The sequence below is a fragment of the Rhea pennata genome, chromosome 1 (genome assembly GCF_028389875.1).
Source record: "Rhea pennata isolate bPtePen1 chromosome 1, bPtePen1.pri, whole genome shotgun sequence".
Lineage (NCBI taxonomy): Eukaryota > Metazoa > Chordata > Aves > Rheiformes > Rheidae > Rhea > Rhea pennata.
In genome coordinates, this window is record NC_084663.1 from 116,522,667 (window position 1) to 116,644,562 (window position 121,896).

The window sequence follows — 121,896 nt, forward strand, 5'->3', positions numbered from 1 at the left end:
AGCCCGAAAAAAGGCTCAGGGAAATATAGTAGTGGCTGCCCAAATACTGAAAGCTGAGAAACCTGAACCAAACACACCAAAACCAACCGCCATCGCAGAACCGGGAGTGCGGGCCAAGAGGCTGTGCTCCTCTGGGTCTGTTTTCTTGGCATTTGGGCTGAACTTTGCGTGGCTCCACTTTGGGCAAGGCACAGAAGTTGACCCCAGTCCGTCCTATCACCCCGTTTTGCTCCCGGCCCGGCCTGCCTGCAAGGTCCTTGCCCCGAGCTGCTGCGGCTCCAGCCTGGGAGACATGGGCTGCCCTGAGTGACGGCCCCCGGGCCAGCTGCCCTCGCCTGCCCCTCTCTTTCCAGCATAGTTTTTAAACTGATTTATTCTGAAAAGAAGAAAGAAAAGCAAGAAAAGAAGCATTATGCTCTAAACCAGTGAGATTTTGCCCTTCTGGGGGCAGAGGTTGACTTTTCAACAAAAACGTAGTTTCTTTCCAGCCAGATGTTACGTGTGGAAGTATTTCCCTTTTGGGTGCTCTCTTTGCTCCCTCCCTGTGATACAGTAAAAGCACGACTGCAGCAGCTTTCTCCCGGTGCCGCGTATGGGGTGTGCAGCTGCCTGTCGTTCTGACTACTTAATCACAGCAAGTGAGGTTTTAGCCTTTAAATATCTGAGGAGGGACCACCCGTAGCACGTATAAGGCTTGAATTTACAGCCAAGTCGCAACAGCGAGCTTACATCACCTCTGCCCGCTGTTTTTGCAGTGGAATCGTGCAACGGAAGAAATGTCAGAAGCCTTGCAGAAGATGGCCAAGAAGGGGGAAAACAGTTGAATTTGTAAAGTATTAATAATTTAGAAAATAAATCAAAAGATTCCAATTAGAGTTGCAACCTTGGAACAAAGGAGGTTAAAAACATCGAGGTAAATGTTAAATACTCTCCCTCGAAAGTTCGATCATTTAAGGCAGATGACTATTTTTTCAAGCCATAAAGTCACAGAAAAAATGTAGTTCTAGGTTAACCAAAGCTATTCACAACTTCAGGTCAACGTATCATACATTGCTTCAGTAAAATAATTTTTAAAAATGCGTTCAGCGAATTTCAAATGCTTGAGCTTCTCTTTTCACAGTGACATTTTAATTTCAAATTGACCTTAAAAAAGGTTATCAAAATGGGGATAAAAACATTTACATCATCCTGAGGCAATTCTCTCCTCCAGCCTCACTTTTTTTACTGCTAAAGGGGCCAAACGAAAACCCCAAACCATTATTTCCTTAGCTGCAATGTTTCTGAAGGAGAAAGAATCCCTCCCAGAAATGGAAATCTCACCTACCAGCCACTTAATTTTTTTTTCCTTAGTTATAAAAGTAGCCAGTTTAGTAACAGATCCCTTTGGATTGCGGACAAATCTAGTAAGTGCTGGAGCAATTTTGTCCAAATACCAAGGATGCCCGCATTAATATTCCACAAAGGTTTCAGGATCAACAGTAGCATGCATAATAATGTTAATAGCAGCCGGGCTTATTATCAGAACGATTTGGCCTCATCTGGCCTCCTTTGGCAAAATGAAATGCATAATAAGGCCTGCTAATGTTAGGCTCTTTGGCAGGTCTTAGGAGATGAGACGGTACAGCTGGCAGGATGAAATGGGAGCAGCTGGAAGAGGAAGACTTGGTTTCTACATATTAAAACACTTGACATTTGGTATCTGAAGGGAACAGTGTTTGTTTAGTGCTAATAAATAACTCACCAATGATGACAACTTGCAATGACAGCTTTTATTATGGTCTGGTTAATCCTTAAATTCAGCTTTGTCCTTTTAGACCATCTGCTGCCAATTTTTTTTTGTTAAGTGTCATGCACTTATGCGTGCACTTATGTCATGCAACAAAAGTCGTAGTCATGCAAATACGGAACGTATGCCTTGGAGTCGTCATTTCCAAGTGAGGCAGAACCAGAAGCTAGGCTCGGAGGGACAGAGGCAGAAACGACCGCCCAGAGTACGCTGGCGGGTGGGGGAGGCTTTTACCAGAGCGTTTTGTGCCTAGGTATGTCTAGCACTCTTCCCAGAATGACGCCGATCGATGCTTGTGCACAGGTCTGACTGAATGCACTTTTCTTCAAGCATTCAAATTTTCTAGGCATGGGAAAATACCACTTTTTTCCTACTGAATGAACGTGGCTTATTTCTGCTAGAGAAATTACAAGCCTCTCCCTGTACAAACATCAAATAAACAGATGTCAGCACCAATGATTTCCTCCAAGCCTGAGGTAATAACCAGGCAACACCATCCGCGTTCCTTGCAGACACATCTGGTCGGTGTGGATGTGCTGTTACTGTTGCTGTCACAGCCCTCGTGACGTCTGATGTCACTCATTTTTGGTATATCATCAGATCTCTGCCTGCGAGACCATCATTTTCAGTGCACTCAGTTGCTTTACCTCTTTCACAGATAGCCTACCAAGCTGCTACATGCTGGGGAAACCCAGACAAAATGCCACACGCACAGCGAGGAGCAACTACAACTCTCAGTGCAGAACACGCGCTGAAGATGGGAAGAAGCAACTCTGTGACAGTGAAAAAACTTAACTATCTATAACGAAAGAGGAAAATGGTCTGGAAGGGACGACCCCTACAGCACATCATGAGGTGCTTGTCACCCCGTGTCCAGTTAAGAAAAAGGCTTGTTTTGCAATGTGATGAGTTAGATGCACTCTTATCTCAGAAGTTAAAAATGTAAAATCAAAAAAGAAAGACTTTAGGACCCACTTCAGACCTGTGGTTTGCAGAAGGGGCTGTTTTGCACAGAACTGCATTGACCATGATCACTGGGTTGAAAATCTTGGCTCCAGCATAGTGACAGGACTGTCCCGTTTCCTTTATGCTTTGAGTTCATTTATTTTTTTCTCCCTGTGAAGGTCCACACCATGGACACCTCTGAGACCCATGTGGCAGCTGTGGCCACCCTGGGCAATGCAGCCTCGGGACTGTTTTTGCTGGAAGAGGATCTTGCCTGTTTCCTCTGGCCACCGCAGTTCAATCAAAGGTGGCTGTTTTCTGGCCTCCAGAGGCCTTGAAACAGGCCAGAGGCAGCTAAAGCCCTGAGAGGCATGCCCAAAAGCATCTCTTCATCAACCTGTGGCGCCTCAGACATCTTGACATCTCTCCAAGTTTTCCTGGCTCATGCCTTTGAGCTAAGATGCATATTTGGCCCTTTAAACTTCCATGTGCTTTGCTGGATCTCTGCTTCAGGAACCAGCTTTTGGCTCCTGCCTGTGCTATAGTTCTCCGGCATGACCTTGAGTGAAATCTTATCCCACAGGATCCCAGCCTTTAAAATGAAAATAGCAACCTGCTCCAGCCCGGGCAAGTTCTGCGAGGTTAACTGCCCTCATTTAAGTAATTGTCTATCTGCAGATCGTGTGGCATATAGGATGTACTACAGAAACTAGTGTTTTAAGCCACAGAAAAGGAATTTATAACACTGTAGGTAGTATTACATTTTAAAAATATCCTTTAATTTCCCTTGAGAAAGAAATTAAGAACTTCCATATGAATGGTTCAGCCTTCAGCTGTGTGGATTTTCTTTTGTTGTTTAAGATCCCAAGGAAGGACTGACTGCCCTTTTCAGATGGCGTTTCACCTACAAGAGCGGTTTTTCACCTGTTAATTGAGTGCCATCACATTACTCACATTGTGAGGTGCACATCACTGCAGCCATCCCCCAATGCTAAGTACCATGTGTAAGAACAGGTCTGTCTACTGATCATGCATTTAATGATGCTTAAATATAACCATGGAGAATAATTAGAACCAGAAGTGAATATCTTACTATGGAATTCACGGCATTTTTCTTCTGTGAAGTTTCCTTGGAGATATGCTGAATGAAATGATTCAAGCAGAATGTTTTAAAACACTGCTGCTTTATGAGTAGCCTAGAATGACCAGTAACTCTAAACCTATTTAGAAACAGGCTTTAATTGGGCTGCTTGTATTAGTCAGGCAAAAACAATGTTTACATAAAAAGCTTTCAAGTGAATGCAGCAGAGTGAAAAGTATTATCTCTTTTCCACCAGGGCAGATTAGACTGGGAGGCCTGCCAGGCTATCCACTGTGCGCACTTCCACCAGCGCTGAGAAGTTGCAGACCCACTGCAGCTTGGTTATGTCCAACCACATCAGCAACGTTCAGCCCAAGACCAGATAGCTGGTGAAGAGATGGCTCTGCGCTGGGAGGCACTTGCATCATCTCACACATGTTTTCCTGAGAGCACTCCATAGTCAGCTCACCAGGAAGATGGCAAACAAATTATTCCTGCATTATACTACTCCATTTTGAGAAAGCTAATGACTTTTCTGGGGAACCTGGCTCAGAGGCAGCCTGGATCTGCTTCAATGTACAAGGAAACAACATAGCGGAATAGTCCACTTGGTCATCTTCTGCATCCTGTCCCAAGTGGCAGCTGGTGTCCATCCTGCAGGGCTTCCCTGGACACATAAAACTGCCAGCACTCCCAGAGTACGGGGTGAGGGGGAGAAGGTGCCAAGGGGATGGAAACAACCAGCCCTTCACATATGTTTTGAGTGAGGATAATGGGGGAGATGCCCTCGCATGCAGAAAAATCCAACACTGGCTGAGGCAGTGACCTGTAGCAATTACTGGAAATGTTTAATACAACCATAGTCAAGCAAGCAACAAACCTGAATGTTTTTTTAGGATCTCTGCTTAAACCAGCTCTCTCTCTGTCACCACTTGGTAAACTGCTAGCTTGGTGCGGTTTGGTTTATTTTAAGGTTCTGCTCTTGTGGCTCGTGGCAGGGGGAATATAAGCCCCCAATCCCCCATAGTGGACTAACACAGCGGGGGCTGTCCCCTTGAGCTGCTCCTGTCTCGGTTTGGTCTCCTGGCCTCACTTGCCCCTCGGTCAGCATCTCAGCCAGGCTTGTTCCCCATGCATCTGCCTTCAGCACTCCAAGTGTTCATGAGGTTTGATCTCTGAGAAATCATATGATTCCTCTTGGGAAGCCTCTTGGGAGCAGCTCTGCAATTGCTTTAAATTCAGGAAAATCTCCCCTTTCAGTCTTCTGCGTATACAGCACGATGGGGGAAGCTGTGCAAACTGCTTGCACCCCAACAACCTGGTCTTTCCTCTGGTGGTGTGAATGGTCCTCCTCTCCAGCACCTTCATTCCCTGGCCTGTTTCCCTCCCCAAGGTGACAGACCCATCTGTGTCACATATTGCCCCTCTCTGCCTCCCAAGCAACCACTGCCTCAGGACTATGCCTTCCCCTAGGACTATGTGTAGGTATGTGAACAGACTTTTTAAAATAGCCTGTTAAAAATACAGCCACATCATCAGCTGTGTCTTGCCTCTGCTCTGGCTGGAAGAGTTCCTGGGGAGAGAGACTGGTCTGTGGCAAAGGCGCTGGCCTATGTTCATGAGATCCGTGTTCAGTTTAGTCAGGGATGATCTGTGGGATGTTGGGCAACTGCCTGCTCTTTTCCTTTGCCCCCCTCAAACAGGGTGCAACACTTTCTTGTGTCCAAAGATGGTTTAGATTCAGCAAAGTGTGTGAGGTCCTGAGCCAGCAGAATAAAGGGAGTTATAGTAGCTGAGAGACACTTCCAGAGGTGCATCAGTCCTGAGGTCAAATGTGTAATATAATGTAAAAAATATTCCTACTGCTATGTCCATGCTCCCCCATTCTGCCTTAACTTGATGAACCCCAGTTCTGCAGACATGGCGATTCAAGGAGGTTGCAAATCCTACTAGGAACTCTGGGCAGTCACTTGCACCCAGCTATCTCCTTTGCAGTTTGTTTGAATCTCTTTTTATATGCAGCTCTTGCATCCCTACCAGCAGTATGGTCTTACCCAGGTATCATCACTCTGGGACAGTGGCTTTCTAGCCCAACGCTGGTGGCATCAACAGCACTCAGCTTGCTGGTACTATCTGAGGTAGCTTTGTCTGTCTCTAAAATGCCTCTTTATTAAAATGCCTATAATGATAATTAATTTAATGATAAAGGTTAATAGAAATTAAGGACATTGAAGATTCTTTCACATGTCTCTGGATGTGATCATTAGAGAACCTTGCATCAGGAGAGTCTCATACCACATAGCCTTCACTTTTATGCATAGAGATGAGCCACATAGGTCCTTTACAGACTGAGTTATAAAATACATGTAAATGGTTGTTGTTGTGTGGGTGCTTTTGTAATCTGTCTCATTCCTGTCTTTCAGTGAGACTTTGGTTTGACTTAACAGGAAAAGCAGTGAAAAACTTTAATTAAAATTTTGCTACTCCCTGGACAGCTGTTCTTGAGTGTTGTATAAAATATTACACATCATTATAAAAGTACATTCATATTTTATTTTAAACACATTAGTAATAGGGATTTTATAGGGCCATAGTGATTTATTAAGCTCAGGATTGCAGCAATAAAGGGGTATACACACACCCATAGGTAAGCACTCCTCTATAGATGTCAACATGTATGTATATATGTATAACATTTTGTGATGTCTGTGAAATTCTAGGAAAATTTGTTGGCAAAGGAGCAGTTGACTTTCACATTTGTCGTATGGGCTTTGCTTCTGATGTTCATGCTAGACTCACCACTGCTCTTGCCACTGCAAAAATGCCTCAGATGTCCTATAAAAGAGGGCATTCAGGGTCAGTAATAACCCACAGCATTATGCATTCTCTTTGGTGTTCTACAAATGCTTATTTGCTTTGAGGCATGCTATTTTATAGAAAGCATCTCCTAAGGATGCATTTGTAACCTCCAGTCAGTCAAGACCATCCACAGACTACTTTACAGTCAATGCTCCAGAACTCGTAAATGTTGCAAAGAAAGCGATGAAAGCTCATTAGCCGTTTGTTCACCTGCTCTAGATGTTCCAATAGTGAGGATTTTCTTCCAGAATTTTTTGAAACCTATGAGCTATATATACCAATTACCAGCACAGCCCTGATCCATTTCTAGAGAAAATCTAAGGAGTCTAAGATTTTCTGAAGCTTCACTCTAACCACTGCATTTTGCATGAAAAATGCATGGCTGATTACTATTATTGGAAATGATTCCAATATGGTTTACTCCCATTTAATCTTCAGACAGAAAGTTAAGGAGCAGAGATCCCTGAGCATGCTGCCTCACAAGTACTGCTGCATTTTCCCAGGCTGCACAGGGTCTTGCTTTCTGGAGCAAAGGAGACAATAATCTGTGGATGGTTTCACTTCTTACAAACCTGAGTCCTCCAGCCAAAAGCTGAAGGTTAGAAATTTGGCTAAAATAGTATTAGCAGAATAAAAATCTCAATATCGCTTCTAATGCCATGTCAGACTACATGGAACAGCGTGCGAGCCACTACGCAGCACTACGTTGGATCAGTTGCTTGTTTGGCTTGGGAATTTCCCCGAATGCCCACCCTTCTTTATTTTCTTTCTTTTTTCTATCTACACCATCTTCGAGGCTGTCTGTCACATTGTCCTCTCCCAACCATTACAGATGTACCGAGCTTCTCAGCTCAGCTACGACAGCTCGAAAGGGAAACATTGTGATGTTGCCAGCTCACTGAATAGGGAACATTTTGTTCGAAGCAAGCACACTGAGCTTATTATCCAGTTCAGCGCCCAGAACACGCGGAAGAACCTGGTTTAGACTCGCAGCAGATTGCCTTGGAGCTGGGGTCCTGCTGGGCTCGTGGCCTGGAAAGTCACAGCAGCTCCCGGGAAGATCATAACACCTTCAGTGTGGCATGGTCTGCAGCTGAAAGGACTCACGCCTCTGGGGTTCAGCTCAGCTACAATTCTCAGGCACCTACCAGAAAAAGATGTCGTGCCTGAAGTTCATTTCACCTCATAGGACTGTGAGCAACTGGACAGACTTGTGTGTTTTTGTTGTCAAATTAAACTTCCTTGAATTTCTGGGAAATTACTGAAATTCCTAAATTTGATCTAGATTTGGATGAAAGCCAATAGAAAAAAAGTCCATGGTTTAGAGATCCTGCCTTCTAGTCAGTTTAAGCACCTGTGATAACCAAGAATAGCTGTTATACTTGCTGCTTTGGCATTTAACAGACTTCCTCTTTACAATTATCGTGTCCTACCAACCAGAAAAACAACAAATGGCCAAGATTAAGATTTCTACTGGGATACTAGCTTGGGAGCATCTAATCCAGGCAGTAATTTACTGGATTGTGGCCACCATGCTGCCCTCGACTGTGCACCTCATGTATGAGGCTCATTGACAGTGTGCTTGAGCGTTGCACGGCTAACGGAGCTCATGTCCAGGCCTACGTAAAGCAGCAGGTCCCAAAGCAGGAACCGAGGTTCATGGTCTGCAGAGTCGTATCAAGCCATCTGTGGTCAGTCTTGCACGACCTCGGGGGCAGTCTCAAGCACGAGTTTGACAAGGATGCATGAAGGCCCGCAAGTTGGCAGCTGGTCTGTGGGACACAGTGCTCTGTGGTATGTTAAGTCTAACGCCAGGTTTATCTACAGCAGAGTGAAGCATCACAGAGTGCTTGCTCTGTGGTGGTTAACAGGGGGAAATCACACGTTCCCGTTGAGGGACTGCCTCCAGCTGACCCGTGGCTCTGTGCTGGCAGTATCAACAGAGATTCCCTATTTAGTGTGACATGCTCTGTTATTTCACAGCTGCGTATGAAATCTTTTCTGCCCTCCTTTCTCGAATACTTTTATGAGTCGGAGGCAAGAAAAGGGTCAGATGAGCAAAGATGCCCCTGCAGAGGTACCTTACGGAGTTTTCAAGCCTGGGAAGTGGCTGCTGGCAGCCGTGCAGCTGTACGGCTGGGCTTGCCGCACTCAGCGCGACGACCTGGGCGGCGGGTGGCCGCTCTTTACGGAGCAATGGAAACCTCCAGCCGGACGGTGGTTCTGGTGAGCAGATGCAGGGTTCAATGACTCAGTGAAGCAGAGTGAGCCCGCCGGGAGCCCAGCACCCTCATGCAGCCGCCCGCGCCGCGCCGCGCTTGACGCCCGCAGGTCGCGCTGCTGCCGAAGCCGGCCCCAGAGCCGGCGGGCAGCAGTGCCAGAGGCTGGCCGCATGCGGCAGCACCCGGCAGCGGTCACGCTGTGTGCGCCCGGCCGTGAGGGAGAAAAACAGCTCGCTTCACGCCGAAGCGGGACTTGGCAAGGGTGACCTAAATTCTGGGTAGCGCTGGTGCGACAGACTGGAAAGTCTGTGGCAGCTCCAGACGAACTAAAAAATGGGGCAGGCTTTTGTTGGTCTAGGGAAATGATTAGAGCGAAACACGATGCCGTGTCCTACTTAATTGCGTTAGTCGAATGTTGCTGCATCACGTTTCATATTCAAAGTGCTGCTGAGTATCGTATGGAAAACAGAAAACCACAGGGAGGGAAGTTGAACTTTTCAGCAACTGGGGATAGAGAACCGGGACTTTCTGACTGTGAAGGCATAAAACTATTCTTGGAACGAGTCTGTACTTTGGATGTTTCCATTAAAATGATCAGCAAGTAAATACTTTCCATTGTCAATACTTACAATTTCATCGCTAGGTTCCAGAGTTAATCCCCACGTTAAGGTGCAAGGATTAGGCTGTGGGACTCATCATGGGGCTGTTTGCAGATTGAAACAAGTTTCACTGGCAGATTTTGAAGTGCATTTTTCTGAGTCAAAATCCTTTCAGGATTTTTTGTGTAAATTTAATTGCTAAAAACTAGAATTGGTAAAAATGGATCATTTGCACTTTCACACACAAATGTTCTAAACCTTCTTACTCCCCTCTTTTTTTTAAGAGACACAAGATATTTTTTTGAGAAGGATATTTGTGACACTGAAGTTACCAAAGGCGTTTGAACTGGATTACCCAGTAGCTGTTTGGGACTATCATCTTGGCTACTCTGCGTGCTTCAGTTTCTTTATGAATATGCTCCTCAAACTTGCCAGTGAGCAATTGTTACAAGTCTGCCATCAAGCTCTGCACAGACAGGACTGTACTCACTTGCAAAGGAGAAATCATTTTTCTTGATGAGGACAATGACTAGCTACTTCAGTACAAGTTCTTTGGTGTCTGACTAGAAGGTCAAGTCAACAAGTTCAAGCCAGTATGACTGCTCTCATCAATCCGCAGCTCTCCACCGTATGATTTGCTAAATGAACCCGTAATTATTTTAAATTGATGGATCTGGAAGGCAGTTCTGTTCCTCTACCTTTAACTCAGAAACTGCCAGGCTGATACTTGGATATAAATTCTAGGGCAGCTATCACTGGAAAATGATGACCCATGAGCATCACACTCTGTTTCTATGAACTGATGAGGGTTATCGAGCACACAGAAAAGATGCCAATAGTACAGGGGTCATTAGCAGGGCATCAGGAGCTATGAGGAAGGAAAAGCCAGAACAGACTAGGGATCTAGCATCAAAAGCCAGATGCTCTGTAGCAATAGGGTGATAGTGCTACATCATGCCTGCAGCTGGGCAAGAATACTGCCCCCAGAACCAGGTACATTGACCTGACCAGAGGCGTTAGGGTAGATCTCAGAGCAGTTCAACCAAATGAAATACTAAAGTAGCACAATGGAGCTGGATACTGGCCAGACTAGATTGTGTTCAATTGGCGCAAAGCTGGGAACACTGACTCTTGTGCCAATTGCCTTTTTCCTTTGGCATAGGGATTACACTGAGAAAGGGGGCAGTTTCCAGGCAGCAGATGACATACAGGCTAATCCTATCCGTGTAGGTTACTACACTGCACAGGTATACATCCTAAGCTGCCTTACGACCCGTACATATGGGGTCATGCAACCAACAGGTCACAGCTACCTTTAGCTGGGTAATTGTCATTCCCATTTTTGCAAGCCCTGAGGTGCTTCTGTGGGAGGAATTGCTTTCACCAGGGGCAATGGCAGGCTCTTAGACTTTCATGTCTTCAGGCCCACACTTTAACTATCTTTCTCCTTACCTGTTCAAGATAGCAAAGTCGATGCTTCTGGATCTGAAAACAGAAAAGACAACACAACCACTCTGGTGCTGACTACACTAACGCAGAACTGCATTGCTGTTTCATCCTGCAATTGTTTGAATTGACAGTTTCTCACTGCTAGAGACATTTCAAGGAGGATCTTATTTTGTAATGGCTCATCATCTTGAAAATTGCAACCCATTTCCATGTCATTCCTGAGAAAGGCAACAGACCATTTGCAAAAATGTATCTTTGTCTTGCAAGTTTCACTTCCTGGACTGTTTTCTCATTTTCTTTAAAAGGAGCAAAATACAGTCACACTCTCCTCATACCACCTGCAAGATGCTACTGAGCACTGCTTGCTCTATTGGCTTTTCTTGTTATACATGGTGTTTGGTCATAAAATGGTCTCCTCCAGGGAATGTTCAATCACAGTCTCGCCTACTGGACATATCACCTGCATGTTTCCCATAGGAAGCTGTGTGAAAAGCTTAAGTCTCCCAGCGACTCTGTTGCCACTGAAAAAACTTCTTATGTCATATACTAGCATTTGGCATGGTGGGCGTGTGAAAAAGACAATGTTAGGTATACAGCATGATTTTCTTGAGCTTTATATTTTCTAAGGCTCTAGGGTGAAGGACAGAGGCTGTGTGGGAAAGGTTTAAAGGCTGATGCAGACCTGTTTGCTGGACACAACTCCTGGGATGCACAAGGCAGACTTTGGTCAAAGAGGGGAGACCATTAGTGAAGTTCCCTTCTGAAGAAAGAAGTACCCAGCGATAAGACAGACACCTTTGCTCCTGCTCACGAAAGCCTTCACCAAACCAGGGCCAGGGCATTGGCAGGCTGCCCAGCCATGGGGAGTTCATGCGTATTGAGCAACATGCTCCTCGATGGGATGCAGCTACCTTGGGGCTTGCTGCTCTACCTACCTGTCACACAGTCACTTCAGGGTGATTAAACTAGGTGGTGACAGCTATAAGAGAAGCAGGAAGAGGACTTTTGCCGAATCTGCATGGGGGAGAGCAAAAGGTGTGCTCTTACTGTGGCTGCAGATGCTACCGAATGCCTGGAGAATATGCACGTTGCTCTTTCTTTGGACGCAGTTATCTGCTGCCTGGTTTTTGCCCTCATCCACGAAGCTCACCAGCAGGGTTTCTTCTGTGAGTGCTGGTCTTGTCTGAAAAGCCTGGTGTGTTCAATCACGGAGACAGACTGGACAAAAATCTCAGCATCTTGGAAGCAAATGAGCAGAAGAGCTTCAAGTGCTGGGTAGCCTGAAGTCTGCACTCTCAAAAGACCTCCTCCTTCCCGCGGGCGCTGTGTCTCTTTAAAAATCAGTGGTGCTTTTACTCCTTCTCCCCTCCCCACCCCCAGTCACCCCAGACCTTCCCGGAGAAAAGCCCCCTGCACCCTGCTGAGTAGAGGTGGAGCCTAGCTTCTCCCCTACAAAGATTTCAAAAGCGTGGGCAGGCTGAAAGCCTGAAAGGAACAACAAAACACCGGGGACTGTTTCCTCTTGGCGTGTCTGGGTCTCACAGGCTCCCTTTTCTCTCCGCTTTTGTCTGAGGTCCGAAAGGGGCAGGGGCTCAGCCTCAGTGAGCTCCTCCGCTGGAGAAGACCTCGGTAATTGCTTTTCCAGCTGGATGGCTGTGCATCATCGCCTGCCCCACCTCCAAGCCCCCTATGAATGCGGACCCTGCGTGGAGGCCTCCGGCCGCCTCTTATTTATTTTACTGTTACATCCTTGTTTCTTTCTGTTGCAGCTAGGGCTGTAGCAGAAACGAGGATCTTGAGAACGTGAGAAATTTGGGGCGCCCTTGTAAAGCCCGTGACATTTCCGCTGAGCTACCGGAGCGCAGCTCGGTGGGCTCTTACCTTGAACTGCCGGACAAGGTAACGCAGCCCCTACAGGACGGTGCCCTGACGGCGGATGTGAGGGGCAGTTTGTGGTTCCTGAGGGCAAGCTCAGCAGCTGCTTTGGGGAAAAGCTGGTGTATTCAAGCTAACGCTGGTGCGGTGTGTCAGAAAGGGGAGCGAGCAGCAGCCTAATAGAGAGGTTTTGCAGCGGGAGAGGAGGGAAGGATGGTTTTTGCCGGCAGACGGTGGCTTGCTCTGCTGCTGCGTGCTATACGGAGGTTTCCCCCCCCCAGCAAACCATAAATGAAGTGTTGCTGCGAGGGCCTGCTTAAGACCGTCTCCAAAGAGAAATGGAATCTTTTCCTTTTGGTGAACCACAAGAAAATTTTGCTACATCCTGTTTCTTTGCGTGGCGTATAAATAGACAGAGGAAAGGAATGACTAGCTAACTGTTTGACCTTAGTTTGGGGAAAAAAGCCCGCAAGAAACCTCAAGAACTCACCCCATTAAGCATATAGGAAAATGTCACAGATCTGGCACCTTAATTATATGCTAATGGCATCCTACTAGGAAGAAAAGCTTCAGATGTTTGGAAGAAAAATATTTGACTGAAAAGGGTTATGGATACTCACAGAGCACTTTCTGACAACTAGGGCTTCTTCCTTTTTGTCTTTTTTTTTTTAGGATTTGAGAAACAAACAAACAAAAAAGCTAAGGGAAGAACTAGGTGAACCTTTGACATTTGTGTTTGATTTTCAGCCCTTAGGCATGAAATGAAAACAAAACAGCTCCCACTGCGGAGAGGTTTGTCAAGTATTTAGACTTTCAATGACCCTTCTGTTCCCAGTATTTTTCTGATTCACTTCTTTTAGCTCAGATTGCAGAGGACCTTGACCCATCACCTCCTCATGAACTTGTTGGTAGAATACTTATTATTTCTCTATAGATTTATTTGCTCCACGTGAAAAAAAATCTTAGCTGGTATAATTATGTATTAATGTTAAAGAAGTTATGCCCAGATACGCTGTCTAAGGGTCTGGTATGATTTTTATTGGCTTACTGGTTTGTTTAAATTATAATTTCACATTACACCTGAATGCTTACAGAATCCTCTGCTGATAGCAGGAGCTAATGATGACATTTAAATGGACACTTTTTCTGCCTCGTATTTATGTGCATTCACACGCGGTGCATTTATCAGCACTGGAATTATACTGCAGTCGACTGTTAAACACTGCTCTGCAAAACTTTGGGCTGACGATCGTTGTTCCCGCATCTTTTCAAGCCTCGGTTTGCTTGGTACTCGAAACCGGTCCTAAACTGCTGACGAGGAAGTCAGCGACTGATCTGCTGTATCCCGAAGAGGTAGGAGGAAGCCCAACTAGCACGGGTCTTTCCTTCCAGAAATCTTTGCAAGCTGGAGAGGCTCCAAGGGGTTCCCAGGCTCCCAGTGGGGAGACAGGGCAGGGCCCTGGACTCCTGGAGCGCCCTGCGGCGATGGCTCTTTCTTCGTGGCCTGCAAAAATGGTACTGCGCGCACATCAGACATGAGCCGAGTCAAAGGTGTGTGCGTGCCTAACAAGTACAAAGCTGAAAGGCAAAAAGTACCTCGAATCACAACACGCGAATGCTGCAGACTTGACCTCTACCTTGTTTGCTACAGAAGCATGGAACTATTTGCCTTTTGCTCCCAACTCATTTCTCCTCTCCCTGCTGGGATAGTTAATTTGTCTTTCATTAATTTGGGGTCTATACTTCTCAGACAAGACTATATGATAACCTCTTTAGGTTTTATTTAACATTCAGGAAATAGCTTTGTTGCTTGCACAGTAAATCTGATTTTGTTTCCTCCTGGAGGATATAAATTAGATTAATTAGATTGAAGTTATTAATTGAATAAAAAGTCTTTTGTTTAAATTATGCTAAAAATATTAGCTTGTGTGTGTCACAAGGAGTAGCAGTCATGGGACTCAACAGCATGGTTTTCAGAGACATAGAAAGGAAACAGCTGAAGCTAACAAGAGGTTTTTTTCTTTGCCAAGAGATGTTCTGCTTAACTCATTATAATTGGGCCATATGGACGAGCCAAAGAGAAATGAAGGTGTGTTAGCTTTAATTGGAGATAGACTTGCCAAGATTAGCCTTATCCTCCTACCACTGGGGTTAAACTTTGTAAGTTTATTTCAGGATAAAATAGAAGGACTGAGTTCTTCTTTGAAATCACTCAGGGTTTGCCTGGCCAAAAAGATTCCCTTTTTAGTGATTGAACCCTGCCTGCCTGGAAGCACATTATAGCAGTATAGCTTCATGGCACGGCATGAGCAACCTCAACAGCCCCCCACCACCAAGAAGAGCAGGTCCCACCTAGGTGCCATCCCTCCCCACCTCGGCTATCCTCCCCTTTCCCTGCTCATGGCCACATGTCCCTGCATAGGTATACCCTCAGGTATATCTATGGCACTCCACTCGTCACGTGGTGCTCAGGTCCAAACTCACCAGTGTGGCAGAAAACAGCAGAGCAGCAAGCAATTTTTTTCCAAGTTCACAACCCAGGCAGGTAAGCATGCTGGAGTCAATGCAGAGGAGCAGCAGGCCAGCATGGCTGGGAGCAAGCTGAGCGGGGAAGCAGTGACAAGGGAGGAAAGCTCCTTGCTGGGTTCAGGTGGGCCTCTTGTACTTGGGAGATCCTAAAATGCCTCCCATCCTTTGAGCTCAGGATTCAGGGATCTCAGCACTACCAGCTCCTGGAGGTGCCATTCTCCAGTCTGCACCACTTCTCACTGTGCCTGCTCCAGCTCTAGTCCTTGGTGTTGGGGGCTGGGATATAAGTGCTTTTGGCAGTGCTACCTAGAGCCTGGCACTTTCATTTCTAGAAGTGCATTGCTCTCCTAACTCTTAGTTAAGTATCTGAAGGACAGGTAAAATAATAGATAAATATTTTTGTCAGGAGAGCGCACAGTGCCAGAGGTCTGGTTGGGTCAGCCAAGCACACCAAATGCTAAGCTATAAATTAGACATTTGCTCTGTGAAATTCATGATCATTACTGTGTTACCAGCTTTTCCCAAACCTCACGGCGAGTTGCTTTGCCTGGGCAAACTGTTGAGAACAATTTGTTCCCACCATCTCCACCCCCAGTTATAATGGGGTCCTTGTAGAAGTCCTCAGCAGCACTACTGGATGTTCTTGCTGCCAGTTCATAGGGAAAAAAATGTAATATAAATTCATCCCGTCCATAGCAGGGCTGTCTCCAGCCAAGGCTGACTAACCTCACTCTGCTTCTGGCATGGGCTAAGAGAAGTCGCTGAGCATGCTTAGAATCATAGAACTTACTTGTATAAAGTAAGAATCATACTTAGAATCATAAAACATGCTTGTATAAGGTCAGTGTTAATACTAGGGGAGAAAACGCATCTGCATGTGTTTGCGAGTGTGGGGAGGTGCAGAAGCAGAAAGTCAAGCAGACTGTATGTTTCAAGCAGCTGGAGCCCACGTGAATGAAAATGAAAACCAGGAGCTTCAATTCGATCAAAATGGACAAATGGGGTCAGGGAAGTTCTCCCAAGCTCTCTGCTGAACACTTCAATTAGCACAGCAGCACTAAACGCACCACTCTTCACTCCCATCTCCTTGATAGGGCTTCTAACTCTTTCCAGATGCATGTTGTTTATTTAACTTATTGATTAAACCAGCCACTGCAGCTAACAGAAACTCCACATTTTTCCAGAAAGACAGGCATGAAATTTTTTAAATGGTGACCCTTCCTCCTGCCCCCCTTCAAGAGGATATAAACTGCTCTTTGTGAAGAGAGCTGGCTTGTGTCACACAAGGCTGAGCGGCTACAGAATCAAGAGTCCTGAAGAAGAAATGAGAGCAAGTTCTACTTGAAGGAAATTTCTAGATTGAGTGGTTTTTCTATGTTTTCAACACTGTTACTTACTTTCTTTAGTATAAAACCCAAGATGGCATCAGAAAATACAGTCCCTAAGCCAGCTTGATTTACAAAAATCCTTAGACTGCCTTGCCACATAGGTGAGTGACATGTTGCACTGGACAAAAGACTTTAGGCTTGAATGGAGGAAGTTAGGAGCACAAGGAATTTCTTTTCAGGCACTGCAGCACTGCCTGCTTTGGGGATGCTGCTGCCAGTGACAGTAATAAATTTGCCCTGCAGATTTTCCTGGAGGGTTCATCACTGGAGCATCTTGTGAGCACTCAAGGGCTACAATCCCATTCCATCGTAAAGTGAAGTGGTATCTCTGCTTCAAAAGCAGGGACTTAAGAGTGATTTGGACAAGCCAACACAGCAACCTGGCAATATGTCTGGAGATAGATCCCTCTTTGGTTTCCTAGGCACAAAGTCAGTTTTCCTCGCTGCTAGCCATGCCTGTAGCCTTCATCTTTTTAAGTGAGAGGTGATGAGGCTTCTTTCTTTGAGCAAGTTGTTGGTGTATCTTGCACCCGGACTAGTCAAGGCTCATACAAAACTACAGTGGTCTTGTTTTTACTGAAATCAGAGGCCACTGATCCCCTTAGCTGGTACTTCAAGGAAGATGATGGGGCAGCAAGCACTGCGCAGCTTCCCCCTGGCCTGGTCTGCCTTGCTGCCGCATCCAATCCAGATTGCCGTCTCATTGCTGTCTCATTGGTTAAAGACTATATCCTGACTCCATCAAAGCACTCTACAAAGCTTTTCTTGATTTTAACAGAAATGATCAGAGACTCCAGCTCACTCAGTTTTCTCTTTCCTCTCTGGTCTGGTCTTACAGCATCTCTCTGGCATGTGCAAGCAAGGTCTTTCGTTCTTAATCTTTGAAGGCCTTCATCTACCTTTGCAACAGAGTAGAAAAGCTTTGGAGGGCAGAGGGGCGAAAGAATGACTCACTATATCGGCTGAATTTGACTTAACTGTTCTAGAGCCATAAAGCAGCACAAATACCTCAAGCCCAAATATCTGAAAGGAGAAGTCAGGCAGACTTCTAACTGGAACTGCTGGAGACAGTGCGTTCTTATTACGTCCCATCCCCAGCAGAATGGGGAGAACATCTAGTCGTGGTAACTAGTTAGATTTTAGGACACTCATCACAAAACTGAACATGCGGTCAGAAAGCTACAGGATTTCTCTTGGATTGATAACTATTCTGATCCCTGCTGCCTTTGCCAAAATCATGATAACTCTAGCTGCTCCATGTCCTCTGTCACCCCCTTAGCCGATGTGAGCGCTCACGTGCTGCCATTCTTCTGAAGCAATATGAGCGCACAACGTATAATGATTTATTTCTGCATGGTTTTTGCTCAGTAGGAAAAGACTACGCATTGCTTCCCCACTCCACTGCTGAATGTCACACAGTTTGTAGCCCTCAGTTACCTCGGAGACTCTAATTCCTTCCATCAAAAAGGCCACTACAGGGAGAGACAGATTGTCAGATGGACAGGCAAACCCATCTCCACAGGTTAAAAAAAAAAAATCACAAGAACTGGCATAACACATGTGCAGTGCATTCAAATGCGAATTTGTATAAGATGCAAACCAGTGTGACTGGACAGTTGCACCTGGCTCTCCCATGTACCACTCCAGCATTTGGTGAAGAGCTCCCCAGGAAACACCCATCCATCCTTTGTTATGCTTCCAGAGGGAGGCACTTGGATCGCAGCAGATGAGTGTAAAAACAGTTTGGGAAGAAATTGCCTACTTGTTCCATCCTGATAGGGAACTAACCTCCACGTACATCTGACAGAAAGCTGTATGTTTTCAATGTGTTCCCGTCTGCTAAGCAAACACTCAAGGAAGGCCATCTTTTGTGCAGCTTGGAGAAATTCCAACAACTTGATAAAACGTGATGGCTGTGACATAAAAAATCCTGAAGGAAAAGATAACTTGGAGTGATCTCCCTACTGACTGACACATGGCAGTGAGCGTTGCACATTTCCTTCGGCTCCTGTGCTTTACCATAATTCTTCTTTAAGAGATCTTATCATACAAAGCAAAGAACAAATTCACCATTATTTTGTTGTGAGATGCCAACTTACTTGCAGTATATATCTAATTCAAATTGTGTTTGTCCTCATTTCTTTCTTTTTCTCTGAGAAGGAAGGAAGGAAGGGAGTTATTGCTGTACTGATAACCAGTGTTGATAAATAGTCAAATAATGAAGCATCTTCAAAGTTCACTTCAGTAACAGATTCACTGATCCTCCTTCCCCTACCATCACTGATAGTATCCCCTGGTTTCAAAACAGCACTGTCCTAAGCTATCAGAATAAGAAAATCAGAATGAACCCAAGTGGAAAGCAAGACTTACCCATGCAGGTTAAAGAGAGCAAAACACGCATTTTAAGCTAAATAGAGTAAAGTAGAGAAAAGTAATTGAATGGACTGAATTATTCAATACTGCTGAAAATTGAGTTATTCAAGTTTTGTATAGAATATTTGCAAATTTTGACTTGTAACTATTGTCTTTCTTTGAGAAAGACTTCATACAAGTCTGAAAAGCACAGAAGGACAGTTTAAAAGCAATCCTCATGACCGGGCTGCGTGGGCGTTATTCTCCATCACCGTTGTCTCTGTCAGACAACCCCTACCAGAAGAGAGACCACAAGTGACAGGGGTGATAAACAGGACTAGATTCTCTCTCTCCTATTCACATGGAGGCTCACAAAGACCTCTTGAAGCAACCAAACCAAACCACTAGCAAAGTCGTCCCAGAAGAAATCAGGTTAGCATTCAACTCTTGAACCCTCCTACAAACCATAACACTAGCTCTGCATAGTTTTGGCTGCACTCATGATGAAAGCTCTTCTTTTCTGTTATCTTTTCTTTTCTTTCTTTTTCTTTCTCTTTCTTTTCTTTTCTTTTCTTTTCCTTTCCTTTCCTTTCCTTTCCTTTCCTTTCCTTTCCTTTCCTTTCCTTTCCTTTCCTTTCCTTTCCTTTCCTTTCTTTTCTTTTCATTTTTTTTTTTTTTTTTTGGAAAGATGTGAAGGAAAAGATCCGGCAATAGTACCCAATGTCCTTTAGCCTGTCCTCCCCACTGATCCAAAAGACTGCAGGAGAAAACAGCATCCTGACAAGTACTGCTTCCATCTTGTACTTTGTGACTAGAAGCAAGCTCCTAAAGCTTGCTCCTTTAGAAATACGAGATGAATGAAGCAAGGAAGGTATGAGAGACTAGCTCTTCTCCACTCCCACAGGAAAGCACCCTCTTCAGTCTCTGAAAGTCACTTTTCCAATACAGCATCCTGAGTCTCAAAAGTGCAACAGGTTGTGCTTTCACAACCCAATCCTGTTCCCGCTGAAAGAAGGAGGGAAGATATTCATGTGCTATAATGGAGCAGGGCTCGTGACTGGTGCAAACCAGCAAGGTTCCTGTACAGGCAGGCCGATCCTACCGGGAGCACAGATCCCGAGGACTGGGGCGCATTGGAGAGGCAGCAGGTGAGAGGCACAGTTATTAAAGGCCATATTGTTAATGCAGCTAAAGGCGGACGGCATCTCCGCTGGAGGGACTGCAAACCTCTGAAGAGCTTCTGAACATCCTGCGAGTTTCAATGACCCTTTCAACGCTTTAGTGATTTTGCCCTTCAGTCACAACTCAACCACTTTAAAAGTGCGGGAAGCCTACTCTCTATGAAAGAGAGTGTTTCTCCAGTCTATACAAGATAATAATTTCAGTTAGCTTTCTTTTTTTTTTTTTTTTCCATCAAGTGTAATTTTTGCAAGACAGAAATCCAGAAGGAAGATAATGGACTTCGCCAGAGTCTCTGTAAGGTTTGAAGGACTTGCATGACTTCCATGTGGAAATAGTTTTTTTCAAGCAGTTACTCTACTTGAGTGTGTATTTTGATCACTGTGAAAATTATCATCAGTGGTAAATTATTGTCAGGATGCCCCAGCCAGGGTCAGGGTTTCATTCACCGGAGCGGTGACTGTCAGCTGGAGGGGAGCAGCAAATGAAAGGGAGGTAAGGGAGAGGAAAGACTGGGAAAAGATTGTGTGATTGCAGAGGAGCGGGCAGGCACAAGCTGGGAAAAGATTTTCTAAAAAGTATAGTGGTTGCATACCAATACAGAAACGCTGTAGCCACCAGCATCCCCCAGTGGCTTTTTGTTATTTGTACATTCATGCACATGCAAGCTCCCTTGAGGAAGGGAGCACGAGAAGCAACACACCAAGCTGCGGTATAACCTCCTTGAAGTGTGCAGGATACAGTGGTAACTGGCTCTGTTATCATCTCCAGAGATTAGATGCTTCTCAGAAAATTACAACCTCTCTTCTCCTCCCTCCAGATACAGCAGCCAGCTGTGGGGTCTAAGCTCCCAAAATATGGAAAGCCATTTACTGACAGACTTACCATTGTGTTGTCTGTGTTTTCAAATATAACATTCACTTCCCCCAAGCAAAGCAGAGAGAAAAAATAAAAGAAAAAGTAATAAAAAAATAGTATTAAAGGGGATGGATTTGAACATCCCCCAAAGAACCCACTTTGTAACACCACAACTCTTAAAAGCAAAACGGACAGCAATTTAAAAAAATTACTAGGGCTCTTACTGCAACTATTCTGAAGTATATTTAAGAAGCCAAAGAGGAAGCAGAAACTGGGAGATGCCTTCTGGATTAGCAGTGAATAATATCTTGCCAGCAGGAAAAGTCTCGTGCAGACCTGAGGCAACACTAGCTCCAGGTCAGTGCACAGGGAGATGCCGAAGCTGAAGCGCTGGCCCCGCACCAGTCAGCAGATGTTCAACATCTCATCGATTCCAGCAGACACAATATTTCCTCCCCTGGGTGCTGGTGGCTACCTCCTTAGCTTGATGGTCAAGATAGAAAAAAGCTTCTGGGAAAATGCTTTTTCTGGCATTTAAGATACTTTGGGCTTTTTTCTGAGCAACCCCCTCAGGGCTGGCTATCAGCTCTGTGTCAGCCTTGTCAGTGCTGCTCTCTGCTTCACCGAAAGCCTCTGCTCCAAGTCCTGTAGGAACCTGTAGGACATCTTTCAGTGTTTCCTGATCAAATTTACAAGCACAAAGATGTTTAATGAACTTTGAAAATGGTATTTTCTCTTCTCTGTAGAATTGGATCTTCCTCTGAATGACAGGCCCATGACACCTTGAATTGTCTGGGGCCTTCCTTCTTGCTCACTGGCAAGCTTTTTCTCTTGGATGGATACATCGTTCTTTTAAAAGCTGTGTTTTATCCCAACAGGTGCTGGATTTGGCAATGGTAAGTGTCATATGCATGGGTTTCTTTAGCTTAGGCCAGTAATTCTCTACCCTGGCAGAGAGCAGAAGAAGCTGAAGGATGTATATTGCTGTTGTGTGTTGCAAACGTCATAACTACAGTAAATTGGCTCAGAGAAATTAAATCTGATTCAGCCTAACACAGGGGCCAGGTCCCAGCTGCCCTTGTCTTGGAGTATTTGACAGTCCACTCTGTTCTGCCATGTTCCTCTGTTGTGCCCCTATGGAGGCCGCTCTTCCCTCAGGCTGTGTCCTCAGGTACTATGGGCTCACTCCAGGGAAGTTTTTTCCCCACCTCAAACTCCCCCTTTGTAAGGGGAGCAGCCACTTGAAGGGCAGGAGCTTCATCTGGACTCCAAAGAGGCCACAACCACCACCATCATGACTATCACTACCCTCTTTCTGTGCTAAACATCTGACCTCTGGCAGATGCCCATCCATCAGCAGCTCGTTCACCCTTTGTCACCACTGTGCCACCCCAAAAAGCACCAGGACCCCATACCAGATCTGCACACCTTGAGACAGCAGTGTCCTGCAGGAAGGCAGCTCCTGGAGACACCACAACCACAGCCAGTCCTGGTAGGGATAATGAGATCAGAGAAATGATTGAGAGGAGACATACTAGAAACTCCCACCCTTTACTTCCAAGTACTTCCCAGTGGGTGTGCATGAGGTTTGGACCAGTGCACGGTCAAAACAAATGCTGTAAGTCTGGGTAAAAGGCAATGAAGGTCTCAGGGGTGGTGGTGGTGGAGCTAAAGAGGAGTGATGCCATCCTGAAGCAGAGCTAGGCAGAGCCACATCCTCCTCCCCGTGCATGGTGTGGCCTTACACCAGGGACAGAGACAGCCCTGGGCAAGAGTGATGCTAGTGACAAGGGACCAGGGAGGCCACAGCTCTTGGCAGCCAGGGTGTCTTTGCTCACACAGTTGTTGAGGGCCCACCAAGCATGTGGACAGCAGAGGAGAGGCCTGGCTCAAATCTAACACCCTTCGCTGTGGAGCAAGGGAGAGGCGAATGGAAGCAAGCTTTGTAATAGCCCCTGTGTTTACCCTGACACAACAAAATTATCTTTTACATCTGGTCAGGCTTGTGAGTGGCTGATGGTTGTGACTGTTTACTCATGAAGTTAATCTTTTTCTTTTCTTTTTTTATTACTCTTAAAGGCCAAGGAGGTATGTCTGGCCAAAAGCTGTGTTTAAAATATCTGCTCAAGCTCCCTTTTCATGCAGAGTAATGTCTGTACGGTATTATCTGACTTCTGTGCTGACACAGTGTCCAGTGATGGGGCAACATGCCCATGGTTTCTCCTCAAGGTTTCTCCTGTGCATGTCCTCAGATCAGACAGGCTCGACCATTTCAAAAGAACGGTACATGAGTAGGGCCTAATACCACTTCCAGTGGACTTCACTGATCTGATCATACAAACACGAGACAACTAGGCATCCTAGTTTTCAGTGAAAATCAATAGCAGTAAACCAGTAAATGGTAAAAATCCATTCAAAAAAAATCTGATCATAGGTTTTTATAGAGGAACACAAGAAACCAGGTTTAGCTCAGTTGGTTAGAGCATGGTGCTGCTAACGCCAAGGTCACAGGTTCAATCCCTGTATGGGCTATGCTAAGGGTTGGACTAGATGGTCTCCAGAGGTCCCTTCCAGCCTTACCATTCTATGATTCCTAAATGTGAATTAGATGTATACTTGCGAAACACACACTCTGTGCCAGTTTTATGCCTCTCAGATTCCTACTGTGGCCGTGGCAGAGGGAGGATATGCAACAAGGGCAAAAGAGAAAACAAAAATGATAGTTTGGGGAAAACCCATTTCTACAAAATCGTGAATTCCAGACTGAAGTTCACAGTTTCAGAGATGGTTTTCCATGTGCATAATGACATTAGATTGCACCAGCCCTCCCAGGTTCAGGAAGAAAAGATTGCTCCTGCCTAATATTGAGGTCATAAGGGCTGTCGGCAACAGAGGCATCTTGGTGTGAGGAGAAAACAGAGCATCGCGGGCAGAGACCACTGCTCTGGTAAGGTCCCTGGTGGCAGCAGAGGAGCGCGAGCAAGGTGGAAGGGCTGGGGGTTGCCGGCAGCACATGCGCTTCTCCGAGCAGCTCCTGGGAAAGGGCACAAGACTGCCGGCGCTGGAGATCAAGGAGGGAGAAAACCCCCCGCGGGCCTTTCTGGTGGCCACAGGTCCTCCTGTGACTCCTCCACGGGGCGTTTGGCCACCGCACGGGTTTGGCAGTGCCGAGCAGTGGGAGCGCCTGCGTCGCGGGTGGCACGACCAGCGGAGCAGGGTTGGTGCAGGCTTGAGATGTGGCTGCCACTACCCCACTCCCACCGTGAAGAAAAGGTTGGATTGGTACCTGAACAAGGACCCTTCTGGGGGCCAAAGGGACACTGGCCTAGATAAAAGAAGCAACTTTAGCCCCCCCCCCCTTTTTTTTTTAATAGCAGCACCAGGGCAGCAGGGACCTGCGTGGCTAGACGAAGCCAGTCCTCTGCATTTAGCAGGGCTGGCAAGGAGGTGCTTTCAGAAAAGGTTTCTTCCGATGGCACGCAAGCGGGAAGAGCTTGTGCATTTGCAAACTGCTCACCAGCCTTGCTAATTCCTGCTCAAACCCGAAGCTTTGTAGGCTTAAGCCTCCTTTCTCATCAGCCGCTTTCAGAAAAGCCCTGCTGGCCTGGTATAATACAGATCTTTGCTCTGTGCAGGGCTTGAAGAACAGTCATTAAAACCCAGCGGTCGTTTCAGGGGGCAATCGCTTTTCAGGGGTTCAGCTTAAACCCAGTGCTCTTCTATGGGTGCGTGTTACTCAGCGCTAATACAAGGTCACGGAAATTGGTGCTTTGAGAAACGCAGAAAACAACTGGAGTGGGAACAAGAAGGCCCTGTTGTTCCTCATCCAGGAGTCACTGCGTGAAGTCGCTGTGTCCCAAGGTATTTTTAAATACACGATCAGTGGGTAGATGCTTCGGTCCTTTCAGGAACTCGATATTCTGGGAGCTGTTTGAGACTTGCCAGCAGTGTTAATTAGCCTGAGGTTAAGGGCGCGCAGTTTGTCATTTGAAACCCAGGTTGGGGGGCTCCTTTTCTAGATTATCACAATGCCAGCAAATACTAAGTTTTGCTCTGTTTGTAAAATCCCTACAGGAGCAAGTGTTCATGTTTTCTACCTCACCTTGATTTGCTTGGTAAAAATCAGCTATATGGGTTTTGTTTCCGTCTGATCGTGGCAACTCCCTTCTCAGTATGGATTAAATGAATGCTTGCTAAGATTTATTGCTTCTGTAACACCTCATGTATTGGAAGCAAAAGACAGATATAAGCCCCAATTTACTCCCAAGATTAGAAAAATCTGTATTATTCGGGGGGGGGGGGGGTTCAGCGAAAGCATCACTGGAATAATAGCACAACCTCCGTACGGAACCCCCAGGGGAGGAACAGATGAGAGTCCTGCAGACTCCTTTGTGGCTCAGTCATAATAGTTTGGAGTCTAAATGGTATTTTTTCAACAAACCTGCACCTCCTACCTTCAAGCAGCAACGCGGGGCAGCTGGCAGCCTCCAGCTAGGCTGCGCATTCACCCTGAAAAGCAAATGGGGGAAGAAAAAAGGCAAAAAAAAAAAAAAAAAAAAAAAAGGGGAAAGAAAGAAAAAGGAAAAAAAAAGGCAGTTTGTAGCAAGAATCAGAGTCCTGAGTGAGCAGAGTGATTTGGAGAGAGCAAAATCCTAACTGTCGCTGCTAAGCAGCAGCAAAATCTCTTATGGAGATGTGCCCTCTCCCGGCCTCGCTGGGGAAGCGTGGGGAGGCCGCGGGCGCTGGGGTCACGGGCGCCGCGGGGAGGTTTGGGAGCCGGTATTTCTCTGCTGTAGTACTGGTAAGCAAAGAAATGGGATGGATATCAACCTGGCCAGCATATGTTAACAAGAGAAGTCCTTTGGGTCAAGATCTAAATAAATAGAGGGGTTGCCTAAAGCTGAGCTCCCAAACGGCTACTTAAGCATTGGGTTTTTTTTTCACAAGTGCTGGTGCACCTGAGCCTGCGCTGGGCTGCATCCCCTCAGGCTTCAGCTGAAAGGCTGCCAGTGCCTTGAAAGGCGCACCGGCTCTTTAGATGCCTGCGGATGGCTATCCAAACCCGGCCCGCAAGCCCCGTTTTGCTGTTGCTGCTTTTGCTGTTTGTTGCATTAGCAGTTTCTGCTCCTCAGGAACGAGCTGACCGGCAGCACTGAAACTTCTGTTTCCCGGACAAGCTAAACAGTTTTAATGCTGAAACTCTTTACTGAAACGAAGCATGTTTTCCTGCCCTTCAGACCTTCCCATGGGCTTTTCAGCATCACCAGCCCTCCCAAACCACGGACCTCAAAGAGGAACAGGGTTTTCCAGGAGCATTTCTTCCCACGCCTGTCACCCAGGCAGCCCCTCTGTCCTTCCTCCTGTCTTTAAACTGTGGTCGAGACTTCTTTAAAGTAAAAGCATCTTCTTTATCTAGAACAGCTGTCATTTAGGAGCTTCTAAGACATCCTTCCACCTCTCTAACTGAGGAATTGCTCCCGTCCGCCTGCAGTATTCCTTCTCCCTGGACAGAGCACGGCCTCCTGAGCTGCTCCCTTTAATTGCGGCAGGCCCTGGAGGCGTCTCTTCTGCGACAGAGCAACGGCTAGTGAGCTTCAGAGTCAGTTCACATTATTTAATTCTTCCAGCTTAAACGTCGTGAGAAACATTTCCGTTTCTAATCCTTTCATAGCACACACTTATCAGAGAAGAAAACTGCACGGAAAAGGGTTTTGAAACGTTTAATGTGAAGTGGCTCTACCAACGGAGCGCATTCATTGATGCTGTAGAGTAACATAACATTGTTTAGGTAGTCTGGTGTGGCTGAAAATAAGTCAGGGAAGCCAAATGAGTTTGTGTTTTAATTCCTTATTATCTGAACCTTCTACTTTCAGGGCTGAAAGATTTGGGGAGAGTTTTCTCTCAGTTTACAAAAGGCTTGCAACAAATCTTCCCTGTCGCCCTAGTATATGAACTAGCCCTTGGGGCTAAAGGGGGAAATGTAGCAAAGAGTGAAAACAATGGGACCTTTCCTGATTTACGGCCTCAGTGCTTTTGTCCCAGCTGTAAGCACCAAGCCCTGCACTATAAAATTACATGAGTTTTGTCTCCTGGGTGACTTGGCTGAGCTCAGTGTTCTTGTTAATTTAAAAAGAAAGAAAGAAAAAAGATGGTGTTTCTACACTCGTTTTCAAGCTGACAACTATGCTCCGTTCCTCTGGCCACGTGCCATGAAGCCGCGTGAGACGTACAGAAGAACTGCCCAGATGGTGCCATGCTGCTCAGCATTGTAGAAATGAGCCATACTTCTGTCGGCACCCCGTAGCGCAGTAAACGTGGCATCGCCATTGCTATTAGCAGGCCACAGACCATGTATTTGCATGGCAGTACAAATCTTTAGGGCTTGTCTGCTCTTGAACTTCCTTAGCTCGGTTATAGCTGTAACAGCACATTGCCAATGACTGTAGTCTGATCTGCTGGCTGCAATGGCAAAATTCTCCAACAGGCAGCCAACCAATGTCTAACTTGGATTTAGTTTTAGTTTAGTTTTGTGTAACTGTGTGGTTATTACCCAAAAGCATTATATGGTAACAGACTAATAAAATTAAGTGACCACTAACTATATCGCTAGACTTGTGGGCCAGGCAGAAAGAAGTGTTAGCAAGCAGCTGCTTGGAAATGTGTAAGAATAGCATCAAGCTGTCCCAGCACAGAGGAGAAAGAAACCTGCCACCACCAGCATCAGCGCATTACCTGGTGAAGTGCTGGGACACCAGCAAATCACTGCAACACCCCGCCTGTGGGAACAGAGCCCCTGCTCTCGGATCAGGAGTGCTCGGGTGAGCAGCACAGCAGAGGAGAGGAGCAGATAATCGAAAGTCTGTGTAAACAGTTTTAATTGCATTATTAATGGAAATTAGCAATAATTGGATAATTTGAAGAGAACACATTAATATCCTTGTAACTGAGCTAATAGTAGCTGCATGCTAGATTGTTAAAGCATTAATTGTACCAACAACCAGTTCTAATTCCTAACTCCGTATAAAAGGAGCCAATGTTCCCTTTGAGTGCAATACTACCAGTTCTTGCAGCTTATATGGCTATCAAATAAAAAACAACCACTATTTATCTCTTTTGGTTGCTTTCTTTATTTTAACTTTTTTCACTGATCATTTTTATTGATTTTATCTTTCTCATTTCTGTTCAGGTATAGAATATATTTTTCTGTGATCCTTTCCTGCCTTCAAGCCCTGAGCCCAAGAATTTTCTAAGGAGCTACTGCCTTGCTTATGTAAAGGACTTGAAACTACCTGTGCACAATCCACATTCCAGAGTAGTTCCCCATACAGAAGCACAGTGTGGGAATAAAAGCTACTTTATTCCAGAATCATAATCTGCTTGGTCAGCTTACTCCCTGGTAGCTGTATCTGCAGCTTCCCTACATACACAAGACCTAAAGGAATCTGATATTCAAGTCTCACCTCAACGAAACTGCTTCAGGTGCTGTGCTCCTTTTGGAAGCTGCACATCTATTTTTCCCTGCATACTCTCTCAATATCATACTTTCCTGTCGGGAGAGGCAATGTGCCGATTTTCTCTTCTTTACCTTCTGCTCCCGCACACTTTCTCCAGCTCTGGTTCTTTTCCTGCTCTTCTTTATCCTGTCAGCTGGGAAGGAAGGGAAACACGCACTGATGGAAGTAGCTGAGTAGTTGCAGGTAGCCAATTTTCAAAGCCTAAGTGCACTAACCGACAGGTCACCAGCAGATGCTGGGCATGGGCAGCTCCTGCTGCTCGTCTCACTTCGCACATCCAGCTCTGGTCTCTAAACTAGAGCACCACCTTTAGTCAGGGGAGAAGTCTCTTCTTCTCTCTCTGCTGAGGACACAAGGGTCCTGACATCCTGGTCTAGAAACCTCAGTCAGGGGTTGTTCTCTCTCTTGAATGTTCATCGAACCTCGGTACAGCCGTAAAAGTGGCCCCCATCTCCATCCCAGTTCCCACTTCTCCTAACTCCCATGAAATCCATCCCACCTGAAGTAGCAGTTGTGTGTTGTATTTGCTTTTCTTTCCTTTCCTTATGTCCTATCAGAGTCATCTCTTTCTTCCCTGCTCAGTCTCTTTCCAGGAAGCCCCAGGTGTTTCCATGTTTCTTTAAGCTTGGTAATTACCAGCAGCGGTTGCCATTTACAGCTACTACTGCTGGACTTCTGCAGCTTATCATACAGTGCACAGCTAATAATTTCCTATGCGTTTTCCAAATTTTCTTTAGAGCAGAACTCACATCCAACCAGAACATTAATTATCGCTCATTTCTTGCTTATTATCTCTATTGCTTTTATTACCAAAACAAACACTACTCAACAGCCAGGAAACAGGAGAGTTTTGAGAATCTCACCTTTTAGACCTCTCCTGAAACCAAGAGTTACAACTACCATCCAGATCAGCAAAGAGCTACTACTCTCAATAAAGAAAATTGCCCATCTATGACAGATCTTCACAAGAAGGTATGTCAAACCTCCGCAGCAAGCGTCAGTTTGGAAGTTTAATGAAAATAATCTCTACCTAATCTAGGAAGTTTAGCATAACCTGAACCTTTTGATGTAATCAAAATCAATCAGTGACTCTGTCCCTGACCTTAGGAAATTATCTTGGCAGAACTGAAATCCCAATGTACAGTAGCTAGATAAGTGTTACCTGTAACAAAGGTAAATACACCTGAACAGGCCACCATATACCAAAACTCAACATGGAGGTTGCTAATCATCCCTGCTGGCTGTTTCACTTCTGCGTAAAGGAAAGGTTGTTCTCATGTTCCTCCTTCAGCCTCCCTAGGCCTTCGCCAATAAGTGCGTCTGTGCTGCTAAATGGCTTTGCAGACCATGCAGCAGCAGTTCCACGTGGTTAGCCCGACTATCACACAGCAACTTTCCCAAGAGCCTGACAAGATCAAGGGCCTTGGTCGGCTGGACTTCACCTGCGTGGATAATGCACACACATCATGTATTCTTGTTCCCAGAACACGCCATTCACAGGGCGATCATCAAAGCTGATGCACGCTGGTGTTTTACAAGACGTTTATCATCAACAGAGGTTTTTGGAAAATGTCTTCGAAGCCATACACAAAGGTCAGGTCAGCACTACCTGGAACTAAAGAAATAGATGTTTGGGCTTTTTCCTTTAAGTTAAGCAGTTAAAGGGTGTAACCAGCGTTTCAGACACTGATACTTCAGCAAGCAAGTCTCTACAGTCAGAAAAGGAACGATAGGACCAACTAACAAGCAAGTGGGTCGCACTTATAAACTGGAGTTAGGAGGAACTCTGAAAGCATTAAGATGAGAAACCATTTAAGGCCTGTTCATATTAAGTATAACCTGCTTACTAAAATACAGCCTCTCTGGCTATTCCCTTTTCTCCTTCCATCAAAAAAGCTTATAAACCTTCAATCTCTTCTAGCTAATTCCTAGTTTTTCTCTTTCCTATGCATAGAAAGATCTTTTAAGCACACCCATAATAGCTTTTGTGTTCATCACTGTTTCAATTGACAATTCTATGATTTATCTATTAAAAGCAACAAAGAACATGTGCTATATTATCCATTCTTGAATACTTCTTTATGTACAGAATACATTATTCATCTTCCCCATTCTCATCCCTTTCTGCTAGGGGATTCTGTACACGTAGAAGTCTACTTGCTATCCTTATCAGCATTTTGGGTGTTTATTGTATTAGGTAAAGTATTGTAAAACTTGCATTAGTGAATATTGAACTCTCAATTTTTAAATCATCAGATGACACTTATATTACCGCTTCATCTTTACAAAATGCAGTGAACTACAAAGCACTGCTCTACTTAAAACTAAATCCCTGCTATATTAACTGCACGCAAAGTTTTCAAAAGCTCACCAAAAGAAGTGATGTGCTTTTCCTCACACTACATAATGCAAAGTGCCTGGGACAAGTACAAGAAATTGCCATTGAACAGACAACGTCCCCAAAGGAGGGTTAAGCCTGGATTCAAGGATAGAAACTGAGAAACTGGGCAAAAAAAAGGAACTGTAACCCAGTAACTGGTCCCATTTATTTAGCAAGAATAACACCTTTTGCATATGACTATGTCATGCTGTCATGCTAAGTATCACAAGAGAGATTGACTGATTCTGGTCGACACACTTTAGTATTCCTTAAGATTTGAAAAATGTTCAGATGTACGAAGTATATGTTTCTGCATTTAAACAGAATGAAGTTAAAGGTAATACAAATATGTTTAAGAACTTGATCTGTTAGCTGAACTTCACTGTGAGAGATTTTATTTCAGTTTCTTGAAACAGTATGAATACACAAGCACATACATTTCTCCTCTGCAGACAGATTATCTTTTCGTATGAGATTAATCCTAAATTTAGACTGTTCATTACACACCTTTGCAAAGCAACAGCTGGCAGCCCTGAACACTGTGGAAAAGCTCCTTTAAGATAGTCAGCCTGTTAATGCGCTAAAGCTCCCACCTACAATATGCTAGAAGACATTTTCTAAAAATACAGTGATGGCAAATGCAGGTATTTGATGGAGAAGAGACAAGACTATAACACACTAAACCAAGGAGAGAAATAGTTACTTAATATGCATTTTCAAGACATGTTACCCATGTGTATTCCATTGCAGGAACACATACTGCAATTCAGATTCTTTTTAGTCACATCAGCCTGTGAGCTCAAGTGCATGCCAGGAGGATTATAGCTTTCAAGTTCCTCAATCAATAGGTGTTTTTCTTCCCCACAGCAGCTGGAAAAGAAGGCTAGTTATGGTTTCTACATGCTTAAAATAAACCTGCTTCCCCCTCCTTTTTTTTTTTTTTTAATGCTTGCTCATACATACATACCACTCGATTATATATAGGGACAACACACAGGAGGACACATGGTGCTAGGAATCTACATAAACACATCCCAGAAGGAATTCACCAACTGATGAGGCTATTTAGGGAACTAGCTTTGAACCACAATAAGCAGATTCTCATGTTTAATAGTGCAACAGGTTTAGAGCTACAGGTACTGCTGAGGCCAAACTCTGCTCTTACCGTCAAAGACACATTTAAATTATTTCACCGTGTAATTGAACAAATATAAGAATACACTTAGAAGCTCTCTCCAGGTTGATAACAATTACGCAAATCTCACCCTTCCAAAGGTGATAGCAAGATGGCAAGGGAAGAATGAGGGGAAGGAAAAAAAGGTGGTTGGTCACCACCTTTTTGTCAGAAGATTTGACTAAACAAGTATTTCAAAAAAATATGTAGTAATCCTTTATGGGCTTCCATCCCTGCTCTCACAGTTGCACTGATTTTATTTATATATACACAGTAATATACATACAGTCTCAGAACTTCCATGCAACTAGAGAAAGGGTAACCAAAGAGGCAGGCCTCTCAAGCCATCAAGCATTAGCACTACCAATAAAAATAAAATTCAAGTTTATAGTGAAAGCATCAACCAATCTTCAATTAGAGGGAAAAAAAAAAAAAAAAAAAGCACAACAACAACAAAAACCACACAGTTAATGGACCTTGTATTCAGGCACCCATGATTAAGCCTGTATTACCTAGCAGCATTCATGAATAGAGGCAAACTTATTAGAGAAGAAACTGTTTCCAGAAGTCAGCTTCTAGTTTGATTAGGAAAATCAAGGTAGATTATTTTACTTATTTGCACACAGAAAGACTAACCAAGCCATTGGCAAAGGCCAAAATGAATGCTATTTCAAACCGAAATAGTAATCTGGGAAAAGGAGAATACAAACAAGGAGGGGAGGAAAGTTTTTTTTCCTTTTTTTTTTTTTTTTAATCAGTATGTACCAATATGGTGAAGAACACAGTATAGGTTTTTGGACAAAACTTGAAAACTCACAGTAGCAAAATTGTGTTGAGTAACAGAAGAATCCCTTTTTGAAATGATTCTGCTCTTAGACTGTTACTGTTTTCCTTGTTTTATTTAGAGAGAAAAGAAAAAAACAAACATATCACCACTTTGAACATATACATAATTTAGGAAACCTTGATAATTAGACATATACAGATTTAGAAGATCTAAATCAAATAATTGAAATATCTACACTAAGCAATGAAATGCTTTGACAAGCATACTTCATTTATGTTTTGAGTTCATCATTTAAACATACACTAAGCTTTGCTTAAAGATGCACAGCTATCAATCTTGTTTATATGCATAGCAGAGCTTCAAAAGGAAGAAAATAGTCTTCTTTATGATTACTACATTTCAGCTTTGAGCTGGCAGAAAACAGTTACTGTCTTGTTTCTGTCTGGGAGCAGCACAGGTGACAAAAAGGCTGTGAAGACAAGATGATGCAAGAAGATTTCGAGGGAATCAGGAGAAAAATATGTTACTTTCAGAGATAAAAAATTAAATGTTTGTATATAAACAAAGTCTATAAGAAGCAGTAAAAAAAACACAAAAAAAAACCACACACCCTTATTTTTCTCTCTCGGGTATTCTTAGAGAAGAACTTCTTGTCTATGATGACTTTCAGTCAGCATTGCTCTACCGCAGCATGAGCCACCTGCGTTTCAGCTCTTTGCGTGGCTTTTGCAATGTTCCCATAGATTCCAGAGGATTACAGGTGCAAGATTCATATACATCGTTCTCCAACAGTTAGTTCATATGCAGAAGTTTTTCAGATATTATTATGAAGAGAAGCAAAACCTGATTCAACTACAGTCAGTCTTGCCTCCAGTGCCTTTAATATGGTGTCTGCCTATGAAGTAAAGAGGGAAAGATACTCGGTTAGAAACAGAACTTTCCAAAACAAAGTGTAGACGTCAGTAAGTGTTAGAAGTCAATCATGTTATCAATTCTATTTGATTCTTTCCCCACTATCTTCACAGTCTAAAAGTTTAATCAATTATAATTTGATCTCTCAACACTCTCTAGAATCCGCTGCAATTGTCCTCACACTTTGCTAAGTGTCAGTTCCACACATTCAGCTTCTGCTGCACAAGTATCTGCTTTCAGAGCTAACCTGGTTATCATACAGGAAGGTAGAATTGGGAGCATGTAAGTAGAAACTTTCTTCTATAGAAGTGTTCCAATTACACTTAATAAGTGATGCTTCAATATAAAATAACAACATAAGCAGTAAAATAAATATCAATATCAAATCAATTTACATGCAAGACAGGATTCTACAGAAGAAAATTTCATTAAATCAGAGTTTAAAAAAGTCTAGAGAAGCAAAACAAAGCTACAGGATGCAAGCCATCTTTCTGGTTAGTGACAGAGAGAGATGGGAATCAAACTGTATTTGATTAACAGAAAATACTTATTGAAATTCTAATCAAAGGAAAGCTGCTGAATACCTCAGCTAACACAAGACATTAACGGCATGAAGTGTCACAATGCACAGTGCAGATTAGAAGTGCACAGAATTGGGTCTGACTGACTACAGCTTGCTTTGCAGAAAATATTTAAGGATACAAAAAACTTCCTATCCCATGTACGCAATGGGCAATGCTAGATGAAGTCTTACCCTTTCTAGTGCTTCTTCCAAAACAGCTCGACTCTCAAGAGTTATAGGCTCCTCATCAGTAAGCGCTTGCTTTTCTGAGGATCCTAGAACATAACTGATAGGCTACAGTTTAGATTATGCACTTTTCACTCTGAAGGCAAAAGCACAAATGTAAAACTCATCTATTGTTCTCAACAAGGAGACTAACAAGCTACCAAAGCAGGAGCACGATTCAGCAACAAAAATCTAAGCTTAGTAATCTTGCAAACAAACTATAAAATGGAATGAAGACAAATTTAAGCTCGGAACTACTAATACTTGTATAGAAGCTGGAATTCCAAAAGATAGTCATGAGATCTGATGCTACAGGATAAGGTGAACAGTTATTCCAACATTGAGAAGATTGTTGCACTAGCTGGAAGAAAGTTATCATTACTGCTTCCCCCTTCCTCTTCCTGCCTTCCCCTCTACCCCACAGAAAAAAAAGCCATTCTGTGGCCCTGGTACAGTCTGTTTTATTGCCATGGGAAAAGCAAAACGTTGTAGCAGCTGTGGAAAAAGACCACAAAAAGCCACAACTGTTCAAAGGAGGGAGGAAAACACTGATGTCAATGGAACAAAATAGACTGAAATTTAATGAAAAAGCAGAAACACTAAACAGAGAGAAATAAAGGCTACTTACCCAAACATTAACAAAGTAACAGTGATAAAAACATTCTGGTATGTAGACTTAAAGTATTTAGTAACTACATCTCAAATTAAAACCTGCTTCAAGTGCAATAAACCAAATAAAACCAGTACAATATCATCTCTTCAGTTTCTAGGCAATTGAGTGTTAAGATATACATATATGTATATATATATATATATATCTGTTCTACAGTTCTCTTGCAGTACAGAGTGAGAGCCTCAAGTACACACCAAGTTTCAAGATTCACTTTTGCCTTTTTTTCACATGTAAGCAGTCTGAATTATACCTAAGCCCCTGTGTCTATATTTTCCTCTGATAATACACACTTCTAATTACCTTTAAATACTGAATAGCCCTGACTTGAAGCAACCTTTTGACAGTTAGAGTAGAACACCTACGTTTTAATCAGTCTAGAAGTAACCCCTACTGTTGTTTACCTAGTGTTATTTTTGTGCTAGATATGCAATTTCTTATACAGACATCTAGACACCTCATATTTCCACTTTTCTACAAGAGATGACATTTCTATAACTCTAGCACTGTGATACTAGCAGCAGTAACACAGAAAATTGCTCTGGAAAGAGAGAGCTACCTCTAGATATTCCAGAAATACCAAACTGCAGCAACCACCCATACAATACCTAGAGGCACCAAGAAAACCGCTACCTTTACCTTTCAATCGAGTCAACACTGAAGCAGAACAGGTCTCTCTTGTAGTCGAGGTGCTTTGGCGTGCATCTGTAGATGCTGCCAAGGATTGCTGAGCAGCCAGCACAGGACAAAGTTTCAACCATGCTGTAAGCGAGACATACTTACTTAAAACAGAATAAAAAACGAAGAACCCCCACACCATCGACCTGCGCCCCCGCCGCGACACCGCGCCTCACCATCCGCACTCGCCGGGCCGCTTGGAGAGTTTCTGCTCCTTGTCCACCGAGACGCTCGCGGAGGCACCTGCGCGCAGCCGGGGAGGGACCAACGGTCAGCCGCGGCCGCCGCCAACGGACGCGCGCGCGCGGCGGGAGGCGGGCGGGGAAGGGAGGGGGGGCGGCAGCCCCGCACTCACCGCGCAGCAGGATGCAGCCCGCCTCCTCGTCGTTGGCCACCCAGCTCAGCGTGTCGCCCACCGGCCGCTTGCAGCCGCCGCACAGGAACACCATGGGCAGCAGGTCCTCGGCCGCCCCGCGGCAGCCGCCGCCGCCCTCCTCCTCGGTGGCGGCGGCGGCCTCCCGCGCGCCGTCCGCCTCCAGCAGCGAGAGGGAGGAGTCGGGCCCGGCCGCGGCGCCCGGTGGCGCATACAGCGCGCCCGCCATCGCCTTCAAACGACCCGCGCCGGAAGCCGCAGTGACGCCGCCCCAAGAGCCGCGGCGGCGCGCGAAGCCCGCCCCCAACGGCGCCCCGCCCGGCCGAGGGGGGCGGGGCACGCGCGGCCCCGCCCCGTCTCCTCCCTCCCTCCACCCCCCACCCCTCTCCCGCGCTCAGGCCCCGCCCCGTAGCCGTTGGCGCCGCTAACGGTCGCGGCGGGCAGCGAGGGGCGGCTGGCGGGCGCTCGCCGCCATTGCTGGCGCCCCAGCTGGCCGGGCCTGCTGTCCTTGGGCTCAGAGCGTATCGGGAGGCATGTTAGGAGGGGCCCGAGAGTTCTAACGACGGGAAGACGGAGGAAAAAAAAGCTTGGTGCGGGTTTCGCAGGCCGCTGGGTTTAACCAGTCTGCTTCCTTTTGTTGCTCCCAGTGCAAGTGATGCCCCGGCGTGCTCCCCACCTCAGAGCAGCCCTCAGCGTGCCTCCACGCTGCTGCCAGTCCAGTGCCTGGCCTCGATGAGCAGCCTTGACTTTTCTAGCCACGACACACCCTGTAGATTTTAGGAATGCAATTAAAAGCTCACCACGAAGATATTTTTCTTTTAACATGAGAAATTCTGCTAACTTCGATGAAACGAGTTTGTGTGTGTTTGGCTAGGCACTTACGGTGTTGTGGGCCAAAGGCACTGGGCAGCTCAACTGCCTGTATCTTGACTGGGAGGCTATCTTTCCATCCATTGCCTTGGGGAGAGGTGCAATGAAAAAGCATGCTTTATTTCTGAGGTATTTTATCAGCTCTTACCTATTTTTTTTATGTCTCTGGAAATTCATGAATTTTTTTTACCCTAGCTGTCTTCAGTAGGTCCAGAGTATGTTTCATTATTGCTAGCTTCTGGGAGGTGGGAACACAGTTGGCATGTATCCATCCCATTCTTAGTTTACTTTATATCCATCTCAGTTAAAATATGGTGCGGAATAACGTAATTGCCCACCAGGAAGAGAGGATTGCATTTAAAGGTTGCTGTTACATGTCTGTCCTACATCAATGTTCATTCCTGCTAAATGTTTTTTTTTATTATCAAGGCAGTCCTTGAGCCGCAGGACTCCCAGAGTGATTTACATAGGCATCAGTTATGCAATCTCTTTCTGAGGGCGCTGAAGTACAATGAAACAAAGTATTTGGTTGGAGTCCTGAGCTGATTTAAAATGCACTACTGAAATGGCTAACAGAACAAACTCATCTGAGTACTTCTGGTCTTATGAATATTACTGGGATTATATAGATCCAATTCCAGTAGATGGAAGCAAGTTGAAGGTTAATAAATGTAAGTATTGCAGAGCGGTAGATGCTGATCTGCTGCAGGAAAAATGAGCTAGCTCTCTGACTTATTTTTCTCTTAGAAATAGATGCCGTGCAGGCCTATATATATGTGGTTTGTATGGACGAGTGTCTGCGTTCCAGTTTGTCTTAACCTATGTTCTAATAGCAATTTCTACTAATACCGAAGCTGTTTGATTTATCTTACGGCATTTCAAACTATAAGACTGTTGACATTAACTCTTATTTAGAGGACGGATATTTTTTTAACCATTTGCTAAGTGGGGGGTGTTCATTATCTGCACGCTACCGTCAGAGAAGATGATGGAATGAACAGATCTGTTCGTAAGACTGTAGTGTTTTTCTCTTGGAGAGTAAGACTTATGCTAGAACTGATCTAAATACATTTAGAGCCTTAAAAAAGGAATAAGTTCATGCTTTCACCAACCAGGAACAACAAACTGAAAACATATTCTATTACTTTTCTTCCTTTGAGCTTTTATGCGGCATCCATCTCTAAGTAATTCTATTGATTTTTGTACTACAACAAAAATAACATATGAGAAGAGCTATGATTTAGTGCTCCTGGACTGTAAGATGATGTAATAATATACATTATTGTCAAAGTACATTATGGTCATGGAAGCAGACTCTGTGGATTTTAAAGGTTTATTTTCAAAGGATATGAAATAACATTCACCAAATTCTGACATATTAACAAAGTCTGGGACTGGTAATTCTGTGGCATGCTTGGTTTTACACAGTGAGATAGTGATTTTTTTTTATGGTTACCTAACAGAGAAAGTCAATTTCTTTCCTACTGTAAATGCGTTGGTTTGGTTTTGATAAGATAAAATGATAATTCATATCATGAGGGATTAATGTAAGCCACTATGATTGGACTAGCAGCAGCTAGAGTAGCAGCAGTCTAGGGAGAGCGGGCAGGCAGATCCGAGTCACTTAGGCTATAGGCAGTGCCCTTCTCCATCCCTTTTCTGCCAAGTCTCTGTCTATGGTATCTGTCAAACAGCCACAGGCATTACTGGTTTACTAGGCAGTTTACCAAAGACAACTGTGACTACCCAGGTATGGTTTGAGTGCATGATACTCTGCCAGCACATTTTCAGGTCTTTGAAATGAGCAGTGCCAGAAACTGCCTCTTTGATAGTGAAGACCGAACTAGGCAGTACGGGAAGGACCATTCATACTACCCACCTGGGGCACCTAACCTAGGTGCCTGTGCTGAGAGTTTAATGTCCTTGACCTTGTTGTATTGCCAGCAGAAACACTTATTTCTCATTGCCTGTAGAAAAGCTCTGTCCTCACCGAAAGGGTATGTTGCGTCCAAACTTAGGAACCTAGAGTAACATGCCTTAGAGAAGGTTCTATGAATACCCAGCTCCCTCCATGTGTAAAATCCTACTCCTGAATATTGAATAGAGCAACTTCTAGTGCTGTTGGGAACAGGGAGGTTTTGAGTAGCTTTGCACCACTTCTCTAACTGTCTTAATTTTAAAGATGGCAGAGCAGATAATTGCCCCCAAATTCCACCAGGGGAACCCTGAACTGCTGAGTTAAGCTAGCTGCATGGTGTTGGCTTCGCACAAGCAGCACTCAGGAATCTGACCTTTAATTTTTTCTCCCATTAATAGTATCTTTTTGACATTTGGATTCCCTGATATCTAATGGGGGTGGAGTTTGTGTTAAAGCATTTCTCTCCATGGCCATTTATAGGATATTTCTCTTTACCCAGCTGCCTTTTTCTTGAATTTTGTAGAAGTTATATTTCTGTGAGATGTTCCCTTGCTGTTAAACTTAATTGAAATTTGCTAATGGTTCCATGCAGGAAATTCCCACATGTGGGTGTGTGCATGCACTAAGAAAGTAGAACAAACCAATCTCTTACTGATTTTTTTCTGCATTTGCTCTCTCTTCTTAAAGAAGAGGAGAAGTTTGCTTTCTTTCTGACCCTTTTGTTTTCTTTTTGTGTTTATGCATCTGATCTGCTCCTCCAACAACTTTAGCTTGTTTGTCTGCTAACAAAGGAATGAGAGCCTCAAAGGTATAAAATATCCACAAGTTCCATGCAGCAGGCAGCAAGATAGAGGAGGAAGAGCATTGCCAGCAAAGACCTTTACTGATAAAAAGGCTGTAGGGTGAGAACATCCCTTGTTAGACATCTTTGGGCTCAAATTCGGGAAACAAATCTGCAGGAAACCAGGCTTCTGTATTTTAGCTGCTCATCTCCCAGGCAAAGAACAACAAAGATGCAAGAATAAGGTTCAGGATATATGTTTTTGTTTCTGTTTTTTCCTGCCTCAGCAGGGTAATGTTAAGGCAATCTGTGTTCTCTGGGGCTGCAGTTTATGTAACATATTTCTAAGCAGCTTGTTAAAATAGAGTTCAGCTCCGTGATTTAGGTCTTTAAAAAAGTCCACAATGGCTATATTAAATGCTCATCTGAAAATGTTGGGCTTGGTTTTCTGATAATCAGGGAAATTAAACTCTTTTTTATTATTATTTCATATAAAAATAGACATTTTTTCCATGTCAGCATGTCAGGAGAAATGGAGGCTGCGTCATCTTTAGTACATTTATTCTTCCTTCTTCAAATACCGATGGGAGAACAGTGATTTCAAGTAATAAAGAAAACACCAGGGGAATGAATTCTGCAGTTGTTTGGTTTGTTTGCTTGCTTTAAATACAAAGACAGGCAATTAATTTAATTTGTAGATTTCCTGTATTTACTTAAAATTTCTATTCTTATACTTTCAAAAGCCACTGTTACTGTTTCCTTGTGCTTGGAACTATGTAAACATGGTATGTTCAGCGAGTCCTTGCCCTCTGTGCTGAAGAAGAAATGTGATAATTTCCCCTTAGACAGGGGCTTAGATAGCAGCAAACATTCCAAGTTTGGCAAAATGTTTGATGTCTCCAGTGTTAAAACAACCGCTGAATTGAAGTTGCAGAGGGCCTCTGAATGCAAAGGGGTTTCAGCTTTTGCTTAGGTGCATTGCTGACTCGACCCAAATAAATCATACCTGTGTCAGAACCCCTGGGATTCAATTTTGTCTGATTTTTTTGTTGAATGTAAAACAGAGGCCTGAATCTGTGCACTTTCTTTCTCTTATTTGGCCTGTCCCTGAAACATTGTAGGACTGTGTTCTTATCATGAAAATGAATCTAAATCTGGCTATAAAGTCATGGTCTTGCTTTCTATTAATAGCAATGATGTGCGGCTCCATCCATTTTGTATAAAAATAATAAAAAGCTAAATTGGCCTGTGAGCTAATAGGCTATTTAATAACATACACACACATGCAAACACAAAATGTAAATATAAAATTCAGTGATAGAAGAGGTTTTTCTTTTATAGATTGTAAAATATATTATCCCAATTTAAAAAAATGTTAGTTGTAAGACCTTAAAAATAGCCAGGAAGTTTCTGTTTATCCCTCAGGAATTTATCCCTCAGACTCCTCCTGAGATCTGCAATAGTTTGCTTTGCAGTAGTTTTAGTGCTTCTGTGAATTCTGTGAATGATATTAAAGCTGCTCTTAAAAAATAAGCCAAGATTACTTTGGTATGGAGTATCTATTGGAATATATTCTGGAATATACATATATGTGTAATATACATATATATATATACTCTTCATTTCTGTCCACATAGCTTTGAGCACTTCAAAACTTTGAGCTTTTCAAATTATCCTGAGTTCATGAGCACCTTTTTTTCTTACAGAAGTTCCCTAATTTTTCTTTGAGAAGGTGAGACTGGCCAGTAGCCTCCAGTCCCTTTTCCCCATAATAATTCTGTGATGAGTGAGTCAGAATACTGGCTCTTGCATGCTAATTTACCATCCGCTGAATTAAAGCTCAGTAAAACTTCATTTAACAGAGGAAGAATAAAATAGGCTGATGTTCCAGTAGTCATTTTGCACACCCTCATTTCTCAGTAGCCCAGCCAAAACAGCTTTCTGATAAGACTCCCACTGGGTCAGTTCTAGTTTTAGGTTTAAAAGGAACTAGAGTAATTCCCCTTAATCTGTTTGTGCCTCTGATGACAACACGTTCTGAACTTCTTCACAAAGAAATACCTAATCAAACATACTGGACATGTGTCAAAGAACATTGATGTTTTTTGTCCTTTGAGACAGAGGATTTATTTTCTCTTAGTCAATATTTGTCTCTGGAGTCAATGACCCTTCTTTTTCACCTCAGTTTAAGTGAATATTTGGTTATGAATTCAGGGCATTTCTCAGCTTATATCCTGCTCGACGCCCAATCTTTTTAAGGCCTTAGCTGGGAAGTGCCTCACCACACCGATCCCAGAAAGCAGGAATGTTTGTGTTACTGGGGCAAGAGCAGATTGATCCCACCTAGCAGCAAGCCTATAACTGAGGCAGCAATTTCAGCACTGCCACCATGACTTTAATTTATGAAAGGGCAATTCCTTTGTCTCCTCCACCTGCCTCTGACTCCCCTTAGCACTTATTCATGAGGCCATGTGGTCACTCAGATCAGGAGTTCAACTGTGTTTTTTTTTTGTTTGTTTGTTTGTTTGTTTTAATAATAATAAAAAAGAGTTTTCATCTGAATCAGGAATGGCAGCAGTGTTAGTGTCTTTGATCAGTTTAAATCAAAAGTGAACCCATTTTTCAGTGCTAGGAATCTACTTACCTACTCCTAAAAGAAACCATCTATCCCTAATAATGTTGTCTGCATTTCAAACTATTTTGTGATGGTTGCATAAATAATGCAGCTCACAGGGGACACTTCACAATCTCTTTCCCTGGACTGATGTGCTGCAAGGGTCATAGGTGGTTTTTCAACAGACCTTCCTGTGCAGAAGTCTGATATTTGAACTCTTGGTAGAAAGCATGTCAAGCATTGAATTTCCTCCTTAAAAGCATCATCAGATCACTCTTGGAGTTCATGGGTTGTTCTTATTCACCTTATTATTGCACTTATTCACCTGAGAGCAGGGTTTTGCTCATATAGTGAGCAGGAACATTTAAGTCTTGCCTGAGTACTGCCCTGCTTACCCACTGTCTTGTGACTTTGTGAAAGGAACTGTATTACCTGTAAAGAAATTCTGGAAATCATCCCAAATGCACTATATTATGTTTTGAATATATGCACAGTGCTGGTTACCATCGCACTTACTAGATTTCTTTGTTCCAAACTCTCCCCCCAACCCTAGCCATACACTGTTACCATGAACTGCTATGAGTCTCTTAAGATGTTTAATAAATTGGTGCTCAGATTCCTACCTCTCAAGAATTAAATTAAATTAAATTAATTAAATTACACACTTCTTAGAAATCATTAGATATATAGGTATGTTTTATATTTCCTGTGTTACTAGTAACAGAATTATTGTGTTGTGCTCACAGATACTATCGTCATAGCCTTTTGGGTTGGGCTAGCTGCATTTGTGATGTTTCTCTTCCTTATTTTGCTTTATATGTCCCGCTCTGGATCAACACCAATAAAGTAAGTACTACAAGAGATAAAGTAAGTATAGATCAGTATTTTAAAATAATATGCATGAAGTGTTCATTCACTGCTTCAGGTGATCCAGTGATTACATACAGCATTCGTAATAGCACACAGAGATGGCACTTCTTATTTTACTATTAAGTTTGAATGCCTCTCAGTCTATTACTATCCACTGTTTGATTAATCAGATGGATAAAAATATAAATTCATAATTGATAAGATTCGCAGGTCACAGGAAGGTAGGGAAAGAGCAAAGCATAAGGATTGTCAGAGCAATCTGGACTATTTGGTATGCTGGGTGCAAACAACATGCATTGAAATTATGACAGCTCTCAAGGTTGTATATGATGGAGCTAAGGGTGTCTGACTCCCACACAGAGTGTGGGAGTACACCTTGTAAACCATTCTTAAGAAGGAAGTGGGAATTGTGGTGGTGGAGTGGGTGAGCGTGGGTTCCCAAAGCAGTTCTATAACCCTTGATTAAATTAAGAGGACATCTGCTAGTGAGATTACAAAGGTAATATTATGTGTGGCATTTCTTAGACCATGCCACAGATGTTACACTTATGTTAGGATGCACTCCTTAAAAGAGATTGAGAAGAAATTAAGAACAAGGAAAAATAAAATTGAGATTCACAAAACATCCTACAGTGAGAGAAATAAATCAGTTTTTCAAGGAGTGGTGATTCAAAAATTCTTATTATGAATAATGAATAATTATGCACCTTTAGTTCACTAACATCCAATTCAAGAGTCCCATTATAACAATCAAAGGGTAAAGTACCATGCATATTAAGATGTAATGACTGGAAACTGATGTTACTCAAATTCAAATCAGATGTGTCATATATTTTAAGTGGGGGCAATGAATAAGTGGAACAATTTAGAGTTGTATATTAAATGGGTTATGATGAATTCTTTGTTATTTGATGTCTCAACATCTACAACACAAGTATTTTTGTTCATCCAAAAGTTACTGTGATCAGCCTGTGGTCTAACATTCTCCTGCCTGTTATGCAAAAGGTCAAGCTGGCTTCTTTCTTGCCTGCTATGTGTGAATTGCTCAATCCCTGATCATGTATAAGTTCTTGTAGTTCAAACAAACTCAATGAAATTACTAATTAATTGGCTGAATTTTCTTTTTTTGTTTGTTTTCCAAATCCTGGTAGAAGTCTGACAAATCCTTCTTCCTCAAAGATAGCCCATATCTGAACTTCTGTCCTCCAGCATAGTAGCCGTAGGTAAAACTACAAACACATTTAGTCACAGAGAATATTAATCAGCTGGAAGCGTAGCTGTGAAATGGCTCGCAACACCTGCCAACCATGAATGTGTAAGCATTCACAGTCTCAGCCAGCTTAAGGATTGAGACAGCATGGTCAGATCAGGCTTTCCTGTGAAGAACGCAAAGAATAACAACTAGACATGTGAAAGGACATCTGAGCTTAATGGCCCGTCCTTAAGGAAGCAAGAGAATTTGAGAATTCCCACTCACCTACCAGCTAACTGGAAATGCCTAAATTACATAGACTTAAATTTCCACTTGTAAAGTTTATTACACTCGTCTTGCTGCCACTAAGCCACTACAAAACCAACCGGTCCTCAATACAACAGAGGAGCTCAGTGAGGATCACCGCTTTTGTAGGCTGAATTTTGAGGCATTTTGTGTGTGTGTCCACCCCTTCATACTGGGAACCTAATTCAGAATGTAGATTTTACAAGCTGGCACCATAGCAATAACCATAGGAGTCAGCCATAGCAACATTGGTGCAGTATCCCCTGGAACTAGCCTCAGGCTGTTTCACTAGTGAGTAATGTTTGCAGGTGTTATTCTGTCATTCTCACCTTAGAACCTTAACTTAATCCTGTCTAACATGCTCTACATGACCCTGCTTGAGCAGGGGGTTTGGATTAGATGATCTCCAGAGGTCCCTTCCAACCTCAACCATTCTGTGACTCTGTGATTAAATTTCAGTAGAGTAATATTCACCATTAGGGAGACAGAGCTGGCTCTGAGCTAGTGAGTAGAGCGAAATAACTTCTACAGGCTCAAAGAGTCTGTACTGCAGAGCTACAGAAAGAGATCCCAGATTGACATGGTAGTGTCAATCAGATCGTTTTTTACAGCAGGGCTTGACAAAACAGTGAAACACCCTCCAGTGGCAGACAGGTGGACTACATAATCTCTTCCAGTGGGTAGTTCCCATCTGAAACCTCCATGACTGAAAACAGAGGCTGCATAAGCACCTCGCTGTCACAGGAATGTCCCCAGTCTTCTAAAAGATGATAGACCTGTGAAGAGCAAGGCAGGTGCTTTTTTTAGAGCAGTGCAAGCAGCTGCAGTGGATGCACCTGGTCAAGAACGCAGTGCCCACAGAGGTAGAGCACCCGCCCGTTGAATGGGAATGTACTTCTAACACAGACTGTGATTTTGAACTCTGTCTAAGGACAGGTTTCTGTTTGCAGCTTTCTACATTCAGTTTACTTTGTTTGCTGCTAGTTTCTCTGGCAAATAAATTTTGTGCAAACAAGGATGGATTTGCCCGCTGCTTTTCCGAGTCTGAGCAGGATGCCGAAAAATCAGCTCAGCAAATTAGGCAGAGGTTCAAGATTAGGTCATGAACAAGCAGGGGCAAATGAGAATAAGATGGCAGTAAAAGGGAGCACTAATAGTCTTACTCGTTGGCACCCTAAGGCCTCTGGCATGCTAACAAAGGGTAACAACAACAATAAAAAGGGCAGCTTGCCCAAATAAACCACAAAGCAGGAGGCAAGCAAATAATACAAGAAACACAAGAAAATGGACATAAAATTACAGGGTAACAGAGGCAAGTTCCCATTAATTCGCTATGAGTAAAGAACTGGCAGGAGAAGTCTATATACATGAAAATCTCAGAACGTTTGAAAGATTCAAAAGATAAAACTTTAGAATTCGTTCAGTTTTCTATCATTTTGCTGAGAGTGGAATACTTGTCTTAAAAATAGCCATATTCATCCCCAATATTATGTCCAATCTCACTCATCAAAAGAGCTGTTGTGACCAAGGCAAGTCTGAGATGTTTTGTGAAAAGCCTAGGAATTATTAATGGAAAGCAACATTGAATGATGTTTGTTTAGGGTTTGAAATAATTTTGCCTATCATTATTATAGGCTTGAAACACACTGCTAGAAAGAAATTTTAGGACTGAAGAGACTAGTAAGCCCTCAAACTTACTCTTTTGGATCGAGTTCTATTCTTTTTAAACTTTCTGCTCTAATTTGACTTCTCCCACTTTGAGAAATAAAACAAGGTGGGTTACCTGAGAGAAATTCTTCTGGTTCACTTCCACCATCTTCCCCAGTATCTTCTTTTTATATGATCCTTTCATTTTCAGTGGCATGAAGTTTATCTAATTTCTTTTTTGAATTCTCCTTCAACAAAAATACAAACACGTCACTGGTCAAGGCTGGAGAACTTTTACCTTCACTGTTCGTCTGCTCATCCATCTCTCTGTCAAGCTCAGTTCAGGGGCACGCGGGGCAGCGTGTGCTGTTTCAGCCTGCTCATCTGCCTAGTGAAACAAGAGTACTTTCAAGTCTGACAGTTTCGCAAGAGCGTAGCTTCTTGCCTCCACTCCTCTGCAGCTGACTGTCAGGCATTCCCCCTCCCCGTGTGCCAGCTGTCTTTATTACCAGCTAGATCTCTGTAGGTCCCCTGAAGATTTCATTTTGGCCTTGTATAACGTGAAGTGATTATATCTCCTCCACCACTGCATACACCAAGGTCTCACTATTTGGGCAATACCATGACATCTAGCTGTTGTTGAACGGGGCCATTTATCTCATACCCATCGTCACGCCAAAGTGGTTCATTACCACGCAGTTGTAATCAAGAACCGCTATTGAGCTACATGCTTTTGTCTTTTAAACACTTGCATCAGCTATGTTTCTCATCATCCAGGATTAGTGGCTGGAGACGGTTCTTGCTGAAAGCTAAAACTTCAGCCATGGGGGCAGACGATGTTCCTTTCTAGATCTCCCAAATGGAGATCCCCATGTATTGCTCTGGAGGCTGTGCATTCCTGACAGCCATGACTGAGACTGCTGTGGAGCCCTCCAAAATCTTCTGGCAATCACTTGCCTGACAGACATTATATTAAAGAAAAAAAAGAGAAAAAAAAAGGAAAAAAAACAGCTACTCAAAGAGTTGTAAAGTCTGCATTTCTCAACCGTTATCCACATTTCTTGCTGTCATAAGAGCCTCAGAGAAGGAATCAGTCAAATGACTTCTGGACTCCTTGGTAGCACGAACCTTTGTGACTTCAGACAGTTTTCTGGCAATATGAAAACTAATTCAGTGTTTAGATATTTCTCTCCCTACTATCACCAAATTTTACCTGATATTTCTGAGGCATATAGTAACATGTAGTTTCAGGATAACACTTGCCAGCACTGGAGATGTTTGAGTTGGCTTTAAAACACCTGTTGTGCAGCCAGCTATCTTCTCAGTTTGCAGGTGAGAGTTTCCTTCGTGGACAGACTGTACAATGTCCATGTGCTCTTTCAGTTTTCTATCTCCATCCAGATGAATTGCAACAGCTGCCACATTCCTGGAACTGGGGAGCTCGTTTGGATATTTGGCAGCTCAGGGTTTTGATCCCTAGGAAAACAACAACAAAAAAAATACCTATAACAATATCTCAGCTCTCACATGACAGCAGATAGTCTTCAAAGGGTTTTTTTTTGTTGGTGGTGGTTTTTTTTGTTTGTTTGTTTTGTGTTTTTTTTTTTTTTTTTTTTTTTTGCTTATCTTCAATTTGTAATATTCATTAGCAGACAAGATAACCACCATATGTAACAACAACAAAGTACATACTCCTGTACACAAAAGCAGTTAATCTGATACTCAAGGCATGAATTTATATTCTTCCAGATGCCAGTAAGAAGTGTCAGATCTCTTCATTTGGGCACACTGCCTTCTTTTTGGGGAGAGGAAGTCCTTATTAATAGTAGAGTAAGGAGACCACTGTGAAAGGTGCTTCCCTGAGTAAGCAGACCACATTCTCAGCAAGTTGTTCTTGATCTCTACTTTCTCCAGCCCTCTCTCTCCTATCACAGTAGACTATTTCCTGGAATGAAAGGAATTTGTCCCTATAAGCTCAGTGAAGATATAGTCAACTGTGATCTCTACCAACTGTCTCCCACTAGTGGTAATCATATATTCTTACACTCAGGTATCTTGAAATTCTTCAAGGAGTAGGCTAAAGAACTTGGAAAGAACTCAGCTTTCCAGTGTGATTTAAAGCTGGTGCTCAGGACTCTCAGAGGACCAGTGTTTGAGCGCTGCATAGCTTGTCTTCATAGATCACAGCAACATCCTTTGTGTCAGAAGAATCTGAGACAGCTAAGCCTTTACAGCTGGCTTCCCATATGTGCCGTCCCTGGGTTCAAATCCCAGTTTCTCCCTAGTATGATTTCTGAATTTAATCTCAAACAGCAGATAATAGATTTTGCAATTCTTGAGGCTGTGATTTCAAGGGATAAAGCTGTCTTTCACACCTCCATCATTAGAAGAACATTTTCTTCTTATGTTGACAGAACCAGATCCTTTCCACATGAACAGCTGTCAAACCCAGAGAGGCAGAGGCTGTTAAAATGGTTAGCTATGAACTGCCAAAGCCTGTTGCAAGACTTTAATTACCATCAGAGCTCAAATTGCAGTGGCTTCACAGAAAAGTGGTCTCATTCCTGACATCTGAAGGCTGACCAACATGCTCTATACCTTTCGGCAGGCATTTTGCCATTGGGTTTGATGTGACGCTTGGCAGGGTGATGCTGAGGTTGTTCAGAGATTACTGATCTCTAGGTGTCAGCTAGCAGGCTAAGTTTTTGTTTAGGATCAGGCACTGTGTGAATGCACATAAGGACTCAAAGAAAAGAAAAGAGGTTATATACCAGAAACCAGCATTGGTCCATAAATTTCATCCTTTGAGATTCTGCAGTTGAGAGGAAATTGAAATAAATACCCATGCACTGAACATGAGGTAAGAACATGCCCTCTGCAACTGCTGCTCAGAGAAACATCCTCCAAACCAAGAGTCACCAGGCAAACATACATCCAGGGTAGGCTGCCTTTACATCTTAGTTCCTGGGAAACAGTCTGTCAGTGTTAAGATGCTATCCATTGCTTTCTGAAGTTCTCCTTGTTGTTGCCCTTTCTTTTTTGAAAACTAAAATGACAGGGCTTTCTGTTTTCAAAATGATAAATAGTTTTTAATGTCAGAAAAAGGCTTCCTATGCAATAGGCACCAGAGAGGTGATACACACGCTTCCATTTGTGGAACGACTCTTGAGCAATGCATTCAAACAGTGTCCTATCAACCAGCATACTATCAAATCAAACATTTTCGTCTCAAAAGGTACAGAACATCCAGTCCAGGCAGTCCTGAGACAATGTAAAAACAGGTCAGCTCACTCTCAAGAGACATAAAACAAACTACAGAAAACTGATGCTCTAGAGGAAGTTTGAGCATGCTGCCCACTGAGAACTGCCAAAGTCTCTGCCCAGGTGTTGTACCCTTGCAAAGGAGAACAAATTCTTGTGTTTATTATTTTGGTCAGCACTTCTCACTTCTGTGCTTTTCTAAATCACAATTTCTTGGCACTGCATTTTGGCTTAGTTAACAGACTTTAATAAAATTAGAGCTAAACGTTTCTTTGCTTAAAAAAATATATAGCTATTCATAAGTGAGAAGAAGAGAGGACTAAGTTGGTGCTGCAAAAAAGTGATTGCTGTGGGCAGATTAAATTATGATAAACATAGGATATTTTGGAATCACAGTATTATCTGCTCCAGACTTTAAAAGATCACATGTCTGTCTCCAGAATCAATGAATTCAAAATATTGACTCTACTTTTTTTATTTGTTAATATCTCAACCTTTCCTGTGCTACAAGGGGAACAAATTCTCAATCCAGTGTTTTAAAGGAAAGTAGTTTATGAAAAATCCACAATTCTTAACATTATTGTGAGGGGTGAGGCTTTCCAATGCATTTGTTTGAATAGGTCCATCTTACCTGGCTGCCCAAACTGCTGTATATGACTATTTGCTCTTCCTTGTATCACTGTATCTTTACCTATAAAATTCATTCATAGTGATCTCATACGTACTTTCAAATCACTGATGAAAATACTGATCAGCATCAGGTAGCTGTACAGCTCTGCTAGAAACGTCCACAGTCAGTGATCATTCCCCAGTTACTCTTTATAACACATAACACATGCTCAGTGGGGTTTGTATATGACTCTTTTTAAAGAAAAGAGAATGGCATTAAGTCAAATGGCTTACTGCAATTTAAATAGCTTACATGTATTCAGCCACCTTTATCGGCCAAAGTGTAATCCCCTAAAAGAATGAAATCAGACTCGTTTCACTGTACCTGTTGTTCTCTAAAACTCACTGTCGGGAATTCTTTTTTTCTGTCCTTTGAAACTTTTGTCAGTTGTATCTTATCTTAGTTTTTCCCATGATTTGTCCTGGGACTGAGGTCAGTTTCACTGGCTTAGGGTGACTCTTTGCATGCTGGCACATTAGTGCTCTTCCAGTCTTGTAGAGTTCCCCTGCTATTCCGAGGATGGTTAAAAATTAACAGGAGTCGGCCAGAGGTCTCAGCCAGTTTTCAGGTCTCTGGGACGCATGTTCTCCAGCCCTGCTGATTTTAAAATATTGACTGCTAGCTGATGCTATTTAGTTACTGAATGGACTGGAAGGAAAAAAAATCCTGTTTTCTTAAGAGTATTTTGCCTTGCTTTTGTTTAACAGAGAGAAGAAATATCTCTTGAATATGCCTGCATCATATCAAAGAAAACCCCAAACCCACCTGCCTCCATCCTGTGGTGGGCCTGAAACTGAGACTTTTCATAGGTTGCTACATTTGTTTAGCCACAGAATCAAACATGGCGCTTAGACAAAGATGCCTCTTTCTTGTCAGTGAATCTGTGGTTCCGTAGCGTTATTAAGTCTTTTCAAAAAAATTCCATTTTCACTCTAATTTTTTGGTTACATTTTTCTTCTCAGTCAATGTAATCTTCCTCTTTGCCTACGAAAACCCAAGGATATACGTTACCAGTCGTGACTATCCTGTGTTTAGCCATACTGAATGGAATCTACCACATCTAGGCTGGGACTCATCTGCTTTTTAAAGATGAAGTTTGTGAAACTGCTGGGAGAGCGGCTCTGGGAGGAGCAGGCAGGGTGCACGTTGCTGCACTCATATCATCACTCTGTCTACCCACCACTAACTTGTTTTCTCCAGCAAAACCATACATCTGTGAGACTCTTATTATTATTTATACACTGAGAATTCCTTGCTACCTAGTCCTACCTACTCCTTTTTAGTCTGTCCCATTTCCCTGCTCAGATCTCCATCCCCTTCTTAGAGGTTTGTGTTGCCTTTCCCCAACATCTATGTCAGAGAATCTATCCCAGACATCACGCATTTCTCTTGTTCTTGGTTTGGTACCAAGTTTTGGTAGCTTTGCCCCTTGTAGACACATGCATCACTTCTATTCCCCTTCTCTTTCCCAGGAGCATCCATGAAAGTGCCCTTCACCCTCATTATACAGCAAGTCAAAGGAGAGCATACAGTTTCCTCTTTAAAAATCCAACTAAAAAACTGTGCTTAAGGGCTGGACTAAAGGTCCCAACTTGGGGGGAGGGCAGGGTGATGAGGGAGGCACCAAATACAGCCTATAGCTCAAAGTTTTGCTCTTGGTCATACCCCTTTTCCAAGTAAAAGCATGATTCTTTTGGTTGATGATGAGGACTGACATCCAGAAGTACCTCTCATGCTGGATTCAACACCTTCTGTTGTTAGGAGAACCAGCTTCTATATTTTTTTAAACTTTAATAATGTACCTGCTTATGAAACTGCTGGAATCTACCTTCCAAACAGAGGTCCCCAATAATGGTATGGATTTTTCCTTCCACACATTGCAGGCAGGTGATTGCAAGGAACCAGGTAGAAGAGAGCAGCTCCAACGGTGAACAGCCTCACTGCGATGATCTGAGTAGCCCCGACTCAGATTTGATTGCTCCTGAAATACCTAACTCCCTTTCAGATGAAACTGGCGTTGATGGAAATATCTCAGCCTGAGTTAAAATTGGTTCAGATTAAATAAAAACAGCAGTACTGTCCTCCTGACTACAGAGAAAAGAATAATACTGTGGCTACCTATTAAATATTGATGCTACCAAGTTGAATTAGTTTAGAGAAGAAGAAGAAGGCCAAAACAGAGAAATCCTGGACACATAAAAGGAAATCCTAAGAGCCGTATTTGAGCAACATTGCTGGAGCTGCATTATTAGAAGACTAATTTAGTTTGTGGTGATGACGACTGCAGAACTCCTCTCTTGTTTAAGCAAAAATTCAGACTCAAACTCCTCGTTCAGTTACGCAGTGTAAAGCGTCTGCTGCCAGTTGAGCAGTTCTCATTTACACCCATTGGTTGAGAGCAGATTTACTTCCTCCAGCAGAAAGTATACAAATATCAGTTATGCCCCAAGTCCTGCAAAGGGTTCTGCTTTGCTTACTTGAGAGTCCTGTTATCCTCAGGGGTATCTCTGCAGAATCACAGTTTTCACTGGATTTCTTCACTGGGAAAGAAAACAATACCACGTTGATCATATTTAATGAGCAGCATAACCAGTACTGTTTCTACATCATGCAAGCCACTATAATGTGAGTCATTTATTTCTAGCTCTGTCCTCAGGTCACCCTCTCAAGGTCAACTACATCTTCACAATATTCCACCTACTGCAAAATAAACCTGTCAGTGCACATCAACCATAAACTTTTGCTTTTAGAAAAGTTATGTCTTTCTTCCCCAACTTAAAGCTCAGCACTTCCCTCAAGGATAGAATATGCTTTTTATTTATTTTCCTATTGCAAAAACATATTTGGTTTACTTAAAATTTATTAAAACTTTGTTTAGCTAGAACAGCCTTTAAATGCTAATGGAAGCACTAATTATCTCAATGAATAAAATCATTAGCTTTTCCCAATGCCAGGAAATACAGGTTTTGCTAGTAACAATCAATCACCCTTAGCTATCACTTTGAAATGGTAGGTGGAATAGAAACTCGTTAATATTGAATACGCTTGAAATGGTATCTGCCAGTTACCCAGCCATTAGAAAGAGAGAAGCATGTTTATCATCTTTTATATCAAAGGAAGATGCTGTCAAAAACACAAAAGCAACGTTGCATTTCTGCACGAGTTGCCTGCTTTCAAGTGGGGCCGAAACAGTCTCACAGAAGCTTTTGGGTGGGATGGAGAGGAGCTGTTTATCCCCGCCTCCTGCATCAGTGCAGAAAGTGCCATTTGTACTCCCTCCCCGCTCAGGGGCCTCCACTCTCTCCTCACCTGTGGAGCACCACCAAACCCTGCTAGAGGCAGACAAAGGTCCACAAGAGGGTGAGGAACTGTTAGAGCTTCAGTAATCACAACGCTGGGACTGCAGAGTGTGCAAATTGACTACTACTGGTGTTAGGCTGAAAACCTATCAAGGCTTAAAGTCTATGGAGTCAGACTGAGTTACGGACAGGTGGAGAAAATGAGGGAAGGCTGCAGGAACAGAAGAGGCAACACAGAGAAATATCAAAGAGCCTGGATTTCCCATCAGTCAGCTCAGATGGCCACACCAGCCTTCCCCTTCCCTCAGATGTGCTTACCCTTTGCTAAAGCTGAGGTGGCGCCTACAAAAAAACATGAATCAACATTCAAGGCAAAATCTTGGCTGCATTCTGCTTAACAACGAAACTCCAACGCTTTCGAAGGGGTGACAATTCTTCCCTCATTGGCACCCCTTGTCCTACTGCAAGTTGCATCTCCCCCTAACCCCAGTGGAACACACGGAGTCCTGAGGAGAGCCCGAAGGAGACCTCAACATCTCGGCCCGTTCACCTTCTCGAGGTCACACCGACTGCACTTCGGTTATTCCTGTGGCGCTTCTCTACCTTGATCTAAAAAGCCTCTCCAGCACTGAGACTGCACAGCCTCCCTGCACTGCCTGCTCCAGCCTCCTCCTCACTGGCTAATGGCAGACTCACCTTGTTTCAAGAACCCCTTTTTCTACAAGTGGATTCAAAGGAGATTTCTGAAACACATTAATACTCCCCATTCATAAGCACTAGTGTTCTTTTATTAGTTGCATTGGAACATGACTTGAAGTGCGTAGCCACTGAAAATACTTTTTATTTATTTCCTTTAAAATTATCTGGAACTGTTTACAACAGCTTAGAAATAAAATATATATATATATATTATTACTATTGTTTAAAGACAAAAGAGAGAAAATAACTTGCAGGCAAAACAGATCAACTATGGAGGGCATACAGCATTAAGTATATAAACAGTAATAAATAATATTCAAAATACAAACTGTCTTACAATATCTAACTCAGGAGGAGGGGAACGTGGGGAGACAAATGCACTTTCTTTCTTGACATTTCCATATATACCAACTTCAAGGCATTTCCAACACTCTTCCCAGTGGGTTTTTATTTGCGCTCCCCCCCAGACTCCTCTGTTAACATATGCTGCTCCTTCTCCTTCGAGTTGGTGGGATTCATGGTCTGCTGAACTGCTACATCCAACAGTTGCCAAGTGTGACCCAACTCAGCACATGCAGCTGGTTGAAAGGCAAAGCTGACTTCCACAGCGAAGTTGGCCATAAAGCTTCTCCCACAAACACCACCTCCTTCTGCTTCATTGCTCTGCTAAGTAAAGTCCTTTTCTGCTCACACGTCAGACGTACCCTCAGCTGAGCACAAGCAGCCCCCCATGGGGCCAAGTCTCCCCGAGAGCCACTGCAAACACGGAGAAGCCCCAACCCTCAGCTCAAAACTGCAGGTACGTTCCACACACCGTGTACAACAGGAACGTATACATACTTTCGGCTATCGACTTCAATGGTGTCTTGAGAATTTTGAGAAGATTTTCAAAAGGTCTGCCCCCCAAATGAGGGCAGGCTGCTGGGCCTACTGCAGAGCGCTCTGGAGTTTTAGCCATGTGGTTCTCATCATCAGAATAGCATCAGACTGAGTAACTTGTATTAAATTAGAGAAACTACTTGTTTCAAAACGTAAGTCCATATATGGGGCATGTTTTGCATCTCTGAATCCCCTCTACAATTTGTTATAAGTATTCAAGCCTAATTTCTTAAAGTAACGGCTCTTCATCTAAATTATTAAAATGCACTGATAATACACTGGCAGTAATTCACATACACAAATCATGTATGGTTTTTGAAGATATTTGACCATTATTTCCAGAAATACTTCATCATAATCTTTTAATTGAATATCTTGAAGCTCACAGAAGCAATGAGATTAAATCTTAAAGTTCCCACAGGCAGAGCTACATTCTCTCTACTGATAAGCACGCATCAACTGATATGACAGGCTAGTAACGTTGTCAGCTTATTTGGATTATTTTTTTCTCTGTGTCCAAAACCACCATAAAAAGGGGGGAAAAAAACTGTATGAACAATCCTCTCCTACCCTGAATACTTTGATAATGGTGATGATAGAAATACTAATAAAACATTAAAAGCCAGGGAGAAAATATTCACTACTTGGCTTTTTGCAATATTTAAGGCCATTGGAAAACCATCATTTAAGTATGCACAATGGTTAGGGGGATCCACATGCAATTAAGTCAGGGCTTCCACACGTTGTTGCAAGGAGAACTGACCAACACCCACGACTAGCCCTATCTGCAGCCACAATCACCTCATAGGGCCTTTCCGCTCCCTAGCATCCTGCATCACGTTAGCTAAAGCATGTTATAAACGTGGCAGTTATCTTCCTCATTTTTAGCAGTGACAAATTGCATTCAAAAAATCACTATTTCCATCCACAAAAGGAAATATCAACACGTGCAAAAACCCGTTTGAGCACAGGTAATTCAGCAAGCCTGCTTGTATCTAATGCCCTTATTTCCAGACATGGATCTCACTCATGAATCGCTTTTCCATCTCGTCAAGCTTCAACAAATGATTTCTGCTCCTGCAGGTACCAGTTACAAAAGTATTTGGTTTTTTAAATTAACATAGCCAAAAGGCATGTGAAAGGGTATTACAAGGCACATCCCTAAAAACGTTCTGGGCTTGCAACTTCCTGTACAGCCTCCAATAGCTGGGTTGTAGTATTTTTCTTTTGGTTGTTGTTAACTTATTAAGTAGTTGAAAGGGGATTTAGTACCTCTGCTTTGAAATCTCCCCATTGTTTGCAACATTTCAATTTATTTTCCACATTTCTTCTATTCTTTCAACCAAATCATACTATAAACCACCATCAGATGTGACCAGTCCCCTCAAGATAGCTGAACAATTCTTTCCATATCTGCCATGAGTATTTTCTTTTCCTGTCAAGTCAGGCAACAAGACAGCTTTCCATTTTGTTCTATCTCTGGCCATTACCTTCTCTCTCTTGGGCCTCATTTTTTTCTTTTTTCTTTCTTTCTTTTTTTTTTTTAATGAAGTAAATTACATCTTTTCACTGCAAAGAAATTTTTTTGATACATCACACTCCAGGGATTTTATACCAATACTATACAACAATTCAGCCTCTAATGGGCTTGCAGATTTTTTAAGATTTTTTTTTTTTTTTTTTTTTTTTTTTGATTTTTAAATCAAGTCTTTAGATTGAGGACAAGAATACTTACATGTAGAAACATTTCTTATTTGCATCTCACATTCTTTTATTAAAAAAATACAAAAGTATCACAAAGAGTGTGCATTTTGATTTTTTCCCCAATACAGAATTTGCACAAAGTACCTAGGCATAATACATATTCATGAGTCAGTTTAATAAATCCTATTTTACATTTCAAACACTCAAGTTCAGGCTCTGCATGTTTGCATATTTGGAATGGTGTGTTAAACTGCCCTTAAGGAAGTGTTCAAGAAATATTTGTCAGAGTTCACAGAGAACTTCCTACAAAAAACATGTATAATCAATCAGCCGCAAGTCATTTGCGTTTTATTCTACCTCTCCTCCTTTCAGAGTGAGGAGAACATAGGTTTTTACTGCAGGTATGTTCCAGCACTGATGATGGTCTTTTCTGATTTTTAATTAAAAAAAAAAAAAAGACAGAATAAAACCACTACAGCCCTGATACAGATGCTTTCAAAAGCATTTTAATTTAAAAACAAGAAGAACCACAGACCATCATAATTCCTGTGTTCACAGTCTTCTGTACATACTGGTTTTGCTATCATGTACCATGAAAGAAACAGAGTTCTTCAAGAAATAGTAAATGATCATGGCCAGATCCCGGAATACTTGTTCTTTGTACTTAATACCAGATTGTGGTGAAATATTGCAGTCTTTTTTTCTCCATCTTACACTGGGGATATGATGGATTTTAACTACATGGAACTGAAATAGAGTCCAGAGGCAATACACTGATCAGTCTTTATTGGTTCTTCATAAAGTTAAAAATGTCTGTAATAAAACCAATATAAATAATATTCAGTGTCCCATACTGCTCATCTCAAGAAAAGGGAAATTATGGCTTTAATGTTCCACTGAGACATGATGAATACAAGTCTCTCCGTCTGAGTTTGCACATAGTAATAAAATATTGATCTTTATGACAAAACAAGTTAGATCTGTCTGGAGGACAGTTCAAGAGGATTTCATGGCTCACAGCAATGATGGCATAGCATATAACATTAAAGATTAAATGTCAGCCCAGTGAATTAATGCCCCAATGTAGCCAAGTAAAGGGTTTTGCAAAGAGACATAATAGTTTCTTCTCTTTGTTTATGGGTTTCTGTGTCATCATCATTTAATTTATCATCTGTGCTGCTGTAGATCAATTTGACATGTGTTATTAACATATCTGGCTCCTGTGCTCCAAGCCATATGTCCCCAATGTAAACAGAAGTGAGGAATACACAAACAGCTATGGAATAAAAATTAGAGAAGAATAATCAGAACAGATATCCAAATAGCTATACAAAAATAACCTATTTTACCAGACACCCTTCCAGAACCATTTATTAAACTAGTTTCCTAATTCTCTTCCTGGATGGAAAATCTGAGCATTTTTTTGCTCATACAAAGCCAATGGTCTACCCAATACTAACGACAACAAGAAAAGTTCTATCTTCACAGACCTTTCTAACAACTTTAAATAAAATGGTTTGAAATCGGACCAGTGGCTTTTGCTATCAAATGATAACAATGAACAGTGTGCAGATTAGAACCCACACAGACTTACTTGTCACAGACTACTTTTCTCTTTACCTTTTATATATTTATTTGAGCCCTATTCAATCATAGATGGGAAAATTCCTTTAGGAAGTATGACTATTTTACTACCAGAAATTCTTATGGTGCAACCATATTTTGCTCTACAACCCATGCAGCTCTATCACCAGAGATACAGCTTTCTTTTTCTGAATTGATAATCACCAAAAGACAAAGGCAAACCTCAGACTGTTTGGATGAAATTAAAACATGTAACTACCTATCTTCTACCTATCATTAGCACCTCTGTCTTGTTGCAAGAGTGATAAAGAAAAGATCAGTTACCTTTCTTGTTCTCGTCCTCTTCGGTCATTGCTGATAGGCACAATGTTTTCACAAGTTCATGAAAGCTGTTGTTAGTCAAGCCCTGAGCATCCATCAGGTGAAGCATGATTGAACTAAACAAACAGAGTTCTTTCAAGTGCCCAGCTGTCCCATTGCTGGCCTCACAGATCCGGGTGTAAAACTTGAAAATGTTGTTTCTCAACGTGGTATCCCCAAGAACCTCCTGGACTGCCTGGGGGTGTGGTAAAATGCATTTCTGAAGCCACTGCAAAGTTAACAAAACGTTCTGCATGTTGAGGCTATGCTCAACCATGGACTTTATGAGCCATTTAGTTACTATGTAAATGGATGCACAGGTAAGACCAACCGCTTCATCTTCAAGATCCACAAACGTTTCTGAACGTTTGGTAGGCAGGGCTGGGAAAACAGGCTCCCAGTGTGAAAATATGGAATTAAGATGCTCCCTGCACTTTTCCAACTCAGATGCTTTCAGGTCTGCATCACCGTCGTCTTCTCTTTCTATCTCTTTTTTTTTCCGAATGTGATGATATGTATGAAATGAGGCTTGAGATTTGTTCTTTTCTTTAATATTCTCTATAAGAAAAAACATCAGCAAAAATACCAGGTGCTTCAAAGCATTTTCTTTGTATAAAATTATGCAGCAAAGATGGCACCACACATTGTTTTAGCTGGTAAGAGGTAAGTACTGGCCTCATTTACCAGCCAAATAAAGCCTGTGTAATTCAAAGTGAACGGGAATCAGCTACAGTCTCCCAGTAATTCACAGGCTGGAACACATTTCTGAACTGCACTTCATAACCTTGAGGTGAACAATAATGCCAAGGCCCTGACCCAAAACTTAGTAAAGCCAAGGCAGTATTTTACAGGTCCACAGATGCAGTTTTATCAGTAAGGCTACATCATTTACACAGGTTGTGAGAAATTTTCAGACTACTACTGTTTGGGCTGGCAGAGGCATAGCACCTGCCTCCCTACGGAAGGGGATACCAGCATAGCTACGTTGCTTTTGAACGACACAAGCTAAGCCAGCAAAGTTGGCTTTCCTTTAGCTTCAGCACAGCTGCATCCTAGTCTGCTAAGGTGATGCTAATCAAGACTATAAAAATTTTTCACACTGCAAGTGAATCGCTAGGTCAGCTCAACTTGGTAATGCACAGCTGCCTGCAGTTAGATGTTGCTTGTGTCATGGAAGCAGCAAAGCTCCCCCAAAGCAATGGCACTTTATTCTACTGCTACCATCTCGAACAGAGTGTCTTATAGCAATCTATTTTTGAAGAGTCACTGAGGAAATCATTAGAAGCTTCAATTATGTTGTATTCCTGTGACTTAAAAGAAAAAGAAAGAATCAGACTTCAGGGTTTTTTCCCTCAGGAGTAGAGAGGGAGGACAACTCTTCAAAGGTAACTTTAAAAATAAAATTTCAGATATGACCAGTTTTTGTAGCTGCTTTATAAGCTGCTAAGGACTGGAATAACAGCTTAAAAAAAAAACAAAAAAAAAAGCTACTGATGCAGTAGATTATTGATGTAGCTACAGTAACTCTCTAAAAATCTTCAGAAACACATTAAGAGAAATTTAGAAAAATGTTAGAGCTTTTATAGTATACCTCTTAAATGCAATGATCCTTTAATAATTAGTTTAACTCCTTCAGAACAGCAAAAGAAATCTGTTGAAGACTATAATGTACACCAACAGCAGCTGTTAGACTTGCAGGAAAGCATCACTGTTTAACACCTCCTAATACAAATTTCCTTATACATTTTATTCACAGAGATTACTCAATAAGACAGAAGTCATACAAGTCTAAATGGGGTTTTTTTTTGCTCTTTCTTCCAACATTGACAAGAATGAAAAAAATTAACTCTTTCATTTTTGCTTGTTTTACTGCCAATTTTTACTGAAGTTTCGTTTTCAGATCCCCATTCACACTCAGAACGGTTCCAGGCTTTGAGCACAAAGCCTCCAAATACTATTTTTAAAGTTTTTTTTTTTTTTGAGAATACAATTTTTAAAACCTACTGCTAGATCTGTAACTGTTTTTATTTTAAAGCTTTTTCTCTTTTTAAGATTGTATTTCTCCAAAGCTTCCATAATTGTGTAAAGATAAAAATCACTGCAATAAAAACCTGAAAAAGTGCTTTCCATCCATTCCTGCTCCCTGAAGCTATATCAAACTGTCTGACAAAAGATACTAACACTTTTTTTCTAAAATGTTTACCTCACTTTTATGGTCAGCCTATCACAGTTTCAACAATATTACTTCTCTTAAGCAAATATTTTTAGTACTTACTAAGCAATTCTTTGATTCGGTATTTTTGAGCAAGACTCTGCAAATCATCTTGAATCTGCAGGTCTTTTTCAATGACGCTCCACTTATGCAACAGCAGCAGGATCTCTTTGTTTGAGAGAACACTGTCATTCACAGTGAATCGGTTCATTTCTTTGAAGGCCTCAACAACTACAGCACGATATCCCAGCACAGAATTCAGTGTACTGAAAAACTGAGTCAGTTTGGCCAGATCTAAATTAGTCCTATTAAAATAAGAAAAATAATTTTTGACATTAACTAATGTGTTTTTGTACTTATTTTATTAATCGGCATGCAGCAAAAGTTTTTTTCCTTACAGTCCTCTAAACATAGAGACTTGTTTCTCAGGGTGCCACTGAATTACTTTCATTACCATTGAATCTGCAGTGCTTCACTCCATTAGTGTTTAGGAGAGCAAACAATGTAATCTAGCCTTTGCCTCCTGCCTGTAAAGGCCAAGGGCAGATGACACAGAAGAAAGGGGTCAGAGGTCTGAAGCTTTAGCCACTCTTCGCACAAACTGACAAAATTTTGAGGAGGAAAAAAAATAAATGTAGCTTACTCAGGCTGTGACAATCCTTGTCTGCATGAAGCGCTGCCTATACCATTAGGAACCCAAGCAGAACTGGTTACCCTTTGCTCAGTTACCATATTATGTAACATAAGAAGAGACTGACTCCTTATTTAACACTTTCATATAGAACTTTACACGAATACTCCTTGTACAATTTGTAGGTATTGTTCTGACATATGAAGGGTCTAAAGCTTGAGGAACTTAGGAAATCCTTGCAGCAAATAGCATTGCTGACCACAGGCTCTAATCTAGCAGGACAAAGAGTAATATATATTACAGTAGCTTAAAAATGGCCAATAATTAAAGATGTGGAATTTGACACTATCAACTGTCCTGTTATTTCAAAAAACCCTCATCAAGATTCACCAGTCAACACTCATACTGAAGGGAGGAAAAAAAAAAACAAAAGAAAAAAAGCAAAAAGCATTAAACTACCAGAGATGGAGACATTCTTCTGCCCTTAGTATGATTCAAACAAGTCAGAGGATGACCTGCAAACCGATTAAAAAAGACTTACCGAATGTGTTTGACTAATATGATCAAAACATACAGAAATTCATTTATAAGATGAATAGGAAGAAACTTCCTATTTTCCTGGGGGTCTTTCTTGCTTTCTCTCTTGCCTCCTAAATTTGTTACCCACAGAGCTTGGACTAAGGAAATGATTTTATTTAACATCTTATTTTCCAGAAATCTGCAAAACAAAACAAAGCAGGTCCCAGTCATGAATCCATCCATCTCCTATAGCGGGGCATAATCTAGTGCATGGTTGGAGCTGTGAATGCGAGCAGATGCCTTACAGTCAGACTCCCCTCCTCGTCCCACTCCCCACCAGGGCACAGCAGTGCACCTCTTCGAAGCCCCAGGTTACTGCCCTTGCCCAGACATGGGACAACCAGCACCTCCTGCCCAGCTACCACTCTGCAGGTGGGGAAACACAGTATTGCATCACAGCTCCCACATGAGACTAGTTGACTTCTGACTTGCTTCTTTCATTACATGGGAATAGCTTTCCAAAGGAATCCATTCAATTGCAAATACCATCACTATTTCCTTAAAGCAGTTACTGTTCAAGATAGCTAGCTCCCTTTACAGTTTAGAATTTCTGATGTTGCTAAGATTTTACTTAACAACAGCAGTGCTTACAGTATAGTATCAGGAGCCATATTTACTTCATTATTCTAATAAAAAGAAAATCATAATTTTGCACAGAGGATGCAAGAAAAAAATCTCGGAAGTCTGATCACAAAATAAGTATTAGGTATCAAGGCCAAATCTAGGCTTTTTCATCTCCAAATGCATGCAGAGAGAGGCACACAGAGGAGCATTAGCTGTCTCTACTCTCAGCTCTCGGGAACTGTGCACACTCTGCCGTTCCTATTGTGGGTGCTCACTGGGAACCTGTTCAGACTGATCACAGTGCAGAATCCTGACACCTTGCCTGAATCTGTCAGGAATATCTATGCAAAAGGCATCTGTACGTGCATGGACATACATATGTTGAGAGAAAGCAAGAGGAGGAGAAAGGAGTGTAAAGGGGAACATTACAGCCAGCTCAAATTTATTATCATGACAAGTTCTTTGTAAGAGGTCCTATGACAAGATGTGGATTGTGGGTAATAAAAACAAAAAGTACACAAAATAAAATAAGGTGCTACTTTGTTTTCTAAGTTTTTCAAGAAAGTGTTATCAAAATCATGAACCTCCCCCACCACTATCACCCTCTCCTACTAGGACCTGAAAGCACCTTGATTTTGTTTTTAGAAACATTAGGGAATGTTTTAGAGTTGGGCAAGTTCTGCCAGTACAGCAGATAGGTGCCAACTATCACAACTGCTGATACAACATCTCCATATCTGTCCCCTTGTTTTCATAGTCCATTGCATAATTATTTCCCATGTGCAGAGAGTAGTGTTGTTCCCATTTCACCAATATTTCCCTTTTTACCTTTTCTCCAAAATATGCAGTATCCAGGTTAGGAGACTGTGGTCTTGTATCAGTTCATAGGCAGCTTTAGTGATATGGGCAGCATTTTGCAATATCTCCAGAATGTGATTCTGAAATAGAAAATACAATTCATTCTTTTACAGATTTATAGCATAGTCAGGATCTAATTACTATCAATCTTTCCGAAAGATATAATTAGCAATCTGACTGTATCCAGAATCTAATAATAAAAGGTAAATAAAAGGTAAAACATGTTACTAACTATTTATGTTCTTAGCAACTCCAGGGAACAGAAGACATCTTTTCAAGGCTTTACACACATCCAAACACTATTAAAAAGACCAAGTCTTTATACAAGCAACACAATTTTCTGTTTTTAGCCAAGATTTTGACTCAAGATTTTTTAGATTTCCCTAGGTGAAAGCTTGTGAACATGAAGGCTTCTGGCTAGTGAGCTGTTCTTCCTAATAAGCACTGTACATGTAACATGCTGGATAGGCTATAAACAGACCTAAAAAAAGCAAAGGCTCTGACCGCATGTGCAAAACTGTGATTTCTGCAATATCTTCCATGAAGCAGTGGAAATAAGGTTGTAGAGCCAGACTATCAGCTGATGAACACGAGTGAAGCTTCATGATGGCAGAGATCTGTCCCCATTTCAGTGGAAAGAATATGACTCACTGACTTGATATAATAGATATTTTCCCCATCCCCACATACATAATCAACAAAGAACAGATTTTCAAGAGGGAAAGCGAAGAGTCAACCGCTCCTTTCTGCTTTTTATGTATTTAAGATCCCCAAATCACAGCACTTTTTGTTTGTCTGCTTAAATACCTACCTGAGAGCCCTCGTCACACAGAGGACTGTTAAAAAAGGAAAGAATAACATGAAAAATCCTTTGGTAGTCATAAAGTTGATAGCAGTATTTATCACGCAGTCCTTCCCCAAGGAGCCTAAGAACCCATTCACGTTCTGTTTTGTGCTAGAAGCCAAAAGAAAAATACCAATGTCATAAGCATAAGTACAACACACTGATTTCCTGGGAGTACCAGCATAGCATTCAGCAGCTTCTTCCAGACTTCTCAACTTTTATCCCTATCAAATTTAATCAGTAACAAAATACATCAGGATCAGTTACTCTATAGTCTAAATATGCTCTGATCATGGAACTTAACAGCTCGCTATTTCTAAAATACTTCAGTTGAACTCAACTTTAATATTCTAAACTCATATATGAAAGTAAGCTAGCTGGGACAGAAGACTGTTGTGTTTATACTGTACATGCAGCACACCTCACGGTGTGCTACTGTTAAAACTCCCCCCCTCAAAAAGATAATACTTCAAATTCATATAAGATAAAAAAAACAAAGATATCTGATTAATTACCCATGAGAGCATAAGACTATTGAATTTTTATGGCTTTCTTCTATTATTTTCTGAAAATTACTAAATACTTATGATGTGATTCGTACATTACCTCCAAATCAAAGCTGTAGAAAAGCTGGAAAAACCCTGGTACTTTCCTCAGGTCCAAATACTGATGTGACAAAAGGAATCTGTTTATCTTTGTGTACATGTGCTCCTCTGTGGTGAAAAGAAACAGTGGTTACTGTTGAGGGGGATGAAACACAACCATGAAAAAAGAAAAAAGGAACCTGCATTTTCCAATGTTTCAGCTAGCTGTCAGAACAGTGCATTTATAGAGAAGGCTTTGTGCTATAAGGTCGACTATATTGTTGGCCATCCTTCTCCTTGCGAAAATGAAGAGCTCATTCAGGGAACGCCCAAAGCAGATGACAAGATGAACATTCAGTGGAGCTCAGGTTTCAGAAAACTGAAAGTATCTTACTTCATTCAAAAACAGAAGTCCGCTGCAAAGAAACAAATTGGAGCTAGGCCAGGGGATTTCAAGGAGAAATTCAAATTCAGAGGCATTTTCTCAGAGCTGCTTAAGTCTGGTCAGGCATCTTTCCAACAGCAAACCATATATCTGACTAGAGACATGTTCAATCCAGTCCTATGCACGTTCATAAACACCTCACATCCCTGAGGCAGCAGCAGTAACTCATGAAATAGATAAACAATCTGAGGAAAGTGTTACTGAACAAATGGGAGAGGTAGCACCACATGCTACACCAATGCTTCTTAGACGAATGTGTTTAAAGGCCAGAACTCACACAAACCTCCCAGACAGCTTTTATATGCCATATAAAATGTTATGGAAGGATGAGAGGCACAGTAGGCCTAAGCTGAAACAAGAGAGGTTCAGACCAGGCACAAGAAAAAAATTCTTCCCCATGAGGACAGGTAGGCAACAAAACCGGTTGCCCAGAGGTACGGTACTGTCCCCATCCTTGGAGGTTTTCAAAGATCAGTCTGGATAAAACTCTGAGCAACCTGGTCTGTTCTCACAGCTGACCCTGCTTAAGTCAAGGGGTCTACCTACAGACCTCACAAGGTCCCGTCCAACCTGAATTCTTCCCTGATTCTATGATTCTCCTTTTCAACAGTGATCTACATCGATTCAGTGTCTAAAGACAAAAAATGACTCAGGCCAACCTACTTTTATCTGCCTAATGGGACTCTCAGTTTCACTCAACTAGTCCTGTACTCAGCTGTACTCCAAAATTACTAGGAGGTAGAGGCTTCATCTGTGATGTGTACACTGTTTTGTACACAAAGCATGACACTTCCTACTTCCCAGTAAGGCACTATACACAAGCATTCAAAGTTTTTCCTTGAAACACGGAAAAGTATACTTCATGACTGCTACCACACTCATGGCTACTGCATCCCCCAGTTATCACTCAAGGACCTCGCTCCACGCACAGCTACTCTCTCCTGTTAAACACCCCAGGAGTTCAATATGCACATTAGATTACAGTACCTGGCTTGAGCATCTGCTGTGCTACACGAGCAATGTAGAGGGTTAAGGAGAAGGTAAATCTGAGGTTCTGCTGCCTGATTCCATTTTGCACAGCATCCATGAGATACAGCAACTGCAGCACAAGAACCCAGGTGAGAAAAGTGCTTGCACCATAGCTCACAAACATACAACAGGAGAGTATGAATACAGAAATAAACTTTATGACCTATTTCATAGGTCATAAATCAAATGCTAATCCCATCAGAATTGTAGGAATTGATAGGAACTCTATTCCCATGAATCAAGTTGCTAAACATTTCACATTTCACCCATTTTCTTCTTTTTTTCTGCCCATTGATTACAACTGGAACAACACAAAGGAAAAAGAAACAATAGTATAGAGGATAAAAAGCTTCATTAAAAAAAATCAACATATTAGTTTAGCAATCTCATGCATATTGGTTTGTTAAAATTGGCATTTGTTTAAACCAGAGGCAATGTGCACATGGCACAGTTGCAGTTTTGTCAGTGCCTGTAAGACCATGGACATTGAATGAGGCCCTGATTGGCTCTCTCACAATGTACAGGTGGACAGATGAGTAAGGCACTGACTTTCCCATAAAAGTCCATGGCCTAAAAATTCTGACCAAATACTATACCTACTTTACCTACTATAGATAAGCTATCAACCTATCTCAATCTTACCTGTTTTTGTTCTCGAAAGCGAGCTCCTTCTAGATGAGAACGAAAGGAACCCAGGACAAAATATGCTGCTGCTCTCATATTGGAATCATAGCTGCTAAGTGCAGCTACTGTTAGACCCAGAGCATTGACTTCTACAAACTTGTGACATGCCACTACACACTCTGTGTGGGAAAAGAAAGGTGGGGGGGGGAGGAAAAAGAGAGAGAAAGAGAGAGAGAGAAAACATACAGTACATAAAATTCACAAGTCATAGAACATGCTTGGCACTGTAATCCTTAACAAAACTTCTATTCATAAACATCAATTTTTACATCTAATTCTATAAATTATTACTTCACTGCAAATGCATATGCTGAAGGTTCCTTCTGCTAACAAAGACATTCAGCAAATCACTGAACAATAACTCTTTATCTGAGCTGAAATTAAGCCAGTAATTTTCAATTATCTGAGATAGATATGATTCTGCCCTGTAGACTGTGCAAGGTTCTGTAAAGACATCATGTATCTCACTGTTCAAGGAATGTTAAGCACAAGGAGGAAAAAGAGTGAGAATTCTCCTCCTCAAAAAATTTTGTACATTTGATAGTCTATGTCTGAAATAGTCTACAGAAAGAAAGAACAACAGAGCCAATGAAAGCCTATTTGCACTAAACAGCTTCTGTAATAGAGTGGAAAAGAGAATAATGCTTAAATAAGACATTAACTAGGATAAAATAATCAATCATTATCATGCAAGCATGAGCAATTCTGTAAGAAAGACATATGCTAACTGAAGTACAAAGCTGTGCCCCTACACCCTTCAGGAGCAAACAAAATCACAGAATGGGTAAGGTTGGAAGGGACCTCTGGAGGTCATTTAGTCCAGCCTCCCTACTCAAGCAGGTCACGTTGCCCAGGACCCTGTCCAGATGGCTTTTGAGTATCTCCAAGGATGGAGACTCCACAACCTCTCTGGGCAACCTGCTCCAGTGCTCTGTCACCCTCACAATAAAGTTTTTCCCCATGTTCAGACAGAACTTCCTGTGTTTCAGTTTGTGCCTGTTACCTCTTGTCCTATTGCTGGGATTGTTGAAAAGAGTCTGGCCACATCCTCTTTACATTCTCCCTTCAGATATTTTTATACATACTGATAAGATCCCTCCTCCAGCAATGAACAGCAATCAACTAAACAGAAAATGCACTTTTGAATCTAATATATCTTTTCTGTAGTATTTTGTCATCATGATTGATGGTTTCTCATTTAAACACTCTGTGTTTTGAAGCGCTTGTGCCATTTCTATCCATTGATGGCTAGAAATGACTCCATGTAAAACTTCCAAAATTTCTCCTACACTATTTCTATTCTATTTGTCAGTAAAGAAAGCATCTTGGTTGTATTTTACCACTAGCGTACAAATGCAGTGAGTTTAAGTTTAGCTCCAATATTCAGAAGTCTTCCTGTAAATCAAAATAAAGGTCAAAACAAATGCTCCTACTTAAGAAGAGGTTCTAGTCTTACTGATGAGGGCCTATATTTGATCCACTGATTTCCTATCTCACCATCACACACACCTCTCAAAAAAAAAAAAGAGAAAAGAAAAAAAAAAATCACAGATTATTTTTGCACCAACAGCTGGGCTGTTTCATCTCTTCCTCAACTGCTAGAACTCCTACTCCAGCCTCCTGTCAGTTTCACACTGAGCTCTGCTAGTTATAGGACAGGCAAATAGCAGGGTCTCAGCCTCCCAGGCTGTTGCATCAGAATTGCAACAAAAAACACTCACTGAAAAGACTTACACAACTATTTCAATTCTAGCCATTACTATGCACTTCCCTACAAAGCTCCTCGCCAAAGCATTTCATGTTTAACAGTGCTATTCAAACACCTCAGTCACTCTTCCAGTGAGCAGAAAGATTCCTCCAAACTGTTAGCATGGGATACCTCCCACATCACCAGATTTTGTAAGATATGGCTCTACCTCCCTCTACTTCCAGGCACTGGAGAAGGCCACTGGCTAAGTGCCAAAGCAAAAGCAAGAGAGGTGTACAAAACCAGGGCAGGAAAAAGAGAAACAGAGCACAGAGATGCCTAATATGTGTCTTCTTCTATCTTTCACCTGTGGTAAAGCAACTCTGAACTTCCCTCTCCTTAGGCAAGTTGCAAGGGTGCAAGTTACACACAGGAAAAGGAATATGTTGAACAGATTCAAATCCATGTGAATACACAAAGACGATCTGAAGTTTGTCTGCTTGCAGAGGATTCTCTGCCCTTCAAGCACAGCTGGCAGAGAGCCCTGACCTGTACAATAATCCCTCTTCAGTATATGACCAAATCATTATTGTATGTCCTTTCACAGCAAACAACCACACAGCTCTTCTTCAGAATGGAGCTCTTAGGAATGACTACTACTGTACATCAGCTGGAGAGAAAAAGTGGATAATTTTCTGGGCTGGTATCACATAACGAAATTCTGTGCCCTCACTTCAGCAGTAAAGTTCATGCTGGTCACAGAAAGATTTATTTGGAAAACTTTCACTGAAAACAAGTAATGGAAATATTTTCCATCCAGCTGACCATGGAGAATGTGTTCAGCAACTAACATAAAATAGCAAGATATTATTAAAAAAAACAACAAAAAAGTTAATTTTATGTTTGGCATATGGTTTGTTTAAAGAGTCTTAAGAACTATGATGGAAAAGCTTTCCACAAGATGCTTATCAGAGCTAAAGTTAGACAAAACTTGCTATCTGCCCAACACCAGACTTTTTACTCAGTGAGCATTAAGACTGTGTAATAAGTCTATGTTTATAAATTCAGCAGTTATGTAACATCTGTGCACAGGACACTGTACAACCAGTATAATGAGCAAATAAAGAATAGAAGAATTGGGAGTTCCAAAAGCAGCTGACATGGTCCAGGAGTACCATGGGATTTGTACCGATAAATCACCTAGGCCCTTTAAAAATGCCCACCTTAGGATACAGACTCCTGCTCACTGTGGAACAGTTTAGGGACCTACTTCACCCCTCCCCAGCTTGTGACTTGGCCTGTGCTGGGATAGCCAGCGCCTCCCCAGCTTAGCAACCACAGTGTGCAGGAGCTCCCTCAGCCCTGCCAGTACACAAGCAGCCTAGCCCAGCGCATACCTCGCTGACTGACTGACTACACAACTGCCAAATCTGACCAACTGTTACCTAATCCCCATTGCCAGATGAGGCAGTAACCTCCAGATGGTGGCTGATGGCAGGCACATGACAATTGTGCTTTTTCCTACTACTAAATCATGGCTCAAATGTCACTGTCTGTCCATGTTCTTCATCAATAACAGTCCCAAAGACCCAGCATAACTGGATCATCTAAAATCAGCCCTACTGCAAGACAGAAAACAGTTCTGGTACCTTTCTCAGTAAACTAAAAGTTTATTTTTAAACTGTTATTTTTTATTTTTTAGGAGTTCTTTTGCTTGCTGTCAAAATTACACAGAACAGCTTGCAACTACAACTAAAAATAGGCTAAGAACACACAAAACAAGTACTGTACTATAACAGGTTAGGTAAACAAAGGAGGACTGAAAGGGTGATTTCACTGAAAGGCAGTTACTAGTCTGCCAATTGCTTGTGATGTTATTGTTATTGAAAGTAAAACCCAGCTGTAACAACACAGTGGTTAACCATGATCAACATTTGGAGGGAACTGGATAGAAAATTCCTCATGATACATGCCTCAGTTTGATCGTTAAGTGCTATCTAAAGAAACTATACATGCGAAATTCAGCAGAAATGTGAAAAGGGATCATGTCAAACAAGAAAAGGCTGGATAGGTAGTTTTCAGAATTGTGTAGATCTCATCACCTTCCACTGAGTCTGAGCACAGCTATATGATACAGGCATCTCTGACAGAAAATGAGCTGGCCAATGTTTTCCTTCAACCAGATAGGACCACCACATTCTTAGTAAGTGAGTTGCTGGCAAGCTAGTCTGACTTGCAAAATGTACATTCCTAATGATTCCAAGGCTCAGCAGCATGACTGGTGGTGACAGCCTGCTACATATGCAGGTTCACCATTGCTTTGCTCTTTTTTGACCTTACTCGCCCAAATTTCTGGGCATTATCAGTCCTTTTGCTCCCTTCTCTCAAGACAAGTTTACTTACATGTGTGGCAAGAGCTAACCTACAGCCTATAACAGGTCAGATGCTTGGTTAGTTCAGTGACAGGGTCTGTCACAGAAACCAACTGCCCCCCAGAAATTTACTCATCAATAAACAACCTCACCCTTCCTGGTAATGGTGGCTTCCATTTTATGCCCAGAGACTTCCCTGAACACTGCAGGGCATGTTCACCACTCTGCCATATCTCTGACCAACTCCTGTTGAGAACATGGCAGGAGCTGATTACTGCTCCCAAAACTCAGCCACCTGGGCACAAAGCAGCACCAGACCACAGCAGTCCTATCAACTGCTAGTGTAACTCCTATGTACCAGTAGTAGGTACCACCTCTCCAGTGACCGTTTTGCTCATCATGTTGATGTGACACCATGGCTGATGCAGGATACAGCTCTCTACATCTTTATCAGAGAAAATACAACCCTAGAGTGGGGAATATTCTGTTCTAATCACTCCTTTGCTATTTTATAATTGTTTTGTGCTGGGTTTTTTTTGTGCTATATAGAGCAATTTTCAATAGATCAAAAGAACATCAATATTTGCCTACTTTCTGTCACTTCCAAGTCATTTACAGTTCTAGTTTACAAGTTTCTCCTCATCTTAAGCACAACAGCTCATCTACACAGGGTTAACCCACTACATTTAAAAGAGCTATGTGAGAACATCTAGCCTTCCAGAAAGGAGCAGATTGGTAGGTATGCCCCTCTACCGCTACATTGCTCCAAGTATCCCAGTCTCACTAGAAACATCGCACTATTTGCAAAAGTGCTTTAAAAAAATGACTTTAATGCTAGGTAAGCCTACATATTTCTAAGTCATTCTGAAAATTAAAATGCAGTGCGGTAGGTGGTTAAATGAGGTATGTATTTCTCTCCAAAGCCAGGATCATTTCTTTGAAGTATTAATTCTTTGACTGAGCATAACAGCTACAGTTGGAGCCACTGCACCTCCCACAACAGAGTAAAATGACACAAAATGTGAAAGAGGAGCATTCACTTTACCTGGTCTTGTCAATTCACTGAAAAGTTGCAGTAGAAAACAGGGATCATAGAAGTCATCAAGACTCTTGACACTTTCATCTCTGTACAATGACTCTTGCTCCTCCTGAAGCCAAATCCAAACAAGGACTTTGTAAGGATCAACAATGATTTGCAGGCCTGTTTCAAACTGCCCCAACCACCTCATTCCATTATATAGCAGCTGACACTAAATCTTAACAAAATCTTAGAGCAAGACATGCTTGAGGCTAAATTTGGCCTTTATCATCAGGATTGCAAAACTGTTTCTCCTGATCAGTATGAACTGATATAGACACATATTTGCAAACTGCATGAAAGACTAAATTAAAGATCCCATTGCCAGTCAATCTCTGGAGAGTCAAGTTTAGCAACAATATAAAAGTCAAATTCTGGTCTCAGTTACACAGAGCAATCTTGATGATGCTGTACAGTCATATCTGCAAAGTTGTGGTCTGTATACTGCAACTCATTTGAAAAATAAATAATTTTTTTTTTCATTTTTCTTACAACATAAACAAAGTACAATATATTACAGTAATACAAAAAATAAATGACCAAAGTGAAAGGCAGTTTTTACACAACAGAAGGAGAATAAATCAACAGTCTGAAACAAAGCACCTCAGATGACAGAAGATGGCGATGCTGAGGGAAAGACAGAACAGTCTTCATCATCTTTTCCCGATCTAGCAGACACAGAATCTCCTCCATGCTTGGCTGCTGCCATAGTGACTTCCCTAGACTCTTACAAGTCTTGTGATGCTCCACAGCAGCTGGACCCCATAGCAAGACCCTTAAACATTGTTAAAAGGAAAGTCATTAGTCAACAGTCTGTTAGCACAGAGCAAAAAGCAATTATAAGGGATATAAATTAGTATTTAAATTTTCTCTTCACTTGTACTTCTTATCCTGTGGGAACTTGAAATTAGAACTTGTTTCCCTGGCAACACTTTCTTGTCTATTCAGAAGCTTTTCAAATTCAGTCTGAGGGTGTTTCATTAACTATTTCTTACTTCATTAATCCAAGTCAGGACTTACCTTCTCAGAAGAAGGCCTTTTTATTGAAGCTATAAATGTGGATAAGTATGACAGTAGCTGCATGAAGAGACAGTGATCAAGACTTGAACAAACAAGGGTGTCTCAAATGCAACTGATATTTCAAACCAGCACCGCAATTCTTCAGTAAAACAAGACTCCTCCATTTCCTCCTCCGTGTAACATCTTAAAAAACATTTATTTTGCTATTACGCTTAAATGCCATTGATATTGTTATCCACTATGGGGTAAAGCCACGAACATGCCTCACTGTCAGCAAGGCAGCTGGAGGGACAGTGTTAGCTTCTTGTTACTCAGAACCTGAACACAAGTTGGCTCTGCCAACCTGCACACACAGTGAGTTTCCTGAATGTGCCCTACATCCACTCAAATTGAACTCCAGTGCTGGGATCAGCTAAGCGTCCAGCTAGCAGTTAACTTCAGACTACAGTATGAAATTGTTTCTTCTTTAAAAAGGTTAGAAGGGTTTTGGGCCTTTGTTATGCTTGAAGCCAGTCTCTCTTCATATAATTCACTAGCATTTGCAAATACTTCCAGTGAAAATTTATGCAGAATGAAGCTAGCACCAAAGTCCTTGCTTCTGGAAGCCACTTTGACTCCTTGCTAACAAGGATCTTCATTTATTGTTCCCTATCACAGACTGTAAAGATTATCTATATTCTCAGACAAAGCTAAGAGAGAAAATCAGATTCTTAATCTAGAGTCCATTCCTGCTCCAATTGCCTGAGCCAGTACTCTCGCACTTCTATTAATATTTATGCCCATATCTCAAAAACAGAGAAATACATTTGAGCAAGGCAGAGTAAAACCATCAGTCTCTGTAAGAACTAATTGTTAGCAACAGATTTTCCTGTGGACTACTTGGATACAGGACTTGAAAAGCACCTCATCTTCTTATCCAAGACTTGGTCCTTTCTTGTGAAGCATGTAGGTACATGGGAAGGTAGCCCAGTAAGGAGAGCTACAGTCTGGCCTAGTGAGAGATGAGATGCTGGTGCCACATTAGTTCCCCAAATCTAACAGTACACATGTTGATGCAAGAGGTTGCATTTCCCTCAACTACTGGTGTGTTCTGCTCTCCAGCAAAGCACCAGAGCAGAATATCATGTGTTCAGGACAAGAGCACTGAAGAAGGCAAAGACTGTGCTGAGCAGGGAATCCTGGATCCCAAGGGAATGAGGACAAGGAAGGAGTCCTACAGTCCACCTGTGCTTTGGTCTTTGCCCACAATTAAAATGCCAGAGAGGGTTTTTCCTTCCCGTTATGGAGAATGGATGACTCCTGAGAGGAGAAGGTCCCGCACTCAACCCACAGCCACACCCAAGATTAACCGCTTTGTCCAAAAGTTCACACAACACGTTAAGTATTATGTTTTATCTGCCCATAGGACAAAAAGAAGAAACATTCCCTTCTGGGCTTGACCTTGCTCAGTGTTTATCTCAGTTAAAAATAAGACCGTGAAAAAATGTAAATTATGAGACTGCTTTTTTTGCATATAAGCAGTCAAACACAGAAAGGTGATCAATTTACCTGGAATTTATAAGACTTTGATTATTCTTCTCATATAATTGAAGCAGCAGTAATATCTTCTGATCTAAAAAACAGAATGAAACCCAAATTCAGTCACCTGTGAAGCTGAAAAACAGATCTAGTAGGAATACCTTTCCCAGGCTGACACACTTACCTGCAACACTCAGTGTAGCCCCATAGGCGCCCAGCAACACAGCAAGGTGACTGCTCTCACAAACAGAGGGGCTGAGTTTCACAATTGTCAGCAGTATATCCACCAAGGCTTCTGAAATAAACAAATGCAGGTTTTACTTTGTTGCTCTCTCAGATAGTATGTATAAACATACACAGGCACACATACTCTCTCCCTCTCTCTCCATATATATAAATACACACACACACACATATACACACACATATATACACATATATATTCACCATATATCATATATATATATATATATATATATATATAAAAATGAATATAGTATGTAACATTTTAAATCAAGATCTACTTTTATAAAATAAATACCACAAAACATTTCTCTGACGATACTAAAGGGTCAGTATGATGCAGTTAATTTGAGTGGAAAAAACTTCTTTTATAATTATTTTAAAATTATCTGAGAAACAAATCAAGTGACTGGGTCACTCAAGGAAAAACAGGATGTTTGTGGTAGACTCAAAAACAGAATCCAGAGCTCTTTACTCCCAGTATCTAAGAGGCAAGTTTTTTTCCTCCTCCAGCATCTACCACAATACATCACATGCCAAAACAAAAAGACAACAGCCTGAATGAATGTACTATTGATACGAAGTTTCTGAATTACAGAACTTCGGCCCAAGGAATCTATCTTCTTGCTCTATAGAAACACATTCAAATGGCAGTACACAGCAAAATCTACTACTTATTTTTAATTTCTGTAAATTTGCCTCTTCACAAGAGATTTTTGCTCTTTTCAGGTGATTTAAAATCTTAAAAGTTTCTTTACATGTTGTTCAATGATATACACAAAATTTGTTATCAACATGCTGCACTGAGAATTTCCTCTCATTTCCTTATACAGCTCCTTCAAATACTGAATCTCGAGGCACTTTGCAGAGAGAAAAAAGAAAATCTGATGTGTACAATAGGTCAAATGACTGGTCCAAGGTCAGATGGTATTTCAGTTGGCATAGATAAAGAAACAAAACTTATCCTACATATAGGCTAAGGCTCATTTATATTACTCATCAAGGATATTTCTCATGAAAGGTTACACTATCAAATAAACATGGTTTAAATTAACATTTTAGGTAGAGATAGAAAAATCAATTTAAAATTTTCTATGTCAACCTATTTTAAAATCAGTTCTAAAACTCTGTCATGATGGTTCCAGTAGAAGCTATACACACCTCAGTGATCTTACACTGCTGAAGCCTTACTGAAGCCAAAAGAATTAAGATTTCAGTAAAGTTAAAAAAAACAACAAAAAAAAACAAAAAACAAAAACAGAACAACAAAAAAAGCTTGCTTATAAGTATTTTTAGAAGACCTAAGTGTAAAAACAGGCAGTCATAAAATGAATGCAATATTTAAATTCAAGTAGAGGCACAACCCGAAACTAAATGATAATATTCTGGAATTAATACCTCTGCAAATATAGGTAGGTGGATAGGTTACTGGATGGATAGAATATAACGTCAAGAAAGAAGATTACTAAATATAGTTATGGAGAAGCAGGAGGGGAGGAAAAAAAAAAAAAAAAAAAAAACCTCTTGTCTGGATGTTCCTGTCTTCGTCTTCTCTTGACCTCAGCATGGTTGACAAAAATAGAGAGTGCTGCGTGACCATCATGTGAAGTTTGGAGAGCTTGACTAATCTCTGACTAAGCGAGGATTTTTTCTTGTATAATAACTGAATAGCAATATACAGGGCTTTCAGAAATGCTTCATCTCTGTAACGGTACCTTTAGAAGTAAGGATGACAGAACAGTCAGACCTCCAACCAAAAAGAAGGCTGCTTAAAAAAATATGTTTAAGAAATTAGAACTTTACAAGGAAAGTAAACTTAGCAAAATGAAAACAATAAAAAAAAAAAAACACGTGCCTCCTTCTCTTAAGATTTGATTTAGTTCTTTTCATGCAATACTGATATCTTAATTATCAAAAAAAAAAAAAGAAACAACACAGAGACACACTTGTAGTTGCACTGTGCTTAATAAAGGGTTAGAATTTGCCTCCAGATTAACACTTTTACTTCCACAGAAGCTAAGATTTACCCTGAACTACCACTTCATTTATCTTATTTAAATGATTCAGATTTAAAGGTCAAACACTTGATTCTGATTTCACACGAATTGTATTTAAGAAATACCTCAAATAAAGAGTTACATGACCATAAAGCCTGTCTATACTATTCAAGAAGCAGTTGGTCCAGCTATCCAGTACCCTAGCCATGTTAACTGAAACACAAAATTCAAATCTGGCTGCAGCTGTAAACGTGCGGACTCCAGTGAAGCCAGTGGATGTCATCCTGAGAAGCAAGGAAAATTCTCAAATCTGAATAAATTCAAGGGAGATGGAGTATTTCCAGTATAATGTGGGACCAGGTCAAGTGTACACAATGGTACCTCCCACAGCATCATAAAAAAACCCTTAAAATCTTAAGATCTTAAGTGCATCTTAAAATCACTTACTTGAGTCCTGTTTTCACAAGGCTGTACCAGTCATCTGGATCCACTTCTTCAACAAAGTGCTGTGCATGGAGTAAATAAAAACAAATGTTTACATGTAGGGCATAAAGCTTCCACGGATCAAGATGAGCACTTTCTATTCAACACAAACAGTTACAACATGCAAACCAAAGGCTCAGGGAGGATTAAAAGAGAGCGGGGGGGGAAAAAAAAAAAAAAAAAAAAAAAAAAACCTACAACAGTCCTGAATCCTGATGCAGAGGCAACTGCAAGTCTTGTTTTGTCAGTCCCAGGAATTAAAGGAGCAAATGGGCTCATGCAATTAAAAAGCAAGTCGTTCTCTAGGAACCAAAAAACCTCCAGAATTTTGAAACTTTTCATACTACCATACAGTGAAAGGAATGAACTGTTTGCAAGTCAGAGACTGCTACTCAGATACCAGGCAGTTTTCCATGTACCTGCAGTGCGCTTCAGCTAACCGACATCTGCATGTAGAATACAGACATGGTACCAGGCGAGCTGGATGTACACGTTCTTTACAAAAACCGGTCTTCCTTGGAATGCTTTAGGTCACAGTAAACAACACTTTGTTTTAAGCAGGATGACAGCTGCACATGCCAGAACTCCCAATAACAGCAGGTGCTAACCTAGTCAGGTCTGCAGATGCAATTCAGATTAACACTAGGAGATGGCCCCTCAGCTCTTGCAAAACTCTACTCCTACACAATCTGTCAGGTCCTTTGAGGGAGTGTCAGCAGGAGCCAGCAAGAGGTCAAAGGTGTTCACTGCCAGCAGTCTTTCATTTTAGGTCTTATGACACCTTAAGACCTACCTGTTTTAACCAACTTACAACTCCCTCACGCCCCACCCCCACAAAAACCTAAACAAACAAAAACTGGGGTGCAGAAGGAACAATCAGGTACATCAGTCAACGGATTTCTGCCATTAACTTCAGAGCGCATGATAGGTGAGCCTTTTCAGAAGTCTGCTTCCTCCCCTAATCCATCAACACCTCAAACTGTGATTTTCAAAGGCAATTGTTATCATAAAGCCATTCTCAAAAACAGCTCAAAACTGCTTCTTATAAGAGACTTCCAAGGTTAATTCTGTAAAAGTAATTAAAAGCCAAAGAAGCCATTATATGTTAAAAAAAAAAAAAAAAAAAAAAAAAAACAAAAAAAAACAAAAAAAACACACTCCAATCTGTATTTACACAGGATACAAATATAAAAATAAAACAGCAAATATTTCTCAGAGATACAGTTGTGAATGCTGGCAACAAAGATGAAGTCTCACCAACAATTCTTCTAGCTTCAACAGCATGGACTGCTCTGCTTCTTGCTTGCTCTCATCTTTACTGCTGCTGTACATGACAATTAATCCCTTCATGCAGGCTGACAACAGGCATCTCCTCCAAGAATGAAGCTCTTCAGAGTTTTCAAGCACTCTAGATATGGCATCTGCCACAGTCCAACTGCAGAAAGTTTTTGTTGATGTTAAAACATGCTTTTCATATCCTAAAGCTGTTTTGCTGCCAAGCTTAAAGTGACAGAATCTTAAAAGAAGGTATTACTATTTCAAGGTATTTGTATGCATGCATATTTATCTCAATTCTTTATGGGACAGATTGTTTCTTCTATTTATGTCAAATTCTGATGCAGAACATGGTAACTAGATTTGCCTACCTCTCATGATTTTCTGCTTTCTCAAGAGCAGCAGGAAGCTGGTCAATAAGATTTCGCAGCCATTTGCTTTCTGAAGATGGCAACAACTTTGAAAGAACCTGCAGCTTCACTGTGATCTCATTTGATGTTTCTGTGGCTAGAGCTATGCTGGAAAGCTCTTTCCACAGAGCTTTTCTCAAAACAGGTATAACACCTGAGACAACTGTTAGGAGAGAGCAGGGGACAGATTTCACCATCAACCATTAAGCAAAACATATATAATTACAAAAATCCCAAACCACCTCGTCTCATCAAGCCCCAGGTTACTTAGGTTCTAGGAAATTATATTGAATAGTTGCTAATTTGCTACCCAGAAAAGCACACTGTATTGCTACATAACACCACTAGGAAGCGTTTAGCATTTATACCAGACACCAGCTTGCCACGCAGTTGAAGAGATTCGACAAGGACAAACAATGCGGACCTTTGAAAGAGGGACAGCTTCCTGGTAAGAAGCCCTGCCCTTGCCTATCAGGAAGGATGAAATCCTTATCGACCCTGGACTCAGAGGAACTTCCCTCACAACAAACAACTAAGAGGTATCTAACAAATCAAGTCAGTTAGCAAAAAAACGGCAGTTTAATCTTCTAGTGTTAAAGCTTGAAACCACTGGTATGAATTAGGTGCTGGAGAAAAGTTTAGTTCCCTGCCAATCCTCTCCTTTCTTGTGTGTTGATGAGATCTCTTCACTACTTGGATTCCTCCTAGACAGAGCTTGCCTTTCCCACCAAGAGCTACAGTGTGTCTGTTTCTGTTGCTATTCATATTTCTATGTAAGAAGAGAAATGAAACCAAAGTGATTCTGTTCAGCTGAATCCTAGCTCCTAGCTTGGCTGGCAGAAAATTTAACAGCCTTGTCAATTTAAAGCTGCTGTTGGTTTGGAGAGTTTTTGGACTATATGATAGTTTAGGACTATATGCTAGTTTAGGAAGGCATTACTGTAGCAAGTAATATTTGGAGATTTATTTTAGAAGAAAGTTTAGGGCTCTTACACTTGTAAGAGTTAAAGATGGCAGTCTGCAAAACCAGGTGGCTACAGCATTCCACTCACCACAAAGTATTCTATCTACGCCTGAGAAATAAAGTTTCTACCTTCTATACTAAACTGAATAGTTAAGTATGAGGACAGATTTTTAGATGTGCTAAGTATTAAATAAGGGCTTAAAAAAATAAGAGCGAGAACTGGGCAACAGCAACCAGCACAGCACTTCACTTCAGTGAAGTCTTGTAGCAGCCAAACTTCAACGCAGTCTTATAATTTTTATGCTGCAGAGACACTTAAAAATAGTCATTAGAAGTCATACAGTGAACTTTTATCTGTGCACTTATTGCAAAGATGGAGCCAAGATTTTAAGGCCAGAAGAACTTAAATGGAGAATATGGCCTAACCTCTGACAACAGAAACAGCATTTCACACACTGGCTCATTTCTCACTCAACCACTGGATAAGAGGGAAGTAGAAATAACCTGATCATTGAACCACATTAAAAAGTAACAATTACAAAAATTGGTAAGAGGGTCAAGGAGAATAAGAATTTTTTGGCTCGACTGTAGTCTACCGGAGCAGAAAGCTGCTAACTTAAGAGCCTAAGGCTGTAGGTCATGTTACCACTGTAGTAACATCTTAAATGCTACTTCTAAAGTCTAGCAGAAAACACCTGTTTTCAATTTGTTTACAATTGGTATTTACAGGACAGGTAGAAAATACATATACATGTAACAGCAGCATACAGCACCATGCAAAAGTACTGAAAAATCAGTTAGTTCATATTTACAATTCATTTCACTAACATTCCAACAAATAGATTAAAAAAATTGTTTAACACCTTCTAGTTTCTCCTCCTTGACTCACATGGGCATACAACAGATTTTTAGACAACAATCACACGTCTTATAATTTTAAGAAGCAGAGAAATTCAGCACTTTTATAAAATAGAAAAATATTTATGATTGTAGAGTATTGTGTTTAGCATTGTAGATTTACAAAATATCTGAACATCTAAAACATCATATGACCTCAAATCTATTATTATCTCTTAAGGTTTAGCCTAGTGATGAATTTAAGATAGTAGGCCAGTAACACTCCATGGCACACTTTGCTAGGTAAGTCATTTTACCTGAAGCACAGTAGCAAAAATACTTCTTAAAAAATCCTTCTAAATAGTATTTAATCATTAATATGGATCAGTTGTTGCTTTACCTGTGGAAGGTCGGGTGAAATCATACTGTTCTCTGTATTGCAAATATACATTCACGAGTGGAAGAAAGCTCTCCATGTTTTTCCTGAGGTACTTTTCAGTGGCACAGTTTAGACACCATAGCTCAAACTGCAGCAGGTGAGTCCTACAGTGTTTTATCAGCATAGCCACAATGGCAAGGGAGGTTTCTGACCCCTGGGTAAGGCAGTGAGCATGCACCTCTACACTGACTGCATGCGTGAATACTGGCTCTCTTTGGAGAACCTCAAGGAAGACTTTCTCCAAATCTTTGCTGGATGAGGCTGACATCAATATTCCCAAAGCTTTAATGTACTCTGTGGACAGCAGTGGTTCTCTTCGAGGCTGCCTTTGGTAGCTCTCTGTGAAGAGCTGTACCAAAATCTGTCCGTAGAAGCTCAACTGTTTCCCTTTTTTAGCAGATTTTTCAGATTTCTGAGTAGTCAAGCTTGTCTCTGGAAGTCGCAGCATAGTTAAAGTGATCTCTTTCAGCTGAGCTGCAGGCATGTACACATGCAACTCCTGCAGAGCCTCCAGTTGGTGAGACCTCTTGGGAGAGGCCTGATTTCTTTCTTTCCCCACTGTCTGTAGCTCCTTCAAGATACTTTTTGTGATAGCTTCAAAATATTTTGATAATATATGTATGTGATCCATGCTCTGCAACATTGGAGCACCCATTTTCAGCAGCTGGAGCACACCAGAATTGAGGTGAGCTGACAGGAGCTTCACAGTCACAGGGTTTAAACTGTGCTGAGGAAGAGAATGTTGTTCTAAAGCCAAGAACCAGCTCTCCAAAGTAGGATGTTTGAAAATCAACATGAGCATATCTTCTAGTGTCTGTAACAAATAGTTTTAACAGTATTACTGAATGGGTAATTATAGTTTAGAAGAAATCATTCATTTGCCCATATTCCACATGTTTATTACAATTCCTGGCCATGAAATTGTCTATTAACTGGTCAGAGAATTAAATTATTAATAAATTACATGCATATAATTGCAGTTATTCCAACATTTATGATGTGGGAGGTATGCCTTCATTCTGTTACAGAAAATCTTTCACACTTTAACGAACATTAAGCATCATCTCATAATTATTCCTTGGAATGTAAGTCACATTGATAGATTCCTGGAAAAACCCAAACCATTTTCTCCTTTTGTTCATTCATAGGAGCAGAAACCAAACAGCAAAATGACTGAGGCACAGTTCTGCTGGGATGCCAGCTCCAAGTCACATTCCCTCACAACACTGCAGTATGCATTATAGTCATACGACAGGACTATAAGCATTTACCACATGTCTAAGCCCATTTCCAGAGAAAAACTGTACGTTCTGAGATTCATCAATACAGTTCCATTCTAATCTTCACAAACTCGTGGAACAGAAGAAAAAAGGGTAAAGATCCACTTCTCCAAGTACATTATTTTGGATAATCAGGCTTTTTACAGGGTTTGGGAAACAGTTTTTTCTCCAAAAGTGAATGACCTCTGGTGTGGCCTGTCTTGACTGTATCACAGCTCAGGGATGAGACTGTGCATGCTGCAGCTTGGTCAAATCTCCATGGAGTAGTTTCATAATTGCTAGACCACACACTCAGAATTCATGGGTCCTCCTCTCCTAGACAACATCTCTCTGCATAAACCTGTCTACATTCAATAGACCTCTGAAATATACAGTGTATAACCTTTCATCTTCCCAGCCCTTCCAACACCTCAGCAAAACCTTTAGCAATGCTTCTACAAAGCAGAAAAATTCTGTCATGCCTGTACTGTGAAGGGGCTTGAACAAATTCACTGCAATCCCTGAAATTCTCTGCTAGTTCCTCTGTTTTTTGTCACACTCTACTGTGTTTCAGTGAGAACAGCCAGCTTCATGCTTTGGTGATTGGCTTAAAAAAAAAAAAAAGAAAAAAGAAAAAGAAAAGTATAATTTGTGCTCAGAAATCATTCGTCTCTAAAACTGTTTGCTCTAGTAAATGCTTCAGCAAAACTCACATGTATTTTCCCTACAGAATAAATCAAATCAAAGCTTACTAACACATGAGATTCTGGCCTGTATATCAAGGGATTTTGTACCTTGTCATTTGAAGACTCCATTGTAATCAGAGCTTCCACATCCATAAAAAGATCTGATTCAGTCTGAACCTCTTCTTGTTTCAGTCGATTATCCAACTCCACCTGATTACCCTGGCACAACAAGCTGCTCAGCAGGTCCACATAGAGATGAAGAAGGCGAGGACCACAAGTTTTACTAAGCTGTGAAAACACAGACACCTTGGAAGTTGAGAAAATGAGGGGGACAGAAAGCTAATTATACAACAGTCACAGGAACTAATTAAGAGATTCCTAGAATATAACCTTTCTGGGAGAAAGAATCCATCTTTACAGTAGAAATCTGATTTTAAGAAAAGTCTCAAGATGTCAAACAAACATTTACAGATTTTTATGCATGTGCATCTACAGTGTGACTTCTTGTGTAACACCAGCTCTCCAGAAAGGCTTCTTATGGAGACTCAAAAGCTGGATTAATATCTAGAGTTTATTTGCACTACATATCATGCACAGATTAGTGAAGGCAACCCACAGAAAATAGATCAAAGACACTTCAACAGTCAGAAGGACAGATATCCGTTTACAAATCAGGTGGAGTTTTGCAGGTGCTCTATTGCCTAAGTGAAAGCCAAGTATGTGAAAAAGCAGAAGAACAGGATCCTTAAGCTTTAATAGACAAGTCACTTGTACTTGCTGCATTAAACAAAAAGCCCACAAAGTCATCAAAAGATTGCTCTTACACTGCCGAAGTTCTCCACTGTGGATTTCAGGTACAGCAACACGTGCTTTACTCCTAGCAAAAGCTGTTCAGGTGCGAGCTGGGAAGCCAAGTCTCTCAATTTTGCCTGGATGTCATTTTCCAATAAGGTGTTGCTTCCTCTCTCATAAGCTTTCTTCAGTGAAGTGGTAAATAAAGAATCCAGGACCACAACAGGTTCTTTGCATACCTCTTTGCATTGTTTAAACTGTTTAAAATAGAAAAAAAAAACAGAAAAAAATAAGTTTAAGAATATTAAAGAGCTAAATATTCAAAAGCTTTTGCAGCCACCAATGTTATAAAGCAAGTTCTGTCTTGGATACACATGCAAAATCCTAGATTGATGTTCATTTCCACTCCAGGAGCACATGTGTGCAAGCCCACAACCACAGAGGTAGTCAAAGATATTCCATAGGGAATCTGCACATGGTCACTGCCTCATTAACACAAAAGCACAGCAACCCCAGCACAGGTTGCCCAGGCATTTCCAAACCACACCTAGGAGAACTCCAAACAACACATACTAGGCTCCTCTGGCTAGAGGAAAGGTGCAGCACTCCTACATCATGCCCCATTGTGCCTAATATGGAACAACAAGGGTGCTGTTGTTTGGGTGATGGCCTAGGATCCTTGAGTCCTGACTTCACTTCCGATCACACATATTTCTTGTGTCATTAAAGAAAAGGTCTTTGGCAAATTCATGTCCCCTACTGTGATCATGAAGCAACAAAGATTTAGCCTAATCTAAATGTACTTTCTGACAGAAATGCAACCTTTATTCACAGTTTTTAATAGTTTTTAATAGTTCCAACTCAAGCATTCAAGTGACTTCAAGCATTCCATACCACAGGTTCCCGAGCTTGCTGAGGTATCCAGAGGTTATAGTATTGGTTAAACTGGTAGAGCTGAGGATACTTAGAAACTTTCAGGGACTGTAGATCCTTATCATAGAGCTGGAATATCAAGCAGAGAGCGAGGGGATCTCTCTGAGAGTGCAGGAGGTCAGTGAAAACAGCAACAAGATATTCTACTACATGTGCTCCTAGAAAAGCAAAACCAAAAATTAAACTTCTGTTGATAGAAGAAATCTGCATAAGCACATGCACTAAGACCACCCTCTCTCCTTAATGCCTTGGCAAGTGTTTAAATATCACTAATTTTAGAACTATTGACATGGATTAAAAAGCATGTGACAAGGTAGACAAATGCCCCTAAGTCCCTGAAATGTCTGGAAAAAAAAATCCCTACAGCAGTTCTTGGTGAAGAATCATCCCACTGCAGAATATATGCTATGTTGGCCTCTTCCTTCAAAACAGGTATAAAACTAACTCTGCCTTAACTTATGTTGTTATGTGTTATGCTGTACTCGTCTGTATTTTGACCAACAGAGACCCCAGTCCAGCAGCATGAAAGAGCTAATCTGCTCTGATCTGCTAACACACTGGTTAAATATGAGGGATTTGCCTTTCAAAAGGGTGAAAAGGTCTGCCTCAGGAGCTACTCAACAGCCAAATATACACAGGACTTGGAGAGAAGCTCCAGGGTTGGCAAAGCAGAGAGAATCCTGCTCTGAGGCCAGCAGCTGTCCTTGTGACCCTTCACTCCACTAGATCCTTTTCTGAAGCCAGAGCTTGGCAACATTTATCTCTGAACTTATCTCTGAAGTGGAAATTTTCTTTGTAAAACTCATCTGCTTCCTACATATTCAACATTTCAACCCTCTCTCCCTACTAACTGATCTCAACAGGAGAGCAGCCTATTGTTTACTAAGCACAGCTGTTAAAACCTCCTCATGATCTGTATATTTCATGCTTAAACAATTTTATTGAAGTACAACTGCCAGCAGGCTGAAGCTGTCCATACTGCCTCTGCACTGGTCCTCAGCCCCTCTGTGTGTGCTCTGAGTGGTTCCTTGCCTCATCTGGGATCTTTTTCCTTCTCCACTTCCCTGCATCTTGATGAAGAAATGTGGGCTCTCCTGTTCTGACCTGGGCAAATTTGCTTTCCCAGCAAGTTCCCCAGAGTCAAGTGGCATTGTAGGGAGCCCTCACTTTCATCTCTCTTCCTGCTTCAGAAGCAACAAGAGAGCTTCTCTAGGGTCAGAAGAAAAGGGCACAGGTATCTCAAACTTTAATGATTCTCTTTGGCAGAAACACTCTGAATCCAGGCCTCGCCCTGCTTGAATGGGAGAGTGTAAAATGTCCTGAAGAGCTCACTAGCTAAGTGTGATCCAACTTCCATCCTCAAGGATGATATAATGAAGAACAAACATCTGTACCTGTTTCATTTTCAGTCTGAAGCAACAATTTATTCCTGGCTTCTAATGCAGCAGGGACAACAGCACTAAATGGAAATGTTTGGATAACAGTGTCTTCATTTAAGGTGAACCCGATTTCCTCATCTAAGCCATCGCTGCCCTCAACTAGGACATCCACCATATCCAGGACATCTATTAAGTGGAAAAAAAAATTGAGTAGAGGGTTCAGACAAACTAGAAACCAAGGAGGGTAGAATGCAACATTTGAGGAATATGAAGCAGCTTCTGAATCTCCAAAGCAGAAAGAGGGCAAAAGACATGTTAGTCTAGCTCCTAAATGCAACTGTAAGATCAACTGCTCTTACACTGTGCTCATCTTTAAGGTCTGGCTTTCAAAACTGCTGTCCAACTGATGGAAGTGAGCGAAAATGTATATCACCTACTGCTATCATGATGGCATCAGGTAAGGACCTTAAGAGCATAATGCTCACAGGAAATACATATGAGGAACTAGGAATGAAGCAGCTACTTCTCCATAAAGAGAACTGCCTGAGCAATCCTTGAACTTCCCAGCTCTGTATGGCTAGAGAACCAAATCTTAGTCCTGAAGGAGTCAAAATTAGCTTTAACCTATGAATAAGTTACCATGTATATCATGGCTGGCATTAAGTCCCTTAATAGAGTCAATCCAAGGCCACTTACCCATCTGGTACTGAGTGGTAAGCTACCTCAGTTATCTTACATTTAGGTAATTCAAAACGCTATGCACGGACTGTTACACCAAAACAGCTAGCACATGATTAAGTTGTCCAGATGTCCACATCCGCAATATGATGACTTTGCCTGCAGTAGGGCTGGGCCTTTTCCCAGTCCCTGAAAACAGGAGGAACAAAATCCCAATTGCCTGCTTGGGAAAAAAGGGTTCCCTGGGCACTCCAACCCTTTGCTCATAGATGCAAGGGGATGAACAGCTCCAGGCAGAAGAAAATGCAACAGATTTCACTTTAGTTAGAAACTGATGGTGCAGGACCCTGAAGAGAGATCTAGAACACCACTAAAACAGCATATCTGCATCAGAAATTACTTTCTGGGGCAACGAGATCACTTTGCAATTCAGACTTTGGTTCCAATACCAAATACAGTTAGAAGCCTGAATCCTACCAGTATTTATATAAGTAGGATTTCTATGGTTACAGCTGGCAGTTTACCCGATTAGGGCCAGAAGATTTAGCATGAAGCCTTGAAATTCTCTACTACTGTGGGAATTTCCACATACCATCAATGTGAGAGATGGGGATGCTGACATTATCGGAGTCTTGTTTAAACATATTAACCTGGAGCATACTGGCCTCCTGAACAAGGTCTGCTGCTTTATCCGTATATGGATAGGGATTCGTCACCAGTTTCAGCAGAATCTGTTAACAAAGGTCGAGAGATAAACATAAGTGCCCAGCTTATGAGGTACACAGAAACCACATCTGGTTAAAAAAGACCCTGGGCTGAAAGTGGTCGAAATTTGGGAAAATTTTTAAGGACAAATCATCATTCCTATCAAATAGGTATGTGCCTACAGATATTGCTGTAGATGAGATATTGGACCTGATCAAGAAAGAAACACTCATTGCAATTTCACACCAAAGTGCTACCACAGAGTCCCTTGAGAATCACAATCAAAAGGAAGCACCGGGCTTTAATTCTGAAAAGTAAACAGGACATGTCAACTTTTCTTTAAAAGACTGCAATTTACTTAAGTCTGATAATTTTGTCTGATACTATCACATAAAGAAAAGAGCAGATATGTAAGAGCTACCCTCCAACACTTTGCCCTAATGTCAACAGTGCTGTAATAACAATTTATCATTCTGGATTTAATTTTCCCCCAGATCATTTCACCCTCCTCCCACCCAGGACAACAGTGATATCAGCTCTGTGCGAAGAACAACAATCACTGCCTTTCTCAGGATTCATTCAGTGCTCTTTGAAAGGTTTCTCAACAACAACAACAAAATAATTAGTTTCCATTAATGCTATTCTTGACATTGTTTATCCAGCTAATTCGAACAGTTGTTACCCTTTCCAAAAATTGAATCACTGCTTCCTTTCTGTCTTCTTTTGTATTATCCAAGTGTTCCAGCCAAATTGAAAGTTCCTTCCACGTATACTCAAACACTCCGCTGTCATGTAAAACCTGTCCAGAAAAACAAAGGGAAAGAGGAGAGGTAAAACACAAATCCTCTTGTATAGCAACTTTAATGTTTTATTCTTCTTAGAAAGGAGGAACAGATTAATGAAAAGAAATACCTGCCATTCGCATCTTCCTCCATTCAAGAGCGCTTGTTCCCACCCACCAAGGCCACTCTAAACACGTAACAGAATCTCAAGACAAACACAAGCCTTTAAAACCATTGTAAGACACTTAAAAACAAAAACTAGCCTCCCAAGACTACACTAATTGGTTTCAGCCTAACTAGGATCAAGGACTCGTATCTTCATCACAGTCCTTGTACTAGCAGGCTTGGGGCAAAAAAGGGCAAGGGTTTAAGGACGATGCAAGTAAGAGGCAAAACATGGTTTACTCTCTCACAACTGGAAGCAACTTTTTTTCTGCTCCCGTCTTCTCAGAGCCTGCCCTCCTCTCACCTGATATTTGCAGCATAAACCAAATACAGCTCCAGCTGGTTCCCATCCTCACACTAATTGTGTGGATGTGATGGATCCAACATGCAGCCACACAAGTATGCTGCCAACAGCTATTCACCTGAACGGATACTAAGCACATTAATGATCTCCCTGTGAACTTTTATTCACATGCATTTGGAATATGTGACTTCTATGAGCATCCAGGACACAAGTACTGGGCCTAAGCATGTGCTAGGGTCAACATGTATTGGATTTGGAGATTGTTGTGCCCTTTGCTACTTCACTGCTCAGAGTCCAGGTGTGCAGAGGAAGAGATTCAGCTGTGGCACAGTGCCACAGCCAGGGGCTAATCCATCTTACTGGTCACAGCCTGCAAGAGCCCTACTTCATACAGCTACACTGGAGCTAGGCTCCCTGCTCCCGCCATTGGCATGTGACCTGACACACCAGATGTGCTCCCTGCAACAGGGCCTATTACAATATTGTCTCACATACTGGAAAGAAGATTCACCCAAAGGCATTGGCCACTGTCAGAGCTAGAATAAAACACTAGAAGGACTTTTGGTCCAATCAAGTATAGTCATTCGGTCATCAGCAGTCAGTAAGCACAAACTCAAGTTTGAGTCCTGACACAGAACACTCCTTCCACATTAATAAATCTTATTCTTATAATTTCAGTGAAGTAGGCTATACTACTTTCAGAGGGTTGTACTTCTTCATGACCACACAATGCCATTACAGCAACAAAAAGAAAGGAAAAAATGCTAAACTCTCAAAAACAGTTGGTAAAGGATTTTTTAATACTACTGATAAAATAAAAAGGAAAATCACTGCTCAATTAAATCAAACCAAGGTTACTTTTGCTTAAGAGAGTAAGGCATACAGGTAGACAGACAAATAAATAGTAGGTTCTGACCACAGCAAGATTCAGGGAGAAACACAGACATACTCGGGAACAGCGTGGGTAGGGGATGGACATAATTATACCACCATGAAGTAATAAGCACTAACACATTTATAAATTTTTGCCCACATTCATCCTATCTAAATTCAGGCTCTTAACTGAGGCATCTAAATTAGGAACTTGGTGACCCCATACTCCCTCTCTGAGAGAGAGAGAAAGGAGGAATTGCCATCCAAAGGGTGATCCAATTGACAGATGATTTGAACTGCACACCTTTGTAGAACTACCTACCCTTACTCTTATCAACAGAAGAAACCTTTACTAGCTTCCTAAATCTGGCACATAAGTTAAATGCCTGAAGTTACATGGGATCAATCTATGTCTGTTTCTCCCCACACCCAAAATACAGAAAGTTAGCACTGTTCATTTCATGAAAATTTACTCTGTGTACACCACCAGCAGGTATAAAAATAACACCTCTGCCTACAAGAATCTAACAGGACAATTCATTTAACAAAAAAAAAGAGAGGATTCATTTTAAATAATTAACTATTTTTGGCAGAGTCTCAAAATAGAAATATACTTGCAGCTCTCATGAAAATAGACAGGAACAGAGTATGAAATCTGAAAAAAGGCCTTTCAACTATATGGCATTGTGTTGAAAAACAAGCAAAACACACTCATTAACTTCTATTCTTAGCAGCCTTTCTGAACTAACTTAACTGCCTAACTTCACGGCTTCTGTCTCCTTTTCAGAGAAAATGTAATGGACTGAAAGTAAAAGACAAAATAAGAATGAGTCAAACAGCCCACGTCGCCACTCAGCAAAAGAATCCAAATACACTGGAAAAACTACACTAGGTGGGTTTTGATTGAGATATTCATTACTGCACGACAAAGCCACCCTGCCTTTGTCAAAGGCTGCAAGTTTCAGATGGGAGCTTTGCCAACGGAAGCTGCTAAAAACAGTCCCAGCAGAAAACCCACAGGGCTCCAAATGCTGCCTGACACTAAATCCATGCTCTGTGTAAGCTCCGTGGGTGCAAGTTCAGTAATCCCCTGACATTAGAGCTGCACAGCATTTTGTTTCACATCTCTCTAGTAGAGAAGTGATGGTACTTCCTAAATATGAGTGACCTGATCCAAAGCACTACAAACCATTGAAAAAGACAAAACTCCAGCTCTACAATGGAACATGATTCCTACATCTCACTTCTATGTAAGTACCTTCACTGAGAGGGAGACAAAATTCAAGTGAATTCAAGTCTTTGGGTTGGAGGCACACTTTAACTGCTGCAGAGACATCAATCATATTCTAATAACCTCATTCCCCAGCAGCGGAGGGCCACTATGTAGGAAGAGAACCATCACACTATTTCTGGCACAAGCCTAGAAATAGAGCTCCTCTGAGAAAAGCAGTCACTCTCTAGTCTCCAAAACACATCCTAGTGCCAGGGATTAAGTGCAACTAAAACCTAATCCAATCACTGTAACTTTGGTTTCATGGACTGGGCATTACAACTGCATCCCATGGTTGAACTGCATGCAGAAATTCATATGTTCATGTTACTACAAGGCTTTGAACAAAGTCACCCTGGTTCCTGCTGGGTCAGGTTGTTCAGAAGCTTGTAGGACTTTTGGGGGTTGTTTTTGTTTTGTTTTTAATATAGGTCTCTATCCACATTTAAATATCTAAAAAGTGCCCCATTTTAAATAGATACTGAAGCCTCCTACTCCTCTTATGAGATTTGCAATTGATTAGCATTTCTGAAAAGATAAATAGCTCTTATTTAAATGCACAGAAGGGGATTTTAATTGATTTTTAAGACAAGGGTACTTCCTGTTTCAGAGTTAAGATTGTAATCAAACTGGACTATTTTGCAGGAGCAGATCAAACTAGCTATGTATGAAGTTTCAGGAAGGAAAAAGCAACAAAGTACACATTACACATCAGGATTTTAAAAAAGTCAAAATTAATCTTTGCTTGATCAATATCAACACAAACTACAGCCATTTATTACTGCATCACAACATTTAACTGACCCTAAGAAACAGACAATCATTAAAAAGATATTTTCCTCATTGTTCCTTTTCATCAACTGTTGCAGAAAATTGACAGTATTCAGTTGACAGAGTATTTAGCTAATAGGTAGGTAGTTTACAGCAATTTCCAATAACAGTCACAGAAAATGGGAAAAAAGGCTTTGCTGGCCACACAGCTTCCTTTCCTAAGATGCAAGGAATCTGCCCTAACAGAAATCTTTAGAATCCTGAAATTTTAGGAGAATGGAATATAGTGAACATCCTAGTATTTCAGATCAAAAGCTTACCTTGATGATCAGTTTTTTGGTTGATATTTTCAGATGAGAACGGTTACTTGTAACAAACATTTTCATCAGCAAGTAGAATACCGATTTTTCACCAGACACCTTCTCTGTCTCAGAGACATCCTAAAAGGACAATATATTAAAATTCCCCTGGAAGAGTAACACTGCACAATACTACATTGCATTGACACAGATTCATAACTGAAGTAGATTGTTTTTATAAACCTATCCCAAAATATCATGACTGGAAATGAGTTGCATGATTTATACCACTTTTGCATTCACTGAGCCAGTAAGATGAATGCAATAGCTTTCGCAAAGTGGAAGAAGTGAGGAATAGAAGAAATAGCAACTAACCTGAGCATGCAAGATAAAGCCACCTCCCTTTACCATCATCCATTCTATCTTATAGATCTGTTTTCTTGTATTTCTTTGAGAGACTGAATTTGATCCCCAAGGAACAGGAAAACACTGCAAGTCACAGGGTCATAGGGATGCTGAACACTTTCCAAACATTAAATGACGATCTTTATTCATTTCCTCTGCTTTTCTCAGTGACGTGCATTTGATACCTAACAAGCCTAATTCTCAATAACACTGCTAGATTTGGCTTTTACCTCTTCTGTTAAAAGCCGTGTATACTAAAAAAGGCAAAGCCACAAGAATATACTTCAGTAGTTCTCCTCAATTTTCCTACATGGCTGATGGGACGGACAGAAAACCTCCTGCTAGGCAAGATCATTGTCGCAAACCCACAGGTCCCTCTGCTTTCCCCTAAAGCTATGCCACTTCTTTCTCCAGACAGGCTCTCTACAGCTTTCTTTTACAGATCTGTAGTAAAGAAGAAAGGAGGAGCCCTGAAGGTTTACAGTAACTAGAGAGAGAAGAGACATCCTTAAGAAATATCAGATTCTTCACTGGGAATGGATGGAAATACTCCCCCTGTTCCCTTGATTTGTAATCTCAAGCTTTCCAACCAAACAGAAATCAGCAAGTTCTCACTCTTGCCCCTCTCCAAGGACAGGAGCAGCTGAAGGGACTTTTCCCAGACCTCTTCAGGGCAGACAAAAAATTCTTTCCTCATGTAAAAACTTCTCTGTTCAGAAAGGATTCTTCACTAACGTTAAGGCTACAATTCCTACTGGCATTAAAAAAAGGTCTCCTGCCGAAGCATACAGATTGGGACTAGCTTGAAATTATTCAGTGCCAGATGTAAAGATCTGAGGACAACAGGTCAAAGAAACATAAACTTGCCTTGAAGACTCTTACCTGCACTCTGAACCATGCAAATTTATTTGCGGGCAGTTCCAAGGCCACCTTCAGTATATGGTACTGCAGAACAGGAGGGATCTCCTCTCGGAGGCCCTTTTCAGTGACGATACCTGAGGTTTGAAAGCAATATAATCAACACTGATATTTCTTCCTGAGATTTTCAGGAACACAAACTATATAAGGTTTCAAAACATCAGTATGAGACAATGAGGCAATTCACAGACTTTCAAGCCACATGATCCCCGACTACTACTGATTTTAGATGAGCTAGGGCTGCTCAGCAACCCAGCCCTCAGCAGAAAGAGCATAACACCTGCCCCTGTCACCAGCTATCAGTGGTGCACAGGAATACAAGAGTCTTCCACCAACTTCAGCAACCCTGAAAACCTGTCCACTACAGGAAGTGAAGAAGATAGAATAAAACTTTAGAATTTAATCCAATGATAAATGTTAATACTTACACTATTACAAAATCTGTTACAGGCAACAGAACTTCACTCTTACACCTTTTTCCACATCATTTTTACCATCTGTTTACAATGACTGCCATTGCATAGCCTCAGAATTAACCAGCTTACATACAGGTCACAGAGCCATGCAGAGACCTTCTCAGTGTGCTCCAAAAAAATTAACCTGCCCGCACTTCAACTGCAGTCTGAGAACAACTGTATAAAACTTTGGTGTTAGTGTGCTTTTTGTACTCAGTATAGTATCTTCATGGTCCACATTAGAGACAGAAGAGTGAATTTAAATAAGGTAGCATCACTCCAAAGTTTAATCAACAGTAAGATCAAACAATAAAATTGTACCAGCTGTTTAAACACACATTGCTACAAGGTAGAAAAACATACTGCCTTTGGAGTGCATGTTCTGATCAGGGGAAGGAATGACAGAACTCTAAGTGGCACCTGAAAGAAGATTTTCTACCTTACACCATCATATTCTACAATATCTCATTTCATCAAAATTAATATCCAGGCTTGCTTTATTAAGTTTTTGAGAGAATGACACTTTCTTTTCTATCCTATTCCACTTCACTATTTCATACTGTAACAAAACATACCATCAAAAGACTTCCATCTCATGAAGAGATGTCCTGCCTTTTGTCCATTTTGGGGGGAAAAAAAACAAAGAAAACAGATCAATATCAGAAATAATAGGATAAACAGGGTATGTGATTTTGTGAGTCACCAAATATACAGGTCAACTAAATATGCTTTGACAGAGGGAGAAAAAAAACTTCATGCATGAAATTGTTTATTCAGAGTTTTTTCGTTTAAAAACTCTTTTTCCCCTAACAAACTTTAATTAAGGCAATTACATAACTCCCATTCTTATGCATACAAGACCTGTCTAGAACACAGACATTTATTCTAGTTTGGTGGCCTACAGGCTCTGCTGGCCCATGGACAGCAACACTGACCAAACAACATTTTACTCTCTCCTCCAGTCTCAATTTTAAATGGTTGTATTTGCTATAGCCAAAAGCAGTACTGGAAGATCTTGTCTACAACCCATAAATTGTGGCTCATCATCCTTACTGCATTAAATGGGTACAGAATGTCTCTATTTACTTTAGCTATACAAAAAGGAATCCCCCCCAGTGAACATAACATCAGTGACAAAAATATAGCAACACTGCTAATGAGCTTCCTGATACAGATTTTCCTCAGGAGGTAATACCATGCTGAATACTGCTCTTCTCCCTACATATTACAAAAGTCATGATAAAAGTAAAGTGGAAAAATTACTTAAATGTTAAGATTTTTCCAGAGGAGACTGGTGAATTTGTATGTGATTCTCCCCCCTCCTCAAACCTTCTATGAACCATCCTATATAAAAAAAAAAAAATGTATCATTTGTAGCTAAGAAAAGTTTGCAAAGTTTGACCTAGATGAAGGGACAGAACGCACCCTCAGTAAGTTTGCTAATGATACAAAACTGACACCAGAGGACTGTGCTGCCTTTCACAAGGAACTCAACAGGCTGGAGAGATAGGCAGAGGAGGATCTCATGAGGTTCAGTAAAGGCAAGCGCAGAGTCCTGCACCTCAGAGGAATAACCCCATGCACCCATGCAGTACAGGCTGGGGGCTGACGTGCTGCAAAGCAGCTCCGTGGAGAAGGACCTGTGGATTCTGGTGGGCAAGCCAACCAATGTGCCCAAGACCACCAATGGTATCCTGAGGTGCATTAGGAAGAGCGTTGCCAGCAGGTCGAGGGAGGTGATCCTGCCTCTCTACTCAGCCCTGGGGAGTCCTCATCTCGAGTACTGTGTGCAGTTCTGGGCTCCCCAGTACAAGAGAGACATGGAGCTACTGCAGAGAGTCCAGTGTAGGGCTACGAAGATGATCAGAGGGCTGGAGCACCTGCCCTATGAGGAAAGGCTGCGAGAGCTGGGGCTGTTTAGCCTGGAAAAGAAGCGGGCTGAGGGGAGATCATATCAGTATGTATAAATATCTGAAGGGAGGGTGTTACGAGGATGGGGCCACACTCTTCTCAGTGGTGTCCAGAGACAGGACGAGAGGCAACAGGCACAAACTGAAACACAAGAAGTTCTGTCTAAATATGAGGAAAAAATTGTTTACTGCAAGGGTGACTGAGCACTGGAACAGGTTGCCCAGAGAGCTTGTGGAGTCTCCACACTTGGTGATGTTCAAATGTCATCTGGACAGGGTGTCCTGGGCAACATGCTCTTAGTGACCTTGCTTGAGCAAGTGTGAGTGGACTAAATGATATTCCCAGATGTCTTCCAACCTCAACTATTCTGTGATTTTGTGAAATAACTTCCTTATAATGGATTACTGACATAGGAATTCCTACAGGAATTTTGGACCCATATTCTCATTAAGAATTGGATATATGTCTTCCTCAGAAACATTAGAATTAAAACCCCATAGAGGAAAATATTTTGCAAGAATATCACCACACACCAAAAGGAAGACTGCAATGCAACCTTCATCTTGCAACAAGAGTGAGCATCACAGAACAGCTATGGAATTTGAGAGGAGAGAGTGCCAGAGCAATGCACAAACAGCAATAATAAATGGCAATCCAATGAAGAAACTAAAATAAGTTACTTTTCAAAAACTGTTCTTTCTCTATCTATGCAGTAAATAAATAGTGGTAGTAAACGTTCTGCTGGGGACTTTGCAAATAGTCAGTAAAAGCAGTGAAGATAATAGAAATACCTATAACATACCTTTAAGCAGTTTGCTAAAATCAAAGTTGCTCCGTGCTACTAAGTGGGGCACAACCTTCTGATAAAGGCATATGACCTGAAGTAGCGCAGCTTTCAGAAAGAGTGTTTCGGCATCATCTGAACCTAAGCAAAAAAAAAAAAAAAAAAAAAAAAAGTGTTGACATACCTAGTTTCTCCTTCCTTTATACCAAGAAAGCACAGTGCAGCATCTACATTATCCAACATGAGAATTATTGACTACATTTCCAATAGACTTGCCTCTGAACTGATCAGTTATCTTCCTGACTAACAAAATAATGGGAAGAAAAAAATCATTACAGAATTCCCAGTTTCCTCCCCTAGTATTACTGTCTGAATACTTTCAAAACTAAATCATCTTACTCGGTGCTTAAATTGGCAGTTGCCGTTTTAAATTTGATTGTAAAGTGCTTACATATATAAAGATAACTTCAATATTTTGATACCCATTAGAAGAATCCAATCAGTCCCACTGCTGTTCAATTTAAGGTTGAACAACAGAAAAAAAGTGAGAGAAAGGATATGGTCAGGATGCTGACTTTGGAAGACTGTATTTTTAGCCAATGCCAGGTAGGTTTGACTGTGGGAAGTACAAAAGACGGTACACTAATATATTACTAATTTATCAGATAAAAGTTTTTTTCTTTCTCTTCTCATAATTAATACTTTTAAAATGTGAACTCCTGGGAGGAGGAAGCCAACAAAAATCTGTATGAGAGAAATGCCATCCCTAGCTAAGGCAGCCACTTATTTCTAAGGAAAAGCCATTTCAGCAGCCAAATACTCTTTTAGTTTATGACGTGAGGACACATAAAAGCCACTTGTTATCCAGTCTCTAATGAAAGGAAACAAAATAAGTGAAGGATAGCCAATTTTTTTTTACACCTATTTTTTTCCTGCTAACTGGGTCTGCCTCAGGGAGCCATGAAAAACTGGATGGATGCCATGCATAAACTTTGTCACTCTTTGCCAGTCTCAGCTTCCATTAAAAAAACCTCTCTAGATGTCATACTGCAAATAAACCTGTAAAAGGTGAGCTGAGGGCAACTGATACAGTATTATCACCCCTAGCGTGCAGAGAAACTATAGTAGTAGCTTTTTAAGAGATGAACTACTTAATTGGTCTCAGCAGGCACCCTACCAATTAAGATCCTTTAGGATGTCAGTGTTGACAGCTTATTTTGCTGCATGAGGCCATACACAGAAGGACACATGCTCATGATCCCTCTGCTCCAGGATGTCCCAGGTGGAGTGTGCCCTGTGAAGGGCATGATGCTTGTTTTAAGATCATCTTCAGTCAATAAGTAAAACATTGCAGCCTGCTAGCTAAGCTATGGAGAGTGCTAACAGTTCCAGCTCCCTGCAAGGGGACTATGAAGGTATGTCCTTTGGGAGGGACACTGTTTAATTTTTGTGAAAGTACAACTGAACTCTTCACTCCACACCTCTCCTCCTCTTCCAACAACATTTCCACCTCTGTGCTACAGCAACACAAGCAGTTGGGTAACCACAGTAGCTAACAGGCTCACAAAATGATCTCATGGAAAATCTTGACTGAGAGGGAAGAAAAAACTTCAAAGGAAGAAAAAAACAAAACTCAGTTATTTTTCAGACAGGTCAGTTTCCCTGCCCGTTTTATTCTGTGGCTGCAAAATGCTTGTACTAGCATACGAGCAGCAGGGTCAGCAGAAAAGTCAGACCACATAACTTCTTAGTAGCAATGCCAGCTTATTTGCCAATTCTCACTGCCCAAAGAACAGAACAAAGCAAAGCTGAATATAAATGCTAGGAGTGATATCTGAGCTCTGCTGAAATTAACTACCTAGCATGGGGAGGACAATTTCACAACACTCATCCACACAAAGTAAGAAGGGATAACTCCATCTGTTTTGCTTACCATGTGGTTCAGCAACTTCTGCTAATTCAGTCACTGCCTTCACAGTGATAGTGCTTTCCTTTTTCTCCTCTTGTCCATCATGATGTTCTCTCTCTTGCTTCAGAAGCGACTGCCAGACAGCTACTATATTGTTCATGTCTGGTAAAAGCTAAAGGCAAAAAGAGTAAATCAAAACAAATCTCCTGTGCTAAAGAAAGCCAATCTGCTTCAACAAATCAATGATAGGATTTGCTGCTCTTCAGAAAGTCTGCAATTGATCTTGGAAGCAATCTGAAAAAGATCTGAAATCAAGTAGTTTAATTCAGATCTGTAGAACATAAATACTGGAAAAGAGAATTCTATTGAAAAAGTTACCTGCTAAATATTTAAACTTTCTTTTTTTTTTTTTTTTTTTCCTCCCATCTTCACAGTAAATTTTGAGTCCAGGTTCTAGCTTGCCTAGTAGCTTATAGATCTGGATGAACTCTGCTAGCTATAGTTTACCTAAGAGGAGAATTTCCTCCTGAAGCTACTCTTGGAATTTAATAGTTACATTTGCAGCACAATAGCTGTCAATGTTACAAGCTTGTCCAATAACAAAATGTCATTAGCATTTCCATTGACCATCTTCATTAGACAATGTGATCTACTACCACAACAGTTGTTAACATCTTGTAAGTCCCCTACCCCTTTCAAATGGCACTTCATCTACTGGTGGTTCCCAAGCTGCAAACAACTGGGCAGAAAGTGCAGCACAGGTGTAGTTATCTGCCAGATAATGACTCAGTCTATGTCCTGACTCTCTTTTTACTTCATACCTTGCTGATGGCTTCTCTGTAGAGTTGTACAAATTCCTGCATCATTGACAATGTGTAGATTTCTGACTTTTGCCAAATTTCTTCATTCAAACAGTACTCAATATTCTTCAAGGCTCTTCTCAGAACTGTTGATATAAGGGACAGGATGCTGTGCTTCACTACTTTGCTGGGTAACTAAGAGAGGTAAGTAAAATTAATGACGCTTCAGTGCTTCTTAAGATTTATACACAATCCATATGCTGAACATATATTAAAATTCACAAATAAGTTATTTACTTCCTAAAGCTTGCCTTGCAGGAAAAGAATCTGCAAGTTTGTGATTTCCAGCCCAAACTACTGGAAGAACAGGTTTGTGACTGGCTCTTGGAAGCACTATCAATAGGATTTAATTCATGTTTCAGTGCTCCCCTGTACTAGCTTTATGCTGGGATAGACAATATAAAACGTAAGTAATCAACTTAAGAAGCTTCTTGGACGATCACACACCTAAACAGTACTAATGAGGGCAGAAAAATTACATATTGTTCTTACATTTAGTCCTTGGGTGAACATTACTTTATTGCACACTGCAGGGACGGTTGTTACCATCACCATAGAAAGCAGCCTTGGAAGAGGAATAAACTCTGTAGTCTTAAAAGAATTGGAAATCTCTGGTTGAGCTTCATATATCTGAAATAAAAACAACAGCTCAATAAAAATTGACACAATTCTGCAAATAACGGCTTCTTCTGGGGAGCATTTTGTAAAAGAGCTTCTATTCGTCAGAAGTAGTAAAAACAGTACTAAATATCAATTTCAATGTAGGAATGCTACAGAGCATCCCCCAAATTCCTATTCAATTTTCTAGTGGAGCTGCTATGCTGCTTCATCTTGAAAACCAAGATGATCAACAGGAGGTTTCCTACTGCTTCTTATGCCAATTCCTTCTTTCCCATTTCAGCTAAATGTTTATACAGCCTCCTGCTCTGAGAGCAGCCTTCTACCAAATGACCTTCCCTATGTCTACTATTTTTAAGCAGCTGTGGCTCTGAACCATGCTTCATTTTCCTTAGCACTCACAGAAAACAGGATGCCATTTCTTCCTCTCTCTCTCCCCCTCCATTTACTATCTGCAACATTTAACAGTATCCTACTGCTTCTTTCCTAACATACCTACAGTAATTGATGTTGTTATTTCAGAAGCATTAAGTTCTTCCTGTTTAGCTCAGTTAAACCTCAATCACCTAACTTCTCCACTGCTGAACTGGTTTGTTTTTAAGACCATTATTTTTTGAAATACAGTGCCTGTCTGCCCTTTTAGTGATTTCAATAAACTCTCTAAAACAGCAGTGTGCATTTACAGCTTAGAACACAATATATCTTCAGATACAGAGGAATGTGTCTTATCTACCACCCCAGCTGACATCAGCTTAGTTCCCCTGAAATCAATGAACTCTTGTCACTTGTCACTAGCAAGACCCAGGCTAAGATCACAAACTCAAAATTAGTTTACATCTAACATGGCTACACCGCAAGCTGGCTAGGCCCATGTGGCTTTGGTCAGTACCCAAAAGTAGTAAATTTTACACAGCAATGGCAGAACTTGTAATGCATTGCAATAGCTGTCTGTAAACAACTGGAACCAAAGGCAGGCTCCCCATCTACTACCAAGTTCTTTTGTTTAATAGCTTTTCTCTAGGGCAGGAATGTTTGATTTACCATCAGTCCTATTATGATTAATAACTAAAATTACTTCAGTTGGGGGGGAGAATATTAGAATTTCTGTGGAGTAGAGCCGTGCATCATTCATACTATTACCTTTTTTAGTAACTTGATATTGTCCATCCAAGCCGACTTCAGTCTAGGAACAAAGGAATACTGGGTGTCCTTAAAGTACCTGTTCAGTAAATCTGGGCACACTTTAAGAATATTCACCACAAGGTCAGCTACCATTTCATCTTCTGTTGCAGTTTTTAAACCAAGCAGAAAGCGCAGAAGCACCACATTTCCTCCTCTGTTGAAGATGAGAAATATACTTTAAAATCTCTACTTGGATATTTTACATGTGATGTTAACTCTACGACTCTAAATTGATATTGCAATGCAAAAGGTTGCATCTCTTCTAACTGTTACCAGGGTAAATCCAAGACCTCTCACACTGCTGCCATAATTTCCTGAGTTTATACCAAGGAGAGTAAGAACTTAATTTAGCTGCAAGTTTTCTGCATGACAAATAATAATTAAAAGGGAACATTCTGAACAATGTTCAAAAATATTCTAAAACAAACTTCACACAGCTAAAACATAGAATTACAGCTTAATATTACACAGGGAAGTTATTTTCTGTGGTCTTTCTGTCTCATTCTCCCGCATGTCTCTAAACAAAGTGAGAACACTGCCAGCCTCAGAACAATACCAGTTAAAATTTTGCTCAAAGCAAGAAACATCCTGTTCCAGTACCACTCAGTACTAGTACCTCGTACTACCACCTAATGTCTTCATTGCCCAGCTGATGAAGCATAAGATCACCTTAAGAGAATCCCTCCATGAAATTACAAGAGTTAAAATTTTTACCCATCAGTCATAATTTGAGTGTATACACATTTTAACTGGTTAGCCAATGGAAACTGTATGGCCAATAGATTTATCCAGATTAGGTGTTCTGGCATTACAAAAATCAATGGTGAATTTCTACCAAAATCTGGGATAAATTGTAGTTCTACAAAATGTAAATTAGGCTGGATACTTAATGGCAGCCTGGATTACATTACAGCTTTCTTTTTTATGCTCATATTAAAAATCTCTGATCCAAAGATCACACCTTAAAATAACAGATGTGGTGTCTATTTAGTCATTCATGGGGATGGCTCAGAGGAAGAAGGTAACTACTGCCTCTAAGCCCCTATGAATAGGGCAGAGCACTCTGCCTACTAGAGTAGAGAGACATAAGGAGACCTAATAGCTTGATCTTCGGAAGTTAAAATAGAAGAAATACAAAAAGAAATTTAATCAATGTATTTCTCTTCTGCCACAACTCTTTGAGATAGAAGCAGAACTGACTGAGTAAAGTTACTTGCAAAAGCCTGGAAGGGCAAACAAGATGCCTGGAAAGGTTTCTTTTGTTTTTAGCGCAAACCTAGCAGAGGTGATTGGCAGCTTACCTGCCAGAAGTTCCAAGACTTGGATCATAGAAAGTTATGCCGTGTTTTAGAGAGCAGCAGAGATCCATTAAGAAATTATGAACAAGTTCTCGTACGATGACCTTTCCCACCTCTTCAGAACCTTGAGTTACCTATAAAACCCAAAAGAAATCAGAAAGACATATGATTTTCAATATCACATAAGAAAATCTTACATCAATTTCACTTTTCTCTAAATTTTATGAAATTGAATTCTTTTATACTATATTATATATATATATATATATATATATATATATATGGGAAAGGTATGCTGCAGATTTAACAGGGCTTCATCAGACAGATGAGATATTTCAAAGTGTGTGTTTACTTATGTGTTAGTGCAAGATACAGAAAGCTCAGAGCTGCTTATGACCAAACTTAGTATCTACCCATTTATTAGTATATCTGGTGTAGCACTGTGTTAACATGTCTATTTTGTCTTTAGACCAAAGCCAGAATATATATATATATAAAATTCTTTTATACAGAAATGCCAGAAGATAGTTTGGCTTTTGTTCAGATTAGCACAGTGAATCTCAGTTTTTGTATTAAACACATAAAATATTACAATACTTTGTTTCAAAGAAAGCAAACTCTGCCCCCCTTCCCCAAATTCAGGTATGTGTTTACTATCAATAAGGCATTACTGATCTAGAGCTTTTTGGTAAGAACCCAGCTAGATCAAGACAGAGAAAAGTGAAGCTAAAGAAAATTAGTGATGTAAAATTTACACAAATTGAAGCAAGGTCATCCTGGGACTTCAAAGACTAGGATCTAAAATCAAATCTGACATGTCTAACTTTCAACCTTACAGCCCAGATTCAGAGCAAGAAAGTTCAGAAAGAAAAGAAAAGAAAAAAAGATCACCGTATCCTTTACCACAAAGCATGTGAAACAAAGATAGTATTTTCTTTGGGTCGATCTGGCAGAAGATGGAACAACTTCAATACAGGGCATGAAAAACAGATTGCTAACAATGCACTGAATATGCCAGCATTTCAGCAAAAGTGAGTGAGGCATGAATGCTATCGCAGACATGATACAAAAATGGAAGAAGGGACCAAAATATCAAGCAAAAATGGAGAAAAAAAAATAAAAAATTTAATCCAGGTTATGTTCACCTTTTACATCCAACACAATTCCTATGAACGAAAAGTCCCTTGGCGATTTTTGTTGGGAAACCATGAAAAATATGGCTTAAAAGGACTCCATGGAATTAAAAGAATTTAAAAATACTCCAAACTGAAACGCATGTTTATGAATGAGGTTATAGATTTGCAGAGCTCGAAACAGTCTCCTGCCAGAAACAGATCTCCAAGAGGTGTTTACAGTATCTCAGAACTGGAATGACACAGCCATAAACATCCAGTTGAGGAAGTAAAAGAAGGCAGTTCTTCATGAAGAACAGTTGGGCTTCTAAAAAGTAAGGGCTAATCAATGCAAAAATCCAGTGGAAATACAGGAAGATGTTCCACTGCTTTGCATCAGGCTTAGAACCATGCTGCAGATGTTCCCACAATCAAGATGGAAAAGAAAGGATTACAATAAAACAACAACAAAAGTAACCTACTTATGAAGAGTAGATGGCAAAATACCTTCAGCAGAAACAGTCCACTACTAACACACACCAGCTCTGAGGCCCTGATTCTTGCCTCATCTATAACTTCAGGATTGTAATTTCATGGACTAGTAGAATCAAGAACAGATCAATCCTTAGAAACACAGAAAATCTCTCAGACTACGCAAACTTAAAATGCTCGCCACCATCTTGGGGATTTAGCTCTTATAGCAGATCAGTCTGTAGGATGGAAATGGAGCATGTGGTAAGGACACTGCTCCCATCATATTCTCCTATAGAGAGACAAATGTGACCAGGCAGGAGATTATGGTACTTCCATCAAGACCCTCATTTCTCCTTAACAGATGAGCACTAGAGTTCAGGCAATCAGGGAGGGGAAACAATCCCTCCTCCTCAAATGGCAAGAAGTAACAGAAAGTCAAGGTTTCTTTTTAAGTAGTCTCTGCAGAGCCCTCTTCTTGAACTCCTCAATTACTCTAGCCTCAGATGAGCTGTTCCAAAAACTGTGGGCTGCAGAAGAAAGAAAAAAAAGAGAAAAAGGACTGCGAGTTACAAAGAAGCAAGTTACCAGACCTTGAAATCCTCAGTGCTGACATCAGTAATCCCATTCCAACGGTAAAGAGAAGCTATGTGATTCAACACTTCTGCAGTAAAAAAACGCACTTTCTGGGTCTTCGTGATACTTTTATTTTGAACCACCTGAAAACAATGAGACAAAAACCCTTCTACTTATTGCGGGTCAGCACAAAACAGAAAACAACGGTATATCAGCACTACGCTTCACTTCCGTACACACATAGCTCCCTCTCCTCACTACAGCAGACAGAAGTTCATGCCTGTTTTCCAGCAGGTCTTTCTTATGCTCATGTTCCCTCTTGAGCTGGTTGAAGTCATGGGAATCTGAACCAATTTCTGCAAACACTGCATGTGCTGAACAAGACAGACTCTCAGCTTGGACTACAGAGCATACAGCATATTAAAGGTAGCACAACCACAAAAATTTCAGACAAGTATTCCAGAACCTGCTGGTAAAGATGGTGGAAATTGCTAAATATAGAACCTGGGGGGAAACATGATCCTATTAACTAAGCTGGCAAAAGCTGATAATCAAATGAATCAGCAAACAGGTGGAACAGGTGTTTCTGTGACAACCAGAAATGCTACATATATATATATATAAAGCCTGTGGGACAGAATCTCACTCACAACTCCAATAATATATCTATATCTTTTTAGAACAATGAGTTTTGGTTAAGCAGAATGTGAACAGATGTGGGTTTTTTATATGCAGGTCAAAAGAATTTGGAAGCGTTACAGATGAAATTTTTAGAACATATCTTTTATAAAAACCAAATTTTCCAGATTCATGATCAAAAATTACTAGCCACAACACAAAAATGACAGTGTAACCAAAAAGCCAGTGTGAATATAATACTAACATTGCAAAAGTGAGCACTGAAAAACAAAGCAATTCCACCAATGTTTTTTCTCCTACAGTGTTTCCTGTTCTCATTTTTCTAAATTCAGATTTTCTTTACTGAGGAAGCTGAGGAAGTCATGTAATAATGTTATAGTTTCATCAATTCACAAAATTCATGTTCATAATATACTAGATGATATAGGATTCCTATGTGGGAAAACCTTAATTTAGAAAACAAAGTTTCAAGATTCATTTTACATTTCAATACTACTTTTTCTTCCCCTTCTTTTAAGCTTATTGCAATTAAAAAAAAAAGAAAGAAAGAAAGAAAAAGAATATTTTTGGCCTAAGATTGTCAGTTGAGAAAAGCCTGGGTCTGAAACAAGTTCTTCAAATTACATCCACTTTATAATTTGAAATTATTTCTTCCTCATTCTTTCAATTGGTCATTCTTCATTCTTTTAATTGGTGCACAGCTTGTGCAACGTTGCTACAATAATTCAAAACAGATTCAAAAAATCATGGACACTGGAACTAAAAAACATTCAGAAAAACATTTTGATAGAAATAAGTACAAACCATTGGTGCAGTTTTTGTGCTTGAAGCAGCAGCAAGCCAGTGCTTCAGAATGAAAGAGGCATAGCCATGTTCAGAAGCTAAAGAACAAATCACAGAAAAGGCAGACAGAGACCGAATCAACTCCACTGCCTTTCAGCAATTCTTGCCTTCAGACTTTCTGTCTTAACCCTGCTATACCACAAATCTCATCTATTATGAAAGAACCACAAAAAAACTCCTTCAAAGAGGAGCAGACTTACCTCTCCAACCGTACTTGTTGATGGCAGGTAGAATGAACCCTTTCCTTCTTACTACAACTTTTCTGGAAGACTTTTTTTTCATTGAGATAGCAATATTGTAATAGAACTTCCCCTTTCCTTTACCCATCAAGAAACACTTCTGACTGCATTTATCTCCTGCAAGAGGACTGACAGTCCTAAACATAAGCAAGTCCAAGGACCAGCTAAACAGGACCACAGGACGTGGCCAAGACTGGTTGTGAGGCAGTACTGCACACCCTTCAACTGCAAGTAGGTAACTCCTGGAAACCCATTTCAAGCAGGAGCCCCCATACTAAAAGCATACAAAATTCTCTTGCTTGCAGAAGTTAGACTGTGTGTTCATTACCTACCTCAGAGCTAACAGATCTAGGACCTCTCCAGTTCAACCCGGAGTGCACACATCAAAAGGCCTATTGTCACCAAAAGCAACAAAAAGACTCCCATCTTTTCGACCTTCAGGTTCAGAACTGATGCAATCACAACACGAGACAATAGGAATGTGTTGGACACCACATACTAAAGATGAGCTGAAATTAGCATCCAAGTACAAGCAATGCAATGATTTCATTTAAGAGTGGGCATTAGAAAAACATTACAACCTGTGTCTTGAAACAGTTTTTAGCCAAGCTATCAACCACAAATAAATATCATCAGCAATGGAAACACTGACAAACTTTCACCAGCAGCACAGTGTCAACGTCTTTAAAAGCTGCATATTTTATGAGAAACTACAGCAAAGCCGTTTGCAACAGCAAAGCCATTTGCAGCAGCAAAGGAAAAAGCCAAAGCCATTTCAAAGGCATATTGTACCTTAGTTTTCAACGCGGAAAGTAGAAGATTGACAGTAGATACTTTGTCTTCCTTTATTCCAGAACGAAGAATATCTGGAATGAAATCTAAGAACACGTTTCAAATATTATGTGAAGATGTGAAAGCTATTTTCACACTGAAGTGCTTCAGGGAATTCATACCCGTTTTCTCTTCAATGTCATATTATTTACCTTGCTGTTATATTTAAAGATGAACCAAAAGGATGCAATCTGAGTTCAGAAGGATGATGTGTCTGTAACTACAATGATGAACGAGTAATGCTGCCAAACCTACTCTCACTGTAACTAGCTAATTTGCCAACTCAGTTATTAACATCTATTGCAACAGCACCTGTCAACTTCAAACGTATTTCAGGTCCCACTCTGCTAAGCGGCATTTAAACTTGAAGTAAATGACTATCCTTCCTTGAAGGGCTTACAACTGTTTCACTGCATGTTTTCAAAATGTTTTGGAAGTGTAACCCCCAGCTGTAAGCATGGCCTTGTGGCGCACCTATATATCCGAAAGTTGGAGCACTTCAGGTTTTCTAGGTCAGGATAATGAAAACCAGCTGTGCTGACTGGGCCCACGTGTACACTGTCATTACCTTTTATGAAAGAACTGAACTATTGCCAGCAATTAAAGGAAGTTAGCAGTTCTCAGAGTAGCATAAACAATAAAAGTCAATAATAATGGCCCATTCTCACTTCCTCATCATGGGAGAAATGAATTGCTGTCAACTAGCAGGGCTTTAAGTACTTATTCTTTTGTATTCTTCAATGACCTGAGGAAGGGTCAAAATTTACAAGCTGAGAAACATCACCAGTCAATTCCCAATCACTGAAGTCAACAAAAGTTTGACATTAACTTTAGCAAATAAGGAATTTAATATTCAACCAAGTGTATATAAGATCTGACTTGCAGGATCCTCTTCTTTGTCAGGTTAACTCCATTTTCTAGGGACACACGATTGTAACATACTCTTGTACAGTACTCCCATGTAATGCCTCCGTAAAAGATGCAAATGAAATTCCATTGGTCTTTTGAATCAGGCACAAAAAAAAACCTAAGGGACTAATGGGAGCTGGCCAGTCCTTCTGCATGAGGACGGAAGGAGAACTAAAGTATGTAGTCTTTAACACTTCTTTTAAATTTTTTTTCAAAGCAACATGTCTACTATTATTGTATCATGAACAAGTTTGGAGGCCATGAAATTTTTTCTGCTTACTGAAGGGCTTTCTATTTTTTGCAATGCTTTTGCAGACAGCAAATGTTATTCTTTAGCAGAAAAGGCAAACACTGAAATATTTAAGAATTCTAAAGCTTCTGTTGAAAAGTGCTTATTAGTTCTGTTTAACTGGTTCACATTTTGAATTAGCTTATATTTACCATCATCTTTAAAAGATTCTGCCTTTAATATATATATATATATACATATATATGTACATATATATATATATACACACACACAAGAAACTGAAGTACCTTTTAATTCCAGCACTTGTACTAAGATTGCATTGTCACCAGCAATTAAAAAGGAGACAGCAAACTGAATGTAGGCCATACGGACATCGGGTCTTCCCTGAAGGAAAGAGAAAAGGCACTACTAGCATACAGACTGTACACAACACAAAATTACCATTGTAAACAGACATATTAAACAACTTCCACAGGCATGTTACATATAATCATGTACAGATTTTTTTTCCTCTAAATGTGCAATATATCTACACCATATTCCTTTGAAAATCAGATCATAGTTTATTAATCTTAACATCAAATTGCAAGGTATCTTAGTTCACTCATTTCTCAGTAGCTGAGCTAGGCTATAAATTAAAAGGAAGAAAATGTCAACAGTTTCATGCCAAAATCCGTGTATACAAATCACTGACCTTAACTTCTGCAGTGGTACAGTACATTGGTCAATTCAAAAAAATGCTCAAGAATGGGAATGTCAAGTGCTGCTGCAATTTCTTATTACACAGACTTCCAGAGCACTGCCAGTATAGAGGAGCCCAGACACTCACTGCCATCTTCGGGTTGCAGTGCATCACACCTTTCTTCAGCTATCACTGCTTATGGAGCTACCTGGACCATGCAACTGAGAAATCCCTTCTTTGAAGGGCTGACTTTTAGCCTATTTTATGAAACTACAAATTAAGGCATACTGTAGCCAATGAAACCTTTGCTTGGAAGAGGATTGTGGGCAATGAATATGATTCATAATATATTGGTATTTATTGCGGAAAATTAAATTGTATATAAAAAATTATCCCAAAATAGTACTGGCAAGACTAAACATAAGGCAAAGGTGACTTGTTAAAGGGTTGAAAGAAAAGATAAAGAGACAGGAATTAGATTTTGCAGTAACTTTGGACTTGATCTTTTTGTATTAAAAATTCAGCTCTGACAGTCACTTGTGATATGGTCATTTTAGTGAAAACTAGGCAAAAGCAGGACCTTCAGTCAGTGTTTGATACTCTTTCTCTTGTATCCAACTTACTTGCATATCTAATAAGCTTGTGGTCAAAAGACTCCCTTAAATTTAGCCCTTAAATTTAAGGGGTACTGACAAAGATTGCTTCTGCAGCAAGGTCAAAAAAAATGAAATTCCCTGAATTATATATATATATATATATTGGGGGAGGGCAGGGAGAGGAAGAGAGAGAAGGAGAGAGAGACCAAGTAGAAGACAACAGAACAGAACAAACATCTTTCTCCCAAAAATCACCTTTAACAAACTCATTTGTCACCACAGCTGGCATAAACTCAACATTAATGTATATCTTTATTCTGCAAGTCATCTTTAAATAACTCAGCATATTATATCTTTTCTCTGTTTTCACACTACAAGAAGCTTAATGGATTCTGACTAAAAATGAGAAACAATGCATCAGCCTTGAAAATGATAGTGGATTTAATAAATACATATTTAGAATGAAGTATAAACATTTGCTAAGAATAATCAGGGGTGACCTTAGCTAACAGGAAGAAAGCAAGAAATTTTCATTTTGGAAAAAGAGGAGTGGCTTTTTCTACTCATATATTTTCCGTAAGAAGTTCTGCCAAGAGAGTTTTAAACTCCGATTATATTTTCAAAAGCAATAATTCAGAGCATACTAGTACTAAATAAAACCTCTCTCTATTGAAACACCTGCAGAACATTCACTTATTTCAGTGTGACCAAACTGCAATCTGTGCATTGGAATGAATGAAAGCTGAATTCTTCACATAATCACTAAACAGTTTTTAGAAATTCAGCATCACCTTCATTCAGTTTGAAACATAAAAAGGACTGCCAACTAGCCCATGGAAACCATATCATTTATATTTCCCCCACAGCTTATTAGAAACAGACATGGTCACTTGATGTTACACAGTAACTCTACAAAGCAACATAAAAATACAGTTGTCCTGAGGAGCTTTGCACTCTGACAGGATGAGAAGAATTAGCACAGTTTGGAAAATGAAACAAGCTGTACTTTGGGGATGCAGGCCAGGTCTCCCACTATTGCAGTCACTCAGAAATATCCCCTGGGGATTTCCTATGTGAGCAGATGGGAAGCCCCTTGTACCACAGATCAGTTCTGCTGCCACTCAGGAACAGAGACATTTCAACCTGACACAGGACAGGAAGGAAGAGTGAACAAGTTCCTGCAGATGAAAATGCAGCAAAGACACTTTGGCAACAGCTTAGATTTAAATATTTAGCAGAAGAATACTGATGGAGCAAAGGCATAGCATTTCATAGCACCCCTGTGGAAAACCACTTAAATTTACCTTCTTATCTCTTTTTTTCACTAATCCAGGCAGAAGTTTATTATTGAAATCAAAATGGCTATACACATCCCTTGCTGAATCTGGCCCCTGGGCCACCATTGCTGACAACAGGGTAAGGCATACTCGGCTTATCCTAAAATGAGAAGCAGAGGAAAACACGTAGTTTATTTCCAGAATGACAGTTATGCAAACAACCCTTGCAAGAGATTAAAACATGAAGATCAACAACTTTCCTGTGAAAGAAATTATCCAATTCTACCTTCCTTACTCATCCTCAACTTTAGGGCTCTCAGGCATCAAGCAGTTTTCTGAGTCGGTCTCAACATGAGAAATTAGCAGAGCAATCAGGCAAGTATCCCTGGTTGTACACAGCTGTGGCTGCAGTTGATAGCAGCTTTGGTTGAACACGTAACCAATCATTTCAGTGACCAGCACAAAACGAATTCAGGCCAAATACAAGTAAGAGCAAAGCTCCTTGACAGTGAAATAATGTGTAATCAGCCTACTTTTACAAATATACTTCACGGACTGAGGCCCCAGTCCTCAAACACTTAACACACTTTGATTAACTTTACTGCCATAAACAGGTCCATAGGACCTATAGTTGAAACTTAGCTTAAGGACATGCATAGCGCAGGCCACATTAAGATTGCATTGTTTTTGTTTTGTCTGAATGATTTTTTTTTTTCAGTTGAAGTATGCAGCACAGGAGCCATGTCTTTGTCATTGAACTAAATCCTAAAATCCACACTGAGCTTTGATTCTAGCTCAATACTCAGTTCTTGTTCACTGACCTCTGTGGGAATTTGCCTGAAAAAATTAAGGCTACTGGGAAGGAGGGGAGAGGAAGAAAGGAAAAGGCAATGTATATTTATATTCTTCTCCAAAATTCACCTGTAGTGAGAGGCTGGATAATGATTTATAAAACAAGAAAAGTGCCAAAAACAAAGAACTCCCAACTTCAGTGGGAGTTTGTCATTTAGTTCAATAGAAACATAACAGGGCCATCAAGTACGAATTTGCAGACCTCCCTCATCTGAATAGCCATTACCCATTCAGAGTTTTGGAACCTGTCCATCATGTTTCAGTCGTGGAAAATTCTGTAAGAAAGCATTATGTCTGAAGCAGAGATCCCATTCAGATATATCACCATAATAAGAGAGATTCTCTGCAACAGCATGCAGAAGGCTTACCTGTGATTTTCAGAATACAACGCAGCATAGACCAATCTCATGTAGGTATGAATCAACTTCTTGACTATGTTCATGCCCACAACAGAAAAATGGGAGAGGTCACTTGCTGTTCTCAATAAGATGGCTTCCAGAGCTTGAAAGATTAATAGTATCTGTACAATTCAGAAATACATCTCATTTTATTTATTAACTCCAAATATCAGATATAGCAGAGCGAACAGTAACAAGCTTCATTAAAAAAAGAGTAAACCTAATAGAAGAGGAAAGCTTCCAAATATGAAGATAAAGTTAACCTGTGAATTCTCTCCCAAATTAACGCTTCCTGTTCTACAGGGTTACTTCGAGGAGTGCTTCTTCAACAATGACCCTACACATACATTATACAGAAGACTAAGAGACCTCCAGAAGGGCAGCTGAGTCCTCTTTCTTTTCAGTTGCCAAACTGATGAAATGCAGTAGTAGGGAGGGCTATCATTCTCAGCTAGAAACTCAGGCCTCTGTGCTAGTTGAAGATGTCCACAATCCTGGACAAATAAACTAAATGAAAAAAGGGCCCTGCTTCATAAGTGACTTGAGACCTACTGCATACATTTGATTTATCTACATACATACAACAGCCATTACTGGGGATGCAAAAACTGAATGTAATGCAAATCTTAGCACAGGCTGACAGATTCTGAAGTCCCTTTTCAATCTGAAGGCCAAGGCTTAGGTCACTTTGAGACGATGCTGTAAGCCAGAGATGTTAGCAAGCGCATAAGGAAACATGCTGGGAAAAGAGTATCCGAGCCAACCATGTGGTTCCAATGTTGTACTGCAGTTCTAGCTGAAATCAGCACCCACACAGCACTGGGACACTATTTATTACAATTATTTTCTTTATCAATAAATGAATCTTATAGAAAGTATTTGAACATGACACAAATTGTTATTATATAGACAAAAATGATAATGTAAAGCAAACACTCATAAGTGGAGGTTAAAGAAGATGCTATCAAATTTTATGTTGTAAGTAAACTTTACTTAAATTAATAATGCCGCCACAAAATATTTTTTGTGAGAATAATTTTTTATTTCTTTAATTTACTCATCATATTTTGAGAAGGAAGGAATTGTGTCCACCTCAGATCAGAAAAACAATGTCAACTTTACCAGTGGCTTCTTAAAAATACTGATGTTTCAATGAAATATCCAATTATCTAAAAATGACTATTTTTACTAGACTGATTTTTGATTTATATAACTATATTTCTGCTTCTTATTTTATAAGTGGTCTTTTGATAACATATAAAGAGCCTTAACAGCTTGATTTTAGCAGGTCTACTTGTCATGCGTATCACCAAATACTGACACATCCCTGCATTTGAAATGACACTTCCCACTTGACCAAATGCCTCTACCACTGTAACTTGCAGTAAAAAGCTATACTGAATTCCCAGAATTATTTACGCTACAGAGAGTTTATATCACAGTTCATTTCCCAGACAGTGCACACTATGCCAGTGATTAAAGCAGAATACCCACAAACAACTTACTTCACTTTCAGGCTTTCTTTCTCCATCCAGAAGTTTGAAAATTTCAGCACACTCCACTGAAATTTTTATGTATCCCTCCACGACATCATATACTTCAGCAGACGGTAACGTCTTAGCTATAGAAACAAATGTTTCTAGACCTGCAATAGGAGAGTTTTATCTGAAGAATACTTCGCACATGATATACAAAAGTAAGGGCACTTCGCAGATGAGTCAGGACCAGCACGTGGGGCACTCTGTATGGAGTATGGGATATGTGGCCTGCAACGGCCCAAACCTTAAGGAAGCAACCTGTGCCACGGCACAAAAATAATTAACTGTATTATACTGCTTCTTGAGACAGTAGCTCAAGTCCGCGGCTCCTTGGGGAGCCGACTCAGCCCCTGCTCTGCCGGCAGAGCCACGAGAGCACGTTTTTACCTCAGGTACCCTCCCCCGCCACCACCGGCGCCTGACACAAGCACACCCGCGTACCGCACGGCGAGCGGCAAAGGCGACGGCCGGCCCCGCACGGCGGCAAAGGGCACGCAACGGCCGCCCGCGCGCCAGCGGCCGCCCGCATGCCAACGGCCGCCCGCGCGCCGGCGGCCGCCGGCCCCGCTGCCCCCTCACCCTTCACGGCAGACGCGGGGTCCCGCAGCAGGGCCTTGAAGCGGGCGCCGCTGAACTCCCCCTCCTCGCCGCGGGCTCGCTTAGCCGCCGCCACCGGAGGGCCGGGCGCGGGCTGCCCGCGCCGCTTGGCCGCCATGGCGCTGCCTCCGGGCCCGGAAGCGGCGGCGCCTCGGCAGGAAGCGGCGGCGGCAGCGGGGGCGGGCGGCCCCGCTGCCCCGCGGCCCCGGCCCGGCGAAGGGGGAGGCGGGCAGCGGCGCTGCGGCGGGCGCAGCCGCTTCCTTCGCGGGCCTGCGCGCCTCTCCGGACGGGGCCTCCGAGCCCTTGCTGCGGCGCGGGCGGGCGCGGCCGCTTTGCTAGGGCCTTCCTGTAGCAGGTATCTTCCTGGCCTTTCTGCGCCTCCTGCTGCCTCTGCTCCCGCCTGCGGCCTGGGGCTCGTTCAGAGCCCCGTCCTCTCGCAGCTCTGCCTGTGCTGCCCTCGCACAAAAAACGCGCTAGCCTTTGCTGGTGAGACTGCGCCTGTCGTTGCCCTCCCGACCCTTGTCGTGCATTTCCGCTGATGCCTCGCTGTCAGAAGCAGCCCTGTGCGACTAGTTATCGCTTGTCATACAGCCACCTCGTTCAGCTCCAGCAGGGCACTCTGTCCCGTAGGGCAAATAGCAAAGATACTACATATGTGCGTGTGTGTGTGTCTGTGCGTGCATAAAGACATTAGCTATACTTTGCATGATACACATATGCATTTGTTAGTGCTTGTAAGCACAACCACTGCTCAAGCTGAGAAAAGAGTGTTCGAGATAATTACATCTTTCTGTCTTCCCCCTTCTTTTTCAGGATACTTTGGTCTCCTTGTCTGAAATGCAGCCACAGTTGTGACTGGTACAGTTGAACTGTGAAAGTTTTGGGGACGGGGCTGCTGAAAGCAGATATCCAGGGCACTGTAGCAGTCTGTCTACCATCACTGCTCCTAAGACCAAGGAGGTTTTTGTCCTTGCTGGTGTCACCGTTTCATTGAACTGAAGCTGAACTGAGGAGACAGGAACTCTGGAGTGGAAGGGAGAAGCACAGGGTGTCAGGAAGCAGGGAAATGAGAGAGCTTCCTGAGATGCTAGTGAAAAGTTTGTCATTTGCAAAAACAATAATCGTAAGCTGATTGCCAATTAGCAGGCTTGTTCTTACTACATTTTCAGACTTACGTTGTTAAAATACCTTTGGTAAACACTAACAATTACAAATATATAATAATGAGACATTGTACCAGTGCACTGGTAGAGACTGTCAGTCTGTGAAACATACTATTCAAGGTGACCAGATTTGTTTTTCTATAGACATAAACTGAAACCAGAGCTTTGGTTTTGCTTTTAATAAAAGCATGGCTATTCCAGGAAAAAATGTAGTAATATGGAGGAATAAAAAAAATCTTGTTCCAGTAAACTGTTAGATCTTAAACATTAATAGTTGAAAGAGTAGTAGGAAATCAAGGAGACTGTCAAATGATGTCAATAAGAGAAAAAGAAAATCAATTTACAGTTCTATCCAAAGTTGACTATTTTTCTTATTTACAAGTATCAAATAAAAGCAACATTTATAGTTTTTATGTTTTTCAATACATAATTAATGCTGTTAAAAAAAAGGTAGGCCAGAAGAGGGCAACATTAACAGCCATTCTAAGATTTAGAGTGGACAAATGCTTTAATATTGATAGAAGATGCTGCAATGTTTTGAGAACAAGCAGTAAAATAAAATGAGAGAATGTGAAGTAAGGAGATGCAAAAAGTTAAAAGAAGAAGAGAGCATTGGACTGGGAAAAGAGGTAACATGAAAGAAAATATGAATTGTTAGACACTAGATACAACAAGGGTTTTTTAAAATTAACTTAGAAAAAGGTTCAGAAAGCATCTTAGTGCTGCTTGTTATGTAATACTCCATTCAAACTCTGCTCATCATTTATGATATTTTCAGAGATCTTTAAATTTTGACTCAGTAGATTTCAGCTATTTTTTTCTGCTTGTTTTTGGTAATAGTTTCTTTTGGAATTCAGCATAGTATAGCAATCTCTGTGAAGGGACAGATTGCTCAATTCTTCCATAAAACATTAATGATGAGTTGTTCTGGATGGTGAGAATCATTTATTTCACCTTAGAGTTTTATTCTAATTGAATTGAAGGTATGCAGACATAAAAAATACATTTGCAATTCTGGAAATCTTTGAGGATACATGACGTAGAAGATAGCTTCTTCTCAAGAAGGGATTGTTGGGTTTTTGTTTGTTTGTTTTTTGAGGGGATGAAAGGAAGGCCAGAGCTGATATAATGGGGAAAAATATTTAACACATTTTTTAGAAGGCTCAAAGCATACATACTGGAAATATCTTCCAAGTGAAAGCCACAGTTGTCAGACTGACAAGCCTGATCACTATCCTTACACCATAATCCATAGAATATCTAGTACAAAAAATATCACTGTAAAATGCTAGCAAAAGTACCTTTAATTTCAGCTTTAAATTCAGTTATTCTCCCCCTCGTTGCCTGAGTAGCTGTTACAGGCTTTGACGAAGCAAGACCCAGTTAACTGTTAGTTTCATTTCAAACATTATTTCCATCTTCTTGCCTTACCTTGAACCTGTGTTCTTTTCTTTCTCTATCACATGTATGACAATTTTTCTCCCTCAGTCTGTTTTTTAGTAGGCTCCATTTGTGGAGGCCCATTCAGAAAATGAGATTTCAGGCTAAGACCAAGTTCCTCTTTTCCATTGTACCTGCAGGTTCAACAAATGTAAGCAGTGAATGAGTCAAGTATTAATTTCTAAACTGTCTCAGCTTTCAGTAAATTGAAATAGTTTCCTGTGATTCTTGCCAGATGAACACATCCAGGATACATATTACCCCTTTGGCATTTGCTGGCCAGAAAAGGAATTCCCAATTCCTCCCCACAAGAGCATGAACCTTAGCTCTAGTCCTGGTTCAACAAATAGTTCCAGATACAGAATTAACCAGGCCAAGTGACCCTTTCCTGCCTCTGCCCTACCTCAGAAGCCTTTACTGGCTTGAACAGTATTTCTAGTAACAATCCAATCTTAGCGCTGCAGTCCTGACTAATCTGCCTTTGCCTCCTCAACTTTAAGATTATTCCTAGCACTAGGATCCTGACCTATGCAATCCTGAAGACAAGATCTATTTCGGTAGGTTAGGCCGGTTCTTGCCCACTAGCCTCACTAAGCTCTGTCTTGTGGTTTCAGCCATAAACTCTTCTGTTCCACTCACACAACACTTACCTCTAGCTTTTAGCCATAGCTCCATGGTACTTGCTGTGCCAGCCCTGAGGCTTAAGTCTGTTGCTGCTAACTTGTATTATTTTCCAACCTCTCAAGGAGAACCTTACTAAGCTGATCTGCTGGCCTGTACCATCATGCTGCAAATGAGTGACTGTAAGTGGGACAGCTGCTAGACTCAGACCTAAATATGGCTATATAACCCATACTAACCCCAGTACAGACTTTATCTTTAAAACCACTGATGTTTGGTTCAACAAACCCGGGGCTGCCCCTGTCAGTCCCAGTACCCTTGCACCGCTAATGCTTTCAGTGGTGGCAACACTTAATGGACACACATAGTCTCTGAGCTCACACTAGTTTGGACTAGAGCATGTAAGAAATATAGCAGTTTCATATCATAATTTTTTAAATAAATGGACTTCATTTGGCATGTGAATTAATTATAGGAAGCATTCTGAGGGACTGAATTTCAGCAGATATCACATCTTTAAAAACACTGCTTTCAGTGTTCTTTCCTAGTTCACACAGAATTATTTCATAAAAAGGTTTCCTTCAGTTTCTTGCAAAATTTCCAGTTCATGCAAGTCTGATGTGTGAGATACAGCTGTTCATCACATCTTTCAGTCTCTGACTTGCCACATCTGAGGCATGGGATCACAGAGGGAGAGAGGTGGATGCTCCTGAAAGATGAGCTTGGTGTCAGGACCACTTACTCCACACAGCCTTATAAGAACACAATATTTCCAACACAGCCCAACACTATAAATCTTTCCTATTACTTGTACAAATGCACTGCACCCCACACTCCTGCTACCTTTCCACTGATCCAGCTCAGTGCCAAATCACACAAGAGATAGACATTTGTAAGGGCTGAAGTTTGGAAGTTTAGAAGCTGGAGAAAAAAAACTAGAGAAGTTTGGAAACCCTGGCCTGGGCATGGGGTCTGAGTGATGCACAAGTATCATGTGCAGGCTCAGGAACTGAGTGGGTATGTTGGACTGAGTTAATAACCCTACTGAAACTGCCTTGTAATGCCAGTGCATTTCTGGCATAAGCAGCTACAGCAATTTAGATAAACCACAACTTCTTTTGCTCTTGATGACAAAAAACAAAATGACCTCTCCTCCTCCAAGTCTTTTAGCTGTTTTAACTGGAGCAGCACTTTTCTGAATAGCTAAAGGAGTGCATTTTAAAACCTGACTAATGACAGTTTATCTTCCCTACCATTACACTACAGCAGTATCGATATCAAAGGACCCAACTCAGCTGCAGCGTCAGCAGCACGGACATGCATTAGCACTAGGCTTTTGAGCCAGGACTCAGAATGAGTTGAGAATCAGGCTGCTTGCCCAGGCACTGAAGACGGATGGAAAGATCAGACGAGAACAGGACAGAAGAGCGGGAAGGACAGTGAACAGTCTAGGAAGAGCTGGAGGAGGTATAAACTGAAAGCAGCTATTGATATCTGCTTGTGATAAACTGAATAAGCCCTTTAGTTCAATGTACAGAGCAGGACCTTTAGCACTCTAGGTTAGTTACATCCAGAGGAGCAAAAAGGATAGCTCCAATGTGTACTGAAATCCTTCACACCTTCTATACATGCAATAGTAGTCAATCACCATTAAGCCTGATTTGGTTTAACTACAGACACTGAGCATCTCTTCAGATAGTACCATTGAACCCTTATAGTCCTGAGGGAGAAAGAAACGCAAACAATGCACCATTATTTTCAAATTTCTGCTATTTGCTTTTAATTTTTGAATTCTTAGGTTGAGATACTATGAGGTCTGGATCTCAAAAATACTGAGCACTTAAATGGCACTGATTAGATATTGACTAGCGCTAGTATTTTCAGAAACGCTCCAATTTTGCATGCCTTAGGCTTTGTGTGCCTAACTTAAAGAGACCTTGAGGCTTCATATTCCAAGCCTTTTGGAAAAGCCACTGATATTTCAGTGCTTTGACATTGATTCTGTGACACCGAAATCAGTGGGAGCTTTGTGACTGACTTCAGTGGGAACAGAATCAAAGTGGCTTTAAGAAGCCACTGTCTAGAATTTCAAGTACACAAAATTATTAGTAAGTGTGGAAAATCTTAGCCTAAATACATACTAAAACAGAAACAGTGACAACAACGAGCCAAAAGACAGACTCATAAGCCGATAATAATGCATTTTCACAAGTAAACAGGCTGCTTTCCAAGAATGTGATCCACTCAGCAGCTCTGTCCTAATGCCTTTCCTAAGCTGAGAGGCAAGACGTGTGCTCTCTTGAAATCTATCTTTGAAGATACGCTTCAAGAAGTGATTGAATATAACTTCAGTACTTTAGGAGGGTGTCGACAACAAAGCTAGGACTTTTTCCCCCTTCCACCTTAGGACTTCTTTTTTGTCCTTTCCAGCAGTATCTATCTCTGTGGGATAATGCATGTCTCCTGCTTCACATCTGTACAAGTGCCCAGCATGCTGAGTGTACTGATAGAAAAAAAAAATCTGTATACAGGGGTGTTGCCAGTAAGACTGAGAGCATTAGGGAGGATGAGGAGGGGTGACCTTTTTTTGCTGCATGCAGTGAGGAAGTTGAAGTGGAATTCAGATGGAACAAAATATGAGGAGATTAGTTTTATGAACTTCATGTGCTACGTCTTACTTTTTTCTTGTGAAATGGTCAGGGTGTCTGTGACTATGACATTATGATTAGTTAGGCCAGGAGCTGACTATGCAGGAAAGACCTTATGACCACGAAACTCAGAACTTCTTAGCTATTTTTACCCTCTCTCAGATGAGTCAAAAAAAAAGAGAGAGAGAATAGTAAATATTTCCCCTACTTTTAAACCTGTTGAGCTAAGTCCTGTGCTCTGTATTCCTTCCAAGTTCCACTTACGTCTGTGAGAATGTCTCCTAACTACAGCATGCGGAATTGGTCTTCTCAAGGTGAAATTACTGCACACTTGAAGATTTTGTTAGAGCTTAAAATCTGTAGCATGGTGTGAGAGCTTAGAGCATCCTAGAAAGACCTACAAATGACATATACAAGACACTTCTCTGTTTTCATTCTGGTAGCCATAGAAATAGAGGTTGAAGAAGGAAAAATGTACTCTGTTATTTTAAATAATCACCATATAGTGATTACTGTAAAGCATGTGCTTTGTTTTAACTGCTCCGACATTCATTTCCATAGAAACTGAGAGAGGATAGCAGCCCACTTGTTTGAACTGTCTTGTAGATTTCATCTGTGTCAGAACGCAAGGAGATAAAGCATTTTAAAAGGTGGGAAAATCCTGGGGCAGGGAGGTGCTAGATTCTCTCTCTCTCTTTCTTTCTTTCTTTCTTTCTTTCTTTCTTTTTTTTTTTTTTTTTTTTTTTTTTTTTTTTTGAAAAAGAAGTATGTTAGTGAACTTCTTGAAAACCTTATTCTGGGAAAGGAGAACAAAAATGACATAGTGAAATATTTCAGCTCCAATAAATTGGCAGAGGGGAAAGAAAAGAAAGAAAAGGGGATAAAAGATATGGTTGAAAAATGATTGTACATATGTGGAAAAAAAATACTATGAAGGTAAGGTAATCCAAGAAATGTTATCTTTATGCTGCTGTGATATAATCCCAGTTGTGAATTTTTTACTAATAGAAAACTTTAGGCCATCTGACTCAACTTTCTTCTATTATTTCATATTGTTGGCTTCTTTTCTAACTGACAGTACTAATTTTATTTGAGTTTCCATACACTAAGCCATGATATGAGTTTCAAATTGGCAGTTTGGCTGAAGTTCAGAGAAAATGAATAAAACAGAGAA

General features: G+C 41.1%; 2 protein-coding genes and 1 non-coding gene across 4 annotated transcripts; 1 reads left to right on the forward strand and 2 right to left on the reverse strand.

Moving 5' to 3' along the window:
* Nucleotides 1–23,583: 23,583 nt before the first annotated feature.
* TRNAS-GCU (transfer RNA serine (anticodon GCU)) lies at nucleotides 23,584–23,654 on the forward strand. Its single transcript has one exon. It is a non-coding gene; the product is annotated as a tRNA-Ser (tRNA).
* Nucleotides 23,655–33,161: 9,507 nt separating this feature from the next.
* Nucleotides 33,162–36,682, reverse strand: MIS18A (MIS18 kinetochore protein A). The gene is made up of 5 exons (XM_062573258.1): nucleotides 36,380–36,682; nucleotides 36,201–36,267; nucleotides 35,986–36,108; nucleotides 34,644–34,737; nucleotides 33,162–33,872 (listed from the first exon to the last, which is right to left on the reverse strand). Exons 1-5 carry the CDS (start codon nucleotides 36,624–36,626, stop codon nucleotides 33,792–33,794), a joined length of 612 nt encoding a protein of 203 aa, XP_062429242.1. The 5' UTR covers nucleotides 36,627–36,682; the 3' UTR covers nucleotides 33,162–33,791.
* A 20,467-nt stretch (nucleotides 36,683–57,149) lies between these two features.
* Nucleotides 57,150–114,980, reverse strand: URB1 (URB1 ribosome biogenesis homolog). Of its 2 annotated transcripts, XM_062598315.1 has the most exons (39): nucleotides 114,833–114,980; nucleotides 114,221–114,360; nucleotides 112,686–112,837; nucleotides 111,493–111,625; nucleotides 109,198–109,294; nucleotides 107,713–107,798; nucleotides 105,217–105,342; nucleotides 103,044–103,174; nucleotides 101,701–101,896; nucleotides 100,435–100,572; nucleotides 99,904–100,077; nucleotides 99,107–99,254; nucleotides 97,192–97,314; nucleotides 93,988–94,100; nucleotides 92,722–92,841; nucleotides 88,919–89,035; nucleotides 88,124–88,262; nucleotides 86,869–87,039; nucleotides 85,436–85,632; nucleotides 84,574–84,798; nucleotides 83,858–84,037; nucleotides 81,766–82,618; nucleotides 79,526–79,727; nucleotides 79,137–79,314; nucleotides 77,844–77,902; nucleotides 76,921–77,114; nucleotides 75,341–75,451; nucleotides 75,187–75,250; nucleotides 73,222–73,393; nucleotides 72,586–72,688; nucleotides 67,440–67,600; nucleotides 66,756–66,867; nucleotides 65,346–65,452; nucleotides 64,707–64,850; nucleotides 63,866–63,975; nucleotides 62,436–62,612; nucleotides 61,327–61,568; nucleotides 59,016–59,609; nucleotides 57,150–58,383 (listed from the first exon to the last, which is right to left on the reverse strand). In XM_062598315.1, exons 1-39 carry the CDS (start codon nucleotides 114,966–114,968, stop codon nucleotides 58,178–58,180), a joined length of 6,831 nt encoding a protein of 2,276 aa, XP_062454299.1. In that variant the 5' UTR covers nucleotides 114,969–114,980; the 3' UTR covers nucleotides 57,150–58,177. The 2 variants fall into 2 exon arrangements, with proteins under 2 accessions (XP_062454299.1, XP_062454309.1); XM_062598325.1 differs by lacking the exon at nucleotides 57,150–58,383 and having other exon boundaries at nucleotides 59,527–59,607.
* Nucleotides 114,981–121,896: the final 6,916 nt, after the last annotated feature.

Coding starts and splice junctions, on each gene's coding strand:
- MIS18A (XM_062573258.1), bottom strand. CDS start 36,626: ATGGCGGGCGCGCTGTATGCGCCACCGGGCGCCGCGGCCGGGCCCGAC. Junction 36,268..36,379: donor GGGCTGCATCCTGCTGCGCG/GTGAGTGCGGGG, acceptor GGCTGCGCGCAG/GTGCCTCCGCGAGCGTCTCG. Junction 33,873..34,643: donor TGGAAGAAGCACTAGAAAGG/GTAAGACTTCAT, acceptor TTTACTTCATAG/GCAGACACCATATTAAAGGC.
- URB1 (XM_062598315.1), bottom strand. CDS start 114,968: ATGGCGGCCAAGCGGCGCGGGCAGCCCGCGCCCGGCCCTCCGGTGGCG. Junction 75,452..76,920: donor CAGGAACATCCAGACAAGAG/GTTTTTTTTTTT, acceptor TGTTTATTTCAG/AAGCCTTGGTGGATATACTG. Junction 75,251..75,340: donor GGCTACACTGAGTGTTGCAG/GTAAGTGTGTCA, acceptor TCTGTTTTTTAG/ATCAGAAGATATTACTGCTG.